Source organism: Equus asinus, chromosome 13 (assembly GCF_041296235.1).
Source record: "Equus asinus isolate D_3611 breed Donkey chromosome 13, EquAss-T2T_v2, whole genome shotgun sequence".
Classification (NCBI taxonomy): Eukaryota; Metazoa; Chordata; class Mammalia; order Perissodactyla; family Equidae; genus Equus; species Equus asinus.
Genome location: NC_091802.1, coordinates 28627404 through 28771582, shown reverse-complemented (window position 1 = coordinate 28771582; position 144179 = coordinate 28627404). Strand labels below are relative to the sequence as shown.

The 144179-nt window shown below is 43.0% G+C and overlaps 1 protein-coding gene and 1 long non-coding RNA gene across 21 annotated transcripts; both read left to right on the top strand.

Moving 5' to 3' along the window:
- Window positions 1-30295: 30295 nt before the first annotated feature.
- On the top strand, window positions 30296-91788 carry YPEL2 (yippee like 2). 11 transcript variants are annotated; one of them, XR_011493739.1, is made up of 6 exons: window positions 30808-31063; window positions 33487-33606; window positions 34797-34918; window positions 35386-35536; window positions 36898-37149; window positions 37251-50200. XR_011493739.1 is itself a non-coding variant. In XM_070482878.1 (6 exons), exons 3-6 carry the CDS (start codon window positions 50410-50412, stop codon window positions 87127-87129), a joined length of 360 nt encoding a protein of 119 aa, XP_070338979.1. In that variant the 5' UTR covers window positions 30858-31063; window positions 33487-33606; window positions 50213-50409; the 3' UTR covers window positions 87130-91788. The 11 variants fall into 11 exon arrangements, 9 of the variants coding, with proteins under 9 accessions (XP_014724270.1, XP_044600300.1, XP_044600301.1 ...); XR_011493738.1 differs by lacking the exons at window positions 33487-33606; window positions 34797-34918; window positions 35386-35536; window positions 36898-37149; window positions 37251-50200 and adding exons at window positions 50213-50526; window positions 72033-72098; window positions 81500-81543; window positions 82589-82697; window positions 87040-91788 and having other exon boundaries at window positions 30852-31063; XM_070482878.1 differs by lacking the exons at window positions 34797-34918; window positions 35386-35536; window positions 36898-37149; window positions 37251-50200 and adding exons at window positions 50213-50526; window positions 81500-81543; window positions 82589-82697; window positions 87040-91788 and having other exon boundaries at window positions 30858-31063.
- Window positions 91789-103419: 11631 nt separating this feature from the next.
- LOC106848680 (uncharacterized) lies at window positions 103420-113912 on the top strand. 10 transcript variants are annotated; one of them, XR_011493731.1, is made up of 6 exons: window positions 103425-104037; window positions 104676-107517; window positions 107915-108026; window positions 108339-108494; window positions 109101-109208; window positions 110024-113912. It is a non-coding gene; the product is annotated as an uncharacterized lncRNA (long non-coding RNA). The 10 variants fall into 10 exon arrangements; XR_011493735.1 differs by having other exon boundaries at window positions 103426-104037; window positions 110428-113912; XR_011493736.1 differs by having other exon boundaries at window positions 103428-104037; window positions 108339-109208; window positions 110024-110142; window positions 110428-113912.
- The last annotated feature ends 30267 nt before the right edge of the window (window positions 113913-144179 follow it).

Genomic DNA, 144179 nt, shown 5'->3' with positions numbered 1-144179 from the left:
TAACAAGTGTCAGTGAGGTTTTGGAGAAATTGGAACCCTTGTGCACTGTTGGTGGGAATGTAAAACGGTATGTCTGCCATGGAAAAATAGTAGGACAATTCCTCAAAAAATTAAAAATAGAATTACCATGTGATCCAGCAATTCTACTTCTGGGTATATATACAGAAGAATTGAAAGCAGGGTCTTGTCAAGATATTTGTGCCCCCCTGTTCTTAGGGGCATTATTCATAATAGTCAAGGGGTGGAAGCAACTCAAGTGTCCACTGACAGATGAATGGATAAACAAAATGTGATATACATATAATGGAGTATTATTCAGCCTCAAAAAGGAAGGAAATTCTGCAATATGCTACAACATGGATGAACCTTGAGGACATTGTGTTAAGTGAAATGAGCTAATCACAAAAATACAAATACTATGTGTTTCCACTTGTGAGGTAGCTAGAGCAGTCAAATTCATAGAGACAGAAAGTAGAAGGGTTGTTACCAGGGACTGGGGCAGAGGGAAATGGGGAGTCTTTGTTTAATGGGTAGAGTTTCAGTTTTGCAAGATGAAAAGAGTTCTGGAAATAGATAGTAGTGATGGATGTGCAAGAAAGTGAATATATTTAATGCCACTGAGCTATATGCTTAAAAATGGTTAAGGTGGGTTAAATAAAAATATGGTTATAAAAAATAAGTTCAAAACAAATTTGGTAAATTTTAGATGGTGAATAATGAGAGTTTTCCGTCTATAGAGTCATCCACAGAGGTTACAAGGGGGCCTGTAACTTCCTGCCAAATTATACCAGCTTACTCATTTGGAAACAAAATGTGAAAGCTTACCTCTGTAAAACTGGCCAAGTGATGTTTTATTAAAACTCCATCCAAAACAACAACAACAAAAAAGATGTAGATGGTAAACTTTATACGTGTATTTTGCCACAATTAAAATTTTTTTTTAAATTATTTGGAAGGCCTTGACAGTTTGGGAAGATAAATGTTTATTTCACCTGTCTTTAGATAGAATTTGAATGAATGGAAACATTTTAGATTTGTATTATTTTTATAATTTTAGCATTTATTGATCATCTATTCTAAATGTACCCAAACAGAAATGCCTCTATCCCTGACAGAAGAGCATTTACCCTCTGTCGTGCTCTTCCAGTGATGCGGAGCTCTCGTAACCAGGGAAAGGAAGCCATTTCAGCTCCTTGATGCCCACTTCGGTTTGTAACTCAAATTCCCTGTGCTTTGCTGCTTTGTCCACCTCTAATCTGCAAGAAAAGCCTGATAAAATAGTCATCTTGTTGCACTAGAGCCGGTCCTATCCTGACACCACTATTAAAATGATCACACGTTATTAATGATGTGCTTTTAGTGTCCTATTCTAACGTGTACCAATTTTTCAGTACATGCCTTCTGGTCTTCAGGAAATATCAGAGGGTAAAAATGTTATGTTTTTAAAATCTAAAAATTATAGATATATGTAGAATAAAAAGTGGATGCCTCATTCTTCATCCAGTTCCACATTCCAAAGATGGCAATTGTCTGTCATGTGTTCAGAATATTTTCAAGTATAAGCAAATTATTCCATTCTTATCACAAATGATACCATGCTATTCATATTGTCCTATAGCTTACTTTCCTCATTTTAAAATCTATTCTGTATTGTTTTAATTATCCAAAAGTATTCTATTCACGGGATATTTTGCCACGTTAGAGAGAACATATTATATAGGGGGCTACAGCAATGAGAAGGATTTTCATGATACTGCTCTGTCTTATCTCTTCCTTATTCGACTGTGAAAATTTTCTCACAAACCAAGGGTTTGATTTGAATAATATCTAAACTTGAGCTCTGGTAAAACAAATTTAAAATCTGGCAAACCGCTTTTGAAGAGCTCCTATAGGACAATATAAAAGTTAATGAGCTTTACTGTATTTTGAGTTTCTGGTGTCTTTCTTTTGGTTTCTTGAAACTAATTATTAGCACTAATTCCTGAAAAATCACTGACCCACAGAAATCCTATAGCTCCACTAGTACCCTATTTCTTTCTGGGGCATTGATTGCTTCTTCCTGCAGGATCAGTTAGAGGTCACTTCTTTGTTTCATGTTCTTCCTTCTACATACTGTTTGAAATGTTTATATTTTGCTATCTGACCTCTAATTTCCCATGCAACTTGTGTTTGGTTTAAGGTAAAGTGTGAGATTCTGCCAGACTTGGTGGAAATACCGTCTATGACATTCGTGACAAATTCTAAGTGGAAACATCGTTATGTACTCCAGGAGCGAAATCTCAAGGACTGGAGGAGGATCCTGATAGTGTTACTGTACAAGTAAAGATCTGCACCTTGTTTCTACTTCATCAAGATGAAGAGACTTATGGGACATCATACTCAGTTACATTGTTTTGGATTAAATTCTGGTTTTGATAAACCAGCTGTAAAGGCCATTTTGAGATTGGTGAAATTTGTATATGGGTATTAAATGAGATAAAGAATTAGTGAAATGAATAGGTGGAAATCATTAAATTGAAACAGGTTATAAATCAATATGCATATAATCTTATTTTGCTAAAAATGCATTTATCTATACATCTCTCCATAGAAAAATATCTCAGAAGAATATACAGGAAGGTAATCTTTGATTGTGTTAGTATGTTTTTATATTTTTTTTAATTTTTTTTTATTGAGTTATTGATAGGTTACAATCTTGTGAAATTTCAATTGTACATTAATGTTTGTCAGTCATGTTGTGGGTGCACCACTTCACCCTTTGTGCCCACCCCCCACCCCACCTTTCCCCTGGTATCCACTAAACTGTTCTTGGTCCATAGTTTTAAATTCCTCATATGAGTGGAGTCATACACAGATTATCTTTCTCTTGCTGGCTTATTTCACTTAACATAATTCTCTCAAGGTCCATCCATGTTATTGCAAATGGGATGATTTTGTTCTGTTTTGCAGCTGAGTAGTATTCCATTGTAAATATGTACCACATCTTCTTTATCCATTCGTCTGTTGCTGGGCACTTAGGTTGCTTCCACGTCTTGGCTATTGTAAACAGTGCTGCAATAAACATTGGGGTGCACAGGGCTTTTGGGATTGCTGACTTCAGGCTCTTTGGGTAAATACCCAGTAGTGGGAGGGCTGGATCGTATGGTAGTTCTATTTTTAGTTTTTTGAGGAATCTCCATACTGTTTTCCATAGTGGCTGCACCAGTTTGCATTCCCACCAGCAGTGTATGAGGGTTCCTTTTTCTCTGCAACCTCTCCAACATTTGTTGCTATTAGTTTTAGATATTTTTGTCATTCTAACAGGTGTAAGGTGATATCTTAGTGTAGTTTTGATTTGCATTTCCCTGATGATCAGCGATGATGAGCATCTTTTCATGTGCCTATTGGCCATCAGTATATCTTCTTTGGAGAAATGTCTGTTCATGTCTCCAGCCCATTTTTTAATTGGGTTGTTTGATGTTTTGTTGTTGAGTTGCGAGAGTTCTTTATATATTATGGATATTAAGCCTTTGTCAGATATATGACTTGCAAATATTTTTTCCCAGTTAGTGGGTTGTTTTTTTGTTTCAATCCTGTTTTCATTTGCCTTGAAGAAGCTCTTTAATCTGATGAAGTCCCATTTGTTTATTCTTTCTATTGTTTCCCTTCTCTGAGAAGGCATGGTGTCCGAAAAGATCCATTTAATACTGATGTCAAAGAGTGTACTGCCTACATTTTCTTCCAGCAGCCTTATGGTTTCAGGTCTCACCTTTAGGTCTTTAATCCATTTGGAGTTTATTTTGGTGAATGGTGAAAAAGAATGGTCAATTTTCATTCTTTTACATGTGGCTTTCCAGTTTTCCCAGCACCATTTGTTGAAAAGACTTTCTTTCCTCCATTGTATGCCCTCAGCTCCTTTGTCAAACATAAGCTGTCCATAGATGTGTGGTTTTATTTCTGGGCTTTCAATTCTGTTCCATTGATCTGTGCACCTGTTTTTGTACCAGTACCATGCTGTTTTGATTACTGTAGCTTTGTAGTATGTTTTGAAGTCAGGGATTGTGATGCCTCCCATTTTGTTCTTTTTTCTCAGGATTGCTTTATAAATTCGGGGTCTTTTGTTGCCCCATATGAATTTTAGGATTCTTTGTTCTAATTCTGTAAAGAATGTCATTGGGATTCTGATTTGGATGGCGTTGAATCTGTAGATTGCTTTAGGTAGAATGGACATTTTAACTATGTTTATTCTTCCAATCCATGTACATGGAATGTCTTTCCATCTCCTTATGTCGTCATCCAATTCTCTCAGAAAGGCCTTGTAATTTTCATTATATAGGTCCTTCACTTCCTTAGTTAAATTTACCCCAAGGTATTTTATTCTTTTTGTTGCGATTGTGAATGGTATTGTATTCTTGAGTTCTTTTTCTGTTAGTTCATTACTGGAGTATAGAAATGCTACTGATTTATGCAAATTGATTTTATACCCTGCAACTTTGCTGTAGTTGTTGATTACTTCTAACAGTTTTCCAATGAATTCTTTGGGGGTTTCTATATATAAGATCATGTCGTCTGCAAACAGCGAGAGTTTCAATTCTTCCATCCCTATTTGGATTCGTTTTATTCATTTTTCTTGCCTGATTGCTCTGGCCAGGACCTCCAGTACTATGTTAAATAAGAGTGGTGATAGAGGGCATCCTTGTCTCGTTCCTGTTTTCAGGGGGATGGGGTTCAGTTTTTGCCCATTGAGTATGATGTTGGCTATGGGTTTGTCGTATATGGCCTTTATTATGTTGAGGTAGTTTCCTTCTATGCCCATTTTGTTCAGAGTTTTTATCATAAACGGCTGTTGGATCTTGTCAAATGCCTTCTCTGCATCTATTGAGATGATCATGTGGTTTTTATTCCTCAGTTTGTTGATGTGGTGTATCACGTTCATTGATTTAGTATGTTTTTATATATATTTTAGTATGTTTTTATATATATATTTTTTAATGTTTTTTAAAAAATTTTTTATTTTTCCTTCTTCTTCCCAAAGCCCCCCAGTACATAGTTGTGTATTCTAGTTGGGCGTCCTTCTAGTTGTGGCACGTGGGATGCCACCTCACCATGGCTCGATGAATGGTGCTATGTCCGCGCCCAGGATCCAAACTGGCGAAACTCTGGGCCACCGAAGCGGAGCTCGCAAACTTAACTACTTGGCCACGGGGCCGGCCCCCGTTTTTATATTTTCTACAATGCTCATAAACTGATTTTGTAATACTAAGAGCTTATTTTTTATTAAAAAATAAAGTAAAAACTATAGCTTCTAGAAAAGTGCAAATATAATTAAGCTCATTATAAAGATAATATTGAAAACCAGTTAGAAAAAGGAGATTATTATATATATGGTATTGCGACATCTGCTAATCACTTGGGAAATTAAAAATAAAGAAGAATTCCTGCCACACATCTTATTTCAAAATAAATTCCAAATGAAGTAAAGATTTAAAGGTCAAAAAATGAAACTATAAAAATTCTTTTAAAAAAATAGGCCAAATTTATGTTGTTATGTTATAAAAGGCCTTCCTAAAAATAAGATCCAAAAGCAAAGAAGGAAAAGATTGATACATTTGACTACATAATTAAATCTTTGGAATTGTATGATATATGAATTTTATCTGAATGAGCTATTAAAAATTTAAATCTCCTATGTGTCCAAAAATACTCTGAAGTCAAAAGACTGGGAAAAATATTTGCAATACACATAATAGTTGAAGGATTAAGTTCTTTAGTTTACAAAGAGCTCATATAAATGAAGAAAGAAAACATAAACAATCCAAAAGAAATAGGTGCAAATAATATAAATAGGCAAGTTAGAGGAAAAAAACTTTGAAAATAAATTTTTTGTTTCAAACCAAAAGTTTTGAGGGCATTTGATCTTTGGAATTTATCCATGCTGCTTCTCGTCCCCAGAGCCCCTAATCCTGCTTGGTCCTTTAATTGCCTGATATCTTTGCCATTTTACAGTCTGGTTGGTTTAATTAATTGGAATCTGAGTTACTGAGATGCCAGCGTGGCTTTGATCCCCATGAGGATTTGTCGCTTTGTGCTGAGGAGAACTGTTTCATATCACTGAACTGTGGCAGTCTGCCTCACAAGTGTGTGTCATTATTTATAAGAAATCTGAGAGAAATGGTGTGGCTGGTTCTTTGCAAACTGCTGAGGAAACTTGAAGCATGATATCCAAATGCTATTGTTAGTAAAATCACCTTCAAAATAAAAGGCATTAACACTATCAGCCTTGGAATGACTTTTTTCCTTAATACTTTTTTCCTTTTAATACACACATTTGGAGTATCTAATGTGTATAAAATTCTGTGGTTGGGCGCTACCCTCAAGAAAATCATGTTTTAGAGAGAAGGATTTAGAATAAGAGCTTAATGGTCCAAGGATAGTTTCTAAGTTGGCATCTTATATTCAGTTACTACCTTATTATTAATCCACAAATTATAGTAAAAGTTGCTATATAATAACATATTTATATAGTGAAGTATTTCTTCTATCAAAATTAAGTGCCTTCTACATACCAGGCACTGTCCTACATATTGGGGATTTAATAAAGAATAAGATGCAGGGGCTGGCCTGGTGGTGCAGCAGTTAAGTGTGCATGTTCTGCTTCGGCCGCCCGGGGTTCGTTGGTTTGAATCCTGGGTGCGGACATGGCACTGCTTGGCAAGCCATGCTGTGGTAGGCGTCCGACATAGAAAGTAGAGGAAGATGGGCACAGATGTTAGCTCAGGGCCAGTCTTCCTCAGCAAAAAGAGGAAGATTGGTGGCAGATGGTAACTCAGGGCTAATCTTTCTCAAAAGAAAATAATAAGATGCAGTCCCTACTCTCAAGGGATTGATGGGGAATTATAATTTATAAGGCATTTTTATATACATTACCTCCCTCATTCTTACAGAAGTCCTATGAAGTAAGTATGAAGAGACAGAGGTTCAGAGAGTTCCAAGAAGTGCCCAATGTTTATGATCAAGTAAATCATAGAGTAGGCAAACTGAGACTTTCCTTTTTTAAAATAAATATTAAGTATCTGCAGATATTTTTCTTTCTTTTCTTTTTTTTCAGGGGGGCAGTGAGGAAGATTGTCACTAAGCTAACATCTGTGCCAATCTTCCTCTACTTTGTTGTGGCACCCTTCCACAGCATGGCTTGATGAGTGGTGTGTAGTTCTGCACTCAGGATCTGAACCTGCAAACCCTGGGCCGCTGATGGGGAGCATGCCAACTTAACCACTAAGCCACCAGGCCAGCCCCCAAACTGAAATTTTCTGATGGCAAAGCTCATGATGTTTACAGCAAGGATTAATTTTTAGTATCCGAACTTGGAGAGAATCTAGAGATCTGACCTTTCTCTGTGTTTCCTTCCTTTTTTATGGTAGGCAAATGGAAAATTTTATTCTTAGCTGCTAATGCATTTGTACTTCGCATTTTGGAGAACCAGTAGTGTTCTGGCTATTTGTCTCTCGAGACTGCTTAGACAACAATCTTTAAAAGATCTTAAATGATAACACAAAAACTCCAAAGTGCTCTTGTTGAAATTTTTGTTGTTGCCATAAAACTAAAGTAACTACTGTCCAGTAGATCAGAGGTTTCTTGCATTTTTCTTTTTGTCTGCAATGTGGAGCATTGGTACATAAGTTTCACTTTACCTTAGGGTGTTGCAGTGACATACAAAAAACAACTTATTAACTGAGCCTCTGGAGTACAGGAAGCTCATCGAATTCACCTCTGCTATTTCCCTCTTTCTCAACTTGGCAAAATGCATATAAGGTACATGGTAGATCCTCATTAAAACTTCAAGTTGAAAAGAGCAAGAAAAGAGAGACTGAGTTATAGAAACTTTTTCAGTAGACAAGAACCACCTTCTTCAGGGTTACTATTTCAGATAATTTAGTTACGCCCATATTTGCAATTAGAAAAACTAGCTAAGGGATCTATGAACTTCCTTCAGTACTTAGTGAGTAAAGAAAGATAAAATAGCTTCCTTTGTGTAAATAAGAGCTTTCTGGTTTGTTTGGCTTTCTTTTGTTTTGGTCAGTATTTTCCTCTCATGTAATCAGCAGTCTTTGGAAAACACTCAAAGAATTGCTCGTACTGGCCTGAGGCCTGTCTGATGCTGGCTAACCCAGTGAGCTAGAATCAGAAATAAATCTTCCTATGGAGCCTTCACTAAAAAATAACCATACTGGCCCTTTGACATAAACCCAGAGAGAGGGGATGGAGGCCGCTGTGTTATTGAGGGCTCTACTCCTGATGTCTCACATGTTGCTTCAGTTTCCCCAAAACAATCAGAGGCTGAGAACAAAATGGGTCATTTTGTTCAACTCCACAGCTCTTTGAAAACATGAGATACAGTAGCCAACTTTCTTTATAAGTGTGTGCTGAGAGTTTATTATCATGTATTCATGCAACAAATATTTGCTAACAATGTGGAGGTTCTACGGAGACAGCAGTGGAAAAAGGCGGGCAAGGTCTCTGCTCTGAAATCCGTTCTGAAAGTTTTAATCCAACTTTCACCTGCCGTGTGCCAGTTGACTAAATCCCCATTCTGTATTTTCTGACTCTCAACTCCTTCTTCTCTTATACTAATTCCCCGTGGAAAAGAACAATTGAAGAGCAGAAAACATGAATAGGATCTGATTCCAGCTGATTAAATGGATTAGTATCCTTTTCCTTTCTTGGAAAAGTGATCATTTTCCTTTTTATTGCCTGGAAAGAATGAACGTCAACTGTAAAGTTATTATTCATGCAACGTCAGCCAGTTTTGTTTCTGTGCTTTTCCATTTCCAGGATATGTCCTCAATTGCATTTTGGAAATCTAAATTCCTTCAACTGTAGTTTCTACCTTTATACATCAGTGTGATATTGAGCAGGGAGTTGGCAAACTTTTTCTGTAAAGGACTCGATAGTAAATATTTCCAGCTTTCCAGCCTCTAGGGTCTCAGTCACAACTATTCAACTCTGCTGTTAGAATGCAAAAGCAACCATAGATTTCACCTAAATGGTAAGTGGGGCTATGTCCCAATAAAACTTTATTTATGGACACTGAAATTTGCATTTCATATAATTTTCACATATTACAAAATATTAGTCTTGTATTGATTTTTTAAAAACTGTATAAGAATGTAAAATCCATCCTTAGCTTGTGGGCCATACAGAAACAGGCTAGATTTGGCCCATGAGTCATAGTTTGCCAATCCCTGATATAAAAAATTGGTTAGTTCAGTTAATTAGGACCTGGTGATGAAGCCAGGGCTGTGGATTTAATCCTCGTCTGAATGATCAAATCAGCTTTTCACTGGTGAACCTGTTGCAATCTCAAATTCCACCCTCAGTGCTGGGCAATGACTTGAAGATATGGGTCGATAGTTATCACCAGAAGAAGCCAGTGAAAGATGCCACTTCCTCGTGCTTTCATTTCTAGCATAGCTTATGGGTGATTATTCATACTTTTTCCATCACGTGAAAGTTTTTGAATTCCACTTTCTCAGAGTAGGGTGACACAAATTGTAGTGTGCTTTTTTTTTTTCCACCCCTTTGTTAAGTCGGTAAGGGCAGAAATCTATGGTTTTTTGTTGCCATCATGTAGGAAATATGACTTGTAGCCATTTGGGATAATTCTCTGAGAAAGCAAAACAGCTGTATTGTGCCTATTTAATGTTAATCTTGAAGTTTTTATTGCCCAGGACCATTTCTTTCTGTGAATGCCCTAAGCAATTCCGTTAGGTTTTCTCTTGCACTGGGAAATGAGAGGATGACTTCTGTTTCCTGTTTAGGCAATTTATGAGTGCTTTTGTAAGACTCAGAGCTCTGTTGACCTTAACTAAGCATTGCAGACAGCTTTGTGCTACTTTCTGATGGGAAGGTGTTAGTTTTCCTGACCTAGATTCTCTTGCCTCTTTCACACCTCTTAATTCTCTGCTTTTGAAATGGCTTTGTTTTCGAGGTGAAGCAACTGGCCACGAGGGCTTCCTAAAGTATACAGAGCCCTTGGAGGAGATTTATAAACAAAGCCACTCTTTGTCAGTTATAATTGTACACTGGCTTAAATTCCTCCAGTAGCAATTATTTTTTGATTATAGATATAACTAGGTTCAAGGCTCTGCCAGCAGAGCTTTGTCACATGGAATATTTCTTAAACTTGATGTTACTGTATTGGAGTTTGAAGGAATAATGCCTGCAGGATTCTTTATGTGATCAGTTATACCAAAACATTTGTACAACAGACCTGGGGTCAATCCCATCCTGCTCAAATCTGACAACCTGGAATCATACTTGATACTCTTTTTCTTATACCTCAATCCCATCAAAGCACCCTGTCAGGTCTACCTTCAAAATGTTTCCAGAATCAGATCTCTTCTTATTTCTTCCTACGATGCCACAACCTGACCCAAGTCCAAACCGTCTCTCTCCTGGATTCCTGCAAAAGCTCTCCCTGCTTCTTCCCTTGCTCTTCTTCAGTCTAATCTTGCACAGCAGCCAAGTGATTGCGTTAAAAACTTAAGTCAGATCATGTCTGTCCTCTGATCGAAACCCTCCAATGATTTCTTCTCTATCTCAGCATAAAAGCCAAAGGCCTTACAATGGCTTACTTCTTCCTTCTCCACAGCCCCCACTTCTCTTACCTCATATCTTATACTCTCTCCATTGCTTACTCAGTTTCAGTCACATTGGCCTCTTTGCTTCTCAAACGATACATTTCTGCCCTGAGGCCTTTGTACTTCTCTTCCAGAGGCAAAGCGTTACAAGCAGAGCATACTTCTCTGCTTAAAAGTCACTTTACAAACACACAGAATGACGAAAAGGAAAAAGACTGACACAATCAAGTAATAGCATAGATATGGAAGAACCTGGACTCTCATACTTTGCTGGTGGGAGTGTAAATTGGTTCAGTCACTGTTTGTCATTAGTTAAACTAAACAAATACCTACTCCATGACCCAGCAATTCCACTCCTAGGCATATACCCAAGAGAAATGAGTACATCTGCCCACCAGAAGACATAGACAAGAACATTCATAGCAGCTTTATTTGTAAAAGCCCCAAATTGGAGATAATCCAAATGTCATCAAGAAGAGAATGGATAAGTTGTGGTATAATCATGAAATGGAATACGACATAGCAATAAAGAGAACTACCTTTACATGCAACAGTATGGATTAATCTCACAGACATTATGTTGAGTGGAAGAAGTCAGACGCAAATGGGTAAATACTTTAAGCCTCCTTTTATTTGAAGTTCAAGAACAGGTAAAACTCATCAATGGTGACAGAAGTCAGAATAGTCATTTGCACTTGAAGGGCACTGACTGGGAAGAGGCACAAGGGAACCTTTCGAGACACTGTAAGTGTTCTGTTTCTTGACCTGGTCAGTGGTCACATGAGGGTGTGTAAAAATTCAGCAAGTTGTACATAGCTGTATATTTTACATACTTTATGGTATGTATGTTATACCTTGATAATTAAGAAAAGAAAGAGAAATTCACTTATCTAAAATAGTCCTTTCTACCTTCTCATCACATTTTCCCCCTATTCTGTTTTATTTTTATCCATAGTACATATCACCAGCTGACATGTTTTTTATATATTAATGTATTTGTTTATTATCTGTCTCCTACTGGGATGTAAGTTCCATGAGAGCAAGGACTTTGTTTTTGTTCTTTGGTTGTTTTTATCTTTTGGTGAGGACGATTGTCCCTGAGCTAACATCCATGCCAATCTTCCTCCGTTTTGTATGTGGGATGCTGCCACAGCGTGTCTTGAAAAGTTGTGTGTAGGTCCACGCCCAGGATCTGAACCTGTAAACCCCGGACAGCTAAAGTGGAGCGTGCGAACTTAACTGCTGACCCAAGGATTTTGTTTTTTTACTTCTGGATCTTAGGACAATGCTTGGCACATGGAAGATCTCAATGAAGATTTGTTAAATAGATGAATTACTATATTGCAGCTTCAGCTCTGGATCTACTTACAAATCAATTTTTGTCTGGAATATGAGATACTCCTCTTTCCTGATAATCAGCACTATGACTAACAAACTCATTACAGATTGCAAAATAGGTTTGGGGACAATGATGTCAATCTTTTGGTGGAGTTGCACTGAGGTTTTATTGACAAAGACATTAGTTGGTTGACTTCTGGGCCCAAAGCCAAAAAGCCAGAAGAGTGGGGGTTATCAGTTCATATTTCTCACTCTCCCAAGATTGTTGAGTTGTTCAGTTTTCTCAGAAGCTGGAAGAGGCAAATGAATAAGCCATTGTCTCCCTAAGCTAAATTGCTTGTGCTATAGTCAAGATTTTGACTCTGGGATCAGGTAGAAAGAATTGGCAAAGCAAATCTTTAGAAATGTGATAGAGTAAAAGGCACAGGGTGGAGGAGGTGGTCCCTCCAGATCTAAAATGCTTTTGTTGATTTGAAAGATAATATGCAGGGAGATGACAAGGAATATACAACAAAAAGAAATTTTTCTTAAGGTGGAATTAAAGTGCAAGAATGTAGATGTGAAAAGGAAATTGGTAGAGGATTTTGAGAAGTACAGGACCATGAAAAACAGTGACAAGTAAAAATGCAAATTTTTCAACTATAAAGTCGAGGTAGGAGCTGGCATGGTTGGAAATAATGTTTATTGAATACAAGCTATATATTTGGTATTTAGTAGGTCTTTTTCATTTAATCCTCACAACAGCTATTTAGGTAGGCATTATTAGCCCTGTTATTTTATTAGAGTCAGGAAATTGAGGCTTGAAGGGCTACAAAATTTGTTCACAGATGATGAGAGGAAGAACTGGGATTCCTACCTGGGTCCGACTTCAAGGACAAGATTATCTCCCAATGTGGTGAGAATTCCCTCTTGCCTACAGTTATTACTATCTGTGCCATTCATTGTCACAGCGCATCTCACTACTTTATTACTTATTTGATCTCATCACACCATTGCCTGCAGGTTAAGGTCTAAATGGCAGATTTAGTTCCCTATGGCATGTAATGCCCTTCATTCACAATGTGACTTCTACCATCTTTCCAGTTTTCTTTCTTCCCATGCCAAGCCATCCTTGGTGTCAGAATGTTTTTGTTAAAAACTGATTCTGACAAAAACTCTTGCTTCTTTGCTTGATCTTTGCTTTGACCAACTATTTATCTTTCCCAAGAGTCTATTAGCTCCCCAAGGGCAAAGAAACAGACCCATTCATCCATGTGTCCTCAGAGCCTGGCGTACAATGTAGGCTCAATAGCTGTTGTGATGAATGAATGAATTAACAATTCTTCTGCGAGGCTAGTGCATCCCTCCACTATGATATACTTTTGGCGTTAATTTATATCCCCAATGCCTGACAATAACCAGTGAAAATGTCATAAGAAAAAGACCTTCCTTTGCACCTTTCCCACCAAGACAATCGAAAAAAAAATCTCGCTGATTAATATTTACAAGAAATTTGAGTGACACGATAACGATATATTACTAAGCAGCACAAAGAAATACCTGAATAAGTGGAGAAATAAACCATATTTCTGAAGGAGAATACTAATTAGTGTAAAAATGTTGATATTATCAAATCAACTTTTAGTGTGCATTACTTTCCATCAAATCCTCAAAGGGGATTTTTTTTGGTGTGTTTTTTTTTTTTAATTTGAGTTTTGAAACAAATTATTTAAGAACTTGTCTGTGGTATCCACTGTATAATTCTTTTAACTTTTCTTTATATTTGAAATTTTTCATAATTAATTATGGGTAAAAAAGTCTATGTGGAAGAATGAGCAGGCAAGACAAGCAAAGAAAGTGTTACAAGAGAAGGGTGGGCGTGGGCGTGGGCTTGCCCTATTAAATTCAAAATGCTATTTCAATAATCGGAACTAGAACAGGAACTAAGACAGGTCAATGGAATACAAACAGGCGTCCTTGATCTTAGGATAGATAAGTGCATGACATTTTCCCTGTATTTATTAAGCAAACATTTATACAAAGCTTACTATGTGCCAAGCACTGTTCTAAATTCTTGACAAATATTAACACATTTATAATTTAACTAATTAAATTATGAATGGGTCTCTGGAGCCAGGCTGCCTGTGTTCAGATTCTGTCTCAGCCATGTACTAGCTATGTGACCTTGGACAAGTTACTGAACTTCTCTGTGCCTGATTCCTTAGGTATAAAATGTGGATAATAACAGTTACCTATCTCAGAGGGTTTTTAAGAGATTAAGTTAGTATTTTATAAAGGATACATCACAATAGATAAGAAATGACATCATCAATTGTGTAAAGAAAATTGGATAAAAATATGTAGTTGGGGCTTTACCTCATACCATTTACTGAAAACTAATTCCAGAATTTAAAGAAGTATATCTAAAAAATAAAAGGGGGCCGGCCCCGTGGCCCAGTGGTTAAGTTCACCCACTCTGCTTTGACGGCCCAGGGTTTCACCCGTTGGGATCCTGGGTGTGGACATGGCACCGCTCATCAGGTCACGTTGAGGCAGTGTCCCACCTAGCACAACCAGAGGCACTCACAACTAGAATATACAACTATGTACCAGGGGGCTTCGGGGAGAAGAAGAAAAAAATAATAAAAAAAGTAAAAAAAAAAAAAGCATTAAATGCTTAGAAGAAAACACATATTGGATATTTAATTCTAAAAAGGTATGACTTTCAAGTATAAAGGGAAAAAGAAATATTAAGCTTTAATATATCAATAAATATGGAGGGCCAGCCCAGTGGCGCAGTAGTTAAGTGTGCACATTCTGCTTCGGCGGCCTGGGGTTCACAGGTTTAGATCCCGGGTGCGGGCATGGCACCACTTGGCAAGCCATGCTGTGGTAGGCATGCCACATATAAAGTAGAGGAAGATGGGCACGGATGTTAGCTCAGGGCCAGTCTTCCTCAGCAAAAAGAGGAGGATTGGCGGCAGATGTTAGCTCAAGGCTAATCTTCCTCAAAAAAATAATAAAATAAAATAAATAAATATAGAAAGTTAGAAAGAAAACATTTGGAAATAGATAAAATAAATGAGATAAATGACAGGTGAATATAGTTTTATATCAACTTTTATAAATCAGAAAAACATAATAAAAAAGACAAAATACATAAACAATTTACAAAAGAAAAATACAAATAGCCTAATGGCTACAAGCATATGGAAAATGTCCAATCTCACTGATCAAATGCAGGTCAATTAACCGATGAGATAACTTTTTTAACTAATAAATTGGTTAGGAGTTAAAAAATGGAATGTTTAATGCTGACAAGTGTGTGGTAAGACAGGCACTCATGCACAGAGTAAATTTGGTATGATCTTCTGAAGAGCGTTTCGGCAAAACGTATTGAGTCTTGAAAATGTTCATATATGTGGGTCCTGTGATTCTATTTGTTATGGGTTGAATTGTTTCCATCCAAGAGATATATTGAAATCCTAACCCCCTTGCACCTCAGAATGTAATCTTATTTGGAAATAGGTTAAGTAGTTGTAATTAGTTAAATTAAGATGAAGTCATACTGGAATAGGGAGGGTTATTAATTCAATATGATGAGTGTCCTTTCATGAAAGGAGTGCCATGTGAAGACAGACACTCACGCACAGAGAAAACGGCCGTGTGGCTATGGAGGCAGTGATGTACCTATAAGCCAGGGATTGCCAGCGAACAACAGAAGAGAAGATAAAAGAGGCAAGGAAGGCTTTTCCCCTCCACATTTCAGAGGGAGCATGGCCCTGCCGACACCTAGATTTTGAACTTCTGGTCTCCAAGCCTTTGTCCCTTAGTACAGAATCAAAGGTAGAAGCTATTAATTAGACTCGTGTTTTATTTTCTATTATAGCCTACACAGCTGAAGAGAAAGCCCTTAGAAGACTCTAATGAGAGGCAGAGGATAGTCTTCTCGCTTGAAATGATCTATTATACTTAGGGATTACCAGTCTCTGTGTGACTCCAAGTGCTCAGCACGGAGGGAAGCCTCCCAGATCCACAGGAGAGACAGGAAGGGTCAAATCAGGGCACTGACAGGAGGAGGGATGTGGCACCAGACCTGCAAGTGCCATGGGCACTAGCAGGAAAGCCTTGCTAATCCAAGGTCAACATAGTGCAGCTGAAGGCCCTGTAAAAGCTGTGAATGTCAGGTCCATTTCTTCACTTCACCGCAACTTCTCTGAGGAGTTATAAAACCCAAGACCTCTCTCTCTCTCTCCCCGCCTTTCTCCTGGTTAAACTGATCTCGAAATATTCCTTTTTTTTTTTTTTTTTAAAGATTTTATTTTTCCTTTTTCTCCTCAAAGTTCCCCAGTACATAGTTGTGTATTTTTAGCTGTGGGTCCTTCCAGTTGTGGCATGTGGGAAACCACCTCAGCATGGCTTCATGAGTGGTGCCGTGTCCGTGCCCAGGATTCGAACTGGTGAAACCCTGGGCTGCTGAAGCCCAGAAAGAAAATATTCTTTACCTATAGATTTACACTTTTAGGAAGATAATTCATCCATGAAAGAGACATGAGCTAATAAAACCTTATTCCTATAGGGCCGGCCCTGTGGCCGAGTGGTTAAGTTCGTGTGGTCCACTTCGGTGGCCCAGGGTTTCACTGGTTTGGATCCTGGGCACAGACATGGCACTGCTCATCAAGCCATGCTGAGGTGGCCTCCCACATGCCACAACTGGAAGGACCCACAACTAGGTACTGGGGGACTTTGGGGAGAAAAAGAAAAAAATAAAATCTTTAAAAAAAACCCCAAAAACTTATTCCTAATAATTCAGCTAACTAACTTTAAAACAATTTGTGGGGTTGTAGTAAAAAAGGCTAGTTTTTGTGTTGCCTGTGGTAGTGTAAACCAGTACAATCTTTTGGAAAGGTGACATGACAATAAGTATCAAGAGCCTTAAGGAAAACTAGAATAAGGATTACGACAACAGTAATTTGTCTGTTTACCAGGATCTATGCCACGTATTGGGCATACATGATCTTGTTTAATCATGACCACAATCCCCAGGGGATCAGGGAGCTTAAGCAAACCATTCAAGTCACATACATAATAATGGGCAGGACTGCGTTTTGTACGCAGGTTGTCTAATTCCACATTCTGTGTTCCTATCCACTCTGCTATGTTGCCATATACTGTTCATTCTCTTTGACCCTAGAATCTGACTCCTAGAAAGATATCCTAAGGAAACACTTTAACTAAAGTAAAACACTATATTGCAACATTAGAAAAGAGAAACATTTGAAACAATATAATTGTCTAACAATAAAAGAACGGCTATAGTGTGGTTCACCTACATTATGAAATATCACACGGACATTAAAAAAGACAACCGAGACTCTAGGAATGTGAAAAAAGTATTTCAGATACAATATTCAGTGAAAAATCTGAATATGAAGTAGTTAGTATTCATTGATTGCAACAACATAAAAATACGTACATATAGGAATGCAACTGAAAGTAGTTGTGGGGGCTGGCCCATGGCCCAGTGGTTAAGTTCCCACTCCACTTCCTTGGCCCAGGGTTTTGCAGAGTGGGATCCTGGGTGAGGACATGGTGCCACTTATCAAGCCATGTTGAGGTGGTGTCCCACATAGCACAACCAGAAGGACCTACAGCTAGAGTATACAACTATGTACTGGGGCGGGGGTGGTGCTTTGGGGAGGAGGAGAAGGAAAGAAAAAGATTGGCAACAGATGTTAGCTCAGGTGCCAATCTTTAAAAAAAAAAAAAAAGAACGTAGTTGTGGATTGTGGTTGTAATAAGGCTAGCTGCAATTTTGCCCCTCAAAATTGTTCTTAGTCTTAAAACAAAAATCTGAAATGAACAATTTTATCACATAATTCCCTTCTCAAACACTGGTCCCAGTCCAGTTTCTTTCTCTACCTGCACCGCTCCTGCTCAGAACAGCTTCCCGTTTGCCATTTGTTTCTGTTTATCTCCACACCACAAGCTCCTGCCGCTCGTATCCATGTGCACAAGGTTGGCCCACATAGAAACTGCACATTTCCAGAAGTCACTTCACTATTTCTTCTATCTCTGCTGCATTCAATAGTGTCGAGCTGCACATTTTATTGAAGAATTTGTCCTCTTTTTTCACAAAACAAGGCCTTCCTCCCTCCTCATTATAACAATATTCCTTTGAGCATAGCTGTAACCTTTATACGTCTGTGTACAGCTGTTGGCCACAAGGCTTCTCAACCTCAGCATTACTGACATGTTGGCTCTGATCGTTCTTTGTTGTATGTGTCCTATGCACTGTAGGATGTTTTGCAACATCCCTGGCCTCTTCTTATTAGATGTCAGTAGCATCGCCCCCAAAAAGTGTGACAACAAAAGACATCTTCAGATATTGCCAAATGTTCCCTGGGGCTGGGGAGCAACCAGTGCCCGGTTGAGAACCACTGAACTGAAGGAATGTCAGCGGCATAAGGTGAGAACGTGTAGCTGGCTGGTTATGCCCTTGTTTAGCCACAAGAGGTCTCCCTAGACCCCATTATTGTTCTAATCTGGAAACTACAGGGCTATGGCCACTACCAAACAGGTTAATTGTCATGATTTGGTGGGTGGTGACAGCAAATGGTTTAAAAACAAAAGCATTTGATCAATCTCGCATGCAGAAGAATTCCGAATAAATTATGTAGATATTCCACTCTTACGGAGGGGAGCATAAGTCCCCACAGTGCGGGCTGTACATAGTGACTTCCTGCTGAAGAGTACAGGATGGAAGGGGGAGTGGGGAGTTAACTACAGTGGAGAAACCTGACAAACGTGTCCTCAGCCAGGTGATCGAGGTCAACGTCAACACTGATAAATCGTATTGATTGTATGTGACCTTGATATGAGGTGATGATGAAATGGCACTTTACCTCTGTGATTCTCCTCCCTAAAACTGATAAGCCCAGTCTAATCATGAGAAAAACATCAGAAAAATTCCAATAGAGGGGCATCCTACAAATAACAACAGAACTCCTCACACCTGTCAAGGTCATTAAAAATAAGGAAAGTCTGGGAAACTGTCACAGCCAAAGGAGCATGGAGACAAGACAACTAAATATGAGGTAGTATCCTGGATGAGATTCTGGAACAGAAAAAGGACATTAGGTAAAAAATAAGGAAATCTAAATGATCATGAACTTAAATTAATAAAGTTTCAATATTGATTCATTAATTATAACAAATATACAATATTAATATAAAATGTTAATAACAGGGGAAACTTGCAGGGGCAGAGTTATATGGGAACTCTGTACTCTCTGCTTAATTCTTTCTATAAAACTAAAACTGCTCTAAAAATTCTCCATTAATTTTTTTTTTAAAGGTTTTATTTTTCCTTTTTCTCCCAAAGCCCCCCAGTACAAAGTTGTGTATTTTTAGTTGTGAATCCTTCTAGTAGTGGCATGTGGGACGCTGCCTCAGCATGGCTTGGTGAGAGGTGCCATGTTGGTGCCCAGGATTTGAACCGGCCAAACCCTTGGCTGCCAAAGCGGAGCGCACAAACTTAACCACTCGGCCCCTCTATTAATTTTTTAAAAAGCATCTGATCAAGCACTACTTTGGTAAAATAATTGAAGATTTTAAAACGGTGGATTTGCTAGGATTCTGATTTCTGATCTACAAAGAATCATTTGGTGACTGTGATGAGAAATGCCACCATCACGAGCCAGTCAAGCCCCTCACTTTATGCAGCAGAATTATGTAACAAAGGCAAAGATTAGTACCGAAGAAAACTTCTAATAGAAGAAAGGGGCCCGGCTGCTTTAATTCTTAGAGATTATTTCTATTCTAACAAGTAGGTGAATGTGGCATGATCATATAATGTGTATGTTATTGATGCCCCTTTGAAGTTGGTATTATTTCCCAGTAGTATATTCAGATGAGGAAAATTGAGTCTCAGAGAGATTATATATCTGCCCAAGATCATAGAGCTAATAAGTGGCAAAACTAAAATTCAAATTTTTATGTCTGATTTTAAAATCTTTGCTTTTAGCTCTTGTGCAACATTTCCTCCCCATGTGTGACAGCCAAGGTTATTCACTGTCACTGTAGAGTATGTGTTACGTAATTAAAAGAGTGCTGAACAAAACCAGAACTCTGGATCCTCAGCTGGCTCAGGATATCAATTTCTTTACCAGAAAATTATGGATAATAATACCTGCCCTGCTTACCTCACTGGGTTGTTTGAAGGGTAAAAGAAAGAATATATGAGAAAATGTCTTGCAACCTGTGAAGCGTGGCATTGTATCATTAACACATTTTTACTTCTGCAGTTTTTTTGCAATATTCTGTGAGCTAATTGCAAAATGGAATGTGTGAATATGATTGAGGTGAGCTTCAGACCAGAAGGCTTAGAAGGGAATTTTGTCAGTTTCAAATCCTCCCTTTGAATACATGCTCTCAAGTGTGCGGTCTTCATTGCTAACTGCACTTACCACCTGGGGAGATTTTAAAGACATCTGTGCTCGGTTCCACCTCAGACCAATCAAATCACAATTGCCAGGAGCAGGGCTCCGACACTGCTAGGTTTAAAAAGCTCTCCAGCTGATTCTAATATGCAACCAAGGCAGAGAACTGCTGTCCTAATTGATCTAAAGTCAGTCCGGTTCCTTGGGGCCCGACATACCCTTCCTTGAGGCTGCTCCTCACTCCTAGAAATTGCTGGAGCTGGAATATTGCCATCAGGCAGTGAAGCTAAAATAAGAGTCTGGTCAGCCAAGCTGCTAAGACAGCTGATAATATTATCATTTGACTAAAGGAAATGGGTCTATTTCAGTTTTATTCAAAGAAGGAAGAGTCCAGTCATGGGAAGGAGAATGCTACGGAGGCAGGCTATGCAATCATTTAGCACTCCGCCACAGTCGTTAGCCAGGATAGCAGAGGGACTGCCCTGAGCCTTTGTAAACTCTGCTCGGCTCTGCCTATCAGTCTGTCTTGGCTACCGTGTTGTCTGCGAGGCTCTGTTGGGAGCCTGGGCCTTGGTGCCTGGCAGACCAAAACAACAATCAGCTTACCAGCTAGTGAATTAACACTGTCCAAAAACTGAAGAAAAAGCTGTTGAGCAAAAATAACATTAGGTGTGCTACAGAATTAATACAATTCACAGCTAAAACTCCCTTCTTTTAGAAACAAGGCCCAGGTTCCTCTATATATTGCTTCTCAGGGTCTTCAGTGGAAGAATTTAGGTAACAAGTATTGCCAGGAGAGAGGACCGAGATGGAGAAATCATTTGGGGAAACTGTGGGTCCCTGTCCACTAGGGTCTGGGCATCACCTTGACAGGTCCGGGAACACATTTTGTCATAATACTCGGAGGTGAGCAGTCTCTTGGAGATGGACCCAGACTAACCAAGCTCACAAGATTCCAATACTGAATCATGCAACGACCGGACAGTAACACTGGATGGTACATTCTCTGCTTGTAAGAAAGACAACATGGGGAGCCAAATTAAAACCATAAATTAGGGGCCACACCTGTGGCCGAGTGGTTAAGTTCGTGCACTCTGCTTCAGCGGCCCAGGATTCGGGTCCTGGGCGCGGACATGGCACCGCTCATCAGGCCACGTTGAGGTGGCGTCCCACATCCCACAACTAGAAGGACTACAACTAAAATATACAACTATATACTGGGGGGATTTGGGGAGAAAAAGCAGAAAAGAAAAGAAAAAAAGGATTGGCAACAGTTGTTAGCTCAGGCGTCAATCTTAAAAAAACAAACCAAACATAAATTATACTTGAAAATCATGAATACAATTAAGAAATGTGTTGGGTGATCTTAAAAGATGGCACAATCAAGCTATAATAGCTGGATTCGTTCAGTCTCTCTGTAGGGGTGACCAGTTAAGCAGAATAAAACACGCCTGCCTCTGGCTGGGCGCCTTCTATCTGGACCACACTGGAGAGTCACTGACAACTTCTTGCTCTTTATGGGTCACTTTTTCAAACCAAGGTTCTCCACGCTCTTCTGACTGTGTGTTCGTAAGAGCAAAAAATTGTAAATTAATTTTTCAAATCATCTCTTTGAAATCTGAATTTTTTTTGAAATCATCTTGTCAGATCTGACAAGAAGGTTATTGCTTTTACCAAGTAGTGTGGCTGACAGCTTCTATGAAAGGTAAAAAGCGAAGTGTCAACCCCACCATTTTCTTGTTTGCTTCTGCTTTAATTATTAGTATTATCTTTAATTTATGGTTTCTTTGCAGGAAACTTAAGCTCTGGTCCATTTCATGAGGGTTAACTTAGTGAAGACCGAATGCTGTAATATAATACTGTTTGTAAATCCATTAAACAGGGCACGATAAACTGCAAGGTACCACACACTATGCTGCGAGGAAACCAGTGAGTGAGATGCCACTGTTAACCCTCCAGTTGTGGAATTCCCATTCTTTGCTAGGATACCTCAGTAATGAATGAGGCTATTCTTCAGGCAATGTATAATGCAAGGCATTCACCCAGAAACTAGAATAATTTACAGCCTTGATACAATAGCAATATAAATAGTTCTTGCTTAGAGATTATGCCCTAATCCCTAACTTGATATGGCCAGTCCTAAATCTCCATCTACCCATTTGCTGACGAGGTGAGTCTTGTGTGTAGATATCCAATCTCTTCCACCACACTTTAATTCTCCTTATTGTTTCTCCTTAAGGGGAACTTGATCTGCAGTTTCAAGGGTGCCTAAGGACGACACTGCTCTATACAGAACCACGGAGTAAGTATGAGGGAGCCATAGTCATCATCACATGTTACTATTAGGAGAATGGTTTTATTTAAACTCAAGCAAAATAGCTAAAAGCAGAGCTAGCTTGGTTGACGGGATTGGGATGAAGAAGTTTCACTCCTCTCTCTTCGGAGACTTCACCAACAGAGCTTCCCAGAAATGGCAAGCCTTCCACTGAGTTTGAAGATTATGGCTCTAGAACATTTAAAAATTGGATGAGGTGGAATTTTGCTATAACTAGTGCTGGGCTATGAGTCAGTCTACAGGAACTAGAGACAAAGGAGATCCATGCACAGCTTGTCTGTAATAAATTAAGAACAAAAGGAAGTATTCTGATCCGTGTCTTGTTGCAAAGATATTCTAGCACAGAGTTTTAGAGTTTGGAATCTATACTCAGACAGAGTTGAGTTGTTCTTTTTATTTCCTCCATAGAAAATTTAATTTTATTTTTTAATAGGTAATACATACACACGGTAGTAAATGGGAAGACTCCCTCCTATTCCTAACCCCCACTCTCCCCATTCTCCCCAGCAGCAGCCACAGTTACCAGCTTCCTGTGCATTCTCCTAGAGATAGTGAAGGCATATGCAAGCATACTTGTATACATACTACATATAAATATATTTTTATTTCTATTTTTTTGAGGAAGATTAGCCCTGAGCTAACATCTGCTTCTAATCTTGCTCTTTTTGCTGAGGAAGACTAGCCCTGAGCTCACATCTGTGCCCATCTTCCTCTACTTTATATGTGGATGCCTGCCACAGCATGGCTTGACAAATGGTGCCATGTCTGCACCCAGGATCCAAACCAGTGAACCCTGGGCTGGCCCCCATATAAATATATTTTTTAAAACAAATGGTGGCATACTTTATACAATTGTTCTGCACCATGCTTTTTTTTTTTCCCACTTAATTCTTTGAGTTTGCTCATTCTTAATTAATTCATTCAATACATATTTATTGCACACTGTGATAGACTGAAATATTGTTCTCTACTCCTCATGTTGACTTATACGTCATTCTCTCTGCCATGTGACTTTGGAGCCTCATGCAAAAGGAAGCGATAGTATATTTCTCTTCCCTCTTGGCTTTGGGGCTTGGCCATATGATTTTCTTTGACCAATGGACTGCAAGTAGAAGTGACAGTGTGTCATTCTAAGTAAAGGCTTTAAGAGGCATCGTATGTTTCTGTGTACTTCTTTTACATCAGTGGTCCCTAAATGAGAAGATATTAGTAGCCAACCAAACCCAACCTGTAACCCTCAGTCTGGAGCAGTGCCACCATAGCTGTCCTACATATCCGTGACGGAAAATGAAATAAATGGTTTTTGCATAATCCACTGATATTTTGGGATTGTTTGTAATCACAGCCAGAAGCAAACCAAGACTACTATATGCTCAGGCACTGTTCTGGGTGCTTAGGTTCATTAGGGAACCAAAGATTCTTGCCCTCATGGACCATCTATGTATAGACCTGCCTCTTTTTAATAGCTGCATAGTATTCTTTTGTATAGAGACAGTGTAATTTATCCAACCAATCCTTTATTGACAGATTTAGGTTATTTCAAAGCATTAGTCTATAAGGTAAAAAGCATATTTCTAATATAAAGGCATAGAAAGCACATTAAAGTCTTACTTAACTCATTAGTGAAGAAACCACCAGGATGGCAAAGTTGGTTCAAAAGAGAATATGGAAGTAGAAAATTGTAAAGTCAGTGGACAAAAAGAAATTCTGGGGGCCGGCCCAGTGGCGCAGTGGTTAAGTGTGCACATTCTGCTTTGGTGGCCCAGGTTCGCCGGTTCGGATCCTGGGTGCAGACATGGCACCGCTTGGCAAGCCATGCTATGGTAGGCGTCCCACATATAAAGTAGAGGAAGATGGGCATGGATGTTAGCTCAGGGCCAGTCTTCCTCAGCAAAAAGAAAAGGATTGGCAGCGGATGTTAGCTCAGAGCTAATCTTCCTCAAAAAAATAAATAAATCTGAAATAAAGTTGAAAATTTTGATACAAAATTTGTCTTACAGGCTAAACCAGTGCAAATGTGTTAGTATATCTTAAGGATAAATTCCTAGAAGTGAAATTTGAGTATATTAATTCCTAATCTGGAGAGAGGTTATCAAATTGCCCTTCATAGGAACTGTACCAATTTACCTATGAACACCAGTGGCCATTTCTTCACATCTTGTCTAACACAATGTTATTGATCTTTTTACTACTTACCAATCTGATAAGATAAAAATAGCATCTCATTGTAATTTCAATTTACATTTTTTCTGTTATAAGTATGGTTGAATATTTTTTCATATCTTTGCAAGTTCTTTTTCCTCTACTGTGAATTGTCACTTCAGATCCTTCGCCTTCGGAAAAATTAACCTTTCGTCTATCATATGTGTTCCAAATATCTTTTTCTCCAGAGACTTTTTTTTTTTAAGATTGGCACCTGAGCTAACAACTGTTGCCAATCTTTTTTTTTTTTCTCCTTTTTTTTCTCCCCCAACCTCCCCAGTACATAGTTGTATATTTTAGTTGTGGGTCCTTCTAGTTGTGGCATGTGGGATGCTGCCTCAGCATGGCCTGACGAGTGGTGCCATGTCCGAGCCCAGGATCTGAACCAGTGAAACCCTGGGCTGCTGAATTGGAGCGCGTGAACTTAACCACTCAGCCAAAAGGGCTGGCCCCTCCACAGACATATTTCTAATCCTAGCTCTACTATTTCCTAGCTCTGTGACCTTGGGTAAATTACTTAATCTCTCTGAGCCTAAGCTGACTTGTCTGTACAATAGGGATAACAATATAGTCCTCAATCCTGTATATGAAACCCTGGGATAGATGTGACTTAGAGTCTAGATTCTTTCAGTGCATATACTGTATATTACACAAAACCCTAGGGAGTATGAGCTCTTTCAAATATTAATATTCCTATGGGAGACAAATGAATATACTAGATGGGATTAATAAAACCTATGAATGACGTCATGTCAGTTGAAGTTTGCCATCAAATGTGCTGTGTCAAACTTTTTTTTTGAAAGTGGAACATAGAAAAATCTTCTATGGTTTATTAATTACATCATTTTGTTGAAAATTAAAAGTTGTGCAGAAGAGACACATCCTCAGTGGTATTGTAATTGATCGTGAGATACAACCCGTTAATTAGACAAATATTGAGACTAGCCCACATGGGAAGGATTGGAAATGAAAGGAGAGTACTACTGGTAGATTGTGAAAATAAAATTGCTTGTATCCTGTCGAATATTTTTTTACCCTACAGATTTTAGTCATCGAATACTCCTGCCCTGTTATTGTTCCATATGCACTGCATCAAAATTACTTTTTTTTTCTTTTTGAGGAAGATTAGCCCTGAGCTAACATCCGTGCCCACCTTCCTCTACTTTATATGTGGGACGCCTGCCACAGCATGGCGTGCCAAGCGGTGCATAGGTCCGTACCAGGGATTTGAACTGCTGTGCCACCGGGTGGGACCCCAAAATTACTTTTGATTTTCAGAGCGTTTGGATTTTGGAACTGTGATTAAGGTATGTATACCTGCATTATCTTTCTCATAAGGTTGTTGTGAAGATTGGATTCAATTAAACAATGCATGTAAAGTGTCTATACCAGCTTCTAGAACGTAGGAAGCACCAAATAAATATTATCATTACCGTTGTTTTTAAGACAAGCGCTAAGCCCTTACAACTCTTGTTTCTGGGCCCTTTAGCTTGGCATAGGGTTTTGCTTTGTGGGGCTGTTTGATGTTTGGATGAGTTTCTTTGTAAAGGTGATTGGGATAGTCAAAGAGAAGAGGAGAGAAGCATTTTTACTGTTTGATGATGTAGAAGAAAGAGAATGAACGGGCTTTGAAGCCAGAGAGATCAGAGTTAAATTCCATAGCAGCAGCTTCTTTGAAAAATGAGGAAAAATACTTATCTAATGGTTGCTTTGAGGATTAAATATAATTAGATAGAACAGGAACACAATATATGCTCAATAAATGATAGCAGCTGTTTTGTTAGGGTATGCTCAGGAGGGCTGAGGCACAGCCCCTACCGGTTTACAGTCTGAAAAGGACATGATCAGCCACTTTCATGACTGAAAATGCGGGACTTGGACAAAGATCAGAGAAAGCATTTATTGTACATACAGAAACAAAGCATTGTTACCATGATCTGTCCGCAGGAAGGTGGCACCAGGCCCTCCTCTCTGATGCAATGTCATGGGACTTTACTTGTGGGAGAAAGTGGGAGGAGGGGGTACAGCCAGGCCTGGGAGGAGCAACTCCCCTCCCGACACAGGCAGAGGGCAACGTCTTCCCAGGCGGTACGGTAGTGTGAGAGCCTATAACCTTTAGCCTCCAGGAAGTTTCCATTGTATTGTGATTTTAAAATGTAGGTTGCCCCTTTTATTGCAGAATATCCTTAAGTTTCAGGTTTAATGTCACAGTACAAAGTAAGACTGCTATCTGTTGATCAGTATACTCTGAGGACAGACCCTATCCATTCCTGCTTGGATCCCTACTGGATTCAACTCAGATATAAACCTTGGGGGAGGGCCACCATGTGCCAGGTGCTGAAAATACAAAGACGATCTGATAAGGTTCCAGCCCAGGAGGGACTGGCAGAGAGGATGGTAACTGATAGCTCTTAATAGGGAGTGCAGAGTGTTGAGTGATACAATAGAGCTATGAATAAAGTGTTACTGAGGATACTGAGAAGAGAAAATTTAATTTTTTTTTAGGGAGGTTAGGGGAAACTCCTCCAAAGGAGTGACATTTGATGTGATCTTTGGACTGAGTCATCGAGCAAACGGCTTTGAGATGGAAAGAGAGAGGGAAGAACAGAGCGGGAGAGAAGGGGGGTGAAGGGGAGAATAACAATCCAAGTGAAAGAAACTGCAAGGACAAGGGTGGGAGGTGGTGGGCATATTCATTCATTTGTTCCATTATTTATTCCACAAATATTCGTTGAGTGCCAGACACTGTTCTTGGCACTGGGGATACAACAGGAAGCAAGACAGACAAGGTCCCTGGTCCTCTCCTGGAGTTTACACTTTAGAGCCGGATGGGACAGAAAACAAGTAAATAAATGAACAAGGGAATTTCAGAGAGTGATATGTATTATGAAGACCATAAGTTGGCAGAAGGTATGATCGACAGTACTCTGGGGAGGCATGCAAGATTGGGTAGTCAGGGGGGCCTCTCTGGAGGAGGCATTTGACCTGAGAATCAAGTGATGGATGAGGAGGCAACCTTCCGGGGCAAAGTGTTCCAGTGGAGGGAACAGTAAAATACAAACAATATAACAGGACGAGGCCGGGTGTATCTGGGTGTCTGAGGAACAGTAAGGCAGCTAGCTTGAGTGGAGCAGCATGAGAAAAGGTGCCGTGGGGGAAGACCAGAGAGGTTGGCAGGCCTGGTCAGCAGGGCTTGTGGGCCCTCAGAAGGAGTTTGTTTTGAAGAAGTACCATCTGGCTGCTGTACAGAGAATGCATTGGAAGCGGGGAGATTAGTTAGGGGGCTGTTGCTTACTCTAGGCAAGAGATGCTGTTGGTTCCTACCAGGGTGGTAGCAGCAGAGATAGACGTGAGCAGAGCAAATACATATTTTTGAAGGAGAGCTGACAGGACCTGCTGATGGATTGGTGTGGGGGTGAGGGAAAGAAAGATGTAATCACGTCAAATACTAAAGACGCTGAATAAGATGAGCACATAAAAGTGACCCTTTTCACAGTAGTAATGACGGTGATGTGGCACATGGTAGGAACATGGGATTGGAGAGAGAGGATGCTGGAAAAGAATGGCTGCAAAGGCTTTGGGAAGGAATGAATTTGGCCTCACACAGAGGAGACAAGGATACAGTGCCACTGACAAAGCAAGGTTGATAACCTGTTTTTGAGGCCAGGAATCTCTCAAGCTTTTACTGCCAAGGGTTTTTGTTTTTCGTTTTTTGTTTTTCAAAAAAGAGCCCAGCCCTCTGGCTAAATCTGAACAAATTTGTTTACATCTCTCCCTACATCTCTCCATCTCTTTTTTGCCCTACAGGATAAATATCTGTCCATTTCCACACACTCTCCATTGGCCTCAGCCTCTCTCTTCTCAGTAGATTCTTCTGAGTACTATCATCCACGTCAAGCAGGAAATTCTGCACGTAATAGGCACTGAGTAAATATGTACTGAGAGGCAATTAGAGGTGCTTGCTTTCAGAGAGGAAGAAAAGTTGCTTCTACTACTTTATTTCACCTATTACTTTTACTTCTACTTTCTCGTCTAGCAACGCACAATGCTTGGCTCTTTTAACTGGGAGGAGGCATGATCAGGCTCACGAAATATTTTTTTGTTGGCTAGCTGGCTGGTTCTATTGTCTCCTCGTCCTGCAGTCCAGTTTCTTCTTCCAGTCCCCTGCATACACACAGCAGACCTGCAGGGGTCCTCAGATCTCCCTCTGAACCACTACGCCAGGCTTGTCCTCCTTAGCTAACATTATCTTTTATTTAAACAGAAACAGTAGCCACCAATCTTGTTACATAACATACCAATATCCTAGGGTGTTAAATGAATGCAGCATCTACTGTTTGGGAGTGGTGATCTGGCGACAGAAATATTCACTAGGAGAATACCTCTAAAATGTTGTAACAAGTTTGACTTTCTGGCCCTACTTAGAATTTTGGAGCTGGAAGGGACTTTAGAGATCATCCTATTTCAATCTTCTTTGTTTTAAAACGTGGAAACCAAGGCCTAGAGAGACAAAGAAATTTGCCCACGAGGCAGATCAGGGCTAGAAATCAAGCTCTTGATAATCTAAAGAATCCATCACATCTTCTTAGATTAAGGATTAAGTGTTAAGCTTTTCTTGTTCATGATTCTTTCTTATCTGAAAAGCATTTCCTTCCGTTTTAGACTTTCCAAGTTTGTCAATTGTGAACAGTGACGTGGTGCTCTTGCTTACACTGAAAGTGCAAATTTGAGACTGACACACATGTATGATACTGATGTATTTGAGGTATTTTTGTTGTTTTTTCTAACATTTTCCTAACATTAGGACTGGATTCACATCCAACCGTGAAATGTATAATAACTGAATACAATTTGAATGCAATGTACATTAACTGAATCAAATCTGTTTTAAAGACAGCTGGATGGAGTTGGAGGCAAAGTTTGAGCCACCTGGGGATCCACCCCAATACCATTCCTGGTTTATGTGCAAACCAGTGTGTGGAAGGGGGTTGAAGTCAGCTGCACCTCTAGAAGCCCCTGGCATCCTGATAGCTGCTCAATGGAACATGGGGTTTCCTGCTGCTCTCTGAGGAACTGCAGAACCTCAGTGGCCCAGTGAAACGGCTGGGCTGCTCTCTTCGCCTGACCCTGTCGGTATTCTTTCTCAAACTGACCTGTTTTCCTGCTGGGAGTCTGCCTCACTCCACCCACCTGGTGCCTCCCTGGATTTCCTGACTGCCTCGGGCTTATTTTTTAACCTTCCCTTCCTTGGAAAGCACCACCTCACTGACCCAGAACGTGGGCTCCTCCCCTCTGGTCACTGACCATCCTACTCTCCCGGGCTAACCACAGGGGGCTGGGCATCTTCCAATCCCTCTAAGGCCTCTTTCCTGCTTTTAACTCACCGAAATTACTGGCAGAGCAGAGGAGGGGAAATGCCTTGCTTCCGAGTAGGGCCTGGCTGGGCCGGCTCGGGCTGGCACTATCTTATTAAATTCAACTGTCCCGGGTCCTGAGGGCCTCTTCAGGTAACTTGGGCTCTGGGTTAGGGACGGCTAAGGTGTAAAGAGGGAGTTACTATCTTGGTCCTCTAAGTAGAAGCGCTATAAAGCCTCCCCCTCCCTACCCCAGTTTCTGGGAATCCCAGCTTTGACCTGGCAACAAACCCCAAACCCCAATAAGCGGTCTCCTCCAAGGCGCTGAGAGCCCACCCATCCCGATCACCCTTTTTCCTTTTTCTCCCGGCCACTTGCCCTGCTTAGCCAGGCTCCGCTGGCCGAGCCTCGCCGGGCCAGCCCCAGCACTCGCCACACTCCCTGCACCCAAGCCCGGCCAGGGCAGAGGGGTGGGGGGTGGGAGGTAGGGGAAGCGGGGGGCGGAGTTCCGTCCTCCGTTGATTGGCTCGGCGCGGATGGGCTGTGGCCGTGCCGAGCCAACCCGCAGCGTGTTGCTATGTGCTGAGCCGAGGGGATAGGCGAGGGGGCGCGTCCGTCACAGGGCAGCCCCCGGCCCCGACCCGGAGGGATGCGGAGTGGCGGCGGCGGCAGTGGAGGAGACTGTGGCTTTAAGAGCGCGCCGGGAGCCCGGGAGCCAGCCGGGCGGTGCTTCGCTGCAGCGCACCCCCGCGGAGCCGAGCCCAGCGCCGGCCGGACGGGGCAGCCTGCTGCCGGGTGAGCCAGGCGGGAGCTCCGCGCGGGCCGGGCGCGCGTGGGCGCGGGGCGCGCTGTCAGCCGGGGCGCCTGGCCGCGGGCACCGGACACCGGACGCTGGCGCGGGTCCGGGGGCCCCTCCAGCCCGGCTCGGCGGAGCGCGCGGCGCCCTCTGCCCTGCGCGGCCGAGGCGGGGTCTGGCGAGGGGTCCCCGTGGGGGCAGCGGGCGCAGGGGGCGGGGAGCGGGCCGCCGGGGCCACGTGACCGGTTTGTTTACAAACACTGCCGGGCCCCAGCGGCTGGCCGCCGAGGGAGCCGGGGTGGCGCGTGGACCCGGGTCGGGGCCCGGGAGCTGTGCGAGGAGTCCGGCAAGTCTGGGGTGCACGGTTTGGCGAGGGGACCCGGAGACCCGGTCCCTGCTGCTTCCCGCGGGTTCGGGTGGGGGCTTCGGACATTTTCTGTCTCCGGTGATGCTGGCTCTCCGCTGGAGACACTGGATCCGGGGGCACCTCCCTCGGGGCCCCCGCCGATGGGCGACTGGCCGCCCTCGAAAACTCCCAGGAGCGCTTGGCCGGCCTGGGCCGAGGTAACCGCAGCCGAGTTCCTGCCTGGCCGCTTTCCGGCGCCTCCCCAGTGTCCTTGCCAAGGGGGTGGGCGCCAGTTCTCTCCTGCCCGACGGAATGTGGGGGCCTCTCCAGCGAGTGCCTCCCAGAAACTGGCGCTGAGAGGCAGCCCCGACCTCTCATTGCTTCAAGTTCACCCTCCTTGGCCGCTGACCTCCTCAGGGTGTCTTTACCCAAGTGGTGGCTTTTCTCCCGTTTGGGGGTGGGGAGAACCACCTGTTCTTTTGGACCCAGCCCAGGAGACTGCCACCTCTGACTTCACTCTCATCTTACAAGATCTTAAGCCAAGTGAGTGAGTGTCCTCCGTTTTCCGTCCTGCATGTAGCTGACCCTCCCACCCACAGTCCCAACGCTGTGAATGGCACAGGAAACTGGTCCTGGGCTTTGCTGGGGTTTTTGCTTTCTGGCCTCCTTGTCAATTTGCTCTTCTGGAGTCTTGAGGCTGTTTTCAGTGAGTCCTTGCTTTTGGTGAGTCTAAAGGCTAACGAGGCAGCTAGGGACTCATCGTTTTTTCCTTGCCCTTCCTCTCTTCTGGTCCAGCAAGATGTGCAAGATGGGGCTCCCTGTCCTAGAGCATTGAGCAGGAGGGAGAGCTGTCTGCTTCCCTGTACCCCACTCGCTCACAGAACATTAGCAGTGCAAGGAACTTAGGGAGTTGAGAAGTTAAGTGACTTGTCCAGGGTAACTCATGTCACTGGTTCTGGGGTGGGTCTTGACCTCATGTGCTTTATGCTCCTCAGAGCTCTCTTGGTATTGAGAATTCAGGGCTTTGTGATCAGTGGAGTTGGAGTCACCCTTCCTTGGCTTTCCTTTGTCTTAATCACTGTGACAGGACTGCAAAGGTGGGCCGAACCTGAGTGCTGTCCATTCCTCCCCTCATTTCCTTAGCACTTAATGCTGTGGCTGAGTCTTGACCCCTGTGAGGAACATCTTAACTCTTCTGAACTGTGATATGAGTAGCTAAAAGTTCTTTACTAAGGGACAGGTCCAGCCTGAGGAGAGTTGTACAAACTTCCCTTTGGCACTGTCCCTTATCCCCAGCTCTTGTGATAAGGGTCTCAGGCAGGAGTAGAGTGGGGCTTTGGGCTCATCCCCCTCCTGAGTTTGGCTTTGCCTTATCAGTTTAGGATTTGTTAACAGTATTTGTAGCATCTGTCTTGATATCTTATGCTTGAACTAAAATCAAGAAGCTTGGAGTTAGGGGTGGAAAATGGAAAGTAAACACCGTGCACAACAATACTGTTTTCCTTCCCTCTAGGGGAGGGGTTTTCAAACTTTGACTGGGATCTGCAGTAAGGAATACATTTCACATCACTGTGCAGAGGTCCAGAACTCCAATAAGTTCCAGGAGACAACAGTTGCCCTCACTGCTTGCAGTGTGCTCTATTTATAATTTTTTCTACTTAAAAAAAATTCAACTGCTGGCCATGATCCATTAATTTGATTTCTTGACCAAACAGGTCATGGCCCACAGTTAAGAAATACTGCTGTAGGGCAGAGGTCCTTAAACTTAAATGTGCCTAAAGATGACCTGGTAGTTTTAAAAAATGCAGTTTGTCAGTCCCCTCTGGAAATGCTTATCCTCAGTGGGGCACATTTTGATTAAGTGGGCCATGACATTGTGATGCAGGTGGTTGATAAGAAACCCTGATCTGGTGGGAATGGGGGGGCAATGAAAAGTGAGAGCCATTAAGTTGCAGATGAAGTGCAAAGCCTTAGGCAGGTACGTGGCCCATATGCTGTGTAACCCCAAGCTCTCTCGTGTCAGTTTCAAAGCCTACGATGTGAAAAGTCTAAAGGTGTTGTGTTGTTTGTTTTCAGCTGCTGTGAAGCCTTGGCCATAAGAGACAAGCCCCCCTCCCTCCCACCATCCTGCCCCAGCCCCAGCCCTTTGAGAGCTGCTGTTCACTGTTCTGTACACTGGATGTTTCTCGTTTCTTGGTACGTGGGCTTGGAGTTGTGAGTTGTGCTGACGAGTTTGCTGTACTATTCACAGATTATGTGAATTTTCACTGTTTGAATGATTTTAATGGTTTTGAGGCAGCAACACAACCAGCATGCCTGGGGTGTTAACAATTGGCCAGCAGAAAAGGTTGATTTTGTCTAGTATCTGGGTATTCCAGGCCGTGTAGTTTGGGGGAAGGGCAGGCTGGTGATTTTATTTTTGTTTGGGGAGGTAGGGAGTCAGGTGTTTCTCAAAAGTTATTAGTAAGAAGAGGCACGAGTTCCACCACCTCCTTGCCTACCTCACCCTGGTTCTTTCCTGTGGCGACATCTCTGCTCCTGTATGCAGGTGGATCTTGTTAGTCATCTGGTTTCTGATGCTGTCACCTCTCTCTCTACCTTCAGGCCAAACATACACACACACCTGATGCATCCACATGTGGGATGTTTCTCTCTTAGTAATTGCGTCCCAACATATTGGTAAAAGAAATTTCCTTGAATTAATCAAAGCTGCAATTTAGCTTCAAAAAGAACTCTAAATTATCCAAATTCAAATTCAACTATGGTCCTTCCTGCCAAAGGTATGCCTTATATGGCCACATTAACTGTAGGATTGTTGAAATTAACTTTAATACTGTTCAGTTTGGTCGAGCAGCTCACATTTAGAATGTTTAGTTTTGAGCCTATGGAAAAAGGAAGACAGCAAAAGGATGGCAAAGGATAGGATATCCTGGGATAGGAAAAGCAGAGGGAAGAGATGTTCAGGTGGGATTCAAATGGAGGATCAGGATCAATTTCCTTCGTAAATTTTCTTGGCATTTCCCTGGGGGTCTGTCAACCAAACCACTGGGTGCTCTGACAATTGCATTCCTTTAGCATGAAGAGGTATTAAAGCTCTGGAAAAGGAAGCATCTTGTTGAACTTTAGCCTCCAATGATGGAAAGCCAGGGCCTGCAGGCTAAAGGTGTCTTTTTTAGAGTTGATCATTTTTTCAGTGATATTATCCTTAACAAAAGATGATACATACTTGCATCTTTAGAGGATCACACCTACCTAAATTTCCCTGCGTGTTGTGAATATAGCTCTGGAGGGTTTAAAAGTAAATCGGCTTAGGCTACTCCCCTGTTTACAATTTTCCAGTGGCTTCTCATTGCCCTTCAGACATAATCCAACTCCTTTCTCTGTAGGTGTTGCACGGCCTGCCCTCGTCCCCCACCTTCTCCCACCTCTTCTACCGCTCATCATCTGGTCCACTCTGCTGCAGTCGGCTCCAAATGCATCAGCCTCTTGAGGTTTCTAAAACGTAGAGGTTGGTTTTTCTCATTGGGCCTTTCTACTGGTAGTCCCTTTTTCCAGAATGCCTTTTCTCCAAAGCTTTGCATGATGGGTTTCTCTCATTTGGGTCTTAGAGAGCCCCTCCCTGCCAGTTATCTAGAACAGCTCTTCCCTTCCAACCTCATGTCTTTTAATCCTGTTCACTTTGTTTTTTTTCAAAGCACTTCAATACCATCTTGAAATACATTGTCTACTTAATGGCTAGAATGGGGTAGCACTGGATACATGTCTATCTGTTGGTGGAATGAATGAATGAATGACTAAAGACAGCCAAGACTTAGAGTCTCTAAGAGTAGGAAATAATACTTTATTTTCAAGAGAAGAAAAAGAAAAGAATTTTTCTCTCCCTCTTCCTGGGATGGGATAGTGTTCTCTTGGAATTACTTTCTTTTGGAATTCCTGCTTTTCACAATATTTTTCATGCTTTTATTCTTTTTATAGGTCACCAACGTCTCTAAAGGCTCCATTGTTATTGTGCTGTTGTTAATAAACAACTCCTGCCTCCTGCAGTAGCCTTGTTCTAGGCCTCACTGTTCTGACAAACATAAGCATTTCTACCAGTAATCACATTTCATTAATACTAGAAGGCACTGTAAGTAGAACTAAGAGCCTGGGCTTTGGAACCTGAAAGATCTGGATAATTAGCTCTGTGACCTTGGTCAATTTGCTAAAATTCTCTAAATCTCTGTTCCTTCTTTGTAAAATGGGACTAATGATAGTTGCTATCACTCAGGGTTGATGGGAGGATTCAGTGAGAGAATGCAAGGGGAAACTGGCACAGCCTGGCACGTGAGCCCTTGGTGTTAGCTATTAACACTAACAGTAAATTGATAGTTAGGTTCCTCCTCTCTCTGACTGGCAGGAATTCCCAATTCATTGATTTGGGCATGGGCAGTAAGAGGGGAAAAACTACCAAATCTTAAATTAGTGTAAGTAAATGAAGACCAAAAATGTCACTTAGATCTGTCAGAACTGGAATGGAATTTAGAAATCACCTAAGCGCAAACTGCTGCTCAACTCTTAATAAACACCCCTGTGGAAGAAGTAATATTTACAGAAGCTTTTGGAAGGACGTGTTGTCTACCTGTTCCTCTGGCCATTTTTAGTTTTGTCCTTGGATTAAGTAGGGCCAAATGAGAGCTGCATACCTGGGCTGTGTTATGTCAGCCCCTCCAGAACTGTTTTTACTGAGGTGAACTTTAGTGACCTGCCCTTTGCATTCACGGAGGGACACTGTCTGAAATAGCTTCATATCATTTCCTACTGCATTTCTCATAAGGGTTTATATTGTTGAAGACTTTATCTACAACTTCACTTACTGTCCCCATTAAGAAGTTAATTGGAGAAATTTCTTTGGGAACAAAAACCCAGGAAAAGCCTAGCCTCTCCCAAGGAATTGGTATGATTTTTCTTTGTGGACAATTGGAAATTTATAACTGATCATGTTTTTCTTTTTGCTTTGGCTGCCAGGAAGCACAGAGCCAAATCTGTGGCTTGACTTTAGCAACTGTAGGGCCCTGCATCCTAATTTTTTCCAGTGTTGACCTTGTAATTTTTATTTTCTCTAATTCAAGTTAATGATTTATAACTCTTTTAATTAGATGTATGTTGGATTGTATTAAAATCTATTTTAGGGCCAGCACTGGTGGCCTAGTGGTTAAGTTCTGCACAGTCTGCTTCAGCAGCCTGGGTTCAGTTCCCAGGCATGGACCTCCACCACTCATCTGTTGCTGGCCATGGTGTGGTGGCGGCTCACATACAAAAAGAGGAAGATTGGCAGCAGATGTTAGCTCAGGACAAATCTTCCTCAGCAAAAATAAAAATAAAATCTATTTTAGATGTTACATTTTAGAAATATAAACATCGAGGCTAAAACAGGCAAAAGAACTTGCTTAAGACACAGAGCTAATTAGGGCAAAGCACAGACTGTAAACCATATCTTTTGTTTCTCAGGCCCAGGGCTCTTTCTACTCGTGTACATTATGGAAGAATACCAACTCTCGACCAAAACTCTAAACAACCCATAATGTCTCAATACTAGGCAAAACCTAGCTCCTCTCAGTGACGGGGCAAAGAGGCAGTCTGCCAGTGAGGTGTGAAATTGCCACCCACATTCCCCTTTCCTGGTTGGGCCAGCAGCACTGTGCTCTCCTGTCTCCTGGGCCGCAGGGCAGCCAGCCCTCCCCCGGTGGTCTTGAGAATGTGGTATGTCTAGACTTTTAATGGCTTTGATCTGAAACTAGATTGCCAGCTCAGAGTGAAATTAACCTCTGGGGTCTGAAGTTCCCTTGTCTGTTTCTTGCCAGGAAAGGAAGGCTTGATATCCAGATGGCAGATCAGTGCCACTGAGGCTCAAACAGGGTTTTCTGGGTGTGAACAGCGGCTGAGTTTGGTTGGACTGAAGAAATAAATAAACAAATAAAATTTGTTTTGTCTGATATGAAATTTAGTTATAGAAAATATTAACCTTCCTAATGATTTGTTTTGTTTTGTTTTCCAGTGGTGTTCTGGTTGGGAGTACCTGGGGCAGGACAGAATAGGCCTGGAACATATCCTGCCTGAGTCAGGAAAATTTTGGTTCCTATTTTGAGCTAGAGAAGAGGAACCTCTGGCCTAGGGCTGAAACTCAACCTTGGTTTTGTTTTATTTTTCTGGGTGATAATCATTCAACTGATAATAAGACCTTTGGGAGATAAAGATGAGTTAAGATATGGCCCCTGCCCCTAACAGCATATGCTGAAATAGGAGTGATTAAGGCATATGTGTTGATAACCAGAGTACAAGTAGAAGGAGTTTAAAGTCGTTACAGAGATACAGAAAGAAGGGTGAGCATTTTAGAATGGGGCTGTGAAGAATGAAGAGGATTTAAACATGTAGAAACACTCCATGGGGAACGATATGTGCAAAGGCACAGAGGTATGAACATAAGAGGCAATGCATGGGGAATGTTCAGTAGTTCAGTAGTGGGAAGGAGAGTGCTGGGATATTACTTGGGCTGCCATTCCTGCAGTTTCGAGCAACTCTGTGGAAGTGGACTGGGACTTCCTTTCACAGTAGACCTCTTGAGGAGGAAGAGCTGTGGACAATGGCTAATTGATATAGGTAATAGGAGTCTTCAAAAGTGAGATTATCAAGGGGCTGGCCTGGTGGTGTAGTGGTTAAGTTTGCGCGCTCTGTGTCCTTGGCCTGGGGTTTGTGGGTTCGGATCCCGGGTGCAGACCTAGCGCAGCTAGTCAAGCCACCCTGTGGCGGCATCCCACATAAAATAGAGGAAGATTGGCACAGATGTTAGCTCAGTGACAATCTTCCTCACACACACACACACACACAAAAGTAAGATTCTCAAACGTGGCTGCTATAAGAATTCCTTAGCCCCACCAAAGGCCTACAAAATCAGAATTTTCAGAATGGAGTATCTAATAGAAGCAAGCAAACAGAAACAACTCCAAAAAATATTTCCCAGGCCTTTCTAAGGCAGCCCACCCCACACATGCCTGAGGTGCAGAAATCACTGAGGTGGTTGATGTCCCTGGCAGAAACCAGCTACTAAGCATCCTTGACCTTTGGCCTCCTTCTTTTGCTCTATTTTTGCCACTTTTCTTCTTTTTATTTGTATTGCTCCTGTGTATCATCCATTATCTTTGCCTCCCCTTTATCTCTTCTTTTCCTGCTTTGGTCTTTATCTGTTGGGGATTCCTTCCTAAATTGACCCATTGCCAAATAGACCAAAAGTAGAAATGAATTCTCTTTTGGTCTTTGCTGTATTAGTGGTATAAACATGTGTATTATGTAAACATAAATTAAATACGGCTTTTGTTTAGTTTTGCTTACATGATTCTTAATTTGTTTCCTTTAGGATTTTAGGGGAAAAACCATCCTTACACGAGACTTCAGCCTTAAAGCTGAGTATCCCATTAGCAGGAAGAAATAACAAGAGCCAAAAACTAGCTTTTTCTTGTGCCTAATCTATCGTCCCACCTTCTAGTTCAAGTTATTCCCTTCCCTCAGGTGTTTTCTCAGGTTTCTGCAATTAAAAGTTGAAGCACTAAGCCAACCCTGAGAATCTGAAGGTGTTTTAAGAGAATTTGACATCTTCATTTTGCATTATAGTTAGTTGACTTAGACTCTCCCTCTGGGAGATATTCTCCCTGTTGCTCTGGGAGGCTCAAGGACCAAGGATGCACGTCTTTAGACCCTATTCTGGCTTGTCTGGGTTGAAGGATCTGTTGGAGGTGGTGGTGTCCAGGATCAAATCCTGATTCTGGTATTTTCCAGCACAAGAGCAATTTGACCTTGGACTAATTGCTTAACTTCTCTTGAGCTTTTTCTTCATCTTTAAAACAGGGGTAATCATAATAATGCCTGTATCTCTGGGTTGTTGTGAAGATTAATTGAGATAATGCATATCAAGTACCTGGCCTCTCATGGGCCCATAATAGGAAATTAATACATTATAAAGTCCTGGAAACTTACTGACAGTTGCTGCAGGGCCTCAGATGACTTCTCCCTACCTCCTCCCCTCACTTCCCACCATCCTTCAGCCAGTACTTTCTGAGCTCTTATCGAGAGCCAGGCTTTGGGCTGGGTATGAGGGCTGATTAGCTAGACACAGTCTCTGGCCAGGAATGGCTTACAATCTAGTAGGAAGACTGACCCATAAGCAACTAGCTTTGTGGAGGTTTCATAAATCATGAAAAAAAAAAGCTGCACTGGCAACATACCTGGCTCCCCTTGATGTTCCAGGCCTGAAAAGAAAAGAGACTGTAATTCTTATTATAATCTATCTGCCATTCCCATAACAGGAGAAATGCAGAAATTTGCTCTAGAATCAACCTCTCTTTCCCACCCTACTCCTTTTCCTCTCCTTTAGTAAATGGCAACAGTAGATGACAATTTAATAATTCTTAGAAGAAAATACATCCTTCTTTGGGCTGGTGAGGGCTGGGCCTTTAGACATACAGGCATCCTTTTGAAAGTGCCTCTCCCCTTTTCTGCTCTTGAGTTTTAAGTTCAGTTTCCAAATTCCAGTTGTGGAAAGGCAGGGAGCCCAGCCACAGATGTCAGAGTCTAGAGTTTTGAATTTATTTGAATTGGGAGATTAAAGTGAGAAAGCCAAAGGCATGCTGACAGCTGAACAACGGAATTGTATTGACAGATTTGGGATGAATGGTTTGTAACTAATTGGGGCCCCAGCTGTGCCCTGGGGGAGCAGCAGCTAAAGAGAAATCAAGGTCACACGGTGCCCATAGTCCAAAAGACATCCATTTATTCCGTAAATAGTATTTGATATTTGAGTGTCTGAGACACAGACGACAAATAATTACCTCCATAAGAGTAAAACTACAACTGCGATGAGTGTTACGCATGTGGAATAGGGGACTTGACTCAGTGGGGCCTAGAGGAGGTGAAGGAGAGGGTTCCTGGTGAAGTAACTCTGAAGGTTGGCCACATCTCGTTCCCTGCTTTCCAAGACATTTTCTTCTTGATAGGTCTTCTAAACGGTGGTTTTACATGAAAGTTCAAGTATAGCCCTGTCTGGGGTCAGAAGAATGGACCCGATCCTTCTCTGTTTCCCAGATGATGGGAAAAATGTATTTGTTTTATTTTAACCAGGATTATCATCTCTGAGCATGGCCAAATAGAAAACAAAGGGCTGATGCTGAGGGTAGGCAGTCTCTGGGGGCTGGAGGAAAAGGCAAATCTGGCCCTCTTTTGCACATGGAGTAGAGGCAGTGTCAAGAGACACTTTCTTTCTTGGCCTGAACCAAGTCTGACACTTCGTGTGTCTGACTCAGTCTTGCCTAGAGCGGCAGGTCAGACTGCCCTGGGAGTTTTGTGGGGACCACCCTCGGAGACAGAAAGTCCTTGGATTGGCAGTCTGAGGGTTTCTCTAGGGGGTCCATAAGTCAGTGCCAACCTGGGGAGGGTCTCTTGGAAAGCTGCCCCAGGTGGCACACAGAGACGGTGTGAAGGGCTAGGGGAGACGGAATGGGAAACGTTTCTTCCATCAGAGAGCAGTCGGGTAAACCCATCAGAGGTTTGTGTGGTGTGGCTCACGGGAGATGCGGTTCCACAGTCCTAGTTTCAGACTCCTTCTGCCAGCCCAAGTGAGTTGAGGTCACAAGAGTTTGCTGCCTTTTTAACTTTGTGGAACATTAATAGGGTGTGAGTCTCATGTAATGCTCAGAATGAGATATTTTAAATGTACTGGATAGTAGCAAAGTAAATGAGATTAAAAAATATCAGCTTTATAGGGCAGCACGGTTTTGCTGATGGTCACTCATTTCACTCAGTTAACATTTATTGTGAATCTCCAGTGTTCTGGACAGCAGGAGTCCTGGGGAAGCCAAGAGGATGTATAAAACTGGACTTCTGACTGCAGAAGTTCCCAGTCTGGTGGGGAGGCAGACACACGAACAGTGTGATAAAGGCCATTCCAGAGAAAAAATGTTTTTTGTGCACGCTGGAAGAAGGGGCCCACCATCTCTGCTTAGGGTCTCATTTGAGCTGAGTGTTGAGGGATGAGCAGGCATTTACCAGGCAGAGAAGATAGGTTAAGGTGCTGGAGGAGGCTGAAACAATTTGAGAAAAGGTAGTGAGTGAGCTTAGTCTGCTGGGGAAAAATGTTTGGAGTGAGGTGGGAAGGTGATGAGAACATAAGGAGAATCAGGCCCAGTTCTCGGTGCTGCCCGAGGGATCGGACCTTGTTCTATAGGCTGCCAGGAAACCACTGGAGGTTTTGAAACATGAGAGAGATGTGATCAGATTGTGTTGTATAAATAGAATTCTAGAATGGGCTGGAGAGGTAAGAGCTGAGTCAGGGAGACTAGTTAGGAAGCTATCACAGTAGTTCAGGATGAGAGAGGATGGGGCTCACATAGTCTGTTGGCTGTACTGTGAGGATGGCAATGAGAGGATGGATTTCAGAGGTAGAACCAACTGTCTAGGGGACAGATGAAGTATGACATAGAATGGGAAGAGAATAATGGGTGTTTCCCGCTTGGACAACTGGGCCTTCAGGAGGAAGAAAGAGAATTGGGGTGAAGATGATAGGAACCAGGGGAAAGGGGAAAGATGGTGTTGGCTTTGGATGAGTTTAGTTTGAAGGGCCTTCCCAGGAACCAAATAGAGGCATCCTTTTGAAAGGGATCCAGGGTTGAGGAGTGGGAGGCAGAGGTTTAGAAGACTTGAGGGTATGGATGAGAATGAGGGGGAGCAGACAGTCAGGCACATGGTGGGAGCACCTCCAAGGAGGAGAAAGATGGAAGAAGAGCAGCCAGAGAGATTGAGACTCAGTCAGAGAGATAGGAGAAAAGGTGAGAGAGGCACGATGAGGTCCATAAGGGAGAGTTTCAAGGAAAAGCAGCCCACGAGAGAGCTGAATGCAGCACGGGGCCAAATAGTGTTAGCATTCAAAAGTATTAGTGTTTGGGCTTGGCATGTTGGAGGCTGCCCATATTTTTGTTACTCAAAAGCCTGGTTGTGATAAATGATATTCATGGAGCATTGCCAGGAGGTTCTGTAACACTTTCATGCCTCTGGAGAGTCTGTATCACTGGATCCAGCCAGACCATCAGAAAGCCATGTTCTTGGGCTGCCCTGGTTTGACCCCATGTAGAATCCCCTTTACTGAATTGCACTTTTGGTGTTGTGCTGTCCCTTTTTATGGAGGGACCTCTAAGAAACAGCCTTGTAAGAGGGTTACATGGTAGGAACTGTTGGGGTGTGCTGGGGATCTTGTCCACTGGGTTTTTCGATGTCTCCTCTTCGACCATCCAGAGCATAAACGTCTCTCAGAAAAATCTATATCCTGGGCAACAACATGCTTTTATTTTATAGGAAATATAAACCTTAGAACTTTCTTTTCTGCCTTGGTTCCTGGGGAGCTCAAAGCCAAATTTGCAATTGACATTCAGTAAATAATTAGCAACTTAAATAGCATTCATTTCTATGTCCTAACTCTCCTTTTGTTCTTTTGTTCCTCCTCCCCTAATTTCTTAATCTGTTTTAATAGTATTATTTATATTTTTGTAAGCCCCCTTATATCCTTTTGGGAGCTTAGAGTTGTATAAGAAAAAGAAGGAAGCCAATGGTGAACTTTAGCCAAGTCCTTGGTAACCTATCTTCAGATACATAGTCTGGGCTTTTTACATTATTTTTTATTAAAATGGTAGAAACAACCCAAAGGAATATCTGATCTCTTCATAGCCAGCTAGCAATAGCTACTTCTATCTAATATCTAGTAAATTACATGCAAGTTTCGGGATGTTCAAGGGGGAACTGCCTCTTCTCTGTGCAGATGTTTTAACAGATGCAAGCCTCACATGGGGGCCTCCCCAGGCAAAGTGCTGAACTAAGGGCCATGTGGTAAATATATTGCTGTGCTAACAGACGTTCAGAGGCACTGTCCAGCAGTCGTCTCTGAGTGAACTCCTTGAGACTGGTATGTTCTGTGACCTCACAGAAATCAAGGTTTTAGAATGAAGCTTGGTAGATGGATACTCTGCCCTGGGCCAGGATTCAGCTGGCAGAGACATTACAACATGGAATCAGGACTTTAAGAGCTGAAGGAATCCTAGAGATCACATAGGATTATCATCTGACAGATAATCCCCCTGAAATCAAGACTAGGCCCTGTATCCAGAGGAGAGATGAATGGTTAGTTTTGTTTATGAAAGAGAGTTGTTTCTTGGATATCCAAGCTGGTTTTGATTATAACTGGGCGGATTTGAAGTACTATCTGGGTCCAGTGCTATACAGTAGGTAATTATGAAACGATGGCATTGATTTTCCTGTGTGTCTTGCATATCATGGCAGGGTTGTTTGTGTGTGTGTGTGTGAGGAAGATTGGTCCTGAGCTAACATCTGTTGTCGATCTTCTTTTTGCTTGAGGAAGATTGTCACTGAGGTAACATCTATGCCAATCTTCCTCCCCTTTATGTGGGATGCCACCACAGCGTGGCTTAACAAGCAGCACTAGGTCCATGACGGGGATCTAAACCTGTGAATCCTGAACCCACCAAAGCAGAGTGTGTAAAGTTAACCACTATGCCACCGGGCTGGCCCCACTGTGGCAGTTTTAATAGGGGCATTTCAGTAAAGTTTTTGGTAGTGGCCCCATCCTGGGATTAGTAGGGTCAATGGAGACTGCAGAGGTCACTTTTCCACTGCACTAAGTGATGGGGTTGGTCTGTTGTTTGGAATGACATAGCAATAATGTCAGATCCCCAGCTAAGCCACAAAAACCTCCTTGAACCACAGTATACCTTTAAGTGGATTAATGTAGGCCCTAACCCTCTAACCACCATGAGTCAACCTGGGAGACAGGAGCACTCCTCTTCTGGGTCTTCTGAATAGGATCAATTCCCGCGCTTTTTCTCTTGCTAGTAATCAAGGTTATTGAGTACTAACCATGATCCAGGTGCTGTGCTGAATGCTTCACTTGCATTATCTTCTTGGGTTCTTTAGTCTCCTCCATGAGGTGGGCCCTGTTGTTGTGGGGCCCTTTCAGGCAACTTGCCAGTGGTGATGCAGCTAATGAGAAGAACCAAGACTGATCCGAGTCCATCTGCCTCTAGACCCCGTACTCCTCACCAGTGGACTCCACTGCCACCCACTTCTCTTATTTGGCAGTCCAGGGAGACTGGGTCTCTGCTCCCTGGCCTGGGTTCCGGATTCTGGTGAGTCTAGGAATGAGGAAGGACAGTCCTCTTGGGGTAAAGGCTTTCCACAGCCATTCTATCTCTTTCTTTTTTTTTTCTGTCTCCCAGTCCCAGAAATGGCTCGCCTCCTCCCTTTCCACTGCCATCGCCTATTTATTGCCTCCAATCAGGGCTTCCCTCTTTCTTTGCCCATGGTGGAACAGAACGTGGCTACTCAGTCATGCTGCCACCTTCCTGTCCTTAAAGCTGGCATAAAGCCCTCTTCAGGCTTGCTAAGAGTTCCTACAATAAGTAAGAGACGGAAAAGGTGGAATATGGTTAAGCTGTTACTCCATCAGCCCTGTCTATCTATCTTTCTATCTCTTTATGTATCTATCTATCTATTTAACCTAGACCCCACAAATGTAAAGAGTGGGCATGGATGCCAACGACAGGCCTTTGGTCAACAGCCGGGACTTAAAAATTCATCTGTAGCGCAGAAGAACCATAGTTCTGGGCATCTCGGCATGGGATCAGAGTGGGGGCTGTCATGGAAGAATATGATTTCATGTGGGCCTGGGGGCCCAGAGTAACTTTGCCTCCTGCCTCATTACTTGAAGGGGGAAGGCCTCGATCATGTCTGCTAGCCATACAGGGGGATGGACTGGTCTAGTCAGCAGCCCAGTGTGAAGCAGAGGGAACTCAGTTCAGTGATGGCCTCTACTGTGTGCCCTGTGCTGCTGAGTTCAGAGGGTACAAAAATGACTAAAATGTGGTTCCTGCTGTTGGAGCTTACCTCTGGTGGAGGATACAGAGGCAGGAAGGGACAATTTTAGTTTCAGTAGGTAAGTGTTAAGATAGAGGTGAGCACAGAGGAAGGGCCAATAAACTAATGCTGAGGTGGCATTAGAGCTGAGTCTTAATGGACAAACAAGGGCCTGGGGAGGGGGCAGTGAGAAGGGTGTGTCAGGCTGAGGGAATGGCATCAACAAAACCATGCAAGTGTGGTGTATTAGGGGGAACTACAAAGAGTTTGGTTGCCAAACCTGAGAACTTAAGACAGTTCCTGACACACGGTAGATCCTTAAATGTCAGTACAATAAATGGAGTACAGAGTAAGGGGTGGTAGAGACAAGTCTGAAGCCATTTAAGAGTGTCAGTTGTAGATGGTTGTCAGCAGTAATACACACTTAGAATTTATTGTATATTTACTACATGCCAGGCACATATGCTGAGTACTCTATATGCATTAACTTAGTTAATCCTCACATGAGCCCTAAAAGGAAGATATCATTGTTCCTATTTTTTGATGAGGAAGGCAAGGTCCAGAGAGGTTAAGTAACTTGTCCAAGGTCACAAAGCTAGTAAATGACAGAACTGGGATTTGAAACCCCTGAGTCTGGTTTCAGAACCTATCTTCTTAACCACTGCCCTGTGTTGACTTTCTAAAGGCCATGAGAGTGAGGACATGGTCTAATCTGCGTTTCAAATAGATAACACTGGCTAAAATGCAGAGGGTAGATTTAAGGGGGAAAAGAGGCTCCGGGGCCTGCCAGGGTTGTGTAAATTGGAAGTGCTATGTTCCCGGCAACGCTTTAGGGCTTGGGAGCATGGCCACTGGGGGAGCCACCTCTTAGAAGGACCTTAATACCAATTAGGGGAACACTCCTATGGTTCCTCCAATGTTATCACCATCTTGTCTAACCTTGAGAAGAGAATTGTAGTTTTCAAGAGATGTCATCTCAACAGTGCCATCTCCTGCAATGCTTGAAGACAAGTTAGAGGTCCTAACAAATGGCAGGCAAACTCTGTGTCTGTCTTTGAACACTCAGGCTGCCTTTTTCTTTTCTTTTTTAAGCAGCAGAATTTTTTTTTCATTGACCACTAAAAATAATGATGATAGCTACAGTTTTGGTGTGTACTGTGTGCCAGCACTGTATATGCTCTTACATCATCTCTTTTAATCCTAGTAACCCTATGTAGGTTGGTATTATTAGAGCTTGGGAAGCTAAGAGTCAGAGTGGTTGAGTAACTTACCCAAAGTCACTCAGCTACAAAGGAGTAGAACTGGTTTGTGATTGCAGAGTCCACTTCTTTTCCAGGCAGTCTTTGCCTGCCCTTCACCAAAACACCCCACAAAAACGACAACACAGAGGCACCCCTAGGGGTGGTCCTGTCCTGTGGGTGGAGGTGTTACATACCCTAGTGGGTTCTACCCTCTCAGTTTCTGTGACTCTGTGTGGCGGTGCAGGCTTGTTTCCCACATCATTCATCAGATTCCTTCGTAGCTTACCTGAAGACTCTGTACCTCCTCCCCCTCCATCCTGGGGACACTTAGAAGGTTCGACTTTGAGTTCCAGCTGCAATTGTGGCTTCTTGTGGAAAAGGCCTGTCTGTTAGGTGGGCCAGCTGGGTTTGGTGTATGCTCCCTGTGCATTTGGCTCTCAAAGTGCTGTATCTAAGGTCTTTGCTTTTAATCAGAATAGTTCACATCTTTTCTTTCCGTGCTGATCAGCGGGAGCCAGCTGGGGGTGGTAGCAAATCTTCCTTTAATTTCCACTGTGATGGATTATTACTTCGCTTAAAATGGTGTTTAATTTGTACGTGTGCCCTGAGGCTTTCAAATATCAAGCTCATTTGAGTATTGTTGGAAATCAGTTTGGACTCCACAATATGTTCAACGAGTTGGAGTCATGAAGCCCCATGCAGCCTGTGGTCCCGTTAATAGGTACAAAAGTCCAAAAATTAAAATGTGGTGAGTTCTGCAGCCCAATGCTTGTAATTTCTTCCTTTAAAAAAAAAATCCATCTCTGTTATCTTCTTTCCTAAGAATCGACTCAAAGAAGCAGCTTTAAAATTTTTCCCTCAAGAGGGAAGAAGACAGTAATAGGTGATGGTTTTTCGATCCTTAGCTCTGGTCTTTTTTCTCCCACTCAGCCCACTCTCTCCTTTCTTCTCAGGCACACAGGCCCTCTCTTGATCTGTTTTTACCTTGCTTTCACTTACCCCCTCTCATTCCTCCTAGTTTGCTCTGTACCAGTTGAACAAGATGCATATTTCAGCAAGCCACTTTGTCTTCCCTTTCTTCTCAGGGAAGGAGTCACCTTTCAGATGCCTGTCAATTCCTGTGAAAGAACGAGAGAAGCAGAGTGACTGTGGAGGAGCAAAGTCTAATGCCTGCTGTCTAGGCTCTCCAGGGTTTTTCTAGCACCAGGCAGCCTGGGATATTGCTTACGTGGTCGATTTTTCTCTTGTCTTTTCAAGTTCTGTGCTATGGTGTGTGATGAATGTGTGTGCCTGTGTATGTTTTTGTGACACACTCATTTAATACAGACTGTAAATGCTTATTCCTCAGAAGGTAGCTTTGAGTAAGTTTTAGGATTCAGATCTGAAGCTGAGTATAACCAGAAACCCCTGCCTGTGAACTTTTTTTGGGTTTCCTAAAGAAGAGAAGTGAGGAAAGAAATAATTCTACTCTGGGGAAATGCATAATTTGGAAGCCGTCTGCATGTATAAGAAAACAGACTCTGCGGCTGCTCTATAAACCCAGACTGGCAGCCAGGGCTCATTGTTTCCTTTTCTTCCCTCAGTGTTTGTATAAAACCGATGGGGCCAGTGCTCCTAGTGCTCCCCACTGGGCAGCGAAGGCTGTGGGCTTCAGAAGGTGGCCTGGGGCAAGCCTCCCATTCATTCCGCCTGCCTCTGTCTTTCCTAGGCCTTACCTTACCTTATCACCCCTTCCTTTCCTGGAAATACTGTCCTTCCTGAGTGTGAAACAGGAGTATTGGGAAGTTTAAGGGTATTTTAGGAAATCCCAAGTAGGGCACTTGGTTCTTTCTACCACCTGTAACATTTGCACAGCCAACAGCATTGGTCTACCATAGGCTTTTGTTTTGACCACTCGCCTTGCCCACTACCGGAATATGCCTAGGGCGAGACAAAGGGGCTCTGGATCCAAGGGGTCATGTATCTTCCTTCCTCGTCTCCTGTTATGGCCAGGCATAACTCTGAGGCAAAGCTGGGTAAATTAATTCTCACCTCCAAATCCTTCAAGTATTTCTGTGATGTTCAGTTTAACCTGTGATTTCACATCTTTAAAAATAGTGGTGGGAGACTGAGCAGGAAAGACATTATGCCTGTAGGGGCCCCTGTAGGTCTGAATTCCTTCATCAGTTGGACATCTCATGTGTAACTGGTCGCCCTGGATGTGGAACCTGCTTGGCTCAGGGCTGCAGAAGGGACATGCAGGGTAAAGGGTAATAAACACAGTTGTCCTTCAGCCTAGTGCTGGCCAGTGGTGTTGGCCACTCAGGAAGATATACAGAGTCCCAGGGGTACAGTAGCCTTCACTGACTGCTATGGTGGGAAGGTCGTCAGGAAGGAGGGCAGCTTCCCTTTGGAAAATTTGGTTCCAGTGAGGTTTAGAGGAAAAATAGGACTATGATTTGCAGGCTTTCTCTAAACATCCAGGTGGATCCCAGACATAATCCAGCAAGGAAGATCTGATTTTGTTTGTCTTCCTCCCCCGTCTCTCTAAATAATTTTATCTTCAAAGCATGACGCAGGCGTTAATTAACACTCTGGTTCTCCTGGGAGGTAGGCAAGTGGAAACGCCACCCCCCGTTAGTGAAGTCCAGGGAATAGGCAGGTGCAGAAGCCTCAGGCAAGTGAGCCACAGAGAAGCAGAGTGAGTCTTAGACCTTAGCCTTTGTCCTCAGACCTTTACTTGGATGTACCTTGGGAGCCACCCCACTTTCTCAGTGTCCTTGGTTCTCAGTAGAATAAAAGAGCTGAGGCTATGGTAGGAGAGATGTTTGGTACTGTGGGATGAGCAATGGAAGTCTGAGGGGTTGAGGAGAATTTCTGGTAACATTATGCCACTAGTTTCATTCATTCACTTACTTTTTCAAAAAAAAAAGTATATATGTGTATGTATACAGATATATACATACATACGTATGCTGAGCATCTACTTCTGGGGAAAGTATTGCAAAGGGAATCACTTCTTCCAAAAGAGCTGGCTCGCCATGAGGGACCCTGCTGGATGGGAACTTGAACCTTTGTATCCCTTGCTTAGTCCATAAGCAAAGGGCACTGTGGGGTTTGTTGCCTCTGCAGGTGATGGTTTCAAGTGTTGGAGGACTCTGGCATCTGGAAATGGATGAGAAATCCATATGTGACTGTTGATGTTGTGAACCTCTGGAGGCTGAACTTCTCCTTTTCCTTTAGCCATTTATCTTGGTTGGCTCAGGAGAAGGGGCTCTTAGGGGGTTCCCCTCGCTCCGGGGCTGTAGGTAGCACATCTTTCAGCCTGGCCTTTTCTAAGGCTTCCTAGGAATGGTGCTCATGCCAGTTTGCTGGATATCGGTGGTAGGTACCTATGGTAACTGCTGAGAGCCCTGAGTTGATCCTGAACCTCCAACCCTAGAAACACCAGCCATACTGGAAAGATCCCCAGTGGTTTCTTTCTCCTTCATTGGGCATCTTGGCACAGTGCAAGAAACTGGGAGGGGATCATTTCATCCTGTATGTGTTGCCGTCTCTCTGGGTGACAGTTGGATTCTACTTGCTTTGCAGGAAGTCCAGCTCCATCAGCTAATGATATTCACCTTATCTTGGTACTGCAGGCTGCTGAGAACCAGCCCTAGACCTCTGCTTGAGGGTCCTTCCTCTGGAAACATCACCAGTGTGTGGAGCCTGCCCCACACCTACCCTCTGCCAAACCACGGCCTTTACCTGTGTCTTCCGGTGTTTCCCGTGCGACCCATCCTGTGGGAGTGCCTCGTGGGCTGCCCCGGAGTTCACCCCACACACAGAAGCGCCAATGGTGAAGATGACAAGATCCAAGACTTTCCAAGCATATCTGCCCTCCTGCCACCGGACCTACAGCTGCATTCACTGCAGAGCCCACTTGGCCAATCATGACGAACTCATTTCCAAGGTACCTGTTCCCTGCAGACCTTCCTTGCCTACCCCGGGGAAGGCGCTTCTGGCTCCTAAGGTTGCAGAGGTTTGCAGGCTCTCCCAGGGAGGGCTGACTTGCATGGCTATCTCACTCAACTGAGATATAACTTCAGTTGGAGGAGGAGTATAATAGTTTAATTTTTAATTTTGGAAATTAGATATCGTTCCTGTTGGAAGCTGTAGGGGCTTGTGGCTCACAGGCCAGAGGGGAGAGGGGCTGAGGAGTGATGGGAGCCTTTTGCTTGGCTTGCTTGGCTTAGGTTGGAAGATGAACAAAGTGCGTTCTAAGACAGGTGGTGGGAGGAGAGCAGGATATCTTGTAGGAGAGGTTTGTTAGCTGAGATGAGAGAAGATATTGCCTTCCAAGCCCCCAGGAAGGTTACCAGACTGTTGAATTACTAAAGTGGGTGGCCTTTGGGGAAGGCCAAAAGTGGCTTGGTGAAGAGCTGACCCACTGGCCTGTGGGGACCTTCAAGGTTTCTACATGAGGTCATATGGCATGACATTTGATCACACTCAGAAGAAAGAGTGGAGCCCTATTTTCTCGGAGAAGCCTTGGCAACTGCTTCCTAAAGTTGGGGGTGAGAGTGGTTATTATTAAATAAACCCAACATCCCAGTTGTGTAGTCCAGGAACTATCTCTTTTAGGCAGCATTCCCAGGGGAGCTACCTCCCTCCTGGCCCTAAATTCCCAGGGGAAGAGAAACAGGTTTTACTAGACTTCGTAAAAAGGAGAAAGAGATTATGGCAGACTTTTCTCTTTAAAAAGCATCCTTCCTCAGAACCTGGTCTTCATGCCATTAAAGTAAAAAAAAAAAAAAAAAGAAATTTTCATGTAGACCCAGACTAAAAAAAAAAAAAGTTAGCATTCTTGATCTGTTTACAAGAACTATTAGAAAAGGTGGCACCACTCTCCTTGCCTCTGACTTGGTAGCCCCAGCCGGAAAGGGATGGACCATCAACTGTCATCGAACAGTTCTGTCCAGATGGCTGATTTGACAGGAAGTGAAGACGGTTGCTTGAACAGCCACGTCTGTGGTGGTGGGGGTTCTCAAATCAGGACTGAGGACAGAACTCCTCCTTCCAGGCCTATTCCCGGGTCTAGGGTTACCACAGAGCTTGAACCCTGGAGCCCTCAGTGTCCTGGCCTCCAGCCTACTTTCCCTTCTCTAGGTTTCTGCTAATTACTCGCCTTGATGCTATTTATGTTCCAGTCAGCCTATTATAGTGCCTTTCTCTATCAACTAACTCATCTTGTCTCAGATTCATCTTGAATCTTTTGAGAGTCCCTTGAGTCTGGAAGTTTGGATGTGGAGAGGCTGTGTCAGTGAGGGAAGAGAGGAGTCCATGCTCTTTGCTTTGGAAGGGGGCCTGCAAGCTTGGAGGGAAAATGAGAGTTGTCCTATTTCTGGAAATCTCCAGAGAAAGTGGAAGCCAAGATATCTTTTTAATACCAGGAAGAAGTGCTATGTATCATAAGAAATTGAAGTAATAATAAAATGTATTTTAGCACTTTCTGTGTACTAAAAACTGCTACCTGACACTTTATAAATATTATCTCACTTAACCCTCATAAGAAGCCTTAAGTAGGTGATGTTAGTCATCTCTGGAAGGAGAAGTTGAGACTCATACAAGTTGTCCAGGAACTCAAATTGGAAGCTCAAAGAAGAGAGAGCAATTACTTTGAGGGTGTTCAAGAAGGATTTCTGGAAGAGGTGGTATTTGAGCTAGGCCTTGTAAGATGGGCAAAAGTAACTGTGTAGAGATGGTAATGGCCTTCAAATTCGATGTCTTGTCTCTTTGGCCTCATATACAGAGCCTTGGACGATCTGGCAGAACCTAGCTTTTGAGTTAGGTCTCCTGCCAGTTCCTTGCTTTACGTTTCAACTACTTGGAACTAAGCAACATTCCCTGACTGTACAGAGAAGGGTATTTCAGGCCTCTGTGCCTGAGCCAAGTGCAGCCCATTTTCTTCACCTCCTTCCTCTCTCACAGGAGCTCTCACGCATCCTTCTCCACCTGGGCCCATGTCCTACTCACTTTGTGTCTCTGGGTCAGAACCTGACCCATGGCAAGAGTTCAGTAAATGATCAAATAAACAGATGGATGGAGCTTGAGCCTTGGGAGAAGACAAATGATGAGCAAAGAAGACTTTGTCGGCCTCTTGTCCTCCTTCCTGCCCCTTTGGGGCAGAAAGGCTCATTCACAAGTCCAGGCCAAAGTCAGCATAGGCTTCAGTTTCATTGGCTACAACCAGTGCACAGATGGGGTGCATTAGAGCTTGATTTAAAGAGTTAGGTTAAACGCCTGACTGGGGAAAGAGTGAGGGAACTGTGGCTGGCATTGCACAAAGATTCCTTTATTTTACTCCACAGCCACCCCCGGCATTAAATAATCTATAGATTCTTATGCAGGTCTGCTTAACGGAAAGACCATTGCCCCAGCTCCCTCCTTGGAAAATGGGCCTTTCTTTTCATTTTGTTTCTCTCTTCCATTTAAGAAAGTTCAGGGAGAGAATGTTTCTCCTGTTCTCCCCTCTTGACATAATCTCCTATGTGGTTTCAGAATCCACCCAGTGGGAGTTAGGAGCTGGGAAGCAGATAACTGGAGCAGCAGTGAAACTAAATGATACTTTGTGCTTGTAATAGAGCCTTTCATCTGGAAGCTTGACATTCCATTGTCTGGTTTAAAAAAAAAAAAACCAGTGAGTCTGCCTTCATTATGGAGAAGGCTACCCAAAGTCCAGAGAACTAAAGCTCTGAGTATGTGGCTAGCAGAGAACCGGGAACAGAATCAGGACTTTGAACTCCCTTCCTATCAGTGTGGCTACACGGAAACGTGTAGTTGTAAACTTTTGAACAATTAGGGTCTTCAGTCACTTGCTGCATAATGACGTTTCGGTCAACAACCAACTGCGTATACGACAGTGGTCCTATGAGATTAGTAACATATAGCCTAGGTGTGTAGTAGGCTCTACCATCTAGGTTTTTGTAAGCGCACTCTGTGATGTTTGCGCAATAATGAAATCGCCTAATGACGTATTTCTCAGAACATGTCCCTGTCGTTAAGTGACGCATAACTGTGTATTGATATGGTGGTGGAAAGAGTCCTGCACGAGGCTTTCCACCTTCCCAGCCTGTTTTAGATCCCTAGAGGCCTTGTTGCCGGGAATCAACTGTCCAACATCTGAGTCTCAGTTTCTCACTATTAAAATGGGTAAAATAATATTTGCTAAGTCTAATGGCTGGTAGCTAGTACTTACTGTGTGCTTACTATATGCCGTCCCCTAACAGTCCTGTGAGGTAGGCATACCTTATTAGAGGGTGGGAGAAGCAGGTTTACCTCAGTTGGTTGTTATGTGGCTGGATGAGATCATGGACATGTGGGTGGTTTGCAAATCACAAAGCGCTATGCAAATATAAAGTAGTCCCTTTGCTTCTCTTGGCCTTGCTATCCAGAAAAAAAAAAAAAAAAAGGCAGTGGGGTGGGATAGAGAGGACTGATCCTGCCTGACACCCCGCAAATTTAGTTTAGCCAAGATAGTTTCACTTCAGAACCTGGAGCACCAGAGTTGGAAATAAGAGGAAAAGGTGATAGAAGAAAATGACAGCAAAGTTTTGTGTGTGCCTGCAGAAAGGTACCAGCATTTGCTCTGGGGCGGGGGCTGCTTTTTGAATCGATGACAGAACTATCTAGGGAATGTGCTGAGGCATCCTGCAGTTTCTTTCTTAGGGGGTGTTGTGGTATAAATGCTGGAGTGTTTGCATACAGAGGTATTTTGAGTTGGCACGAGGAATTGCTCATGCTGTTGTTTCTCGCTTAATGGTGCAAGCCCCAGTGTAAAAATGTATTTTGGTTATAAAGTAATAGTTTCAATTAGAACAGTTAAGTTGCCTTGAGTGAGAACAATCTAATGCTCATTTTAGTGGATGCTGTCTATTCATCTTCACAAAGCTTTTCCATGAATATCTGATGTCTGTGGTCCTTCCCTTGCCTCCTTCTTGCCAGCTCTTCCATGGCATTCTGGAAGAGGCTATTTAGGAATGGTGCATTGGCTTAATCTGTCACAAACCCACTTTGGGGGTGGTAGCTTCATTCCAAGACAGAGGTTGCTCTAGTGTGCTGGGTCCTTGGAGGGAAGGTATTGTGGGAGGCTGTGGAGTGGGTATCCAGTGCAGGAAGAGAAATCTTTTGTTCATCCTCCAAAACGACTTAAGTTATTCCTATGTCAAATCTTCGGGTCAGATTTTCTTCTGGTAACATACAGAATTCCCAGAACTGCAGATCATCTAGCCAAGCCCCTCTTCATGAGGAAACAGACCACGGGCAGCTCAGTGAGCAGCCTGAGGTTACACAGCCTCAGCCAGTCATCTCTACCTCGCACCTCTGGACTGCGCTCCGCGTGAGGAGCTCTGACCTGACCTGTTTTAAAGTGCTGGGCCTCCTTCTGAGGCTGGGAGATTTCAGGAGGCAGGTTCTTTTTGTTTCCTACAGGGTTCCATTGGGCTTATAGTGGTGGCACTTTGGTTTCCCCTTCCTACCTAGACGTTAGCTGCAGCACTGCTTTGGGTAAAGTGGCAGGGAGGAAGGCGTTTTGAAGCCTTGTGTTGATTTAGTAACTGCCGAGAGACCCACTCTGCCCTCGGTTTCCCACCTCTGCTTCTGAGCACTAGTGTTCTACACCAGTGATTCTCCAAAAGACTGTATCTCCAACATGCTGGCTTAGAGGCAGTGGATATGGAGGGGTGCTGGTATGGTAGTACAGAGGTCTGTCCCAGGTTGTCCACTCTACCTCTCTGGGATTTGTTTCTCTTAATTCCCACCGCCTACCAGCTTGTTTTAATGTACAATAAAACTAACTCTCCAAAATATTCATGCAATTATTATTTTATTTATTTATTTTTTTGAGGAACATTAGCCCTGAGCTAACATCTGCTGCAAGTCTTCCTCTTTTTGCTGAGGAAGACTGGCCCTGAGCTAACATCTGTGCCCATTGTCCTCTACTTTATATGAGGGACTCCTGCCACAGCATGGCTTGCCAAGTGGTGCCATGTCTGCACCCAGGATCCGAACCGGTGAACCCTGGGCTGCCGAAGTGGAATGTGTGAACTTAACCGCTGCGCCACCGAGCCGGCCCCAATGCAATTATTTATATCCTGAAAACTTCATGTAAAATTAAAAACAGGAACAGAATTTCTAAAAGTCCATTCATTTCTTTTTCTCTCGGTGCTCTGGAAAATGTTATAGTGAGCATTGGATTGTATTAGTGTTAGTAACTGCTGCCCCCCATCAGGCAGCACGATTCGTAGAGAACATGGGCAATAAGATGTGGCTCTTGCAGATAATTCTGTGAGCTTATCCAACTTGCAAAATGTATGTTGAATTCTAATTTTGTTAATTGAGAGATTTTGGTATCCAATGGATATATGACAATGATTTTTACAAAAACCATAATTTAATAAAATTAGTATTTCTATTCTAACAGGAGGAAAAAAAACCACCCAGACTGCATGTAAGCCTATAAATGTCTATCTCACTAAAAGTGAACTTTTTATTTCTAAAATAGGGAGACCCAGGCTCTTTACCAGAGTGGTTAGTTGATGGGCTTTAAGAAACAAAAGGTTCAGAGAATAACCACTCTGTATGACCCACGTGGTAGTGGGTGCCTTTGCTTCTTTGTAAGCATTGGTGGATGCCTTTGTTTCCTTTGCAGTGTTTGCAAAACATTATTGAATGTTTGTCAGAGTTTCCTAAAGAGCATTTCTGAGGGACAGCAAAGGCAGAAGTGATAAATTGTAGAAGAGTTCCAACATAACCTAATGAGCCCAGTCTCAACCAATTTAGCTTTTGTAAAGAAAATCACATATCCGTTGTAAAATTACTTACTTCTTTTTCTCAACTATTTGACCTTTGAAAGCCCTGTCCCCCACTAAGGAAATGTTAGTTCTGAAGGAGTACAGAAGAGCTATCTGTTGACCACCCAGGAAGGGTGACAGGTGAACAAGTCCATACAGAAAGTCTCCAAACAAAGGGATGTGGTTAGATTACAGGGTTTCTTGGTGAAAAGAAATGATCTGAGGGTATCTTCCCCCCATAGGGACAGAGATTGAATTAATTCAGGGTGAGATAAGCCATAAATTGGGCTGGGACAATTTGTATGGTGTAGTTGTTCCAAGATTTGACCACCTTAACTGGATCTCAGGCCTTTGGTATATGTGGGTGATGGCAGTACGGAGGGTGCCTATATTAGCTGTTGTCTTAGTGTTCTCTCATTGCATAAATACTAAATATGTACTCTGTGTATGTGTGTGTGTGTGTGTGTGTAGATTGTACTAGATAATATGATACTACCCTTAAGGATTTTATCATCTAGGAACTTTGACTCTAGTTGGGGAGATAATAGGTTCATAAATCTCCCTTCTTGAAGTTCTTACTTTACATTATGTTTTTCTTAAAGTAGTTATCATAGTAACAATGCATGTTTCCCATTAGCCTGTGAACTATGGAGGAGATGATTGATGTCATCTTTGTGTTTCTAGCACCAGCACAGCTCCTAAACACTGGTAGATTTTCAGTGAATATGCGGACAAATAACTATTAGTGCTCTAGGATAGAGACAGACATCAAGGGAGGTCTTAATCTGGGGTCCATGGACTAGCCTCAAGGAATCCTTGAAATTGTGTATTTAATTCTGTGTGCGTGTATATTTTTCTAGGGAGGGTTCCATAGCTTTCATCAGATTCTCAAAGGGGTTGTTGATCAGAAAAACCCTTAAGATCCATCTTTTTAGAAACTGAAGTTCTGGGAAGACTTGGTAGAAGTGACATTGAAATGTGCTTTGAAGCAAGAACCTAGACAAATGGAAATGGATGGGGAGGGGCCAGTAAAAAGAGCAGCATGAATAAAGAAGTGGAGGCAGGAAGCGTGCAGGGAGCAGCCATTCTTTTGGGTTAGCTATTGAGGAACTGTGTGAAAACAGATTGAAAGAGTAGGTTGAAGCCAGATTGTAGGGAGAATAGAAGTTCACACTTTATCCTGTTGGCAGTTGGGTTGTCCTGAAGACTTTTGAGCAAGTAATGACATGACCAGAGCTCTGCTCTGAGATGGTGAATGTTGTCCTGGTGTGGTAGGTGAACTGCTGAGGAAGAGGCTGGAAATGGAGAAACTAGTGTTTATGCATTGCAGTGGTCTGAAGGTGTTCCAGGCATATGGTGATCATTCAGTAAATTCTTATTGACCACTGCTTGGGAAAGAAATACAAGCATTCTAGCCTTTAGAAAAATTCTATCATTTATGGCCGTGAACAAGAGGAATTGAGTTCAGGAAGTCACACTCTTTCGATGGGAGGCAGACCTGTCCCACAGTCATGTCTGCTTCCTATGAAAATTAATGATCTGGGCACAAGCAGAGTTGCTCACCAATTTATTATCAAAGGAGCTGCTAGGGACCAAGTGTGGTGAATCATCTGTGTTTTTTGTTTTGTTTTTTTTTTTTTTTTTGCTGCAGACTGCAGGCAGCTGGAGCATGAATCTGCTCAAATGTGATTCTTTCTGTGTGGTTGCTTTAAATACCAAAAGGAAATGTTGACTTGAGCTATGAGGCGTACCCTGAAAATTAACTCTGTGGTTTGCAAATGCCTCTAAGGTTGCAATCATAAGATTGGTTTGTACATTAGTGTCTCGGCACTCAGTAAGGATGCTTGTGATTGCAAGCTTGTGTTCCTAGTCAAAAATCCAAAGAAACTCTTTTAAACAGAATGTTCTCCCAGGGAAGCAAGAAGTGGGTGCAGAACCCCTCCCCCTATGTTTTTGTTTGACCACTGCACTCCCTCCGTCTCTGGAATGGTAACCCTGCACCATTGCTGGTTTGGCTGTTTGTATTTGGGGGCCTGACCAGAATCCACCATCATAGACTGATTGTTCAGTTCAATAATACTTTTGTATTTCACACAACATGCCAGGCCCTAGGCTGGGTGCTAGGAATAGGGAGATGAAGCCAGATGATTCCTGCACTCAGAGATCCTGTGATCTTTTGGGGTACAGGGGAATGCAGGGCCCACTGTGGAAGGCAGAAGAATGTTACAGATGAGGTAGTGTTGATGCCATAAAAAAACACAGGATGAAAAATCTACTTTGCTGCTATTAACTACTATTTAATGAACACTGACTGTGTGGTAGGGACTCCTTCAGACATGCTCCTTCCTCCATCACTTGACAACGTCCCTTCAAGCTGGGGATTAAGTGACTTACCTAAGTCCATAGGTTACCGGGAAGCCATGTGGGATACAGATCTAGATAGGTCTATGCCCTCTTTGGCACTGGTGACCTAGGTAGCTTCTTTTGGCATCGACTATTTTCTGGTCTTTCTCAGTAACATTGGTGGTAAATCCTACCCCGTCTTCCCTCCTATCATCTCCCTTGCCTGGACAATCCTTTCTTTCTCTTTATTCAGTATCTACTCATTCTTGAAGACCAGCTTAAGTATTTTCTAGGATGTCCTCCTGGACTGTACAATTCTCTCCCTCCACTGAACATCTGTAGAACTCACTGCCTGATTGTTCATTTGGCAATTAATAATGACTGTCCTGTAATAATATGGTTGGTGTTATTGTGGTTACATGCACTTTTCATGAATAATTGTCTTGTTTCCTTGTAAGATTCTAAATGACCTGGAGTCACAGACTCTCAGAACGTTAGAGCTAGAGGGGCCTTTGAACCTGGGTTTTCTGGCTCAACTCCTCATTTTACAGATTAGGAAACCAAGGCCCAGAGAAACTGAGTGCCTCTTGACTTTGTACTTTGCCACCTCCTCCCTGCCACACCACCCACTGCCTTGCGCATAACAGGTGCTTGTAAATGCTGGAGACAGCCCTGGGGGAGAGGGCTGGAAGCTGGGAAATCAAAGTATCAAGCTGGATGATCTGGGGCAAGACTGTTCTCTCTGGCTCTCCCTTTTCTTCATCCCTCCAAATGAGGCGTTACATTAGATAGACTGTCATTAAAGGTTCCTTCCACCTCCCCCATCTTCTGATTATAGTGTAGCAGCAAAAGATGATACGAGGCAACATGACTTAGTGGTTAACAGTATGACCTCTGAGCCAGACTATCTAGGTTCAAGCCCTGGCTTCTTCACTTAGTAGTTACGCAAGTGAAGCAACCTCTCTGTGTCTTAACAACCTTATTGAGAAAATCGGAATAATATTAATATTGGATACCTATAAGATTTTTGTGGAGATTAAGTGAGGTGGTCCATATAAAGTACTTATCACAGTGCCTGACATACAGTAAATGCTCAATAAATGTTGGTAGTTTTGTCTATGAATAGTTAAAAAAAAATCTTTTTTTAAAGATTGGCACCTGAGCTAACAACTGTTGCCAATCTTTTTTTTTCTGCTTTTTTTTTTCCTCCAAAGCCCCCCAGTACATAGTTGTATATATTTTAGTTGTGGGTCCCTCTAGTTGTGGCGTGTGTGACGCGGCCTCAGCATGGCCTGATAAGCGGTGCCATGTCCGCGCCCAGGATCTGAACCGGCGAAACCCTGGGCCACCAAAGCCGAGCGTGGGAACTTAACCACTCTGCCAGGCCACGGGACCTGCCCTTGTCTATGAATATTCATTGGGCAAGCCAAACAGAAAGTGCCACTCAAACGTAACCAGGTTCCGGCACCCATGACAGTCCTGGTATATTTGTTCCTTCCTTTTTTTGAGTCTCAGCTATTGCCCTGTAGCTATACAGCTGTCGTCAGTAGTCTTGTGAGCCCTCTATAATCATTGAGTCTCTTGCTTCTTATAATTCCAAAGGGACAAGCAGGTCTCTGAGGGTAACGAAATAGCAGCAGCAGCGGCCTCCACTCTGCTCTCGGCCATCTTACCTGACAGCCGCAGTGTGGCCTCTCTAGAATTTAAAAGGAAAGATGTGCTCTTGCCCGCCTCCCTTCTAGTCTGTCAGGTGGTTATTTTGCCAACCCACAGGTCACCCAGTTACAGAGACCTCAGACTACTGTGACAACAGCAGCCCAGGCAGCTGGAAGAGAATTCTGGGCCAGAATTGCTTGTCAGTTTCGTTCATCCTATGGTACTTCACGGTGGGGGTGGGGTGAGGTTCTTCTGCAAGAAGCCATTTTCCTTATCTTTAAACAACAAAACCAAAAAAGATTCTCTGATACCTTTGTTTCTAAAGCACACAGCCAGCTCTTGACAGGAGGGTTTGACCTGGTGACCCAGGGTATTGTCTCTGGGGTCAGGGCTGCCAAGCTAAGGAGAACTTTAGCTCTCTGCTTCCCTCCCGACCCTGGCGTATTGCTGGTGGCTGGACAGGGACTTAGGGGAGGAGGGGGAGGAGAGGAAGAGAGGAGGAGATGGCTCCGCCAGCTGCTGCTAAAACAACAACAACATCTAATCAGTCCATAACTCCCTCCCTGCAGACCACAGTGATGTCCAGAGGCAGAGCAGGTGGCACTGGCTCTCTTCTCCCCCTCGCCCTCAACACCTTTGGGGCTTTGAAGGGGCCACGTATGATTGTCAAAAGGAAAATTATCTATCTTTGGAAAGCCCAGGAACTCCTTTTCCTCCCTGTGAGGACTCATTCCACCAAGAGCATTCGAAGTAACTTCAACTCTCTTGCAGATAAAGGAAGGAACAGAAAAACATTTCCGTGCCAAAACTAAAGATCCCAGAGTGAAACCTCCTGCACCAAGCCCTATCCTGTGTTCCAGATTTAGGGAGCTCCTCATACACGTTAGATATTGGGGCTACAGTGGCCAATAGATGTATGCCTTGCTCTCACCCAGCTTGAACTCAGTACCCTTTGGCTACTGGAAAGCCCACCATCTTCAGGGTCAGCTAGGGGCGGTGCAAGTAGAGATCTCCATCCTGAGCCTGGTACCTAGGGTTGTTGGGGACGGCTGAGAAGCCAACATTTCCATATTGCTTTCCATCCAGCCTGCCTGATTTTCATGAGATGCCCAAATCTGTACAGCTTTTCCCCTGACCATCCCTGTCCTCCCCTGGAGTGTCAGCCTACGTTAGCCCAGCCTAGTAAAATTGCCAGGTAGGCTCTTACAGCTCCAGGTGGCCAGTGAATGAGACTCACTGCTTTCTGATTTGTCTTTGGAGGAATGTCTGTTCTCAGGACCAGGCCTCTCACCATTGGGTGGTGGCTACTTTGTTTACTTCTGGAAGCTGCCCTCCTCTGACCCCTTCCCTTTATTTATTTATTTATTTATTTATTTTTTGAGGAAGATTAGCCCTGAGCTAACATCTGCTGCCAATCTTCCTCTTTTTTTTTTTTTTGCTGAGGAAGACTGGCCCTGAGCCAACATCCATGCCCGTCTTCCTCTACTTTATATGTGGGACGCCTGCCACAGCATGGCTTGCCAAGTGGTGCCATGTCTGCACCTGGGATCTGAACCGGTGAACCCCAGGCCGCCGAAGCGGAACCTGCAAACTTAACTGCTGCGCCAGCGGGCCAGCCCCAAGGCCCTTTCCCTTTAGATGCTAAATGTTCCAAGTGACAGGTAGGGCTAAGGTTCACCCCAAACAAATTCACTAGGAAACCTAAGGAGAGAGAAAGCAAGAGAAACCAGATTTCCTGGAGCTCCTTAAGCTCTAAGTCCCCATATTTCTTGATCCTCTCCTCAGCAAGAGAAAGAAAAAAACCAAAGTATATCTGTGAGGGAGGAGAGGTCCTCTCTGTCTGTCTCCTTCTCTGTAAAAACAACAGGCCAGTCTGCCCTGGGCACTGTGGGGGCAGGTGCTGGGTAAATACACGAGGAAGGAAAGCTGATAAGATAAGGTCTGACAAATCTAGGTCACCGGGCTGCTGCCAGGCACCTGTGTGACTAGTCACCTTGAAGCTGACAGGAGGGAGGATGGACTTTTGTTCAGGGCACAGACTGGCTGACTTGTCATGCCTTAGTTTGTTTGTTTGTTTATTCAGTCAACATTTCTCGAGCACCATTATACGCCGGGCCATGTGCTAGGTGTTTCAGGCCCCTGTGTGTCTGTCGAGCAAAATCTCCTGCTGGATTCCAGGCCTCTAACCAGTGATAAAAAAAGAAATGACATCATGCAGAAGCCAGTCGGTCCACTAACTTCCAGAGTGGAGGCAGCCAGTCTCTTGTAGAAGGGAGGGGCTGTTTGGAGTCTTCAACCCTGTTCCTTCAGCTAGATCAGGGGTCAGCAAAGCTGGTCTGTGAAGGCCAGATAGTAAATATTTTAGGCTTTGCTGGCTGTATGACTGCAACCACTCACCTCTGCAGCCATGGAAAATGCATAAACACGTGAGCATGGCTGTGAGCCAGTAAAACTTTATTTGCAAAACAGGTAAGAGGCCCGATTTGGCCCTTGTGGATTATTTGCTGACCCCTAGGCTAGATAATTGGAATGACTGTTGTGAAATAAGTCTTGGAGAAAAGGGTTTAAGTGATTTCAGGAGGAATCCCAAATCAACACGGTGGCTACACGCGGCATGGATAGCGGAGGAGCTGATGCACTACGCTCATTGACAAAGTCTGATTGACACTCTGATGTCAGCTGCACAGAGAATTCCACTGCATAGGCCTAACTTCAGCCTCAGCCGTCTAGCATCCACAGGTTCCCACCCAAAGTCACAAGGTGACCAAGCCAGACAATGCACATGGTTTCATACAGTCTCATCATTCTAATGAGAAAACAATTTGGAGCCCTGTGGATGGAGAGTCAGTGGAACCATTTTAAAAGCCTTGAATGCAAAGTCAAGCCACCTCTGGTCTAGGCCTGGCTCTGGCACTAACCATGCAGTGTGGCATTGGGTAAGTCACATAACCTCTCTGACCATCCAGCATATATGGAGTACTACTGCGTGAGACACTGAAATGGGGCACAGAAATGGACACACCAAAATTCTTGCCCTTAAGTAGCTTGTGATCTAGTGGGGAAGACAAACAGGTAAACTGTTATAAGCTGTAGGGAAACAGAGGCCTTGAGTAGGTAATTATTCAGAATGCTGTGGGGGCAAAGAGCAGGATGAGTGTTTACTAAGTAAACAAAAAAGGAGGAATCCTTTCTGAGCAGAGGCAGGGAAACATTCTAGGGGAGATCAAGCCTGGGGGACCACAAGTGAGAGGCAGAGCGCAGGGTGGGTGAGAGGGAAGCAGGAGGTCAGCAGGGGTGGATCACACGGGGCCCAGAAGGCCCAGCTAAGGAGTTCAGATTGAATTCTGTGTACTCTGGGGAGCCACCAAAAGGTTTTAAGCAAGGGAGTGTTAGCATTTGATTGAGATTGGAGTAGAATATTATAACATGGCCTATTTTGGAAAATCAACTTGTCCAGCTTCTATAAACCTTATATCTATGAGCTTTGTGTTAACAGGAATGTTGATGTGTATAACGTTAATAAGCACCGATAATTAAGTCAGTGGCTGTAATTAATAACCAGAACCAGTTCCTCTCTGGTGATGCCTTCAGCTAAACAGCAACCAGATAAATCATTGGCAAACACCAAATGCCCATAACTTTGAGAAGAGGGCCTTGCAAAGTTCCCTGGGACCTGGGTTCCCCAGTTTGCTGGGCCAGGTACTCCCTCACGCATGACCCTCCTGGCTGCTTGAGGCTCACTGAGGCATCGTAGGCTGGCAACTACAACCTCACATTTATGAATTTTTCTATTACTTTAATGGGAGAAGTGAGTTGTAGAATTCAGATGTCTTTTGATGTGGCTGTGGGGATTTGGACAGGGCAAAGTGAGGGGGCCTATAAGTGGCTTCTGCAGTCTTCATGTATTTTAGGGCTTGTCTGCAAGTAGTTAAAATTGGTATTAGAAAATGGGAGTTCTTGGGCAGTGACTCCCAATTCTGACAGAACATCAGAATAACTTAGGATAACAAGGCTGATCTCCAGGTCCCACCTCCAGAGATTCCTGCTGTGTAGGTCTGAATGTGACTGGGAATTAAGGCCCTGACTAGGGGAAGGAACAAGTCACCTAGGGCCCAAGATTTAAGGAGGCACTCACTCTCCGGGTTGCACAAGTGCGGGGCAGCACCTCAGAGCGAGTGCCTCCTTAAAGGTTGCGTTGCAGCTCTCTGGCTTGCCTCATCCTAATCCCAGCCCTACTGGGGATTTGTATTTTTAACAAGCAGCCCTCCACCCCTGCGAGAGTACTAATATCTGGGAGCCAGTGCTCTAGGACAAGTGCTCACTACTTTGAAAGTAGCTACACATCCTGTCCCTACTGTCCACTGTCCACCATCTAGCCCTTTCCATTCCCTGAGGGCCCAGAGGGTGGTTCTGACTAACGTTTGTTTGAAAAAGGAAAGAGCTCTCTGGAGGCCTTCTTCTAATAATGATGACAATAGTTATTTTACTGAATGTTTGCTAAATGCCAGGCACTGTGCTGGGTACTTTTCATATGACTCACATCTTTTGTCTCATACCAGCCCAGAGAGATGTACTGCTATTGTTCCCATTTCAGATGAGGAAAATGACGCTTAGACGCTTAAATTGAACTAACCAAATTGAACTAACCAGCTAGGAAATGGTAGAACCAGAATTGGAATTCAGGCGTGACCCCTAGTGTGTACCCCTCAGTGCTCTACCACCCGGTCTATTTCTTGCTCTGAATGAGCAGAGGAACCCAGCCCAGCCTACTCTCTTGGTCCTTCCCAGGTGGTCTGCCTGGCTCTGAAATCTCCAGGTAACCCCTGTTCCTGAGGTTTTACACTTGAACCAAACATGGCACCCCATGGTCTCTTCTGTGGTTTTTTGAAAAATAAGAGTTATCTGACTCCTAGAGCCATGGCAAACAGGGAAGGGGTGGAGAAAGAGCACAGGTGATCCTCAGCAAGGCAGAAGAGTTATTCTTTCTTAAGCTGTTTACTAATTAACTCCCTTTGCTCTTGAAACCAGAAAGAGGAAGAACTCAAGAGTCAGCAAGGCTCAGAAGCCCTAATTAATTTGTGGTCCAACTGGGTCAGCGGCAGTGACCCTATGCAGTGGCCTTTTCCTTTTTCTCCAGGACATGTGTGCCCCAGCTCACTAGAGCAGAGTTCCACAGCACTGAGGGGAGGGATTCCAGGCCCCCCCCACCCCCCCCCCCCGGCACCCCACCCCATTAGATCTCCTGTCATGTCTCCCTATTCAGTTCCTTCCTCCCTGGCTTCTGGCTGGGCTTCTGCTGGTGTTAAGTTGCCCCAAATACCTAGTCTCTTATTTCACATCCTCAGGCAGAGATCCCACAGCCAAGGTGCCCTTTCAGCTTAGCTTTCCCATCGGCTGCTCACCCACAGATAAGCTCCTAAGAGGAGGGAAGGGGGAGGGTGGAGAGGTGGGTAAAACCTGCAGCAGACCCCTTTGTCCCTTTGTCATAGGGCATAGTGGGTACTTCAGGTCCGCGGTGTTGTGTTTGACAGGGAGGCCCTGGGTGGTGGCTAGCTGCCTGGCCCTAGTCCTTTTTTGGCAGATGGAACTTGACTTGGCTGAGTCGCAATTGTACATAGGCTTAGGCTTTACCTTAGGGTGGAAATTGGAGGCTGAAAGTTTGTAAGTGTCCAGAGACAAGGAAACTCTGTGTTCATTGTGGGCTGGGAGAATGCAGGGGCTCCTGAGCCAGGCTCTATTTCTGCATAATCTGCCATGGCTATGCCAGACTCATTGTCCAGACCTCGCAGAGATGTTTCATTCCTTGGGCTGGGTGGAACTGAGACATGAGTGCTGCTGCGAGACGGGAGGGGGAAGAAGCCAATGGACAAAATGTTCCTGTGTCTGGATGGACCAGCCACAGCATAGGCTGGGTCCCTGGGAATTGAGATGAAGCTTTTCTCCTTTAGCCAGTCCATATCGTGAGTAACAAATGAGTTACTGCCAGATGAACTGGTTTTAATTTACCTTTCTGAAGTGATAGATGTGCTTAAGATAAAAATGAGAGTGACTAGGAAGTCTGCACAGGTAGCTTTGCCAGTCTCACTGCTTTGGAGAATGAACACGTACCCTGGACTTAAACTCCTACCTCTTCTTCTGTCTTCCCCGTCACTTGCAACCAACGCAAATACCTGGAACCTGGTTATAGGGATTATTATGTTACGTGGAGTTAGTATTCCAAACAGTTTCAGGTAATTTCCCCAAGAAGAGATCTCCAACCATGGCTTCTAAAGATAACCTTGTAGATATATGCCAACGTGACAGAACCCAAGAGCTGGGCCTCTCTGTATAGATTGGTATCCAGAATTTATTTAAAGTGATGTCCAGACTATCCAGAGACTACTTAAAAATGTGTACCAAAAGGTAGCAATTAAATGTTTGTCTTGGAATAAGTCTGGCCTCTGCCTTCTCCCAGGAGCCCTCGCCTGGGGAAGATGATTAAAAATAGATCTGAGTAGCACTTCCTGCTTGGCAGATGGCTGATAGCAAATGCTCAGGCTTTCAGCTGACCTTTCCTTTCTGAAATCTGCTCTGTGTTTCCATGATGCTAATTGAGTCCCTCTCTAGACCTAATCAGAGCTGGCTGCAAAAAAAAAACAAAAAAAAAAAAACCCCACCGCTTGCTGTCCTGGCTGGGCTCAGCTCATGGAGCAACTTGAAAGTGCGGCGATTTGCATGGAAACACCCACGCTGTGGTCCAACTGGCTGGTCCTTGTTTAAAAACTAACAAGTTCTGCTTTCAAATTTGCTGCCCAGTCCTGTTGGGGATCCCACACCCTCTCCACCACCCCCATCAATAAGGGAAGATTAGTGGCTAGGGGAGTGATAAGAATGCCCTGTGTTTAGATGTGTGCACAATAGACAATGCTCACACTCACTTCAAAACAACATGAGTTCCCAAAAGAGAGGCAGGGGCTTCTTGAGATTTGGCTTTCAGAAGTGGCTCTATCCCCATAGGCTGCTGTCTTTCTTTACTTAAAACACAGATAATACTTGAGACAATGCCCTGAGGCAGTATCAAACTGTGGGAGATAGGAAGTATCATTGATTTTATTATTATCTGTCGCAAACATCTGGGGACCACTGCTGGCTTCTCCTCCCCTGGCAAGGAGGTGGGGATATAGCCAGCCTGTGCTGAGGCTGTGCAAAGTCCTCACGGTCTCTTCCACCTTACTTCCTCTCTAAGGAAAGCCCTCTGCTGTAAGCAGCCCACCTAGAATCCTCTCATCCTCTCCAGTCTTGTCCATGTTCTCAAAACTCCTTTATCTTTCATAATGTATTACAGTGATATACATTGTTATGTACATATTTTATGTATTTTAGTCCTATTTTCTGATTAGGTATATTGTAAGTACCTCCAGGACACAGCCGGCTCACTATATTCTCCCTGGTGCCAAGCAAGGTCCAGGACACAGCTGCTCATTAAGTATTTGTTGATTTATAATTATGGAGGTACAGTATTGCTTCATATGACCTTACCACAATATTCTGAGCCAGACCCTTAGCTCTGGACATTTAGATACCACCTCTCCCCCGACCAATTTTTTACTATCATAGACTGCTTTAGTGTGACACAAAACTTTTTTGCCTAGGAGATGATTTTCCAATGCTTGACATTTCACAATGTGCCCATGGCCTTTATGTTGGCCAAGAAAGGAAGTTGAACACCAGAATATGTGAAAGGGATTTAAGTCTTTGTGTCTTAAAGATGAGAGTCTTAAGTGAGGAATTATCAGATAAGATAGGTCACTGATGAGCAGAGAAAACCTTTTATGCAGATAAACAGGAAGTTTAAAAACATGAGAGAAGAGGCCTAACTCTGAGTCAGAAATGTTCGTGTATTGTGTGAGGCCTCTACTCTCTTGAGAATATGGACTCACAGAATGTTCACCCTTGTAAGAGACCTTACTCAACCCCCTCATTTCACAGATGACGCAACTCCCAGGTCAGAGGATCAGGGATCTGCCCAAGGACATCATACTAGTTGGAGGCAGATGATCCAGCCTTGCCTGGCAGGGGTGGGAGTGGGTATTCTGACTCTGCCGTGTTCTGTTTCTAGAGGGAACACTGAGAATCACCAGTGCCCAGCTTTTGCACTTTGGCAAGCACCTTCTGCTCAAATCTTTCTAACATTTACATGCTCGTGTCTCTTTCATAAGAACTCTTTGGCTGTGATTTCTTCAAACCCCACCATGACCCTTTTAAGTTACCTCGTCTCTTCCTTCATAACTATTACATATAACTCTACTCCCAAACCCAGCCCCTGGGGGTATATGAATACAGAAGTTAAATATAGACATATGCTAATATGCTCACAGAAGGAAAGCCTAATGCTGGACCACTGCCCCAGTAGGGAAGCACACATTAACCCACCTACTTTAGTTTGTATGTGTAACCCGAAGCCCAATTGTTTAAGCAAGGCTTTGTGCTTTGATTAGCATGTCCAGAGGAGGAAAGTGTTGAAAGTGTTTAGGGAACACCTGGTATGAAAAGGAAAATCAGGTTTAGAAGACAGTGGTAAACTTGGTGAGGGTAAAACCATGCCACATAGGGGAATTTTGAAGGAACTGGTGGAAGGAAGGATGCTACCATTTATTGAGGGCCTGTTATGTGCCAGGCACTTTACTTTCTGTGAGACGGGTATTGCTATCCCATTTGGCAGATGAGGAACTTGAGATCGGAGAGGCGAATATATCCAGGAGCACAAGGTAAAGGAAGCGCCAGAGCTGGGAATTGAAGCCAGTTCATCCAACTACCTGATTCTTTCACTACACCAAGCTGCTAAACTGGGAGAGGCTTAGCCCATAGAAGGAAACCTTGATGCGGGCAAGATAATAGCTTTAAAGCTATAACTTAAAGTATTATTTGGTGTCAAAGGATATAAAGATGGAGGATTCAGGGAACTCTCAGGAGACAAGAGTTCAGCATTTATAGCGAATTGTAGTATTGTCAGAGCGACTGGTAGTAGAATGGGTTTCCTCAGGAGGTAGTGAGTTCACTGTCCCTGAAAGTATTTAAGCAGAGGTTTGGTAGAAATGTGGACAAGAGCCATGTATCGGGTGAGTGGTTGACCTTTGGGGCTCCTTCAAATCCCAATGGTCTATGAAATTAAAAGTGGATAAAGTCATATGTATATTTTGTTTTGTTTTGAGATCCTGCACTGTACTAAAACTGCAATCCACTGCATGAGATTCCTGCAGACTGCGATTAGTTAAGTATTTCTCTTTTTACAAATTCCCCAAGCATCGTTCTGGGTTCTTTGCTCATTCTTTGCCATGAAGTCCAGGTGCTAAAGAAAGAAGGAATTTTAAGGAGCTTCTTTGCTTTATATTTTCCCATGGGCTGTGAAATGAGAATCATGCATTCAGTAGTGAGCTGGGAAGGCTGTTTTCGGGCTGGGTTGCAGAGAACATGCCCTTGATGGTCTTCAGTCAGCCTTGAGCATTGTGGGTTTACAGATTGAATTTTATGCATTCGCTCGAGAGTGACCAAGCTCTGGTGAAGTGATTCATCCTAACACAACTCACAGGAAGCTAACTGGTAGACCAGAATTCTAGTTCATTAATTTACAGTGGAACAGATAAGCCTGAAAGCTTGGACTGTGTGTTATCTTTCTTGAAGGTAAACCCACTTGAGCGAGGGAATTAAATTTACACAGTTGCTAAGTAAATATGGAGTCAGAGCAGAAAAAGTTGAATAGCCTGAGAGATTTTCATCAGTTCTGACATCTTGATCCACCCTTCTTCATCAAAGAGACAGATTTTCCAAGTGAACGTGTTCTAGAAAAATCTTGGGACTTGGAGTCAAAAGCTGTGGATTTAAGTTCTGACCTTGACCCAGAAGCTGTGTGAACATGAGTAAGTCACTTGAACAGCTCTGGGCTTCAGTTTCCACCTCTGTTTTACAGGTTGAATCAGCTAACGTATGTGAAAGTGCTTTGTGCATTCTGAAGTCCTATATACGTGTCAGTATTAGTCTAATTCTGTTAGACTCCTTTCTTTTAGGAAGTCATTTGGACAACTCCCTTGTTCATTCTCCCCTAGACTTCGGAGCCAGACTGCCTGGGTCTCTGTCACATAGTGTTGATTGTTTGGCCCTAGGCATATGTCTTAACCTCTCTTTGCCTTACTTTCCCATCTGTAAAATGGGGTGATGATTGGGCCTCCCCCATCAGATTGTTGAGAGGATTAAATACTTGGCTTGTGTGAAACAATTCTGCCTGCCTGACATATAGTAAGCCCTCTATAAATGTGAGCCATTACTGTTCTTATTTCATAATTTCCAATTTAATGAGCCCCCTTAATCTCATCTATAAACTCTCTCCAATTTCTCTGTAGGGATTGTTTGCTGGAAAATATTTTAAAAGCAATCCCCTCTATAGCATGCGGCTCCAGTCTTGGAGGGAAGCCTTTTCTGGTCTTTTTGCCTGAATTGATTGTAGGGGAAGACTTACCTTGAGAGTCTGTAGGTTTTGCCCGCTGACTTCACAGACATTCTTTGTAGTCTAAGGACTTTTTCATTTCCAACGCCTGGTTGGCTTTGGGAACAGAAGTGTAGATTGAAACATAAATCCAAGAAATTGGTATTTGTCCTTGCTAGCTATATTCACTTGTATTATCTTTGTAGCTTTAGCAGCTCATAGTGAATTGTTTTCAAAGGCCTGATGGTTTTGAGAGAAATTTAAGCTCCATTTTTCAGCCCCCTTAAAGTTTAATTTTATATTTGAACTGAATTGCAAAGGAGCAAGCTCTTAATGACTAGCTGCCATTACATCCTGATTTCACCACCTCTGCTATCTAACTCGGAAGCCAGTCTCCCTAAACAGACCCAGTGAGGGGGACATGTCAGGCTTTCTTCTGTAGAGCATGGGGCTTGTATGATTATGGGAATCCCCTGCTCTTTCTCCTCCTGGAGAATGCATGTTTTCCATGCCTTTTCTGTGGAGAGCAAGGAGAGAACGCAGTATGTTGAGAGCTGGCAGCATCTGTTTTCCCACTGGCTGCATGTTTACATTGGCATCTACTGTCCTAACCCTTTGCCACAGACTAAAGAGCCTTATCTGCTGTTGGTTCAGCAGAGAACAACCACACGGCCCCAAGCCACATCTGAGGCCCTTAGGACAGCTGGGAGAGGTGTGGGAGAGGAGCTGTGGGGGTCTGTAGCTGTAGCCGGGGGTGGTGCAAAAGAGTCTGGAGAAGCTCTGGTAAGAGATAGCCCAGCCCTTCCAGACTAGTCATGTAGCTCCCATTTTAAATCCTGAAAGGCTGTGGTAGTGTGAAAGAAACAAACATTCATTAAATGCTTTTTATGAGCCAGGCACTGTGCTTTATGTACAGGCATTTATTTAACACCCACAACATCCCTTTGGAATAGGGCACTGTGGACTAGGGATTATGTTTTTCCCTTTTGTGCATCAGACCCTGAGGCTCAGGAAGATGAAGTGACTTCCCCAAGTTACACAGCTAAGGGCTGCGTCTGAGGCCTCCCTGGCTCCAAAGCCTGCATCCTTCCTGCTAAACATCAGGCAGACACGACACCCTTGGGGAGCAGAGCTTGCAGGATCTTTCTCTGTTCCGTTTCTCTGTTCTAGGTCCATCCGTGAAAGCAGCCCGTTTCACATAGGTCAACAGGAAGGTGAATTTGAAAGGTCTGATCAGTAAGTGACTTAGATCCCAGAATCTCCCCCTTTCGGCAATAAACTGTGGGACCCAGGCCCCTCACCACCTTTTGATTTTGCTGTTCCGTTCCTTGCATTGATTGCATCGTGTATGCTCCCATGCCCTTGGAATTTTATGACTCCACACAGCAGATATTTCCTCCTTTAGAGCCAGTCCCTTCCCTGCCCCTCCCTCCATCTGTTTAGGGAATGTGAGGGTGAATTGAGACCTGACCAAGCTCAAAGCCAGGGGAGGAGCGCTGTAGGAGGCCATGCTTCTGCCCTTAAGCAGCACACATGGCTTTTTACCACATCTCAAAGTTTTTAGACAGATATGTAAAAGCTTTTTGTAAACCATAAATGCGTAGAATGGCGTTGTTCTTTCCTAGTCTTTCCTGCTGACCTATGTCCTAGTGTGGAAGTCATAGAGTAGGAAATTCTTCCCTTATGATTAACCCAAGTCTCTCTTATTTCCATCTAAGTCCATTTCCTCTTGTTCTTATTGCAGAGAGGATGGAAGAAATCCCCTTTAATCTTCTTTCCTCTTAGCTAAATATTCACAGTTCCTTTAAGTGGCACTTGGGTTCCAATTCTGGAAGTTTTCATCATTTTCATTGTTCTTTATTATCACCCTTCCCACTTTCTCCATATGCTTCCTCAAGGGTGAAATCCAAACAGGATCCAGTATTTTGCTTGGGTTTCAGCTCTTTGTAATGGAGCCTGTGACTTACTTTGACCCTAAATAGGAAACTCCACCAGGCCTAACCATGGATGGAGAGAAGAATGAGAAAGGAAAAAGGATTGATCTGACTCTCCTCAGCAGAATATCAATCTGTTAAGGTGGGGTGTTTAGCCAGTACCCCAAGGGCAGGGGTTCTACTAATCCTTCTTTGTATCTCCACTTAACACTTCTGCTGCCTTTGCACTGAGATGGTACATAGTGTAGCATATAGTCCCTTGAACAAATCCACAGAGACAGAAAGCAGATTTGTGCCCTAACCCAGGGGCTGTGGGCAGGGGAAATGGAAGGTGACTGGTAATGATGTGAGATTTCCTTTTGGGGGGTGAAAATGTTCTGGAATTAGATAGTGGTGATAGTTGCACAACCTTGTGAATACACCAAGAGCCACTGAGTTGTATACTTTAAAAGGGTGACTTTTATGGTAATGTGAATTACACTTCAATTTTGAAAAACCCTCAACTTTATTTTTATACCAATGAGTTATTTTATAGCTTTACAATAAAAACATTCTAACAACAACAAAATATATATAATCATTCGCCTCATGACATTTTGGTCAACGATGCACCATATATATGATAGTGGTCCCGTATGATTAGTACCATATAGCCTAGGTGTGTAGTAGGCTAGACCATCTAGGTTTGTGTAAGTATACTCTGTGATATCCGCACAACAGCGAAATCACCTAACGATGCCTTTCTCAGAAGGTGCCCTTGTCATTAAGTGATGCATGACTGTAGCACCTCAATGTTTATAAAGCACTTCCTTTCAAACACAGTATCTCATTTATTTCTTCTACAAATCTCACTATTTATAGAAATAGTGAGTGTGAATACTGTTTTCTTGGGCCCATTTTACAGCTTAGGAAATTGAGTCTCAGAGAAGTTAATTGGCTTGACCATGTTAGTAACATAGCTAGTGTCTGGCAAAGCCAGGACTCAGACTCTGGCAGGCTGCCTCTTTGAGGCCCGTGTAATTAACCCTGTACCTATGGATGGTAGGTTGGAGAAGCACCAAGTCCTTTAAAGGATTCACAGAATATTATAACTGGAAAGGATCATGGGGAGCTTCAGTGTCATCCTTCCATTTTTTATGGAGACATTGAGTTGCAAAGAGTGGAAGACATGCCTTTTGTCTTAGTAGTAGAGAAAGGAGGAGACCAGAATCACCAAAGAGAAGAATTTTGAAGAACCAAGTAGGAAGCCTTTTCATTTCTCTTCCCCAGGCTCCTGAAAAGGCCAAAGAGGAAAGATGCGGAACTGACCTTCTTTTTACTCTGCGTTTCACTTATCTTGTTTTACTTACTGTTCTCAACAACTCTATGAAATAGGCATGGTTCCCATCTACAGGTGTAAAAGATGTGGAAGCTGAGACAGGCTGAATAATTCTCCCAAGGTCGAGTAGCGAATAAGTTGGAGTTGTAAAACCAGGTTTTGATTCTGAATTTCTGATGCCAAGACTAGATCCTCTTGCCACAGGTAGACATGCAAGGGCTCATATAGCTCCCAGAGGTTTCAGCTGAGTTGGGCGGGTGGCCATCTTCTTCCCTCATCTCTCTGTGCTCCTCCTGAGGTGCACATGCTTAGTTGATAATGGTTAACCTTTCCAGTGAGATAAGGGGGCCTAAGTTTGCGAGGCTCTGCCTCATGCTAGGCGGACTTCATGCCTCAGTTCAAGTGAACAGGACTCCAGGGTGAGGACCTGCGCCTGGCACTAAGGGGAAGGAACCCACATATTTGCTTTGTTGCCACCTCACTCCAAAACTATTCATTTTTCAATAGTCCTCCTACTTTTAAGAGGAATTGCTGCCTTCCAGACTTTCAAATGGGGCCAAAAATCAGTGGTTTTGGCTACTAAACAGGAAACTCAAAGCCCTTTCCGTTCCTTTGAGCTGGCTGGAAGGGCTGGGCCTGGAACTATTACTTTCCTTTAAAGGACAGAAGAAAAGTTTTGTGTAATTTAAAAAAAAAAAACAAAAAGACCTTTCCTGGAGTCCTGAACACCAGCCTTGGTTGATACACAACATGGAAAAGAGCTGCCTTGTTGCCTGGCAGTAATGACAGCAAACAAATGTGTCTGACAGTCTGTTTGGGATCTCCTGGTCTGAAATTCTGTTTGCTTCATTCTAATTGCTTCCTTAACTTCCTTTCAGTCTCCCCACCTTCGGTACCACCCTCACTCAAGAGGGTGCCAAGCTGTGCCTGGTAGCACCAGGCTGGGCTGGGCCCCACAGGATACAGTGACCCAGCCGGGGCTATTCTTGTCCGTGTCTATTTGCAAGATGCCTGTTGTTCTCAGTGGCTGTTTTTCCCATCATAAATGTTGACTTGGCAGGGGCCCAGCGTGGAAGCCATGGTGAAAGAGCTTCCAGAGTTCTGCCCCAGGAAATTCAGCTGGTCTTGAGTGCCAGGCTGAGGAAACACGTTCATAGACACTGTGGCTCAGGGGATACCTGAGCAGATGCTCCCACCCAGACAGCCCTGTTTGGTTTCGGCACCCTTTGCAGAGTGTGGGCCTGTGTGTGTGCTTGCACGAGAGTGCCAGCACACTCTTGTAGAACAGGCCTGCAGGAACTGTAGTGGCTTTGCACCCTGTGAGGCACCTCTGGGCCTGACTGGTGTTTCTCTTCTCTGCCATGTGTCCTCCCCATCCCCTACTCTCTAGGAATTCTAATCATTGTCAGGCTAGAGAAGGTTACTCTTAGGCCCTGCCCTGAAGCGGACTGGAACCCCCAGAGCAGTGGCCTGCAAACTTGTAAAATCACTTACCCCTATCAGTAAAATGTTTGAGCACACTCATGTGCCATATAGGGACATTTCAGTCCCATAAGATTAGTACCATGTAGCCTAGGTAGGTAGTAGGCTATACCCTCTAGGGTTGTGTGAGTACTCTAAAGGAGGAAGAAGTTTTCTTCCACCCTTCTGGGTCCTTCTGGCTGGTCTAAATTAAATTGACATGAGCCAGATTAACAGGAGAAAAACAAACAAAAGTTTGATAATATATATACATGGGAGAAACCCAGGAAAACTGAGTTAACTCACCAAAACGCCAAAGCCCTCACCTTGAGTACCATCCTCAGCTAAAGACGAAAGAAGATGTTGGGAGTGGGGAGAGTCAGGGACTTCAAAGGGAAGAAAGGCAACTCACAGGTGGTGAAAAGGAGCAAAGGTTTAGAAAACAAGTGCTTGTTTGGCCACATAGAAACAGAAGAACTCAGAGGGGAGCCCAACAGACAGGCTTTTCTAGGTTCCTCCGCATCTATCTCCTAGTTCATTTTCTGCAAAGGTGATAGCTCGCTTCCTGAGAGAAGTTTTTTTATATGAATTCTTTTAGGCAGTTAAGGGGGAGGTAACGAGAAAAACTTTTCAGTTTTTTATTTCTTAAAAATAATCAGCCTAAAATAATCTTCATGTTAAGGAGACACATTTTTAGGGTGGCAAATTTTGTTCCCTTTCAGTATAATCTGATGTTTGCCTGACAAAGTCGCCTAATGATGTGTTTCTCAGAACGTATCCCCTTCATTAGGCAACACACAACTGTATATACTCCTAATATATGTTTACTTGCTTATAAATGGTATATATGTCCTATTATGTAATATGTACATTATAAACCTATATAAAAAGAAAATTTTAATAACTTCTGTAATGTAAAAGAAGGAAAGACAAAAACAATTATAAATTTATTTTTAAATCTTATTTTGTTGCAGGTATATGTGATTGAATATGCTGTTTTTTAAAAAAAAAATCTTGGTTTATCACTTTCTGATACAGTAATTTGAAGCTGTGTCCTCAGGAGAGTGTATTTCAGTACTTGCTGAAAACGTCCTTATGACGAAAGATACATTTGAATGGAACATGAGCATCTTTGTGCTTCTGATAATCCTGATCCCCATTTTCCAGCCCATCTACCAGTTATGTAAAAGTTTTTGCTGAACTTTGCAGTTGCTTTTGCAAACTTTCAGGAAAGTGTTTTTTAACAAGGCTTGTTTGGAATACTTTTAAATAGATTAGGAATTGTTTGCAATTCCTAATTGTACAAATAAGAGTACAGTGCACAGGTGTAGGAGATTTTAGAGATGGCTTATTATTTTAAAAATTTTATTAGATTTTTTAAAGATATTTTTAATTTTACATAGTAAAATTCACTCTTTGTTGTACAGTCCTATGAGTTTTGACAAATACATAGTCTTGTAACCATTCCCTCAATCAAGATAACACAACAGTTCCATCTCCCCCCATTACCCCTTTGTCGTCAAACTCTCCCTTTACTCATAGCCTTTGGTAACCACTGATTTTCGTTGCCTAATGCATTTCTGATTCATCCATGTTGGTATATGTGTCAATAGTTTGTTCCTTTTTGTTACAGAGTGCTATTATATGGTGATACCAGTTTGTTTATCCATTCACCAGGAGACATTTAGGTTGTTTCCAGTTTTGGACAATATGAATAAAGCTGCTAAAAATATTCTCATATGGTTTTTGTGTGAACATAGGTTTTTATTTCACTTGGGTAAACGAAACTGCCAAACTGTCCAAAGTGGCTATGCCATTTTGCAATGTATGAGAGTTCCAGTTGCTACACATTCTTGACAGCACTTGGTTTGGTGAGTTCCATGTATATATATATATCTATATAAACCATTCTAATAGGTGTGTAGTGATAATCTTGTGTCTTTAATTTACATTTCCCCTAATGATTAGCGATGCTGAGCATCTTTTCATGTGCCTATTTGCCATGTGTTTGTCTTTGGTGGTCTGTTCAAATCTTTTGCCCATTTTAAAACTGGGTTTTTTTGTTTTCTTATTCTTGAGTTTTGAGAGTTATTTATATATTTTAGATACAAGTCCTTTGTGAGATATGTGATTTGCAGATATTTTCTCCCAGTCTATGGCTTATCTGTTCATTCTCTTAACAATGTCTTTTTCAGAATAAAAGTTTAAAGTTTTGATGAAGTTCAATTTAGCAGTTTTTTCTTTTATAGATTGTGTTTCTGGGGTAGTATCTAAGAAATCTTTTCTGACACAAGGTCACAAAGATTTTCTCCTGCATTTTCTTCTAAATAGCATCCATTTTGAGTTAATTTTTGTACAGGCATATCAGTGTTAAACTGCAAAGATAATATAAAATGAAAACGTTTCTAAATACCAGTTCTCTCCATAGCACAAGTTTCGTTAGAAAAGGAGTTACACTCCCATTCCCTGTTAAAATGTAACCTTTATCGGGGCTGGCCCCGTGGCCGAGTGGTTAAGTTCGCCTGCTCCGCTGCAGGCGGCCCAGTGTTTCGTCGGTTTGAATCCTGGGCGCGGACATGGCACTGCTCATCAGACCATGCTGAGGCGGCGTCCCGCATGCCACAGCTAGAGGAATACACAACTATGTACCGGGGGGCTTTAGGGAGAAAAAGGAAAAAATAAAATCTTTAAAAAAAAAAAAAAATGTAACCTTTATTTTAAAGGGACAGATTTAGTGTGTTTGTTTTGTGGAAAATATTGCAAAGTAGCATAGTATTGTCAGCTACTTTTTATCACAAAGCCAGCTAGTTTCGAATGCTCATCTTTTAGCAAAAGAAAAATACATAACTCATCTTTACAATTTTAAGTACTTTGATGTAAGTGAACCTCTTTGTGGTACTCTATCCCGTTACAAAAAAATTGCAAGGATCCTACTATTTAAAGATCCTGTTTTTATAAGAGCAGTCTCATTGTTGGCATCCTATGGCACAGAAACAACAGTATTCATGGTATGCTGAAAGTGAAAGCAGAAGGAGGGTACCCCTGTCCCCCCGCCCCATAGTGAGAGCCCCACACTTCCTTCTAGATACCTGTACACACAGGACACTCACTAGCCCAGGAAGATCCCAGCGGCAATCTATATATTATGACTATTTAGTGAAACGATTCTTTAAGATAAAAATAAATAGATGAAATTTCTAATATTTTTTCCCTGCCATGGAGAATTGTCTTGTGTACCTTTTGGGAATACTGCTTCCCTGAAGAGTCTTAACTATGCCGCCCCTCACCCTGCATTCCCAGTTACGCCTAGCAGATAGTAGATGTTCTGTGAGTATTTGAGAACTAAGTGTCTTTCCTGTAATAAATGGTGAAGCTTTGCTGATTCAAATTGTTGTTTTCCTGCCTGCTTTCTTCTAGAATTTGTTTTTCCATAGCCACATCCTTCTAAGCTCTGAACTTGAAGGTCTTAGCAAATATTTCTTAGAGAATGACACTCCTGGTTATCCATGATGTAGAACCATAGAATCATAAGAGAATATAATTTTGGATCTGGAAGGGGACTCAGACGTCATCTAATCCAAACCCCTTATTAAAATCAAACCAAAAATAAATGAACTGTGGTAAATCCATAGAACGGAATACGACTCGGCAATAAAAGGGGAAATGAACTGTTGATATATGCAACAACATAGATGAATCTTAAAAGAATTATGCTACGTGAAAGAAGCCAGACAAAAAATAGTACATACTGTATGATTTCATTTATAAAAAATTATAGAAAATAGAAACTATAGTGACAGTAAGCAGTGGCTGCCTGTGGACGAGTGGGAAGCGGGTGAGGAGGGAAGAGAAGGCTGGATTGAGAGGGGCATGAGGAAACTTTTGGGTATGATAGGTAGTCCATAATCTTGATTATGGTGATGGTTTCACAGGTATATGCAGATATCAAAACTCATCAGATAGTACACTTTAAATATGTACACTTTATTATATGTCAGTTATAGATCAATAAAGCCATTTAAGGAAAAAAGGAAATTAGAGGCAATTCACTCGTGGAACAAATATTTAACAAATGCCTACTGTATGCCAGATCCATGTACTATGTGCTGGGGGTTCGGAGAGAGATTGAAGGCATGGCTCATGCCTTCAGAGGGCTCACAATCCTAGTGAGGGAGTTAGACAAATAAACAGACAGTTTAAATCCAGTATGCTAATTGCTAAGAGAAAGGAACAGACAGGGAACACGAGGAGTCCAGACTGTGAGTGCTGACGGTGCCTCTTCCTGGGGAGGTCAGGGGAAGCCTTACGAAAGAGAGGAAGCAGAACCGACGCTCAGGATTGGTCAGGTGGAAGAGCCTCCCCATTTGAGGGAACATCGTGGGCAAAACTGATGAAATGCAGGTTCCAGGAACTGGATGTGGTTCGGCCTGACTGGAGCAAAAGACACAGTGGGAAAGTAGCAAGAGAAGAGGCTGCAGAGGTTCTTGGGTGTCTTTGTGCTCCAAGATCGAATTAACAGATTGGCCAAATTTGTGGTCTGTGTCACTGGGACATTGTCTCATCCAAACACTGGATGGACTTCCAGGTTTCAGGTTTTGAGACTGTGACACTCATATTCGTGCTCAATTCTAGTCTGGGAGCTGCTGTATTCCCCAGGGATGTTTCAAGCCCCAGAGGAAAGAGAGAGCTGATTTAGGTCTGAACAGCAGCTGGGGAACATCTGCTTGCTCCTTGGAGCTACACTTGGGAGCAAAGGCCTCTGGTGCATTTGTAGGTTGGAGGCAACCAACAATCCAGCTGCCCCAAAGGCAGTTTTTCCACAAGTCAAGAATTTTGCCTTTCTCTGGCTGGCAGCACTGATCCCTAAAGTTCTGTGCTTCTGACAGTGACTATCTCGTGTGCAGTGACCTGTGTCCTGTCTGGTTCTCTCATACCCTCTGGTCATCTGTTAACCATTCACCCTCTGATTTCTCCAGCCACTGAATAACAGGTCATGGGAGAGTCCCTTATTTGTTTTTTTGTTTATTTATTTTCGGAGTGGTTTTCAGAGCAGACTAGGATGTTTAGTTCAGGGTGCAATTGTCAGACCACATTAAAAATGCAGGAAGCAGTGCAGAACATGGCTGGCTCATGTCAGCCAGAAGTTTCAGTGTAACCAGAGGAGGAAAACACGGATGGGGCCTCTGTTAATGGAAGTAGACGCCAAATTGCATGGCAAGCTCTGGCTCCTGTTTCTCCTGTTCCCTGCCACTCTCCAGCCGGAAGAAGGAAGCTCATATTTAAGCTAGAAATTTAAATAGGATTGCTGCTTAATGAGCATTCCTGTGATCTAGAGATCAAGTTGCTTACACCTCAAAAGGAGAGCTTCCGTGCTCCCATTTAGGAGGATTGTAACTGTCATGGCAGTTAGGATCTACAAGAATGCCAGATGAGTGAGAAGTGTGGGTTTGGTGGTTTATTCTTGCCTTGGGGGTTCTTTGCTCTCTTCTTCAGGGTTAGACCAAGAGGGCAGGCAAAGGTGCTTGTACTGGTTTCCATGCCCTAGCCAATTCGAGGAAAGCTGTGGCCAGCACAGATGGCTGAAATCAAGTGGGTCCAAGAAAGACCAATGTGGATTAATTATCTCAAGTGGATTAATTGTATCAGACGATATCAGTTTTTGATGATATTTTGGAGTTGGGCTATTTTATATATTCTCACCTGGGCTGGTGAGTCCAAGTGCAGGCTGGCCTGGGCTCTGTGGCTCTGTTTGTTCTGCCTTCTCCTCCTGCCCATGCCATCTGCCAGCTGGACTGGTAACTGGCTCACTGCTCCCTTTTTGCTATGTGAATCTGGAAGGTCATGATTGTTGTGATTTGGGGCTTATTTCCCAAATGGGTGGGTGAAATGGATATCTAACTTCGATTTGTTTTCTTGCATTTCAGTCGTTCCAAGGAAGTCAAGGACGAGCATACCTCTTTAACTCAGTGTGAGTGTCTCTGAATGGTACATCCATTGCTTGGTGCAGATTGTGAGGGGTGGGGAAAAGCAACACTCAGTGATAATTAAGTGATCAACCTTGCCCTCTCTGCCACAATAAAAAAAAATAAAAAAACCTGTGGAGCATTATTCTCCACAATTGGTAGCCAGTTATCTTTGGGGGAATTTTGGGGGCAGCATCTTTGGCTAAAAATAATATATTCAGTACTCCCAGGAGACACATTAGAGGGCTGTAATCTTATAGGGAAGCAGCTGAAGTGCTTCTGAGAGAGCCTCAACATGGAGGTCTCATAACCAGAACTGAGATGTGTCCCTGGGGAGGAGGGAGGGTGAACAGAAGCCTCCAAGATCTGCTGGAGGATGTAAGGCTGTACGGAAGACCCCGTTAATGGAGTCTCCATGCCCTCCTGCAGAGGCACAGTCTGCCACGGCCCTCAGTCGTTGCTGGGCACCTCATTTGCAGCCTCTTCCTTGGAAAGCAAGGGGAAGCTCACATAAGCCTGATGCGCTGTGAAAATGGAAGTCTAGTATGTTCAGCTTGCTATAATCCCTGCTCTGTGAAGGACTATAGTATATTTGATACCCAGGGCTCTCTCATGCTTGTGATCAGGACAAGACTGTGCCATCAGGTTTGACTTCTTCGGCTGCATTTGGTCCTCTGTAAGCTCTCAGTTCCTGTGCTCATAGCTATGGATTTCATATTGTGGTTGTCAGTTTCTCCCCTTAAATCACAAGATTAAAAGCACCTGTCAGAAAAATTCTAAGCACAGTCTCAACCATAAAGACTACTTTTAGTAGACTCATTGAATCAGAACTTACGGATCTGAAATTCATTTCGCTGGAGATGTTGCCATGTGGATACCTTTTGGGGGTTCTTACTGATTTCCGTTACAGACGATGCCTTTCTCGGTGTTGGCTTCCCTTGAGGCAGCCATGCTCAGTTAATTTTTTTCTGGAAGTGCAGTTTGACCAACTGATGGTGAACATGTGACTAACTACCCGCTCCCTCTTTCTCATTCTGTTCCTTGGCATAGAGTTAACGTGGGCTGTGGGCCTGCAGAAGAGCGAGTCTTGCTAACAGGACTGCATGCAGTCGCAGACATTTACTGTGAAAACTGCAAAACCACTCTGGGCTGGAAATATGTAAGTACGAGGAGTCTGGTTGGTGGAGAGAGGGTCTTGAAGGAAATAGCTGAGAGCCTCATACTAGAAGAAGGCTTTCTCTTCTTGCTTCCCGTGACCTCGTGGGATTGTCTGAGACCGGGACAGGAAACTGAGCCCCAAGAGCAGTTCCTCACACACTCCTGTTTGCCACACTCATTCTTCCCTTTTCACTGATAGTCCCCTCCTCCTCCTCATCCCTTCACACCTGCCCTGAGATACACACACACACACACACACACACACACGCATACACACACACACACACACGCCTACACCCCTGCCTTTGAATTTAATAAATAATAATAATGATAATGGCATGTAACATTTCCTGACAGCTTACCGTGTTCCAGGCCTACATTATTTTATTTATTCTTGATAGTATCCCTGGAGGGTAGGTCATATTTTAATCCCTATTTTATGGATGAGGAAACTGAGGCTTAGAGAGGTTCATAGCATGTTCGTTGTTATCTACCCTTTACATGGCCAAACCAGGATAGGAGTCCAGGTAGTCGTCTGACTGTAGAGCCCATGTTCTTTGATGCTCCAATAAATGCTCCCAGAATATCTGGTCTTAGGCCCTGTGCTAGGCATCATCAAGCATTATGTTAATTAATGTCCACTATCAGGTAGAGTCACGGCTGGACTTTCTCAACTGGACATTCATTCCCTCATTATTTAACTCAACGAATATTTTTAACGTCCTCTTGGTGCCTAGGAGAGTGCGCAGTTCTTTGCCAGGGTGAGAGGAGGTATATATGTTCAATGAAAATAAACTCAAATTATTGCTGTCTTATTGTTATTGGCAGATCTGATCACAGTGCTTTTCCTTGCCCTCTGTCATTGGGGGATGTTGAAAAATGAGTCTGCCTGTCTCTGAGAGGGCAATTTGTTCCATGTAAAATGCTTCAAATTCCCTGTCCTGTCAGTGGCGTGGAGTCAGTATGGGGCTGGCTCTTATCACCTGCTGTTAGTTAGCTTCCGAAGGAACCTGAAGAAGAAGTCAAAACTGCCTGCAGAGAGATAATGATGCGTCAATGTAGGTTTGTTGATTGTAACAAATGTACCACTCTGTAAGATTTTGATAGTGGGGGAGGTTGTGCATATGTGAGAACAGAGTATAGGGGAAATCTCTATGCCTTCTGCTCCTTTTTGCTGTAAACCTAAAACTGCTCTAAAAATATGAAGTCTACTTAAAAAAAGATGTTGAGCAAAAGAAGCCAGACATAAAAGTACGATTCCATTTAAATAAAGTTCAAAAATGTGAGGATCTTCAAAACCTACTGTAAGTGGAGTCTACAGTGGAGCAGCACCACCTTTAGATTCTCTCTTTCTCATCTGCCTTGAAGTGTTCAGGATTAGAAAGAAAAAACCTGGGCATTGTGTTTCCTGATTCCAAGATGGTTTGGCCACAGCTCCCTTTGCTTGCCTTGGTTGTTTGTTGTGGGAAAAACCGGACTTGGCCATTCTGGTCCCCTTGTCTGGCCGCCTGTCCCCTCTGGGTGATCTGGGGGCCACAGTTCTGGTTTTGGTTATCCAGAAATGTTCTGCCCCTTCTGTGTTTCCCAGTCTGTTGGTTATCTCATTCCTTTGAGGATGTGCTGTCTTACAAACAGAAGATAAATCTGAGTTGGTTGGTTTAGCTCCCTACTTTAGGTAAAATGACTCCCTCTGACAAAGCTTTATTGAAAGCCTTTGTGCTGGATGCAAAAGTGAATGAGATCCAATCCTTGCCCTAAGGGTGTTTATAGTCCTGAAACCAGGGAAGGAAGCGATAGGTAAACAGATAAAACAGCTTGACAAGCATGGTGATGTGCATAGGACAGTAGCGAAACATCCATCTCCTCAGGGGTGTATTCATCGCTGCTCACGCTGCTCACGTGCCACGCTCAGTGCTCCAGGCTTTCATTCCATTATTTCTTCTAACCCTCATGATTATCCTGTGAAGTGCTTGTAATCATCCCAGTTTTGCAAATGAAAAGTTTATAATTTTAAATTGTAGATTGTAAATGGACGTTGAGTGGTTGAGTGATGCTTCTGATGCTAGGAAGCGGAAGTGGGGTTCAGTCTGGGGTCCTTCTGCAGACTCCAGATCTAGTGCTCTGTCCACTGGAGTCCAGTTGTGACATTTTGCAAGTGCCCTTTGGCTTGGGGGCTCTTGAATTTTTTTTCTTTTTTCTTTTTGTTGTTGTTTAATAGGGATACACTCTCACTTTGCTAGCGTTGTTTTTTTCCTCCCCGCTACCCTGAACAGACTACTGTGGAACAATAGGTCTTATTCCCAAACCACATTCTTCTGTTGTGTACACATCTCTCTCCCTCCCTTTCTCTCTCTCTCTCTCTCTGTCTGTGTCTCTCTCTCACACACACGCACACACAGGGAAATGACTGCTGAGCCCACAGCTCTTGTATGTGTGTGGTGTCTGCACATTCTCTCGGTGTTCCTTCTCTTTCCACTATGTGGAATGATTCCTCTCTCAACAAGAGACTCAAGTCTGAACTCTTGTTCTGAGACTCAGAGCCCGTGAGCTCTAGAGCCGAAGATACGGTTCATACAGATGCTGCCCAGAACCTATCGACTGTAGGAGTTACTTACCAATTTGGGGGACTCAGGAGGAAGTGCTCATATCCACTGCCTCTGTACGTGGAGCTCAGCCATCTGACTCTGATGACTAGGGTTTTTTATACAACACACCAAGATGTTTTTATGTACCTATGTCTGCAGATAAAATATCCCTTTGATCCTGCACCTATGCAGGACTTCTTTCAGTGCGGCTTATTAGCTGGGAGAGCCCACAGTGCTGTAAGTTTAGGATGGTAACTGCCAGCTGGTTTTCCCTCTGGAGGCCTGGCAGCTGGGTGGGGTGTGAGGGCTGCCAGGTTCTTCAGCCTGGAGTTCATACAGCTGCTGTCTCCCTGGAGACGAGCAGTGAAGGAAAAACAGACTTAACACATTTGACATAGAAACAGCAAGGTAAGAAAGAAAAAGGAGACCTGTTTGGCCTCACAATACTTTTGTTTCTCTCCCTGAGCATCTTTTCTCTAAGCCTAACAAAGTACAGTTTAAAATTATGACACAAACTTTACGGATACATCCACTGGACAGATTTCTGATTAGCATTGGAAACCAAGTTCTCCTAAGATACTAGGTACATACATGCACTCGTTCATTCAGCAGTGATTTATTGAAGAGCTTTTATGTGCCACGCAGTCTTCTAGGCACGGAGATTCAGCAGTGAACAAAACAGTGAAACTCTTTGCCTTCTTTAAAGTTTACATTGTAGTAATGGGAGACAGACAATACACAAAATAGATATGTGAGCATTGCTGTGTGTTTGAAAGTGATAAGTGCTGTGGAGAAAAATAAAGCAGCAAAAGAGGGGAGAGAGATTGCTGCAGTGGACATTGTGATTTTTTTTTTTTTTTTTTTGAGAAAGATTAGTCCTGAACTAACATCCGCTGCAAATCTTCCTCTTTTTGCTGAGGAAGACAGGCCCTGAGCAAACATCCGTGCCCATCTTCTTCCATTTTATATGTGGGATGCCTGCCACAGCATGGCTTGATAAGTGGTGCATAGGTCTACATCCAGGATCTGAACCGGTAAACCCTGGGCCACCAAAGTGGAACATGTGAACTTAACCGCTGTGCCACCGGGTCAGCCCTGTGGACATTGTGATTTTAAGTAGAGTAGCTTGGAAAGACCTTACTAAGATGGTAGTATTTGAGCAAAGACTTGAATGAGGAAAGACCCTGAAGAAATTCTATTGTGAATATTGAGAAAATATTCAGAATATTTATTTATTTAATTATTTTTTTTTGGTGAGGAAGATTGGCCCTGAGCTAGCATCTGTTGCCAATCTTCCTCTTTTTGCTTGAGGAAGATTATTGCTGAGCTAACATCTGTGCCAGTCTTTCTTTATTTTGTGTGTGGAACACTGCCGCAGCATGGCTTGATAAGCAGTGTGTAGGTCTGTGCCCGGGATCCGAACCTGGGAACCCCAGCCTGCCAAAGCAGAGTGTGCCAACTTAACCACTACACCACCAGGCCAGTCCCACAGAATATTTAAATGTATAATATTTCAACTTAAAAATATTTAAATTCTATCATAAATATTGAGAAAGTCCTGGGGTTGCCTCAGTGCTGTAGTTAGTGAAGGGGACATGGCATACTTGAGTGGTGGGAATCCTCTCCATGAGTCTGGGTGAAGCTCAGATCAGACTTCGGTGGTCCTGATGCCTGACATTGGCCCTGCCTTGGACCTGTGCTACAAAAGTGCTCATCTTTGGTCATTCAGCATCTTTTCTCTTCCTTTGTGTTTCCTAGGAACATGCCTTTGAAAGCAGCCAGAAATATAAAGAGGGCAAATACATCATTGAGCTGGCACACATGATCAAGGACAACGGCTGGGACTGATTGGAGAGCATCTGCCCAGCCCAGTGTCCACGTGAACGCCATCCAACTGAACATTCTACCCAGCGTGAGAGAGTGACTGAACACGTGGTTCCATCCATTTGGGGGCCTCGCCATCGGGGGCATTCTCCCACCCTGACGCCATCTTTCTGGCGATCGGCCTCTAAATCGCTGTCTCTCTGTCTCTTTGCTTTGTATCTGTCTGTGAGTTGATCCTGGCTTCTCTCTCTGTTCTAGTGTTGGCTGAAAACAAAACAACAAAAGGAACAGATGTCTGACCGCATGGTGGCAGCCCACCTTGATAAGGGTCTTGGTGCCCATGCGAGAGCTGCCTGACGGCCACTTGTCAGGAGAGCAGTGGCACAGCACAGGGGTGTGAGGAAGAGGGAAAGGGGGGGGAACCTCGAGGGTCCCGGGGGTGGGCAGGGGACGGGAGGGTAGGGGTAGAAAGAAAATTGTGCTGCTCCTGGAGACCTAGTAACTTAGGCTTGAAGTAATCGACTTGTCTAAAAGGACAAAGAGAAAAAAAATACCTCATGCCTGCATTCTTTCTGATCAGAAGCTTCTGTTCCTGACACCAAATGTGCCAGGTTAGCAAATGAGCACAAGAAGTGGCCCTAATTCTAGCTGGCGGGGCAGGGGCCTGGTTCTCCTGGGCCGAGTTGGGGAGCATCCTGGCAGTGATGAGTGACTCGGGAACAGCCCAGGTGGGTTTTGATGACTTGGATGCCTCACTGCTCCTGTGGGTAATCTTTCTCTTTGCCTCTTCAGCCAGTGTAGGTGACAAGAGAGGGGACTGCCATTTGCAATGGGTGCAAGATGTCAACATCCCAAAGCCTTTGACCAGCAACTAAGTAAAATCAATAATTGAGGAGAACAGGGAACAAAGAGAGCTGCAGTTTGGGAGCTCCTCAGAAATGGCTCAGATACTGGGCCAGAGAAAACAAAAAGTAGAACCAGTTAGCAATTCCGTCTGACCTTTCTTTCTGACCTTTAATAAGAGAAGAGCATTGTGGCAAGGAAGGGGGGTGGGATGGGGCAATGCCGGGATTAGTTTAGATTTGAACCATTACAGGTTAGGTCATCTTTCCTCTTTGGTATGCAACGGCTTCAGTGAGATCAGCAATTCTTTGTACATAGAGTTTTGGGTGTTTTTCTCCAGTTCTATCAAGGTAGATTTTGGAAAACAAAGTCCCAAGGCTTTGAGCTTAGTGATAACCTGGCTGGTAGATTCCTCATGCCCCTAGCTGTTCTCCTTGGACTGGGTGTTCTGTGTGGAGAGAAATCTGTCAGTGTGGTCCAGCAGTGGGGAGGGCTTAGATTTGGTGTCAAATATCGTTGCAAATTCCAGTATTCCCCCCCCATCTGAACTTCATCATATTAGGGGAGTGGAGAACAAATCCCTGTAAGGCTTAGGAGAGAGAGAGGAGTGTGATACATTTAATCAACACTGTGAAGTCTGTTCTTCAGCAATTTAGCCAGTACACGGTGCATGACCGAAACTCTTAACTGAGTTAATTTCATTGCTTAGACTGAAAATATTAGATAGGTGTAGGTTTATGTTAGGTAATTCTCAGCATCTCATTTTCCAAGGAGACTGATCCTATAGGAAAATTTCACCTTGAAAGTCACAAAAAAGTGAGTTCATCGAGACAAGAATCCGTAAAATCGATTAACCAAGATTCAAGCAGCCAACCTAGAACGTTTTCAGAATTGAACCAAATTCCCACAGGGAGTAAGTCCATGGTGGAAATGTCTTTTTGTGTCTCTGTGTGCTGATTACAGAATGAGGGACTGGAGACAGGCATGGTCCCACCCTGGCGCTGGTGGACAGCGGGACTGATAGGAAGCAGGGTATCTCCAGGTTTACCAGTAGACGGCCTGTAAGACAAAAGGATTCTTAGAAATCAAATTTTGTTCCCAAAGGCTTCTTGCCCCTATATCCCGGTGCTTTAGTAGCTCTGGGAGGGTAAGTTGTTCTCCCCACGTTACTGCAAAGCAGACTGAGGTTCAGAAGCATTTCATGTCCGCTCCCAGGGAAAGAGTTCCGGCTCCCAGGCCTAAGATCTCCATAAAAACATTTTCAACTTTCACATTCCTAAGCTGGCTTGCCAGCACAGAAATCATAGATTCCCTTCTCTGTGCCCCCTGAAGGTAGTGGCCTTCGTTTGTGGATTTTGGTTGGCCCCTTTGCTCAGGGAATGTCCTGGCTATGGATGCTCCTTTCTATAAAAAGAAAATGGGGCTTAAACATGGGTAGCTGTTTTGTCTTTAAAACTAAAAATGAGTGGTGACATATAAACCAGACATGGGGGACCCTAGAATTTTCAAGGGGCACAGGAGACCGATGTGCCACTGTTCTTCCTTGGAGATGGGACCTCTAACTGTTGCATGGATCAGAGCAGGCTCCAATTCAACCCTGGTTCTGGTTTTTTTCAGTTACTATCCATTGAGCATCCAATGTGTGCATGGCACCATTCCTGTGCAAGAGATCTGAGTAGAATGTTGGTTTTCCCATAACTACAGGGAAAAAAAGCAACCACCCATTAGGCTTTCCCTTTGTGTCAATGAAACCAAAAGTGCTTCTTATAACTAGCTCCATTCATGGCTTATCTATCTAACGTCTAGCAGTATTGGAGAGAATGCAGCTGGGCAATGGAGACGCATCAACTCATGGCCTCAGTCAGTTCGTTCTTTAATTTCCTCACCAAATTATTGACTCAGAGCATAACCAAAGACCTCATCCATTCACCCCTGGTAGGTCCAGGGAATTTGAGTTCGGTGATAAAGCTTAGGCGGGGTGCAGGGAGTAGGGAAGGGGAAAAGGGGAAATGAGAAAGGGAAAGGCATGAAGTTCTATACCTCAGCCAGCAGCTGCCTTCACTTTCAACTGAAGTCCAGCCGGCAGACTCTCTAGTTCCATCTCCTCTGTGCCACCCTAGGTCATATGGCCTTGGCGGCCCTGGATTACACCCAAGCCCCCAGGATATTTGTCTCAGGCTGCTGATGGGTTGATTTGACGTGAATCACATACAGCCAAAACCTGATGCCCAGAGAATGTCAGCTGAGCCTGAGTGCTGCCCCAACTCCTATGACAGTACGATCATGGAGATAGGTTAGAGGAAATCTTTACTGGCGGTGGATCAGTGTGTGAAAAAGAGCTGTCCCCTTTATAAAGAGATTTGCAAGCAGATATATATAAAAGAAACAGTTGCTTATGAAATATACTTTTGTAAATAATATTTAATTTTTTAAATAATATATTTGGTGCTGTTTTCTCAGATCCCCTGAGAGCACTTTTTATTTTCATTTTTAAATTCTATGGTTTCCTCTGCATTTCTTGAAGTATATTTTAAGGGAAACGGTGATCACCAATATACTCTTTTTTAAAAAAGATCTCTATCGCTTTATTCTGGACGGAGGCAGCAGAGCAGTGCCTCTCCGCGTTTCTTCCCGGTGGAACAGACTCTGCAGTACATTACCAGGTTGAGAACTGAAATATTTTCTTGCACCAGTATTGGCTAGAAAAGAAAAGAAATAAAACCAATAAATTTAGTAACAACCTAGAGTGATTCCTCTTGTTGGAAGAATTTCCAACAAATTGGAATCTTGTTTTTAATTTTGTGTGTATGTGTGTGTGTGTGTGTGTGTGTGTGTGTGTGTGTAAAGAGCACTTTGGATTGTGCCTCCTGTTTTCTTTCTTATTGGGGACACTATACCTACAGTTTACACCTTGGGCACATAAGGTTCTTCTTCTCTTTCTCTCTGGTGGTTTGTTTCTGAGTGGACCAACGGCACAAACCACGAAGATTCTGTTTTCCTGAGCACAGAGCTGTAGCCGGTTTGCTCCTTATTCTTTGTGTGCTCAGCTTTTACAGACTGTAAAGGAAATCTGTTGTTTGTGAAGATCAACCAGAGTCAAATCTGTGTTTCTAACCAAGATGTGAGTGTATTCATTCACGTATCCCAGGGTTCCCGTTGTTGTAGAAGCCACATCATGTTAAACATTAACTGATTTGAGTTGAAAAAACCTTAATAAAATAATATACATACTTTGTAGGTAAACAGCTTTTTTTTTTTTAAGGTCAGATTGCCTCGGGTTCAGGAAGAGGCTGGGAGATCAACTCTTGAACACAATCAACTTAACATATTTTAAAAAAGAGTCTGCCTCAAATGAGAAAACATGCTAGTGGTCTAGGTAGAGGAAAGAGATATTTAATTCTAAAAATTAAAACATAGTCATGAAATCTGCCAGCAGCGAAAGGTAAAGCCAAGAAGAAACAAGCTATTCTCCTATTACCAAATTCTCTCTGCCCGTGTGTTTTTGTATAACGTTTTGGTGAAAGTGAGAGTCGACTACTTTTTCCAACCTGCAGAGACTATCTTTCAATACAGAATCCGTCTCTTTACGCCTGTGTTTACAAACTGTATTTGTTGGGTTTGGGTTTTGTTATTTTCTTTCTTTATCTTTTTTTTGGTTGTTATTGTTGGCATTTTTCAGGTCACTTTGCTTCAATAACAAAGATTATTTTCAAGTAATTTGTCCCCCCTTTTCATGTGTTTGTACATAGTGGCTCAGTATTAGAGAAAAGTGCGTTGTTTCTGTCATATTTCCAATCTGTGTTGGTGCTCATTTGAGAAAATAAAGTTTTCAAATATTAATTCTTTGGGGGACTCATCTGTCTTAATTGACCCAGCATGTTTTGTCTTGACATTTAATATTTAAAGTAACTGAAAGGCCTGCAGGTCATCTGTCTAACCCCATTCACAGATCTGTCAACTGAGACCTAGAGGGGTTATTTTTTCCCGGGACAATTGGCCAACTAATGAATAAAAATCAGGCCTCCTGCTTATCTACAAATGCTTCTCCTGGCTTTAGATATCAGAAATGCTGAATGACCTGGATCATTTCTGTCTACGAAGTCCCATATTCTTAGACTCTATAAGCTTTTCTGTTTATACCGATTTCTTTGGTGGAGATAGGACTGTATTAGGTGGAGGGGGAAAAAGGAGTAAAACAACAAAATTATGTCAAAAACAGGCAGCATTATCTTCGAATAATTGGCTAATAATGGGAGATATATATTCAGAGTTATAATGTATAGAAAATCAGGTCTTCTCACTCATTGAACAGATATTTATTAAACATCTATTAGAGTCCAGGCATTGGGTGAGGGAACCATCATAATAAATTAGCTGTTCTTGTCTCCAAGTGTCTTTCTTCCAGTATTGTCCATAGGCACACACAGTCTTGCATAGCCAGTCATGGTAAGTACAGGGTTGTCTTCTGGAGCCTTCATTTAACAGACTACACGTTTTTGCCTAGACATCATCAATTTATCCTATATTTTGAAGTACTTTTTCAAAAGCTTGCCTCCATAACTTAGCAAGTTCCCACCCTGTGTAGGCAACCTAAATAACAAAGAAAAAGCTATTAAAATCACGTACCTGTATATGTTTATACATTGGTGATAATATTTTAAAGCCTCTTTCCTATAAAATAGGAAATACCTTCTCTACTTCCTGTGAGTTTTCACCTAGTCTTTCTGGGCCCAGCCACAGTTGACTTTTATTTGTCCTTGGGTGTATTATCTTCTTCCTGTGACGTGTTTTGTTTCAGTGGATGCGCCTGTTATCGTTACGTTCTTGTTTGCCTTTGGCAGAGAGGAGACAAAAGATAACATGTGCAGGAGACAGCCCGTCTCAAACCAGCAAGCCTTGGGTCCTCACGCTTCCAAGCTCTTACACCCCACAGTGGCTGTCCAGGAGATTCTGGGAGAAAGTGAGGGGGGGGGCACTAATGTTCACTGAGCGCCTGGTTTGCAGCAGATTCTGTGTTGGGTGCTTTGCCTACATAACCTCATTTAGGATCCTCAAAATGAGGTACTTCCCTCACATCACCCTAGGAGTCTTCACCACCCCGTGGGAGAGCAATGACAAATGCTGACTCTCTCCATTTTATAGATGATGAAATTGAGGTTTTGCAAGGTTTCATTGCCAGTGACAGGGTCAGGATTCATAGCCTGTCTCACTTCACAGCCCGGTATTCTTCCCTATACTGTGTTCCAAATTTCGTCCTCTCTCTTCTTCTAGGCTTCTTGATTCTAGTATGGCTACACAAGGCACTTTCTCAGTTTGCCTACTAAGACTGCTTAAGAAGTAAGGTTCAGGGAATGCAAACTAGAAAATGAACATAAGCAAAGCCACAGAGGTCAATGCTACCTGAAAATACCCCATATTCCATAGCTGAATATAAGCTGGGCTTTGTTGTTGTTTTTTAATACTCTGTAATGAATTATATATGTAATCCATGGCCCCTTGATTAATGGTAGGTACTTAATAAATGCTTGGTGAACATTGCATTAATGTGGATGGTGGAGAATTAACAGCTTTTAAAAATCTGCTTTACATGTTAGTATCCCTAAAAGGAGAATGGAGAAGAGGTTAGTATTAAATGTTTCCTACATAAGGTAAATGGTTACATCATGAGCGATCTGTTTATTATTTGCATTTGTTTACTCAACAAGCATTTTTGGACATCTATTATGTGCCTAGTGTAGTCAGGAAACTAATCTCAGGGAGCAGAAAATCAGTGGTATAATCTTGCAGAGTGGGAGAACAAAGGGTTTTGCATGGCCCTCGCTACTGTTGGCCAAATATCCAGCCACATCAGCCTTGATGCTCACGGGCATCTGTTTCCTGCAGAAGCAATTGCTCATAAATCCTTTAATCTGGACCCAATAAATGGCTTGTATCCCAGGGCAGGGCACAGGGCAAGCTTTGGAGTTAGAGCACCTGGTTTCAGATACTGGTTTCCTTTAGCAAAAAGGAAAGGGCTCAGCCCAGTGCCTGGCACATAGTAAGGAGTCAATAATACAATAATTGTTATTATTATAGATTGCTCAAGTCTATTTCAAATTGGGAGTGGGTTGAAGAGGACTAGTGTATTTGCTTTTTATGTACATTATTTGTTTAATTTCACAACAATCCTATGAAGCGAATATCCCCGTTTTACAGAGGAAGAAACTGAGGCTCAGAGAGCGTAACTAACATGCCCATGGAAGACGTGGGATTTGTTAACCCTTGTTCTCATTCTGAAGCCCACACCCTCTCTGTGGCCCCAGCCTGCCATTCAGGAAATAGGAATAACTACCAAATAGGAAACTTTCTGGCAGATCTGACTAAGCACACACCCAAAATATCATGGCTATTTTGCTCTCTAATGTTTTATTCTTTTTCTCATGAAATGGAAATCCTGGCTTTCCCATTGGAAGCCAAGAGCTTAGAATTGAGGAAGAGTTGAGTTGTATTATTCCTTTATTTTGCAGAATTTCAGACCTATTGATTGTAGCACTATGATTTTATATTTCTTTTGAGGAGAAAAAAAGTGTTGCTTTCAGTTGTTCAGACTGATTTAAAAGATAAAAATCCAAAATCTTCCCACATGGAAGTGACTAAAGTATCTTAACTTATGACAGCATCTTTAAGAGGCCGTTCGGGGGTAACTCTCCAGGACAGCTTGGAACAATCCAAGGATTAAAAGTTCACGTCACATGAAGATGCTTCTAATTCCCAAGTGATATGGGATCATTTTAATGAGAGCCAGAGTAGCTAAAGAAGCCGAATTTTTCAAGGCATTAGCAAATTATTTTAAAACTATGACAGAACAATAGAGTTATATTTATTTTGAATGAAAATCATATTAGTAATTTATCCCCAGCTCAGAAATGAGCAGGGTCAGCTAGAAAGGAAGTTGTCTTTGGTGCTGGACAGATGGGGATCTGAAACCTGACTGCATGCATGTATACTGATCACTTTGAGGAAGTCACTGCAATTCTCAGGACTAGTTTCCATCATTTGTAAATCAGGAATACCAGCAACCACACATAAATTATTGTGAGGCTCAAATAACAGTCATGAAGTGCCCAGCACATTGCCCAGATCAAATAGGGCTTGGCAAGTGTCACTTGTCTTTTCTTTTTTTTGCTGAGTGATTGGAACACACTGTGATGTGCACTTCTAGCACATAGGATATTTAGGATCCAGCATTCATCCCTCCAAACCCACCTCTACAAAGGAGACTGACACCCAGGGAGGTTAGGTAACCAACACTTGGTCCTGGATTCTGCTCATTATCCTTGCACCCTGGTCTGATATGTAGGCAACATGCCAGAGAAGAAGCAGCATGCTCTCAGACTCGCTCACCGCCCCTGGATCACCTGCCTTCAATTCTGAGCTGCTTCTCCAGACCAAGGCCATGCAAGCACAGCAAGCAAGCAGTTGAAGCAGGGATGTTTTATTCATGGTTTTACTAATGGAGTCTCGGGAAAATTTTGGTTTCCCATCCCCAGAAGCAAAAATTAATCTACAGAATGTTCTTGAAATTTATTATCTGTTTTCTTTTTTTTTTCCTACCGCATTCTTTGAGCCACTTTGATAGAGTTTAAAACATCCCTTCACAAAAGTAGGATAATTTGAGCTGTTGTTCCTTTGGCTGGTATGTTTGGTACCAAACTACCACAGTGTCGAAAATCGAGAATATAGGTTGATAATGCTGCTGCAGACATATTAATCCTATGTTGAACATGCTTTGTTTATTACCAAAACAGCTGCTAATCCAACAGGAGCTTGTTTGAGCTTTGTCCAGTTCCCAGTCTCTGATTTCTGCAGCCATTGGAAGAACAGCACCCATATCTCCTGGAGGCACTCAGGCTTGAAGTTGTTTCCATGGTGACGAGACATACCTAAGGTTCAGGTTTCATTTCATTTTATATCTCAAAGATATTATAAAGAAATAGAATGCCAGCCATCTGAGGGAGACGGATTGAGGAAGAGGAGAGCCACTGACCTTCTGGGGCCCTAGCTGTAGTAGGGACTTCTGGGAGTTTCTGTTTAACAAGGGGGAGCGGGTAGTCATCTTGCAAAGAAAAGGTCAGCGTCACCACAGAGATAACTGGTTGGGACCTGTTGTGTCCATTGCATCGGATAGTTCATCTTGCCTCAGGTAGACCTAGGGTTAGCGAGGGAGACTTGCCTGAAAAAGCAGTGCGATAAGGCAGGCAGAACTCAACATGAGAATGCCTGTAAAGATCTTTTCTGCCTCTGAGCAGGAGACTAACAGGTGTGGGGGGATTAAAAAGTGGGTTTCCAGGCTCTAGTCAACTCCCCGTAACCTTGGATAGGTGGGTTACCTTCTGAGGCTCAGCTGACTCATCTGTAAAAGTGGGTTGTTGTAAGGACTATGTGAGATAATGCACATCGAGGGCTGAGATGGAGCCTGGCACTCTAGAGCTAGAGAAACATTGATTATAGTGGTGAAGGCAAGGCATGGATGTATGTTACTCAAAGTGGAAAAATGCATGTGAATCACTGGACCAATCCTACTGGATAATTCATAGGATGGTTTATAACTATCCTTTTTCTTTGCACACACTTTCTAAACGTGTTTTATATTTCTGTCCAGGGATTTTGGCAAATATTAAATATCTCCCCAAAACAATAACTTACACATTCTTTCAGTAAGTCTTTATGAGCCAGGCATTTTGCTAGAGAAAAACAGACAAGGCCCCTGCCCTCAGGGCATTTTCTCAATTCCCTGCAGAGAAAGTTTGTTTAACAAGAGGGAATGGGTAGTTGCCCAATGAAGAAAAGGTCAGAGTTACCACAGCAATTAGTTGTTTGGACTAGAAAGTGTAGTTCTAGAAAGGCTTCCGAAGGGCCCCTTGCTGCCCATCTTCCGCTGGGTCTCTGTAGCACTTGACCCAGGCCTCTGCTATGGTCCTTACTAGGTTGTCTTGTCCCTAGGACTCCCTCCAGGCCAGGGACCCAGACTCTTTACAGCTGGCCAGACTAGCAGTTCAGTGAATGTTTAATGAACAAATAATCATGTGGATGTAAGGATGGTCATCCAATGAAAGAATTATTCCTTTTGACCCCAACCCATAAGGAAATTAGTGATATTGATTGAAGATATGTGGGGGAAAGGAAAGATTGCTTTAGCATTTACCTTCATTCTACTGGAAACAATAAGGTAAATGAAAGAAGTTTAGAAAACAGGAAAGGTAGCTAACAGGCATGTGTATTACATTTCACAGTGGGAATGAAGGTTCTCAAATGGTTTCATTCAGTCCAACCTAAGTACAAGTGGTGGGGAGCATGGGTGACTGGCAGTCACTCATGTAATAGCAAGGAGGAGGATTTCTCCACATAGAGTATGTTGGAGAGAGAGCTGAGCAAAGTCTTAGGGACACAAACATGAGTCATTTGAGCTGGCTGGTCCGAGAGTGATGTGCTAACTGCTGCCTGAGAACAGACCTCACCAGTATGGCCTACATGTAGGCAATGTATGGACTCACTCAGTCGTGTAGGCTGGGTAGTTGGTGAACATGGACTCTAATCCTTTCTGCAGGGTCCCTTTAGGTTCAGCCTCTTCATTTATAGGCCCCCCATAATCTCTCTGAGTATTTCCTCTTTCTATTCCCTATCTCTTTGGTCTAGGGAATCCCTTTCAAGTGAGGAATGGAGAAACTGTGCTTTAATTTATGGTGTTTTCTCCCAGATAGTTTGTTCTTGCCTAAAGTCTTTTTTTTCTTACTTTTGATGGCCTAGGATTTTGGAACTCCAAAGCCAAAGAAATATAAATATATTTTCAAGTCAGATGTAATTTACAGATAGTAAAATTCACAGTTGTACAGGTCTATGAATTTTGACAAATGTATACAGTCATGTAACTAACCATCACAATAAATATTTGCAACACTTCAAAAAGTTCCTTCATGTCCCTTTTATAGCCAACCCCCACCTCCCATCCCCAGTTCCTGATAACCCTGATCTGTTTTCTATTCCTGTAGTTTTGCCTTTTCCAGAATGCTGTACATTAAGCAGCCTTTTGAGTCTGGCTTTTTTCATAATGCTTTAACATAATGCTTTACAGATTCATCCATGTTGATGCGTGGATCAGTAGGTCATTCCTTTTTATTGCTGAATAGTATTCCATCGTATGGCTATACTGCAGTATGTTCACCAAGTGGTAGACATTTTTGTTGTTTCCAGTTTCTGGCTATTATGAAAAAGCAGCTGTAAATATCCGTAGGCAAGTTTTTGTGTATATTGTATATTTATTTTCACTTCTCTTGGGGAAATTCCTAGAAGCGAGATTGCTGTGTCATATGGCAAGTAGATGTTCAAATTTAGGAGAAATTAACAAACTTTTTCCAAAGTGGTTGTGCCACTTTGGATTCCCACCAGCAGTGCATGAGGAGTTCCAGTTGCTTCCCATCCTTGTCAGCACTTGGAACTGTCTATTTATTTTTCATTTTAGTCATTCTGACAGATGTGGACACTCATTTTTTTCTTTCTGATCTACTGCCACATTCCTCCCTTCGGATAAATGTACAGAAAATCCCATCTGACAAAACAAGGTGAGGAGCCAAGAGGAAACTTAAGAGTGACTTTACATAATAAGCAAAAATATATTTTGCTTCATAAAAAACATAAAGAAGGAAAAAATGAAGAAATGAGAAAGCAGGTGTTGTGAAGAGGGACACAGGGATGGGATCTCATAGTCTTTCCAATAAGGTTTCTGTTTGTCATTCATCTAGGTAGGAAACATAGCCTTTGACCAAATTTTCTGATTAATCCATTTGGAAAAATCCACTTCTCCTCTCCACATAGATTATAAAACCAATGCCTTTGTGTTAACTCCTATTTTCCAACCTAGTCTCCTTTAAACCAGAAATGCCAGCTCTTGCAGAAAGATGGCTGGGGTGATAGCATTGCTAAAATAGTCACATGTAAAACAATTATGAAGGGGGCTGGCCCCGTGGCTGAGCGGTTAAGTTCGCGCGCTCCGCTGCAGGCGGCCCAGTGTTTCGTTGGTTCGAACCCTGGGCGCGGACATGACACTGCTCATCAAACCACGCTGAGGCAGCGTCCCACATGCCACAACTAGAAGGACCCACAACAAAGAATATACAACTATGTACCGGGGGGCTTTGGGGAGAAAAAGGAAAAACTAAAATCTTAAAAAAAAAAAACAATTATGAAGGATTGCACATTCAAAGGAAGACCTGACCCTTGACCCCAAATTATGCTATTTCTTAGTTATTTAGAAAGTGATTTGACGTGAGTCTTTGAATCCTTTTGAAGAATCATCTTGTTCTTTTCCTTGTCACTCCTCACTCACTTCACTGGCACACACATTTGCAGGATAATCTTGCAATTTATAATCTTGGCCATTTAGTTCAAGGCTCCAGTGAGACTCTTGCGACCTCTAAAAGACAGTGCTTGAATCAAGATCTAGAAAACTCACCTGAGAAAGAGACCACACTCCCTCATTGTGCATGAGAATCAAAAGGAAGGCATTTCTTTCAGCTGTGTGTGGGACACACACTGGGGGCTGTTTGCCCAGGGTTGCTTCTTGTAAACCTCTGTGCAGCCAACAGGAGGAACAAAACACCCTGCAGCCTACCCTGAGAGGCTGTACATTCCACTTCCTTCCCTGGAAGGAGAAATTGCTGTCTGTAATCTACACTGCCTACACCAATCACCTCTGTTTTACCAAACTCCAGGGAGAGCAAGGGGCCAGAGGGGTCGCAACTTTGAAGAAATCAGGTAATCTGCTGACTGGTTGGCGATGCTTACTTTTGGTTTCTAGGCAATAAATCATGACTTACAAGCCAAAGGCTACTTCTGGTTTCAGCCACTCTCTGGATCCATATTCCTCAAGGCCCTGCATCCAGGTGACCCAATAATACGGCATGTACAAAGCCTGCTGAAACTGAGTGTCCATGTTTGAGAACCAGACTCCAGACATTTGGTTCAAAAAGTGGTGCTGACACAATCGGGTCAAGTGGAGCTGTCAGGAAAGTAGCTACTAATAATAGTTGCTATGTGTTGAGCACTAGCTCTGAGCCAGCCACCGAATGCTCCACACGTTCTTTTCTCACTCGCCTTCACATTAGCCCTCTAAGACAGGTCCTATTACTAACTCAGTTTTATGGTAAAAAAAACCCTGAGGCTTAGTGAGATGGTGACTTCCTAAGGGCCCACAGAGCCGAGTTTTAAGCCCACGTAATGTAACTCTGGAGTTTTCATTCTTAACTACTGTATATTCTACCTCCAACTAGAGCCCTATTGCAGCAAAAATCCCCGGGCAGATAAGTCTGACAATGGGAAAATGTGAGGACAAAATGTTTCCCAGATTTCGAAATCTACTTCAAAAATCAACCATTTCAGCAAGTCATTCATTTATTCATTTAACAAAGTCTTATGAACATGTACAGACGCTGGGGATACAACAGTAGCAAGAAGGTCCCTGCCCTCATGGACCTTCCAATCTTAAAGAGAAAATTACAATAAGAAAATGATATATTTCCTCAGAGGTATGAAGGAGCAATGCCAGAGAGGAGGAAGAGGTGCCTACGTCTGATTGTGGGAGCTGCATAGAGGAGGCATCCTAGGGGCTGAGTCTCAAAGAACAAAGAGAAGTCACCAGTGGACAAGGGTGTGTGTGTGTGTGTGTGTTTGTATACATGCATGTGCATATGGGAGGATGTGAGGTTGCACAGAAGAGAAAAGGAAGACGCATTCTGGGTAGAGGGGATAGCCCGGCACCAATATGCAAACCTCGGAGCGCACACGTTTGGTGATGTCTGGAACACAGGGTTCAGGAGAGGAGGAGGACACTGCACAAAGTGCGCGGGGCCAGGCCTTGAAGGGCCTTGTAAGGAATCTGGGTTTTAACTCACAGGCAACAAGAAGCCTTTAAAAGATTTTGGGCAGACGCATGACATGCTCAGATGGACATCAAATTCCAACTTGGTCAGTTATGGAAGGAAGGATTAGAGAGAGTCTAAATGGGGGCAGGGAGAACTTTTAGACGGATGTGGCAATGTTACAGATGAGAAAAGATGACATGCCTAACCCAGGGCAGTGACCATGGGGGTAGAGAGGAAGAGACAACTGAGAGTCTGATTAAGAAGGCAGAATCCACGGGCTCTGAGGATTGTTTCACCATGAGTTAGCATAGTGGTTAACTGCAGAGGCTGTGGTTCCAGACTCACTGGTTCCATACACTTCCTGGTAGTGTGACTTGGCCAAATTACTAATGCCATCTGCTTCAGTCTCCTCAACTATAAAATGAGGATAATAATAGTACTTAGAGCATAGGGTTGTCATAAAGATCAAATGAGATCCATGTGCCTAGAACAGTGTCTGCCATATTAAGTTCTCAACAAATTTTCTAGTTATGTCATTTTAGTGAGAGACAGGGAAGGATCTGGGCTGTGTCCCAGGTTTCTGACCTGAGTCATTATGTCAACATGAACTAGGTGCAGGGTACTTTCCTTGAAAAGCCTGCAGTCTAACAGAGCACCTGCTAGAAACACTGTGAAACTGATCCTGATTAACCATCACTAAAATCTGATGTACTTATTTAGCCATGGAAGTAATATCTGACTCTGGAGTAGCTCCAGGTTCTGGGCTGCCTGACTCACAGTAATATTTTCTGCCTTTGTTCTGATCAAGGTTCTCAGAAGATATTTTTCAAACGATCAAAAATGTTTCATGTGATCCTAATACTCTTCAAGTAATCCTAGATCATTGAAAAAAGTACTAGGAAATGCTCCCTGAAAAGATAATTTCTTCAGATTCCTAAGTTTTTTGTTTTGCTTTGTTTTTTAACTTTAAGAAGTCTTTCTAGAACTTTCTATATGTCTTTTCCCCAAGTGAATTCTATCCCCTCTGAATGCCTGGGAATAATCCTAGTGGGAATTTATGGTTGGCTCTTCTATTTTTTTCCTTTCAGGAGTAGATCCTTCCAGTTTGAATCTCTGCCACTTTCAGAGAGACACTTTGGTACAAATAATTTTGAGCATGTGATGTTGCCTTCTACTCATCCAGCCAGCCCGCCATCCACCCACCCATCTACTCATACAGACTATTTGACTATGTGGTATAGTGGTGAAGAGCATAGAATTTGGAGCTAGACACACCACTATTAAGATTTAGCACTTAATAGCTGTGAGACCTTGAGGCTGTCATGTAACCTTTCTGAACCCAAATACTTGTTTGTAAAATAAGGATTCAAAAAAGTATCTCCTCACATTTCTCTTGTGAGGATTAAATGAGAAGGAATATAAAGTATGAAGCTGGGCATGTATTAAACACTTCATTATTGGTAGTTGCTTTTATTATTCTGCAAGCCAGGCTTTGTGCTAGACACTGAGCATTATGTAATCAACAAGAGAGTCAGGGGCTCTGCCTTCATGGAATTTACGATCTAGAGGAGAAGAAAGACATGGAATAAATAATTTCTCCCAAACAATCCCATCTCATTAAACAGCACTACTATCCTCCTAGTTTATTATTATTTATTATTAGTTCAAAATCTAGAAGTCATCTTTGATTCCTCTCTATCTCTAGCCCCCGCCCCATATCTAACCCACAGATAAGTCCAGTGAGCTCTACCCCAAAATATATCTCAAATGTGGCCAGTTTTCACCATGATGTTACATCATGTTACAACCTGGTTCAAGCCACCAGCTCCCTTTGTCTGGACTCCAGCAACAACCTCCTTAACTGGTCTCCTGACTTTCATTCATGCCCCTTATAGTACATTTCCAAGAATAGGTACGGGGATCTTCTCAAAGCATAAATCACACCCTGCTGGTCCTTTGCTTAAAACCCTGCAATTAGAATAAAATTCAACCTTAAGGCCCTACATACTCTGGCACCTGCAGCCTCACTATCCCCAGCCATATGGACGTTCTTTCTGTGTCTTGAACGCATCAAGCTTGTTTCTGCTCAGGGACTTTGCGCCGAGGTCTCCTCTGCTTAGGATGCTCTTCCTCCATTCCTCCCATCCCTGACTCCTTCTCACCCATCAGGTTTCTGTCAGATGTCTTCTCCTCAGAGAGGACTTCTCTGGCCACCCGACCTCATTGTGCCAGCCCTCATCATTCTATCCTGTTACCTTGTTTTATTTTCTTCATATCACTGCTCTCTCTCTCTCTTTCTTTTTTAATCTCTACATATAGCCAGGCTCCATGAGGGGCAGGACTTTGTCTTCTTGCTTTCATATCCATATGCCTTGAATATTACTTGGCACTTAGTAGGTGCTCTGTAAATATTTTTTGAATTAATGATTGAATGACTGAAATAATTCCAATAAAGTGTGTGTGATCACGGAGCAGTACTGCTGGGGCAGTGTGGTGACGGCTGCTCAACTATGTATTAGAAAAGATTTCCATCTGTCTGAAATTTAAATTCAGTCCTGCCTGATAGCAAGAACTTGGACTGGAATTTTCTCAGGATTCCTTCCAATGCAAGATTCTGGGATCTATGCCCTTTACTGTGTCCTGAAGTGTCCTCTTTTCACCTGGTTCTTAGCAATACTCAGATTAAAGAGCTACTGTGGCCAAATGGTTGGTGAAATGGAGAACTGGCCCCCACTGTTAACAGAGCAATCAATTACCTTCCTAAAAGAGACACTGCCAAAATTCTACTCAGATTATTTCACAGCTGAAGTAATAACAAAGACTCCCATTTGTAGTGCACCTTCCACATTCCATTCATCTTGCATACCTCTTGGCTGATTCTTACACCAACTCTGAAAAGTAGGTATTATCCTCCCCCTCATCTTGCATATAAGGAACCTGAGGTCCAGAGGAGATTCCACGTGCCCAAGGTCACAAAACTGATAAAGAGGTGAGCTAGGATTCAAACCCAGGTCTATCTGGCTCTGATGTCTGGGCTGGTTCCACAACAGTCCAGAGAGCCAACTCCTCAACACAGGGGTAGATGGCATTGATATCAACCTATCTAATGCTAATTTAGGAAAACAATCCTGAAAGAAAGAGTTCTACAGTGAAAAGAAGACTCTGTGATTAGTCTGCTGGCCCAGCGGGAATGGTGAGTTTCATCTACTGCTAGTCAGAGCTATTTGGCTTCTGGAGATTCAAGAGCAGGACTGTGGGGACCTTGACAAAAACTATTTTCAAAGACAATGAGCTCATGAAGGGCTTCTCTGGGTTGTGCCAGGGAGGGCAATGTCCTCACAGTGACGAGAACATTCTGGAGGACAGGAACGAGAAAGAGCCTTTAGGGAAACAAGTGTGCCAGAAAGTCCCTGGACAGAGGACAGATGGATTCAGGGTAGGGTGGTGGAGAAAGGGAAGAGAAGTAATGTGTCCACAGCTGGAGACCAGGAAGAAGAGTTTTGTAGCACCCTGCCTTCTTCCAGAATGTTCTTCACTGCCTACCTGGCTGAAGTACCCTTTTATTCTTCTCAGAGCCTTTCATTAAGAGAGAAAAGAACTTAGTCAAGCAGTTGGAGGAGACCTTCATGGGCAGCTGCTACGGAAATCTCACTGAGTCCCTAAATGTCACCTCCTCAGAGAGGCCTTTCTTGACCGTCTCATGTAAAACAGACCCCACCACACACCATTATTTTCTATTACTGTACCTGAGAATTCTCTCAATAGTATTTCTCACAACTTGTAATTACATATTTATTAATTTTCATATTCATTGTCTGGTTCTCCCCCTAGGGCAGAGACCATCTTTGTTTTATTCACCAATGGGTATTCAGAACCTGGAACAGTGCTGGTGTGAGGTAAATGTTTAGAAACTATTTGTTGGGTGACCAAAGGAATGAATGGTGTCCAAGTGGCTAATCCTTAAATTGGGCACTTTGTGGTGTGTAAATAAATTACTGTGTACTCATCCTCCTCAATATTTGCATATAGATGAAATCAGGTTAGAGTTAATACTAAGGATAGGTCCAAAGGGGAAATAAGGACCACTCCCCAGGAAGCATCAGGGGGAAGTCTTGCTCCTTTGTCTGCTGAGGGGGAGGGAATTCTGGGCTGCTTTTATGGAAATGAGCCTGAGTCAATTTAGCCCCAGCTCTCTCCTCCCCAACACTAGCCCCTAGTCAGTGCTCAGTTGGGGGCAGAACATGGTGAGGCAGGTCATGCTGGGGCTTGCCCCACTTTGTGCTGCCAGGAGCTCTGGCTGGCTCCCATCAGACATATGCCGGTTGTTGGCAAGCAAGAAGGAAGCAAGCTGTAGCAAGTACAAAGTCTGCCACCCCTAGACTTGAAGTAGTCGGCTGAGGGAAGCGAGCTGGTTCTGGGTTAGAGACCATTATTTGCCATCTAACAAGCAGGTGTTTTGGGGCAGATTATTTCTCAGCAGGTTGAAAAACAGGGCATGCATGATATTTTGTTTCTTCTTTGTCCTTGCTGATAGCAGGGTTCACCCTGAGGTCTGGTCGACCTGGTTCTTTTAAGGGGGACCTTGAAATGTAGATTAGCACATAGTGTGGAACAGATGGATGCCCTTCTCTACCCTCGCCTACCCATTCTTCTTGATGCCATCCTTTGTTTATGAACTGTGAGACCTCTGATAAATGTCATTAGGGAAGATAAATGGATCTAGGAGACCTCTCACGATGGTCTTAGCAAGAGGCATTGCTGTTCAGATTGGGCTTCTAACTGGTATGAATCTAGAGAAGGGAAACCAAGTTCTGCTTGTCTCCATGAGCCTTCTTATCAGAGACATTTATGTCATGGGCCTGCGCATTTAGAGATGCTAGTCACTTTTTTCCATTAGTGTGAGGAGCTTGGGTGGCTTTGGTTTACCCTCACATTTCCCTGCCTCTTATATTCTGGTAAGAAAATTAAGACAGTTTATTGATCATCTACTATATTCCAGGCACTGTACTAGGCATATTTTCCAAATTTATCTCATTTCACCTGTATTAAAACCATTTTGGGATAGATTATTATTCCTTTTATATACATGAGAAGACAGAGGTTCAGAAAAGTAGAATAAATTTACTAAGCCCTCTCAGCTAAGAGGCTGAATTAGAATTTGAACCCAGAGTGTCTGGCTCCTAAACTTGTGTGTTCTTCTCATCCAGGGCCCAAGAACAAGAATGTGGGAACAAAGTATAGTGACCAGACTACACTGCTTATCAGCATGAATTGAACACTAAAGACCGTTTAGCAAGTCTGCTTTTACTTGGGAGAGACGGAGGGGGAGAGAAGGGTGGTGTGAAAAAAATTGTTTTGGTGCGGTTCAATCTACTCTCAGCACCCTGTGCCAGCCAGATAAGCTGAGCCTCTCTCAATAGGCGACCTTGTTATTGTAGCATCAGAGAAAAGGTGACCTGGGTAGAGACTAACCCCAACTTGGACCAGAACTTCCATCCAAGGTAACTGACGACTCTTGTTAGATAAGAGTCACAATTTTCAGCCCTGCCCAGGAATATCTGTGGGAATAAAGGCTCTAATAAAATGGAAGTAAGCCTGCATGCTTGTCTCCTGCCCTGAACTAGGAGCAGCTCAGCAAGACAGAAATCCCAAAGCAGCGACTTGTCTTGGAGGCCAATGACTTAGTCACCCCAACCTCTATCATGCTGCTCCTTCTGCAGAAAACAAGCCCCGGACTCTGCCTTCTGGGATGGAGCGTGAGCCCTACTGGCCTTCTGCAACCCAGCTCAGGAAGTTTGCTGCTTCCTTATTTGAGATGCATTATTAAACTGTAATCATATTGTGAGGGGAGCCAGCCAAAGCAGTGGCTATTAATAGGGAGGTAAGAAAGCTGACTCGGGAGGAAGCTGACTTAGGCTGGAGGGGAGAGCCTGGCCACCTTGGCCTACAATCCTCGGCAAGAAGTCAGCGGGAAAGAGACCTGAGCTCATTTCGTTCCTGGGCCAGAGTGAGCACTATCTGGATTTCTCAATTTTGGAAAGAGAAACCTGAAGCAGTCCTGATCTAAGGGATATAGAGCCATCTTCCCTGGGTCCTTGGGGAGTCTCAGAGCCCTGAGAACAAATAGCTTAGATAGCCATGACTCAGCAGAGCAGCAGCTCGCCCCTCACAATGTCAGCAGTCCATGCGACTTGGAAAAGGACGCTGGGGCTACATTTCTGTGGCCTCCCTCAGCTGAGAAGCCAGAGCTGACCCAGCCCTTAGCAGGCCAGAGCTCCCCATTGGCAGAGACGTCTGAGTAGGGAGATTCTATTTCTGGCTTCTTGATAAGGCTTGGGGGAGTGGGTGTTACAGAAAGGTGGAAGCAGAGAGGTGAAGGCCCACAACGACCAAAAGGCATAGTGCAGAAGGGCCTGATGATGGGGGAGAAATTTTTCAGTAATTTCTGTAAATGCAATGCATTTTTCAGAAAGTTAAGATTTTAGCCATTTGGTACACTTGCCACCATCTGGCAGCTGGAAGCAGGATCAATTCCAAAATCCGGCCCATGGCACGCCACAGGAAAACTAGAACCGCTCCTGGATGCTGGGTTCATAGTATCCCTTACTTTGTACCAGCACTGAACACGTGCTCTCCATGTGCCGCTACATTTAGTCCACACCAACCCCTCCAGGTGAGTATTATCAACTCTCAGAGGGAAAAAGTGAGATTCAAAAAGGTAAAGTGACTTGGTCAGGGCCAGCCTGGTGGTGCAGTGGTTAAGACCACATGCTCTGCTTTGGCGGCCTAGGGTTGGCGGGTCCAGATCCCGGGCATGGACCTGGCACTTCTTGTCAGGCCATGCCGTGGCAGGTGTCCCACAAATAAAATAGAGGAAGATGGGTACGGATGTTAGCTCAGGACTAATCTTCCTCAAAAAAAAAAAAAGTTAAGTGACTTGGTCACATAGCTAGTAGGTGACAAAGACAGGACTGAAACGAGGACTGTGTGGGGCCAGAGGAGTAGCCAGGAGGCAGTGAGCTGCTTTTGAGCTGAGGCACGTCCCCATCTCTTCCACTTTTTCTCCCTAGATCCGAGGTCAGGGGGATCAGGGTCTGCGTGTGTGTTGCCAGGAGGTGCTGAGAAGTTGGGGGAGTGACGTGTAATCTTCTCCCCTTCCCTCAGTGGGGTAGGTATGCCCAGGTGAGTTTTCTCAAAGTGAAAGGTTCGTTTTGGTTCCTGGATCCCTGAAGAAGGAGGTTGAGGTGGAGTTAGGGTGTGGGAGAATTTTTTCCCATCCTTCCTAAAAATATTCATTAAGTGCCTATTGGGCTCAGCTCCGGGTGGCCTGGGCACTTTCAATTTATAGAATAATCTAAAGACAGCATTGATCTGGTATTTTTCTCTGCTGTTTTTCACATATTCTAGAACTATCCTCATGTGTACATGTCTTCAGAGTTAAACAATTGTCACAGTCTACTTACCTACATGGATCTATGAAATACCTTTTCACAGAAAACAAAGAAGTGACTTTCCTTCCACTGATTGCCATATGGGCCACTTCCTGAACCTGAAAGAGATGCCGTACCCCGAACACCAGGTCCTCAGCTCTAGCAAATACAGGAGGGACAAGTTTCAGCCTCCGGCTGTCAGGGAGCAGCAAATACAGAGGTGGGACCAGACCAGGCTCATGGGAGTTTGTTCATCATTTCATAGCCATATTATGACCCAGTCTGAGAGGGCTGGAGAGTAATTTCCAAGCCCTTAGGAAGTAGATAGTCTAAGCCATTGTTTTTGGGTTTTACGTGCTCTTGTGGTCAATTCCTTTTTCTTCCTTTTTTTGAAAGGCAAACAAATAGCCTAACAGCAATAACAGTCAACAGGATGGTGGCACATCCGGGTTCAGACTCCAGCCTCCTCTTGCTGTAGTCAAAGTTAATTAATTCCCACTAAGCTTTGAACTAGGTTCCCTGCAGGTCTGTGCTGGGCCCTGCCCTGGCTGTCAGGGGAGGGCATGGCTGGTTTGGCTCTGGGTGTGCTGTCCTGCGCAGGGGGATGGAGAAGGGGGTATGTTTCACCTTTGCATGGGATTGCCTCTCCTCTTCTCCTCCCGGGAGGTGACCATTTTCAGATCTGTGGGTGGGGAGGAAAATCTTCTCTTCCAAAAATAATCTCTTTCTGCAGTGGGGTTTGAAGCTGGACCAAGCTGCTAGCGCTATTTTTACCCAGCTTGCAGTTCAGGGTGTAAATAGCAACTCTGGCTGTTTTTTCCCACAGCTGACAACAGAGTCGACCTCTTTGAGGCAGAAGCATTCTGGCGTTTTGCACAGAGGAAACAGAACCAAAGTTGCCCTCGGGCCAAGGGGCTGACTCCTTGACCACTGGGTCAGTATACAAACAGGGGTGGCATCTCCATGGTTGTGTTATCTCAGTCTCTGCGGTAAACACCAGGCCCCATGATGGCTGCTTTGCTGAGGCTGATTCAAAGAAGCACAGTGTGGAATCACGAGGAGAAGGCAGGCCCATAAATCTCTGCCTGAGCACACTGAGGGTTTCAGGAGCTTGAGCAGCTCTGGACTCCAGCTGGCTGTCCCCCTTGCCCTCCCTCGTGCATTAGCAAGCACTTCTTCCAAGGTTGCCACCCTTGGAGGGTTTCTTGCCCCAACCTCACCAGATCAGGAGCTGAGGAATGAGAGAAAAAACAACCATTTGAGGCTGCCCAGATGACAGAATGTCCCTAAAAACATGTACCTCCTTGCACTCAAGTGATTGGAGCCCCCACAGTCTGCGGTATTAGAAAGTGTCATTTCGAGGGCGTGGTGAGAGGACTGGCTCCCTCCAGGCCACTCATGAGCGGAAGCTGTGAGAAACTAACCAAATCCTGGAGTTATGTCTCCAATTGGCCTGGGTGAGGTGGGAAGTTCAGCCTCAGAGAGGGCCCCTCGTTGATACAGTTGATGAGCAAGATGAATCAGCAAAGACTGAGACGTGCCCATCACACTTGGCAATTCCCTATTGCTTCTCCTCTGGGGAGCAAACAGACTTTAGTGGCTTTTCTCTGAGGCCAAGTTTCTTACCCAAATCTTTCCCTGGGGTCTTTGGTCTGAAATTAGAAAGGAGTTAGGAGTCAGCAGGAAAATCACTCTTCATTATGAATTACACAGCAACTCTTCATGGAACTGCCCGTCTCCTTCCTCTAGGTACACATCGATCATCATCAATCAATCCGAGAATTTCTCAAATATCCACCACAGACTCAGAAATGGGCATTTAGGCACATGGTTCAAGTTTCAGTTTCTTCCAGCAGATGACATGTGGGGTAAGAAAAGGACTGGAGGACAGATAAGTAGCTGAGCAATCCCCAGATCTGCTTTTTTGAGACTGGTTTCAGTGCAGCTCCTTGGAATTGATTCTGGGCAGCTGTTAATTGCAAAACTCACTGCCAATTATCGATAGCTAAAGTGGCATTGGAGAGCTGCTGATGGTAAAAATAGGGGCAGGTAATAATGAGAAAATAGCTTTGCATTTAGAACAGAGGATGGGAACATATTGTCTCCAACTGCTGTGTCGTGGGTTTCCATTGTTAACTTGAGTTCTCTCCCAGGACCAGCCAGCAAAGCCTACTTAGTGACCTCCAGCAAAAAGTCCACCAGTGAGCTGCGCAGGATGAGATCAAAGCTTTGTCTCGGCAGCCAGACCAGAGGAGATCCTGGTTCTCACTATGCTCAGAGTCACATTAAACAAACAATACCACAGTTTTCACTAAAACCCGTTGAATTTTAAATGTACTGTTGACTAAATTAGGGAGTTATCGTTCAGTTGATCTGGTAATCCATTTGTCCACCAAACTTCAGATTTACAAACAATGGTTTTCTGGGAAAGCCTCTTGAAGCCTGGATGGTAAATGTTTACCTTAAAAAAGCAAAAACTGAAGAAGGCAAAAGTGGCCTGGTGAGTAAAACCAAAAGCCTGCAGCAGACGGTCACGTTGCTGGACTGACTGTTTGTTTTGAAAAATGTTCCCATTCCGAGCCTTGACATTGGGGAAATTAGGAACATGGTAACCGACTTCCTGTCTAGTATTTCCCTGGATTTCCTGGAATCCAATTTGAAGTGTCGTTTTCCCCTGAACCACCAAGGAGTTAAACTTTGGCTCTGTTCTCCCAGTGACTAATAGGCACCGTGTGGCTCTGAGATCAGCGAGAAAGAAACTGACAGTCGGCGTGGGAAGTGTGCGAGATTTCAGTGCTCTTGAAATGCCTTTGATGGGCATGGTGAGCGAGCACAAGGATTATTGCCACCTAGAGCCCCTGATTGTGTAATTTGATCTTGAATTCTTGTTTCTCTCTTTGAATTTTGCTTGATTTTAAAGGAGGATCTCGGACTCCTTTGGGGGCTTGATATGACTGCAGTGTGTGAGTTATTCCACGGAGAATGATATTTTAGGCAACAAACTAATTCCACCACTTTGAAAAACAACCCACTTTGGTTGAAAACAAAGCAGAATCAAGTGACCTGACCAAATGGCACTTGACGTGTGTTAGGAAGACTTGTCTTCCCGCTCTTGCTGTTTTCTTTCTTGTGAGAGGAGCCCAATTAGCATAACACTCCTGGCTTCTCACCACCCTCCCCCACCCCCATTCTTCCCTGGGAAGGAGGAGTGGTTTAAGATGACTGATGAGTTTGGAAGGAGAAACTATGCCTCATACCATCTTCTCTTCCTTTCTTCTTGGGAGTCAACACTCCTCCCGCAGGGTGGAAAGGAGAGGCCCATTCTGGCCCAGCTGCCTATTGCTGAGTGTCCACGTATGATTTTGAGCCCAAGTGTCAGGAAGCTCATTGGCCTGAGAATGTAAGCCACATTCTCTAATATCAGCCTTATTAGTAATAAAGGTTATTTTCGGTCCTCATCTAGCTTACTGCTATCTTACTTCTGATTCACTTCAAAACTCGCAGAAAAGGGGAGGCGACTGCTATTTTGAGGCCTCCTCGAAGACCCCAACATATTTACCAGGCGGCTTCCTGGTGGTTAGAAAAAGCCTTGTGTTGGGATGAAACCCTGGCTTCTAGATCCACATCACTACTTTCTTATAGGACAACAGGTTCTTTAGTTGTCAAATGAGTAAAGGGGAGTTTACAGAAGGTGTTCCTTCCAGCTGAAATGTATCCATTCAAAACTTATTTATTGAATGCCTACTATGTGCCAGGGAGTACAACGGTGATCAAGAGAGACAGTCTCTGCTGCCACACAGTTTATAATCTAACTAGGGTGCATCAATTAGAAAGTTTAATGTTCCAAGTGAAATGAAACCATCTCAAACAGGCTGAAGCAATAAGGAAAATTTATTGGCTCACTGGGGATCCAGGCACGATTTGATCCAGGACTCAAACAACAGGGATCCATTTCTTGGCTCTGCTTCCTCTGGGTGGGATTCATTCTTTTGTCACCATATGATGCAACCCCTCCTCTCTCCTGGCAGCTCCACACTTTCCACTATGACTGCAGGAGAAATGAGATGTACCATTTACCAGGCTGAGAAGAGTCCAAGTGCCAACATTCCCTACAGACTCCTGAGGTCCACTCTGATTAGACCATTTCAGGGCACAGGCCTCCCCTAAAGCGATGACCGAGCTCAGAGTGATAGATACACTGATGGGCTCAAACCCAGTGGGGTCCATCCCTGGATGGAGGAAAGTTGGGCCCTCCCTATATGGCTCAGAAATTTAGAAATCTATTAGGAAGAGAGAGGGGGCAGCAACCAGTAACTGTCCACGATAGAAAGACAATAAATAAAATGAGAATTTTGCTTTGAGGGAACAATTCAGCCTGTAGAAAATGCAGGAATCCCTTTTTCCCTGGTGAGTCTAGCACAGGCCTGGGAATCCAGAGAATTGGCTTCCAAATCCTGTGCAGGGCCCCTATACACAACAGGCCCTCAGGAAAGTTCTGGAGGTTGACAGACTTTGCTCCTTGATCTCACCTCTCTGGAACTGCCCTTGGGTTGGATTCTCCTGCTCTGTGATCCCTTTTCTTTTTTTGGAAAGGAGGATAACATGTACCTGAGAGGGACACTAAAAGGATAACTGAGGTGACATCCACAAAGCATCTGTCACTAAATAAACCCAAGCTATCTATTGACCTGTGCTTGTGATTCTTTCAGATTTAAGGACATTTAGCCAGTGGTTTAGGGGCTAAACATTAACCACATTGGGGCAGATCAGCACCACAGGAGCTATGAGCCGTGAAGATACACAGGCCTTCGGTGTTCTAAGTTCAAAAGATCTGTGTGAAACAAGGTATAACCCAAATTAGTTGAAAATGGACAGCAATACAGTCAAACATGCCAGATAAGGAGAGTGCTCCAGCTAAGTACCACAGCTAGTTCTCAAAAGGTATGAGTATTTGCCAAGCAACCCAGAAGTACCAGCGGGGCCTGAGCAATCCTTTGCTTCTTCATTCAACAAACATTTATTGGGTACCCCCTATACAAGAAGCTACTGTAGGAACACAATCAATGATGAGACTGACACAAATCCTTTTCAGAAAAAAGAAGGAATCTCCATTTATCAATAGGTAAATTATTATAAGAAACCAGATTACTATATGCAAAGCTAAAATGAACTCAAGATCTACTATGATACCAGAGACAGAAGGTAAAACTAGTTTCATTTTGTGGAGGAAGTTGGAGAAGGAGTGGGCCATGCCTACCGAATGAATCTTGCATTAAGGCATAGACAAATGTATAGGGTTAAGTTGAGAGATTGCGATCAATTACACAGTCTTTTTTGGTCTCCCAAATAAATGTGACTCAGTCCTCTGAACACCCTCCAGCAGCAGTTATTTGCACCTTTCTTACTGTTCCTATTCTGACTCATATCACAGTCAATTATTTATTCATTCAATTATTCGGTCAATCACTCATTGAACATTTAGGGCAAGCTTGATATGCACCAAGAACTACGTCAAAGGCCAGGATACAAAACACAGTGAAACATGGTCCCTATGTTCTAGGACTTCAGTCTAGGTGGGGAAAGAGACATATAAAAAGTAATTATACTATAATATGGGAGGTACTATCGTAGAAGCATGTACTAGGTGCTTGGAGGCGAAGGTTTCACAAAAGAGGTGACATCTGAGTGGATCTTGAAGAGAACAGGAGTTTTCTAGGCTGAAATTCCAGAGTATCTGACAAGTCCCCAAAAGAGGAGTCAGCACAGTATGCTGAGGAAATGGTAAGGAGTTTGGTATGTGGTATGTAGGGAGAGTGTCAGAAGAGGAGGTTGAAAAGGTAAGTGGGATAAAAGGTAAGTCACACAGAGCTTCGTACATAGGTCTTGCTATAGACTTTGGACTTTGGACTTTATTTTATAAACAAAGGGGATTTGTTGAAGGACTTTAAGTAAAGGAGGGACAGTATTAAGTTTGGGCTTTAGAAAGATATTCTGGTAGCAGTCTGAAGGAAGAATTATTGTGGGGAGGGATTGGAGGCAAAGAAATTAACAAGAAGGTTATTTCAATATTCTAGGTGAGAAGTCATAAGGTCTTAATAGTTGAAAAAGGGAACAGAATATGTTTAAGGAAGAATTGAGAGATGGAATCAAAAGACGATGATTGATGGGAGAAGAAGTTAAAAATGACTTAGAAATCACTAGCCTGCACAGCTGAGGAAATGAGGGTTTCATTAACTGCAGAAGGTAATAGAAGAGCAGGTTTGGGAGGAAAGATAATGACGTTGCGTTTAAGATGCTTGCATGACATTTAGGTAGGCAGGCAGGCCCCATTGGCTGTTAGGAACATCTTTCTAGAGTTGATGAGAGAGATGGAGGGTAGAGATTGACCAGGGGATAGGTAGGTGCTGAGGCCATGGAATTCAACGGGACTAGCATTAAAGGGCAAAGCTTTTGACAGCAGGAGTTTGATAATCCCCAGAGCCCCTGGCACAATACTTTGCATAAAGCAGACAGTATCCATGTAAACACCTACAGACACACATATAGATACACCAATTTGGAGATTACTAATAAGAGCTAGATGCCCCGAGATCTCAAATTTGGAGCCATTGCAATTTTAAAGACTTATTTTAGGGTCAAATTGGCAATAAGAAGAGTACAACTAATATACTAATATTCAGCGATTCTAGCCTTCTGTTAAATTCTGTAAAAAGTACTGGTTTCACCTTGTGTATTTCTTTGCATTTGGTCTTCCAGAGCAGAAACTATAAAATGAGGAAGCTAGGGAAATACAGTTTATCAGAATAGGGGAGTTCAGTCACATTTGCTGGAACACAGAAATTGGTGTCAATGTGATTGACCCTTAGAGAAATCATTTTGAGGCAACTTCATGGTGTTTGGGGAACTAAGCAATGTCGTCTTCAAATGTTATACAATGCTACTTTTTTTTCGCATTTGCTCATTCTTTCAACAAGCATTGTTTGAGCACTTGGTGTGTTCCAGACATTGTGCTGGGGACAAAAGACATCTTCTCATCCCTCAAAGAGCTCATGGTCCAGTAGGGAACATAGACAAGAGAATATAATGAAAATACACTATGAAGTGCTGTGATAGAAGTAAGCACTGTGTGCAACTGAAGACGGAGAAGGACAACCCAACATGGGGGGAGGGAATGAGGGCAGCAACATGGTTAGAGAGGTCTTTCCGGAAGAGACAATGCCTGAGCCAGGTGATACAAGGAGCGGATGAGCTTTCAGATCAAGGGAGAACTGTAAAAGCAAGGAAGAACAGAGTTTGTCATGGCTAAACATGGAGCGGAATGGCAAGAGATGAGCTGGGGAAGATAGACAGGGATCTCATCAGCCTCCTTTAAGCCCTTCTATGGAGTCTGAACTTTTAGCCTGAAAGCAGTGGAGAGCCATTGAAGGATTCTTATAGAGGACTTCAAAGAAAGCCTTTTGTTTTTTTTTTTTTTCCTCATTTTCTATCCTCCCTCTGTCTCTCTCTGTCACTCTGTCTTTGTTTTGACGGATTGCCTTCCCTCCCTCCTTCCTTCCTGTAAGCATGATTTCGGAAATTGCAGAGGATCTGGCCTATACCTAAAGAACAGGGGATTTATGTATGGTTTGGCCATGCTTGGGCTGGAGAAAAAGAAGGCGTTGAAGATCCCTGAGACGTGGCTTCTGATGGCAGTAAGAAGCAAAGTGAGAGGATCCCAGAAATAATTCACATCACCCAGAGATGCTCCTTCCACTCAAACCTGGGGACACCTGTGTTCAGTTTTAAGGAGGGGACTGTTATCTCTAAGGTGTGGACAGGAATCCTAACTGAAGAGAAGTCTACACTCTTGCTACTTAAAATGGAGTCCCTGGACCAGCAAAATCAGCATTACCTGGAAGCTGGTTAGACAAACAGGATTTCAGGCCCCATCCTCAACCTACTGAATCAGAATCTGCATTTTTTTTTTTTTTGAGGCAGATTAGCCCTGAGCTAACATCTGCTGCCAATCCTCCTCTTTTTGCTGAGGAAGACTGGCCTTGAGCTCACATCCGTGCCCATCGTCCTCTACTTTATATATGGGACGCCTGCCACAGCATGGCTTGCCAAGCAGTGCCATGTCCACACCCAGGATTCGAACTGGCAAATCTCGGGCCGCTGAAGCAGAACATGCAAACTTAACTGCTGCGCTACCAGGCCAGCCCTAAAATCTGCATTTTTAACAAGATGCCTGAGTGATTCCCATGCATATCCAAATTTAAAAAGCCCTGATCTACAAGATAGGAAAACTACTTAGCTGGTAAATCTTATGTCACATGTTGCAATTTATGTTTTTTTTTTAAGATTTTATTTTTTCCTTTTTCTCCCAAAGCCCCCCCGTACATAGTTGTGTATTTTTTTTTTCATTGTGGGTCCTTCTAGCTGTGGCATGTGGGATGCTGCCTCAGCATGGCCAGACAAGCGGTGACGTGTCCGTGCCTAGGATTCGAACTGGCAAAACCCTGGGCTGCCGAAGCAGAGCACATGAGCTCAACCACTCGGCCATGAGGCCGGCTCCGAAATCTATGTTGTTTTGCATGGCTGATTGATATGTAATTAGTTTGTCGCCCATATGATTATGAATTTATGTCCAAAAGTAAACTCAACTAGGGGTTAAACCATTTGTACTCTACTGAACATTTCCAAGAAACCTCTTTGGAGCCAATGATTTTGAGATCCTTTTAAATAAAGAGCTTGCTCTCTGGCTGATGGATGAAAGATTCTTTTTTTTTTTTCCCTATTGTAGCAAAATATGCATAACATAAATTTACCATTTTCACCGTTTTTAAGTGTACAGTTCAGTACATTCACACTGTTGTGCAACCATCACCAACATCCATCTTCAGAACTTTTTCATCTTCTCAAACTGAAACTCTATATCCACAGTAAACAGTAACTCGCATTGCCCTCTCCTCCCAGCCCCTGGCAGCCACCACTCTACTTTCTGTCTCTAGGAGCTTGACTACTCTGGGTACTTCATATAAGTGAAATCATACGTTATTTGTCCTTTTTGTGCCTGGCTTATTTCACTTAGCACAGAGTCTTCGACGTTCATCCATGTTGTAGCATGTATCAGAATTTCCTTCCTTTTTAAGGCCAAATAATATTCCTTTGTATGTATCTACCACATTTTGTTTACCATTCATCCATCAATGGACACTTGGGTCGCTTCTATGTTTTAGGACTGTGAATAATGCAGCTGTGAACGTGGTGTGGGAAGATTCATTCTTGTAACCAGCATTCATGCCAGGCATATAGCTTCCCTCTCCCAGTTTATCCACAGTATTTCCTAGAGACATGTCACAATAAACATTATAAAATTCACAGTTAATGGATGTTCTCAATGAATGTTCTTTAATATGTCAAGTCTCTGGTTGACTCTTCATTAAGAAGAGGGAATTTGCTGTTGTTGGGAGCAAAATGTCTGTTCCATTTAGCATCTCTGTTTGGAAGCGATGGTCTCCTGAATATAAACTCAGAGCCAGAGCAAGACATTAATTTGTGAAGCTCAAGTATTGATTTGGTGATGCCATTCTCTTCCTCTGATGCTATTCCTATCAACCTAAATTATCTCTGTGAACATAGGAACCATTTTTTCCTGGTGCACCAGGCAGCTGGTGACAAGCTGTTTGCTGATAGGCTCTGACAGAGATGAACAGTCAGCTGCTCCTGGGCAATCGAGGCGCTCCCTGCCAGTGTTGCTGGGCAAAGGAATTTGCAGCCCTGAAACCAAGGGGAAGACACCCACCTGGACAGACTCAGGGGTCCATCTTGATTTCAGCAATGTTCAACAGGGCTCAGACGAGGGGAAGAATCCCCGAGCTTACGGTGGAACTATTCTAAATTATATAAAGGGTATTATCTCCCCAAAATAATCATATTTCTCTTCTGGAGTCTTCCAGTTTACTTGTGCTGCTTTGGGAAGATGAGAGGACTGGCTCTCCTTTTGTACTTTCCCTCAGGCATCTGGTGGGGGTGCTCCCCATTTCATACCCGCTCTTTCATCCGGGGACAACTCTTTGGGTTATGGGATATGTGTGTGAGAGGAGAGAGTTATAGTCACACCAGCAACTTTGGAAAATAAACACTGCAACTCTGGATTTCATCTCTTGTGCAATCACTTTTGCTTTGCAAACTAAATATAGACATAAAGACAGGGGAACAACTCAAGTTCCCCATTTTCATGTTAATTCCTTGCACTCAAGAATGATTATCTAGAAACTGAAAACACATTTGGGCTAATCATTGTTGAAATCTGATTAAGAGCTTTACGGAGAAGATTTGCACCACATTAGAAAGGGTCTAGCAATTTAGGAGAGCGCACATGTAAGGAATTTCCTTTTAATTGATTATAAAAGAAGAGCTAGAAATCACAGCCAACTGCACAAGAAAGGAAAGGGTGAGTACTTGCCTGTTTGCATCCAAAGAAAAAAGTTTACATGTTGGTGAGCACATCTGAAGAATTCTCATGAGAACCAACGACTAAACCAAAATATGTAACATATGATGAAGTTATAGGCATGTGCAACCACAGCAACATATGATGCGCTGGAACGATCCTATGAAAGTCTGGAGACATGCATAAGATAATAAAATATCTGTAGGCCACAGCCTAGAATTTACAACTTGCCTCTTCCCAGGTTTATCCTGATCTGTCCACTTGACATACCCTTCTCCATCCTTTCCCTCTTCAATAATACATGCTTATCAAAATCTTACCACCTGTGGGAAGATTGCCCAGACTGACCTCTCTTAACTGTAATCATCCTTTTTGCATCCTCTCAAAATGTGTGTGTTCTATATGTCCTAGGGCAGCCCACATGGCATTAATGAGCCATTTCTTACTGATCATTTTCATGACATTTTCCCATGTGTGGTTTGGGCTCCTAAAGCAGTCTGTAAGCTCCTTGAGGTGGGGACTATTTTGGGGGAGGGAGTGTAATTTGTTTGTTGTTGGCTTTGGCCTAGAGCAGTGCTTCTCAAACTTTAATGTGCGTGGGAATCAACAGGGGATCTTGCTAAAAGGGAGACGCTGATTCAGCAGGAGTGGTTCGGGCCCGAGATTCTGCATTTCTAACCAGCTCCCAGGTGTTGCTGCTGGATGGAGGACGACAGTTTGAGTAGCAAGGCCCTACAACACCCAGCATGGTGCTTTGACATCAACAAGTAAGACTTCAGATTGGTAGTGGTTCCCGGGAAAATTCCTCTTCTGAGGCCTGACCCCTTCAAGCAAATGCTGCCTCGCAATGAGGCCTTTCTCCTTTGATCACTAGACTGCCCTTTAAACTAACTGAAGCCTGAGAACATGATTCTGTTATAGTGCAATTGTTTGAGTTTGTGTGTAAATTCTAGGAATATGAGCGGCTTTACTAATGTGATTTGAGAGAACTGATGAGTTCCCTGGGTGTACATGGCCATGCTAGGCCACTCTTGATAAGAGACACAATTATACTAGTTGGTCCATAAAAGGGAGCACACGCTGGCCTGCACAGAGTGCTGAGGGCCGTGACCGCCCTTCTGGACTAGGGGCTCTCACTTCACTGCAAGTTGGCTTAGGTAGGTGGAGGCAGAAATAGAGCTTGCTTTTGTTTACCTGTGTCGGGTCAGTCTCTGTTTCCTGTGTTAAGTCCTGCTCTGTCAGAGGCAAAGAACCCCTTCTTAGTTTCACCTTCAAAACTAGAAGAATTAGTCTTTAGCCATACTAAGCTGACTTCAGTAAATGCATTTTTTCCCCCTTAAAGATTGGCCCTGAGCTAACATCAGTTGCCAATCTTCTTTTTTCTTCTTCTTCTTCTCCCCAAAGCCCCCCAGTACATAGTTGTATATTCTAGTTGTAGGTCCTTCTGGTGGTGCCATGTGGGACGCCGCCTCAGCATGGCCTGATGAGCGGTGCTCGGTCTGCGCCCAGGATCTGAACCAGCGAAACCCTGGAACTCCGAATTGGAGTGCAGGAACTTAACCGCTCAGCCACTGGGCTGGCCCCAGTAAATGCTTTTTAACCAGGAGACCAGAAGGATAAGCTGGCGTCGGTAAAATTGCAAAAACATCTGACTGGACTCACGGCGTGGCGCCAACCTGGCATGAGTCAAGTCTCTCAGGACCTCGATTTACTTGTCTGTAAAATCAAGGCGTTGGATTGGAAGATTCTTATCAGCCCTAACAGTCTGGCATTCTAATCAACTTATCTGGGAAAGGCACAGAAGGAGACAAGAATTCCACACCTGGCTACTTACACAGCACAGTGAGACTGGGAGCCTCTTGGCCGGCTCTTATCCTCTCGCTGGTCTCAGCCCAAGTGCTTGCCCTGATATGGTTCTAAGTTATCCCTTGCTAGACAGTTTGGTGCCTCACATCTGCCAGCCCATTGTAGAAAGATTTGACAAGATACGCCCTGTGCTGCCACCTAATGGTTCTTATTCCATCAAGGCGATTCTTCAGCACCGTTAGGATATTGTAGAATCTTTAGGTCCTTTATACGTAATCCATCAGCTATGAGAATCTAACAGGGGAGAAGAAAAACAGGGTACTTTCAGGGGCCACCTCATTAAGGGAATCTGAGACTATGACTATAACAACTATAAGGTATTTTAAAACTTTGTAATTTCCTCCTTATTGTTATTTCCCGTCTGTTTCTCTGTAGTGATTAGCAGTAAAACTCTGAAAACAAAAGGGCCAAGATGTTTGTTTTCAAGGGCAGCAAGGAAGCAGGGAACTGGGGAGACAGCACTCCAGGGTTTGGGGTAAACAACTCCAGGAGATGGAGTGGGTGGAAGGAGCTGAAGAGCTGAAAGGAAAGCAGGCTGAGTCCTCAGGCTCGTTTGAAAAAGGAAAGAGGGGGTGGGAGAATGAAGTCGTTTTCTAGTTGGAATGAAGGTAACCGTCTTAATGGCATTGTTGTTCTTTCCTGTTTTGTCTTCAGGTGTACTAGTTTGTTTTCAAGCCAGGAAAATGAAGCAAATGTATAACTATCAGCTAGTGTTATAGTTGTAGCAAATGATGCTCCTCTAGAGTAAGGATCCTAAATAGAAATGTCAATAGAAGGGCCAGGCAGATAAGGTACCTGGTTGGGGCAGCCAGGGGTAAGACTGTAGGGAGTGGTGGGGACTGTAGTGAGCTGGAGAGCACTTACACCGTATAAGGAGACAACAGCTACTCAGCCCCAGGTGGTTTTGACCCTAACCAAATTGTGTACCCACATTGCCTGATCTTTCAAATTTTCAAGAGAAGCTGGGAATTTGGATTATTTTGTGAAGTCTCCTTGTTTTTCAATGTTGGCAGCTAATGCTGCTTTAAAAACAAACAACAGCAGCATTATGTGGGCCAAATAAAACATGTCAATGAGCTATATTTAGCCCAAAGGCCAACTCTTTGAAAACTTGAATCTAGAGCAATTTGCATTCTGGAATCTCAAAGTACTAATACGATCCTTGTGAGACATGTAGTCTTCTGTCAACAACAGCAAACTACCATCAAACAAGCAAATACTAGATAAGTTGGGGAAGGATAAAATTCTTGGTGTTTAGATTTGTTAGTTTGTTAACATTTCATATCCAGCTGGAAAGCCTTGAATGTGTTCACTCAATAAATCAAGAAGCATCTATTGAGCACCTAATATGTGCTAAGTAATGATAAATAAAACTTTTTTTGCATAGGGCCGGATGGTAAATAGTTTAGGCTTTGAGGGCAGTGCAGTCTCCATCACAACTACTCAGCTCTGCCGGTTGCAGTTGTAAAGCAGCCTTGGACGATGCATAAACAAATGGGTGTGGCTGTGTTCCAAGAAACTTTATTTACAGCAAGAAGCAGTCCAGATTTGGCCCGTGGGCCATAGTTTGCCAATCCCTGATCTAGAAGATCTAAGAGAGTTTATAGTCTAATGCAACAGTTTTCTTTAAGGAAATCTACATTTTTATGCTTTGCCTATTAAGACAAGAAATTAGAGTGATATCACTCTGATTTTAAAGTTATATTCCTAAGTAGGATACCCAAAATAACTCTCTATTATCATTTAGTGTAACACAAGCTATCATAACTAACCTGTAAACACAAGCAAGTTACTATAAACATTGGAAGTGATGCTGGTCCTACGTAGCTACTGAAGTTAGTTTGGCAAGGCTGAATATGAATTTAATTTAGGATCATTTTTCACAAAGGGAATCATTAACACAGGAGAACATTGAATATTTGACTGAACTGGTGATCTCAATGGAGTGATTCAATTTCTATTTTGATTGGATTTGAAAGACCGTTGTGAGGAGGCAGTGTAAAGCTGAGCACACCTGTTTGTCTCCTGTGTCCTAGGGCTTGCTACTGGGGACTTTAAAAATATGTTCTAAAGAGAAAAAGTGAAGCAATATATCACTTTCATCTTTATATTCTCAATGAAGTAATGGTACATAGAAGGTGCTCAAAAAATTTTTGCTTTATGAATGGGAAGCATACAGACTATGGCCGTGTTAACTTCTTTAGATGTAACTTTTGTGAAATATCAGCTAAAGATGCCTAGCTGTTTACATGGCTGGAGATACTGTGTATTGGGTACTGAGAGCTATTAACCCCTTTCTCCTTTGCCTTCTTCTACTACAGACTCCCTTGCAGGTAAGAGGATCATGTGTTGCAATTCTGGCCAATAAAACGTAAGCACAAGTGTCTGCTTGGGCCTTCTAAGAACGTTTCCTCATAGGGACTGATTCAGTTTGCCCTCTTATCCCTTCCTTCTTCTTCCTGACATAGAACAATACGTCAGATGTCAGATGCAATACCTTAGAGGTTCAGTAGCATTTTGTAACCATGAGGACAAAAGGGACAGTCTGAGGTGATGGAGTGGAAAGAGAGAAGGCTTGATGACATCACTGAGCAGCTCCACTAGCCCTGAACTGACTATCTTTGGGTTTATTACATGAGAAAAAATATAGCCCCCATGGGGTAAAGGCGTTATTGTCTGATTTTTTTATTACTTGCAACCCAACCCAATCCTATCTATCTGGGACTATTTAGAGTTTCCTTCTATTCTCACACTCCATCCACATTGCTTGGGAAATGAAATTTCTGGCATTCAATGTAGTTGTATTAATTCTCCAACTCTTCCTGTGCCACTTTAAAAAGTGGGGTTAAAGACATTTAAAATCTTGTTACAAAGTCAAATAATATATAAAGATCAAAATTCATTGGTTTTCTTAGGAAGAAGTCTTATTACAATACATCAACATCAAGCTCAAAGAAAATGTTCTACAATATAGCTTCCGAGAAAATCAAAGGTATGGTCAACAGATTCTTTCTGAACTTGTTTTAGGCAGCAAACGTTTTATGCCAACAACCTATCCAAAAAACATTTTAAAATATATGAATGTAATCTACATTTCAGAGTTTCAGGGCCCCCAAAACCATCATATTTTGTGACATATACATTAGGTTATTATAAAAACCTTTTAAATTTTGAATTTTAAGAGCTCCCAGTTGCCAAATTTTGGGTACTTTGAGCATCAAAAAAATTAATGATGGTAATGGATTAAATACATTAAGTAAAACGTAAAAAAAAAATTGAATTCACAGTGCTTCACAAGCATGCTAGCTAATAAACGTAGACAAATGATGGAATCAGAGTTTGTGAATGCCAATGTAATAAATGATTCAGGATAGGATCATTAATGGATGCTAAAGCCATTGAGTGAAAGGATGTTGGAAAACAAGATAATCATATGGTTTCAAAGTAGAATCCCACAGATTGACTAATAATTCCAAAGGGAAAATGTATCTTTACCATGGAGAGATCTGTTAGATACCATCTTAACCAAGTGATCAAACTTGGGGTTCCCAACGGAAAGACAATGGGTGGCCTTCTGATCTTATGCACTAAGAGGTACACAACACCCTCTATGCAGAATTCTTGCTGGAATGTTTAACCTGAATCTAAACATAAGGGAAAAATCAGGCAAATTGAGAATTTGGAAAAATCTGCAAGACAAATGGCTTGGATTCTTTAAAATGTTCAATGTCATAGAAAACACCAAATGGTGGAGATTTTTCTAGACTAAGAGAGACTAAAGAGATAACAACCAAATACAATGTGTAAACCTTGATTAGATTCTAGATTAGAGGGGAGAAAGGTCTGCTATAAAAGACATTTTAAAGACCATTGGAGAAATATGAATATAGATAGAATATTAAATTTTATTATTGAGTTAACATTAATTTTCCTAGGTGATAGTGATTGTATTGTAACTATTTGGTAGAATGTTCTTTTTTTAGGAGATCCATATTGAGATTTATGGTAAAGTGTCAGGACGGCTGCATCCTACTTTTTAACAAAGTGTGTGAGGTGTGTGTGTGTATACAGGCAAGTGTGGCAAAATGTTAATAGTTGGTAAATTTATGCAAAGGATTTAGGATGATTGTTTTTGTGTGTGTGTGAGGAAGATTGGCCCTGAGCTAACATCTGTGCCACTCTTCCTCTGTTTTATGTGGGATGCCAGCACAGCGTGGCTTGACAAGCGGTGCTAGGTCTGCAGCAGGGATCTGAACCTGCAAACCCTGGGCTGCTGAAGTGGAGCAGGCAAACTTAACCAGTACGCCACCAGGCCAGCCCTAGGATGTTTATTGAACTATTTTTTCAACTCGTTTGGAGGTTTAAAATTTTTCAAAAAAAAAAAAAAAGAGAGAGAGAAAAGATAGTCTTACATATCATTGGAATTTTAAGAGTCTTATTGTGACCAAAATTCATAATCACTTTATGGTAGATATTAAGATATGCTACCTAGACATCCTGACACAAGGTCTAGGTGTCACATAAGGATTACTCAGTAAAAATTTTTTGAGTGCCTACTACAAGCCAGGCACTATTTTAGGTAACTGGGATATTTAAATGACCAAAACAGAGTACTCTGGTCCCATGGAGCTTATATTCCAGTAGAGGCAGACAGACGGAAACAAGAAATGTAATAAGTAAGAAAATTGTGTAATGCTATGAAAAAAATAGTAGTGTGGGAGGGTGGGGTGGGGCAAGTTGGAGAATATTAAAGAGGAGACTTAGATAAATGAATGAAAGGAGTACAGAGATTGATTTAAGGGATATTGAGATAATGTCCAAATGTTTTACACTATTCTAGGATGCGCTGGTTTGGTTTTACCTGAAGAATACTACACCTCTTTCTCACACAAAGCCGTTTCGGTTGTATTGCAGGCAGACTAGGCTGAATCCCATCTAGGGTGACCAACTGTCCTGGTTTGCCCAAGACTAAGAGATTTCAGGACTAAGGGATGTTCAGTGCTAAAACAGGGACAGTCCTGGGCAAACTGGAATGGTCGGTCCTTGTAATATGGCTGCTTATCACCTGTGTGACCTTGAGCAAATCATTTACCTTCCCACAGTCTTGGTTTCCTCATCTATAAAAAGGAGATTATCTACATGCTACAGCATGGATGAACCTTGAAAACATTATGCTAACTGAAAGAAGCCAGACGCAAAAGCCACATATTATAGGATTCCATTTACATGAAATTTCCAGAATAGACAAATCCATAGAGACAGAAAACAGATTAACGGTTACCAGGGCCTGGAGGGAGGGGGAAATGGGGAATGACTGAGAAGGGTATGAGATTTCTTTTTGGGGTGATGAAAATTTTTAGAGTAAGATAATAGTGGTTACACAACTCTGTGAATATACTAAAAACCACTGAATTGTACATTTTAAGAGGATAAATTTTATAACATATGAATTATATCGCAAGAAGGCTGTTATTTAAAAAATTCAGGGCTATAGAGTTATCATGGAACTCAGCAATTCCACTCCAGGAATAGGCAAATCCATACAGAGAGAAAGCAGATTAGTGGTTGCCTAGGGCTTGGAGGGATGGAGGAAAATGGGGAGTGACTGCTAATGGGCATGGGGTTTCTTTTTGGAGTGATGAAAATGTTCTAAAATTGATTATGGTGATGGTTGCACATCTCTATCAATATACTAAAAACTATTGAATCGTATCATTTAAATGTGTGAATTGAATTGTACGGTATGTGAATTATATATCAATAAAGCTGTTGAACAGGTAATATGGTAAAGTATTTTAGGATTTAAAAAAAAGGAGATTATAATACTTGCGTGAGATCTAAATGAGTCTTTGCTCTCACAACACCTCCTACGCCTCTCCTTAATGCGCACTATTTGTCACACCAAATCATCATTGTGTATGCCTTGGTCTTGCCGACTGAGCTGAGATCCCTTTGGGTTTTTGGGGGGGTGGGCAGGGAAGATTAGCCCTGAGCTAATATCTGCAACCGATTCTGCTCTTCTTCTTCTTCTTCTTTTTTTTTTTGCTGAAGAAGACTAGCCCTGAGCTAACATCTGTGCCCATCTTCCCCCACGTCATATGTAGGACACCTGCCACAGCATGGCTTAACAAGTGGTGCGTAGGTCCACACCCGGGATCCGAACTGGCGAACCCCAGGCTGCTGAAGAGGAATGCAGGAACTTAACTGCTGCACCACTGGGCCGGCCCCATGAGAGCCTTTGAATAACAGAAACTTTCTAATACACCCAGGGCCAGCTCCCTGGGCATGCAACCTGTGCAGTCACACAAGACCCCATACTCAGAAAGGCCCTACATTTGGTTTAATACTCTGCTGTCACCATCTTGAAATTCTTAATAAATCTTGGACAAGGTGCAGGTGCCCCTCATCTTCATTTTGCATTGGGCCCTGCAAATTTTGTAGCTGTCTTGAATTCACCTTTATACCCCCAGCACTTAGCACAGTACTGATGCTCAGTAGCTATTCAACAAAGGTGAATTCTCTTTTCCAGTCACGGTTCCCTGAGACTTCCCTCAGAACAGTGCATTGACTGTCAAAACAGATTTGACCTTTAATCAGAGCCTCCTATGTGCCAGGAACTGTGTCAGCAGCTGGGGACACAGTGGAAACCAAGCAGGCAGCTGAGGCTCTCTTCCCTCTTCACAGCAGGGGAACTGCTTAGAAAGAAGCTGTCCACGCAGGCAGATGTGCCCACCCAAGCGCTTGTCTCAAACAGCAATGACATCATTTGACTCATTTGTACTTTTGGTTAGAAAAAAACACATCATCTTGAGATCCTAATTTTGTGAGTTCTGCTTTGTAATAGGAAATAGAAGGCTCTGATAAATGAGGATGGGACTCCAGTTCTTTTCCACGGTGTGAATAAAAAGTTGGCTCTGCCTTTTTCAGTATGCTTGCGGTGTATCACTTTGACATCTATTATTAAAGAAATCTGTCAGCACCTTTTAATTCAATTCAGTTTCTATGTATGAAACACTATGCTAGGCACTGCTGACAGGAGACTGCAGCTGGATCTTTTCAGGCTTGTCACACGAGCTCTTTGGACAAAGATTATGGTGGGCTACAACTTCATGGGGAGTCAGCAAAGAGCAGTAGTCAAAACTCTGAAATTCCTGATAGAGGAATTCACCTGGCTTCCACTTGCTAGACGTTCTTTATGAGTGGTGAGTCCCAGGGGCAACTCCTTAATCTGTCTGAATTTCAGTTTTGTTTTGTTTTGTTTTTTAGGAAGATTAGCCCTGAGCTAACATCTGCTGCCAATCCTCCTCTTTTTGCTGAGGAAGACTGGCCCTGAGCTAACGTCCGTGCCCATCTTCCTCTACTTTATACGTGGGACGCCTGCCACAGCATGGCTTGACAAGCGGTGTGTAGGTCCACATCCGGGATCCAAACGGGTTAACCCTGGGCCACCAAAGTGGAACATGTGAACTTACTCACTGTACCACTGGGCCGGCCCCTAAACTTCAGTTTTTTAAATCAGTTAATACAACCCTGGTGTCAAAGGCCTGTTATACAGATTAAATGAGATAATGCATGAATAATTTTTGGCACAGTGTCTGGCTCTTAATAAGAAAGCCACAATAAAAACAAAACCTAGGGGCTGACTCCATGGCTGAGTGGTTAAGTTCACGCACTCCGCTTAGGCAGCCCACAGTTTCACTGGTTTGGATCCTGGGCGCAGACAAGGTGCTGCTCATCAGGTCTTGCTGAGGCGGCATCTCATATAGCACAACCAGAAGGACCTAAAACTAGAATCTACAACTATGTACTGGGGGGCTTTGGGGAGAAGAAGAAGAAAAAAAAGATTGGCAACAGATGTTAGCTCAGGTGCCAATCTCAAAAAAAAAAAACCCTAAAACATCCTGTAAAACTGTGCTGTTTTGCATCATAATGACTAAATAGTACTATTCCTGGCACACAGCCACACATCATAAAATACCTCTGCCAGCAGCTCTATTTTTCCAGCTAGAGGTGAAGGCAAACAACTCCAGCCAACATCTCCTAACACTGTGAGGTCAGTGTGGTCCTCTTCCTCCCTCTCAGCCTTGGTGGTGACACCCACATCTCCAGGTACACAATGTCTTTTGTTGGGGGAGGCTAAGAAAGGGGACTGGAATGCCTGCGGCTGCTGGGGGGCTGCCAGGGGACAGAGATTGACCTGTCCTGGCATCTTTAGCTTCTTGGAAACCTGGAGCCCACTCCTCCTTAGCACAGTTTGCTCATTGAGCACCTAAAAACTTGAGTTCTCTCTGCCACCCCACCCTTCATCACTGGCCAGTCATTAGAAGTGACTACCACCAAGGAGAGGGACATGACCTTGGGCGAGGCAGCTTTCTTTAGCTAAGGAAGGGCAATTCTTGGGGACACCCTCATCTGAGAGCTGTCAGCAAACTCTCCCAGCAGATGGGGGAAAGGCTGCCTCAGTCCTAAAAGGCAAATCCAGGCAGGCAGCATACTGCAGAATCCATTACAATAACTAATTGGTAGGAATTTCTGTTCTAAATTTCAGCCATTCCTAGGAGTTCTGGAATGGGGGTGGGTTGGGAGAGGATAGAGAATCACAAGACACTCCATCTGCCAAATTTCATGGCTGATTATCTGGGAAAAGTCATTGAAAACTGCACATACTATGATTTTATGTGTGTTTAACCAAACTTAGAGCTGATCCAAGAAAAAATTTCCTTTTTTTTTTTGAGGATGATTAGCCCTGAGCTAACTACCGCCAATCCTCCTCTTTTTGCAGAGGAAGGCTGGCCCTGAGCTAACATCCATGCCCATCTTCCTCTACTTTATACATGGGATGCCTGCCACAGCACGGCTTTTGCCAAGCGGTACCATGTCCACACCCGGGCTCCAAACCGGCGAACCCCGGGCCACCGAGAAGCGGAACGTGTGAACTTAACCACTGCGCCACCAGGCCGGCCCCAAGAAAAAATTCCTAAACAGATCAACAAAAAGTACAAAGAATGCCTTTATTATAAAATACCCATTTATAAGATTCTGCTTGCTTCCTTTTAAAATCTTTATTGTTGTTTAGACATAATATTTACATAGCCAAAAAAGACTTGGGCTCTGGAAGGAGACAGGACGGGGTTTGAATCCCAGCTTCACGGCTTACACTCTGAGTCACCTCTATTTAGTGACCTGTGTAATGAAGACAATATTACCCACCTCACTGGATTAATGAGATAAGGGACCTGAAGCACCCAGCACAAACAAACTGCTAAATCAATATTTCTTCTTCTTTTCCTTCTCTTCCTCATTATTATTTATTCTGTGTTTCCCAGCCTGAGCACAGGAAAAAGTACTGAGCTCTCACTCTCCAATTCCTGTCCTAATAATCCATATGGATAGCCTATTTTCCAACACATTGATGTTTTGCTTAATATTTAATGTTATTCTCATCGTATATCCATTTTCTTATATTCCTGCCTCAACTACTAATTTGACAAGGAAGTGAGGCCTTGTTGTTAACAAATTTTAGTGTCATTTAAAAAACGTGTTCACTAGGAAATCCTCTCTACAGCTGACCCCAGTTCTGAGGGATGCTGAGTAAACAGTAGGGAGATTCAAACCACTTGGCCCGTTCAGCAGGGAAACTGTTTTCAAAGATTACCTCAGTTTCATTTCTCCACTAAGTAGAAACTATGTCAGCTAAGAAGATCATAGTGCTATTTGGGAGAGTCCTTGAGGTCTTATACATGGCCAGGATGAACCTTAAAGCCAATGCTCATTCTTTGTAAAGCACTGTGCAATATAAATGGACCAAACACAGATCGTATCCTCAAGGGGTTTAACATTTCAAAGGGCAAAAAAGATATGTATCTATGGAAATATAAAACAACATAGAAAGCAGTAAATATCTGTTATGGACTGAATATTTGTGTCCCCCTAAAATTCATGTGTTGAAATCCTAACCCCCAAAGTACTGGTATTAGGGTGGGGCCTTCGGGAGATGATTAGGTCATGAGGGTGGAGCCCTCATGAATGGGATCAGTGCCTTATAGAGGGAACCCCACAGACGTCTCTCGCCCCTTCTGCCGTGTGAGGACACAACAAGAAGGCGGCCATCTGTGAACCAGGAAGCAGGCTCTCATCAGATACCCAATCTGCTGGTGCCTTGATCTCAGACTTCTCAGCCTCCAGAATTGTGAGAAAGAAATTTCTGTTTTTTAAGCCACCCAGTCTTTGATATTTTTGTTATAACAGCCTGAATGGACTAAGATAGTATCATAAGACAAATACCGAAAAAACACAACTGAAGTTCAAGAGATTTATTTCTGACTGAGAAAGTCAGGGAAGACTTTGTGGAAAAGGTAATCCTCATACTGGTAAGGGTGAGGTAATCCCTCACACATGGGCCTTGAGAGATGGCAAAAAATTGGATGTGCAGGAACGAGAGTGTCACGGGAAGGGAAAATTACTACCAGTATTAAAAAACCAAATCGATGGCAACCATTTCCACATCATGAGAGATGCTACCGATTTCCTCTTTGTTTTAGGAAAAATGGTTGATGGGCCTTTTGGTTATGAAAAGCAAGGCCTAGGACCTAGAGGGACAGGAGAATTCAAGAAGAAGCTGAATTCCCCTGCAGTATCCAATAAACTGATGTCTTCCTTGAGATAGAGAGGTTATTCCAGTGTAAAATGATATTTATTTCCTTTGGGCAGATCCAAGGACAGGAGTTCTGGGAGCTTAGAACTCAAAGAAGTAAGGAGGTAATGAGATTCTGTGACAAGAGAGCAGTCAGCAATAGGGCAGCAGGTCGTGGGTCCTGAAAAATGGCCAGTAACTAAATTCCCCATGGCAGGAGAAGCCAATCAACTTCAGCAATGGCAATACCTGTTAAAACCCTCCATTATCCCAAAAACTTCAGTAAAAGTTAATGATTATTCAACAGATATCTATTGTGAACAAGACTTCTCAGGTTTTTGCTCTCCTGGGCTTGCAATCTAGTGGGGGAATCAAATAATAAATAAACAAATGATTAGATGGCAATAATTGCTTGTAAAGCTTTAAAGTAGGTTGATCTGATAGAGTGTTGATGGCGACTTGAAGCAGGGTGGTCAGGGAAGATGTCTCTGAGGATACGTCTTTATGCTGAGGTCTGAATGACAAGCAGGAGCCAGGCAAGTGAGATCAAAGGAAAGAGCTTGAGAAAAAGAGAGAGGGAGCGAGAACAAGAGAGAGAGAGAGCTCAACCATTGCAAAGGCCCTGAGGCTGGAACAAGCTTGGCTTGTCCAAAGAACCAAATGGCCAAGTGGCTGAAGCATAGTGAGGGGGAGGCTGAGAAGCACACTAGTCAGAGGTGAATTTACTGTGAAGTCAATGGAATGACATTTGCAACATTTCAATAAACGAGTGAGAAGTTACAGACTTCTGATTTGGATATGAAGGGCATCTTCTTTTGAAATTTTACATTTAGTTAGTAACAGACCAAAAAAAATTCAAATTAAAAATTAGTAGAATATGAAACAAAAGTGATAAAGATGAATGATTAATTCAATAGTAAATGCTCTGACATTGAAAAAAGAATTAAACAATGGCAAAAATTTTAGTTCCCATGGAAAGTACTAATGTGTTAAGAGGAAGAAACAGAACTTGAGTAGAAGTAACAAATAAACTCCTAGACTATTTGATAAAACAGTTAATGAAAAGGGCATCATAGGAACCCATCAGAAAAAGATTTTGAATTCTTGCTGATTTGGCATGAAATATTGATGTCACGGAAAGTAATGTAAAACTCAGAATTTACCACTAAAACAAGGACTTCAATGACAAACTTTTAACATGGTTATTGTCAAATGAAAGAATACTTAAGATTAATTTTTAACAAGAAAACATGAAATGCCCTGAAATCTTATAGCCCATCCATAATAGAAACTTGATAGAGGTTCAGCCAAATTTGACAACAGTCCTAAAGTTTTACATAATAATGAGTTGTGAAGCTGAAAGAAACTCTTCTAAATGATCATAAAAAACAAATTTTGAGCAACCATAGTGGAGGAAAAATGAATTCTCTCTCTATCCTCTCCTCAGAAAATGAAATTTAAGATGATACTAAAATTTGTTGTCATGTGATGGGACAAAGAATTGGTAGCCAAAAATGTAGGAGAAAGTAGTATAGTTGTGTTAATTCATAAAAATATTATATTCTGTTATTTTTCTGAACTTAGTGATAATTGTAATATTTGTAAACTTTTGTAAGCTTGAAATTTATTGTGGTTTCTTCTCAGATTCTAAATAAATATGCAATTTAATTTTTTTAAAGAAAAAACAACTTTTTGAGTGCATTATCTGAAATGGATTAACAAAGACATTTTAGTCCAGATTAAAATGGTATAGATCTAGCATAAGTTATTTACTTGTACTATGTAAGAACAATTAGATTATATATTATTTTTCACTAATTAATTTGTAAAAATGAAGTATAGTTAAAACTAAGTTTTTTATAAGGATCATGATAAAATGCTATTACTTTTCAGTAATTGTGAGTTAGTGCACTTATTGATCAGCTGCTTTCAATTTAATGTTTTATTTGTGATTTTATTTATTTATTTATTTTTGAGAAAGATTAGCCCTGAGCTAACATCCATGCCTGTCTTCCTCTACTTTATATGTGGGACGCCTACCACAGCATGGCTTTCACCAAGCAGTGCCATGTCCGCCCCCGGGATCCGAACCGGGGAACCCTGGGCCGCCAATTAGCGGAATATGTGCACTTAACCGCTGCACCACCAGGCTGGCCCCTATTTTTTTTTTCTTAAAGAGAATACTCTCCCCCAAATAAATTGAATAAGTTTCAGGCTCCACAAACCTAAATCTGCCCCTGGTATAAAACCAGGTATGGTTGTTGGCTAAGGGAGGGATTTAGATTTTCTTCTAGGTATGATGGGGAGCTATGAAAGACTTTTGATTAGACCGGCTGCCGGATTACATGCAATTAACATGGTGTTAGTGGGGACATGGAGAAGAGGGGCGTGTCCACGCTTATGGTGATGAGGTGCGGGGAGTGCCCACAGCTGTGCAACAGCCACAGCCTATGGAGAAAAAGCCATGACAGGGGTTCAAGGCAGGAGGTGATAAACCTCAACTGGGAGGAGGTGAAATAGCCCTGGGTGGATTCAGATATGTTGAGGAAGAGGTTGAATGTCCTATAGGATAGGGGCTCAAGTTGAGGGAACTGTGATCTGAGAAGGCTGGAGGACATAGGGACATGAAGAGTACATGACTGGCAGGGAAAAGACAAAAAGACACAGAGGGAATGAAACACAGGACATGAAGGGTAAAGGGACAAATGAGAAACTGGGTGGACTGAAACAAAGGACTTTAATAATAATAATAGCTAACACTTTCATAGTGTTCACCGTGTGCCAAGTACTGTCCTTTACATGTATTAACCCTTTTATTTTAGAAAGATGGACTGCAGTCAGCTTATGGTATGCCCTAAGAGCCAGGCTAAGGCATACGGACCTATTTTATTGACAGTGGGGAGCCAGTAAAGGTTTTTGAGTAGGTATTATCAGAAAATAAAAGAGAAGAGTCAAGATTGCTTAGATAGGGGAGCCTGAAGACCCCCTGAAATTTTGAGTAAATATATGTGCGAATAGCCATATGTTCCTTTTACTGGGGAGAAAGTCGATAACTTCCATCCAATCTCAAAGGTGTCTAAGGCTTCAAAGAAGGGCTAAGAAGCACTGACTCAGCAGTTTCAAGGCTAGATGACCAGCAGGCCTAGACGTGGCATTCAAGAAAAAAGGGGCCCCAGGGCAAGAAGTGAGGAGGTAGGGTTGGCTGGAAGACAGTAGAGACGATCACTTCCCTCTGAGATCTACTGCTTTTATGATGCTGTAGGTGGATCTTCCAGTGGGCACGAAAGAAGGAGAACCCAGCCCTTCAGAGACTGTGCAAGGCCACAGACACAGGCAGGGGAGCGACCTCCATCACACACTGGTGTTTGAATGACAGTGTCAAGGAAAGCAGAAAAGGGGGCCAAGGACAGATCTTTGAGCATATTTCATCTGTCTGCTGTGCCTTTTCCTAAGTGCCTTCTGACAGATTATTTTTCTCCACACGGGAAATTCACATTTTGAACTTTAGTTCCTAAAATACATTAAATCACACTTTGGCTTCTGAGGAGGGGCAGGAAAGGATGCGCATAATGACTACTTCTGTGGTTCACTCCTCATCTAAGGAAATTATCTTTTCAAAATGATCAGGTGCTCCTGACCCTGTTGAAAAGAATGTGGGTATTTTTGAGCTAAGTTAGGAAGTGTGTAGGATAATTGTTAGCGCTGAGAGGACCTAGTCCTAGCCCAGTGTTGAAATCTCAGGAACCCACAGAATTCCTCCTCTCTCTGGATAAGAGGGAAAATACACCTGTACCCTTTTCCTGCTCATGCCAGAAAAGCTACTTAAAATATTCAGGTAGATTGCAAATTGATAGTGCCCATCCTGGATCACTGGTCATAACCCAGCTATACTGTTGTGTAGAAATATCCCAAAGAATAGCCGGCATTTTCCCAAGAGCTTGTGTAATTTTGTGTGGGTGCATAATTTCAAGAAGAAAGGAGCAGCAGTTCTAATCTGTCATACCCAGAAACAACTTAGTCATCACCATCATGGAACTTTGTGGAAGCAGTCAAATATTGTCTATAAGTGGCCATGATGGTCACCATAGCTAACATGTATTGAATGTTTACGTATATGTTTTGAACTAGGCACTGGTTTAAGGACATATATTCATTATCCATTTACTACCCACAAAATCCCATAAGATGAATTTGGTTTATGGGTCTCATTTTATGGACACATAAATTGAGGTTTAATGAGCAAAGTTCATGCCCCTATCCACTGCTAGACTGTTCCTGCTTTACTCTGGGGCAGGACTCATCTTCAGACCTTCATATGGCCGTAATCCACGCTTGTGGGCCTGGGTAATCCACACAAGGAGCAGTAGTAAACAACCTTCGATCTACCAAGCTGCACCGTGACTCTGCTTACCTGTGCATTCTTTCACCCGGCTCTAAATTGCCTGTCTGGATCTAAACGTCCTCACTTCCATGAACTTCAAACATTGCTGGCTTCCCTTAGGATGCACCTGGGTTTGGCCGCACTACCCGCAGAGGTTCCAGCACAGCTAAAGAAGCGGGACCTGGACGAGCTGCACCCCCTGAGGTGAGGCCAGTTCTGAGAGAAGTGCACTCTACTTTGAGGAAGGCTGCTCGGGCAGACAGAACAGATACTGGCAGGTTAGGGATACAGAGATGGTCACCCAGCAGCGAGAGCCGGAGATGGAACTAGATTGCTGAAGGGAACATGTAGACAGACAAGCCTAGGTGTTGTAGGGCAAAAGGTACAACCCAGGATACCAGAGCCTTTTTAATAGGAAGGTAGCCCAGTGGTAAGAAATTTAAGAAAGGTCAATATCAAAAAACCAGGACAGGTTTTATCGGGTGGCCTTTCCTCACCCATTCCCTCTGTTATGCGTTGAATTGTGTCTCCTCAGTATTATATCTTGAAATCCTAAGCCCCAGTACCACTGAATGTGATATTATTTGGAGATGGGTCCTTGCAGATGTAATGAGTTAAGATGAGATTATTAAGGTGGGCCCAAATCCAGCAGGACTGGTGTCCTCATAAAATGGGTAATTTGACACAGAGATACACACACAGGGAGAATGTCACGCGCAGATGAAGGCAGAGATCAGGGTGATGCTTCTACAAGCCAAGGAATGCCAAAGATAGCCGGCAAACCACCAGAAGCTAGGGGAAAGGCATGGAACAGAATCGTCCTCACAGCTCTCAGAAAGAACCGATGCCGCCAACACCTTGGTCTCAGACTTCCAGCTTCCAGAACTGCGAGACAATACGTTTCTGTTATTGGAGCCACTCATTGTGCGGTACTTTGTTACAGCAACCCTAGAAAACTGTTAGACTCCCTTTCTCTAAAGCTGTAGACCCGCTCCACTCTGTTTCTTGCTTCTGGTTTCCTAACAAAGGCCTCAGAGGAGGTGGAGCTGTGGAGAGCTTTTCAATCAGAATGGCTCCTGCAGAGCTTGCAGGGTATGCAGAGCTCACTGGAAGTCAGTAGGCAGAGTGGTGTGGGGACCTCCTACCCTGCCGGCACTGTGAAGACACTCTGCCTCGCTGTGTACTGTGTAATGTGCAATGTGCACTGTGGCTTAAGGAAGGGGGTCCCCAACATAGAACTGGGTGCTAACTCTCTTGAGGGATCAAAATATTCAACCCCAAGTCTGGAGCATGGATTTTGTTTAAGCTGGCTCCTAGAAGTCTTTGTTCTCAGCTTCTCTCTCCATCATCATCATCAGGCTGTTACCAACTTGCCTTTAGTCATCTGATAAAGGCAGCAGGTTTCCATGGTTACCTACAAGCATGCAGTAAGGTGTCATTCCATGGAGGCCTCAGGATTAGGCAAATTGGACAAAGCATCTGGCACGATGAAAATAACCTGGATTCAATAATCAGAATGGGGTACTGGAGGCAACTGGTGCTCAGAAGCAAGTCCAAAGCCTAGTTATTAGAGCTGGGCATAAAGGCAGAGGCAGAGCAGCAATCCTACTTAGTACTATTATCTGCCGGATACTGAGCCCTTACTGTGAACCAGGTGCTACACCAAGTACTTCATGTGCATTACCTCCTTTGGTCCTTACTCACTAAAGCCTTCTGTTTTATCAAAGAAGGGACAAGGGCTGGCCCCATGGCCAACTGGTTAAGTTCATGCACTCTGCTTTGGCAGCCCAGGGTTTCACCGGTTCAGATTCTGGGCATGGACCTAGCACAGCTCATCAGGCCATGCTGTCGTGGTGTCCCACATACCACAACTAGAAGGACCCACAACTAAAATATATACAACTATGTACTGGGGGGCTTTAGGGAGAAGAAGGAAAAATAAAATCTTAAAAAAAATTTTAAAAAAATAAAAAGAAGGAACAGAGTTTATGTGACTTGTTGAAGATCACACAGCAGGTAGGTACAGAGCAAGGATTTGAACCCAGGTGCTGAATATTTTCCATCTATCCCCCCAGATCTGCTTTCTGCTCTTCTCTACCCCAGATACTGACCTGCATGGGCTGCATCGACAGTCTCCCTTGCTCTCTAGCTCCAGCTGGGTCTGTTACTGGACAGCCCCACAAATAAGGGAGAAGAAAGGAGAGGTCGCTTTCATCTGGCTGTGCCACAGAGTGGCTGCCTCTACAGAATCCTCTCCTTCCATTTCCTCCCCTTGTGTCTTTGAGACTAAGGCTGCTGTTCCAGGATACTACCCAATCCCTTGTGGTTGCCTGGCACCCACTCTTTTGTAGGAAACCCCTTTATAATGAGTCCTTCTTTATCTTCTTTCTGGTGAGACCTTGACTGCTCCACCAGGTCTGTCTGTTGCTGAAGGCTTTACCTTTAACTCCTATGCCATGCTTCTCCCATTCCCAGCCAGTGTGACGGTGTTGAGTCCCAGAGTGTTGGGTCAGTGCCCCTTAAACCTCTGCAATCGAAGGGCAAGAGTGGTCTCTGAGACTTGGTGCTGAGGGAAAGAGGTGCTGAACCTCAAGTGGGTGCCCAGTGGTTAGATGTGCCCGGAGAGGACCACAGCACAGCCTCGAGGGCAGGGTCTGATACTCACCTATAAGGACTTTCAGTTTCCATGTGGTCCTTCCTGTCCTGGCAACTTCTCAGCATTTAGCTACTGCAGTGAGTTTAGCTAACTACAGTTTGAGTGAACAGTCCTCACAAGACAGCCCTCACTTCAGCCACCAGACGCAAGTTTGTGGGTTCCCAGGACCACCCTCCCTTCAGACTAGCTGGCTACAAATTCAGAGGCTACTATGACTTCCCTCAACTTCTGTAATCTGCTAAAGCAGCTCACAGAACTCAAGAATTGCTATACTTATGATTACAGTTTTGTTATAGCAAAATAATACAAATTAAGTTGGATAAAGAAGATTGTGGTATATATACACAATGGAATATTACTCAGCCATAAAAAAAATGAAATCTTTCCATTGTGACAACATGGATGGACTTTGAGGGTCTTATGTCAAGGGGAATATGTCAGAGAAAGGCAAATATATGATTTCACTTATATATGGAATCTAAAAAACAAAACAAATGAACAAACAAAACTCATAGATATAGATAATACAGTGGTAGTTGCCAGAGAGGAGAAGGGTGGGTGAAATGGGTGAAGGGGGCAAGAGGTACAAACTTCCAGATAGAAAATAAATAAGTTGCGGAGATTTAATGTACAGCATGGTGACCATGGCCAATAATATTGTAGTGCATATTTGAAAGTTGCCAAAAGAGTAAATCTAAAAGTTCTCATCATAAGAAAAAAAATTTGTGTGTGTGTGGTGATGAATGGTAACTAGACTTATTGTGGTTATCATTTTGCAATGTATACTAATATTGAATCATTATGTTGCACACCTGAAACTAATATAATGTTATATGTCAATTTTATACCTCAATAAAACTTTAAAAACAAATTAAAATCAGTCAAGGGAAGAGATGCAAGGGCAGAGTCCAGGAGGGGTCCAAGCACGGAGCTTCTGGTTGTCCTTTCTGCATGGAGTCATGGAGTCCTCATCATGATATGTGATAATATGCTCATAGTATTGCCAAGAAGGGAAGCTTACCCAAGCCTTTGGTGTCCAGAGTTTTTACTGGAGCTTGATCACATATGGCCCACATGGCTGACCTTTGGTCTCCGGCCCCTTCTGGAGGTTGGAACTCACATGGTGTGTCCCAAAGCCTCTGTCATAAATCACATTATTAGACTGTCCAATGACCTAAGCCCCAAGCTCACAAAAACACTCTTGTTGGGCAGGACATTCCAGGGACCTAGAGATCACCTCTCCACAGTTGAGGACAAAGGCCAGACCTCTGTTGGGTAAGGTTGGTTCTTCATTACACAGCTACTTTGTTTCTTTAGAATCCATCAGACCCTCCTGCTTGGCTGTTTTCCTGGTCTTGTCTCTCCTGGCCAGCCCAGGGCTGTCACCATCCGTGTGTCCACCGCAGTTTGGAAGGAGGCTAAGGCGATACTTGATACAATCTATAGTGAGCTTAGAAGATTTCACCCATTGCAAGATTCACCACTGCGACCACCATCCCTGCCACTGGGCTAGCAGATGCCACGTCTGTAATCCCATTGTTGGGAAGGGAATCTGCTTTTCAAAAAAGTTCCTCTTTGTGGCACTGGGGCAAGAATCCACAACCTCCTTCTAAATGCCCTTGCACAAAACAACTGTTCCCACATGGCAAATCGTGGTGGCCCCACTGATTCTGTCATGGTGAACAGGGCCCCTGTTCTACCTTTATTCTATCACCTACATATGTCTGCTTCCTCCTCTACTCTTAGGCCTCTTGAAGGTAGTGGACTTGTCTCATTTAAACCTCTAGCGTGTACCATGTGCTGGTCTCTCACACGCATTCTGTAAATGAACTTCTCCAGTTCACCTGCTCAGGAAGACCACTGCATTTAGTCCCCTTACATAAGAGTTAGCAGAGATGCCTCTGACGTGCCTGCCTAATCTTTAACAATAATAACTCCTCTTTATTTGGAAGACCTATCCTGTTTACAAATATTCTCTCTTTTAACCTTTGCACCTGTGAGATAGGTATTGTTACCATCCTCATGAACAGATGAAGAAATTGAGGCAAAGAGAGCAACTTCCCCAAGGTCATCTAACTCCCAGGTGGCCCCAGAGATGGAACTGGTTCTGTTGGATTCCAGAGCATCAAGCCCTTAACCACTATTCCGTAATGGATTGGGGCAGTCCAGTGAGATCATGGCAACGGACAGGCCATTTCCAGAAGAGGATTTAGCTTGAAATCAGGCTTAGAGTGAGGCATGAGATGATAAGATAAAATGACACTGAATAATCTGTGAAAAACGTAAGTGGAAACTAGTGATTATGATTAGAATGTAGTGGAAGTAGAAAGAATATATTGATCTTGGTTTTTTTTGTTTTTTGGGGTTTTTTTAGGCAGTAGAAAGCCACTGCAAGTTCAAATGGTGAAAGAGATCATTGTTAAAGATACAGGTAAAATGTAAGGGGAAACATTTCTGTGCACTATTTTTTTCTGACTTTAGAGTAATCTTTACTTTGCAGTTCTCTTTTTTCTGTATTTTTCATGTAGCGTGGACAATCTATCTCTTTATTTTTAGGTTAATTTCTATTTTTATACATGTAATACATGCATATAACAGTATGAAAGGTAACATTGTCTAAAGATTTCTAATAAAAAAATCTCTGCCTGATCCCTATGTATCTCCTAGTCCTACTCCCCAGAGGCAATCACTTCAACTCTCTCTCTCTCTTTTTTTTTTTGTGAGGAAGATTGGCCCTGAGCTAACATTTGTTGCCAATTCTCCTCTTTTTGCTTGAGGAAGATTGTTGCTGAGCTAACATCTGTGCCAATCTTCCTCTACTTTATGTGGGACACCACCACAGCGTGGCTTGATGAGTGGTGCTAGGTCCATGCCCAGCATCCGAACCTGCGTACCCCGGGCTGCCAAAGTGGAGCAAGTGAACTTAACCACCACTCCACCAGGCTGATCCCAGCACTTGAACTCTTTTAGCTGTTTCTTCTAACGTGTATGACCATTTTCTAAATAATATGCTTTTATTCAACTTCTTGACTGATTTTAGATTTAATCTACTGACTTCCCACCGTGGTAGATGAGGGTTTCGTGCTTCCATACCACCTTTACCATTTCCCTTTCTCCCATGCTCCCTGCAAAAGCGTATCAACACTTTTTGTTATATCAAAAGTCAGTGTTTACATTATTATGGCCAAGCAACTATTGTTGACAGACAAGCCAAGTAGTGTTCTCAACCACACTTCCTCTCTTGTTCAATCTTCATTTTTCTATGTTTAAAATTGCCATGTTTTTTCATTTGCCTGTTTGTCCATGAACTCATCCAATTTTTCCCCTAAACATTTCAATACCACTGTCATCGACATAGCAACGATGTCTAACAAATATTTGCAAATGCCACTTCTGTAGTTTTCCCGGAACTCTCCCAGAATTTTCCTTTGTGCTCCTGTCTGGGCAGAATGTTCTCTGGGGAGAACATACACAGCTGCCAATCTGGGAATTCCTAGTCTTTTTTGTGTGCGTATCATTAAAATATTTTTAAAAACCCAGAAACCCACTGATGCGTCTACACTATATCTTCTGAAGGTTTTTTCTTTTTGCATAATAAATCCCTATTTGAATATTAAGAAGTAATTTACTCACTATTTTGAAAAGTGGAAAATAAAGGGAATGAACCAAGCATTTATTCTGCCATTCTGCTTTTCCTATTCCAACTGTATCTTTGGGTAATCAAATGGTGGATAAGGAACAATTCCTCTTTATGGAACTCTTTCAGAAAATTGAAAAAAGAATCTTTGAAATAAAATATCACCATTTTGCAATTCTTCTTTTTGAGGAAGATTTGCCTGGAGCTAACATCTGTGCCAATCTTCCCCTTTTTGTATGTAAGGCACCACTACAACATGGCCATTAACAGATGAGTGGTTTAGGTCCGTGCCCAGGAACCAAACTTGGGTCGCTGAAGTGGAGCACACTAAACTTAACCACTAGGCCACCAGGGCTGGCCCAACCATTTTGTAGTTCTTAATGAATTAATGAATCTCAGCATTGAGCATCAATGACAGCTAATGTCACAAAAAGAGAGACAACCACATATTATGTGCCTCCTGATGAAAGAACTCAATGCCACCTATGAAGTAGTGTGGCCAAAAAAATCAAACTTGAATCTGATTAAGCATCAATATTCAACTACCAATATATAGGAAATACAGACTTTTTTTTTTCTATTAAGGTTATGACATTTAACATCCTTGCGAAATTACAGTTGTACATCATTATTAGTCTCGTTGTAGGTACACCACTTCACCCCCAGTGCCCTCCCCCCACCCCCCTTTCCCCTGGCAACCACTGATCAGTTCTCTTTGTCCGTATGTTAACTACCACCTATGAGTGGAGTCATACAGAGTTCGTCTTTCTCTGTCTGGCTTATTTCACTCAACATAATACCCTCAAGGTCTATCCATGTTGTTGTGAATGGGACAACTTTGTCCTTTTTTATGGCTGAGTAGTATTCCATTGTATATATATACCACATCTTCTTTATCCAATCATCAGTTGCTGGGCACTTAGGTTGGTTCCATGACTTGGCTATTGTGAATAATGCTGCGATGAACATAGGGGTGCATGGAACTTTTGGATTTGCTGATTTCAGGTTCTTAGGATAGATACCCAGTAGTGGGATGGCTGGGTCATAAGGTATTTCTATTCTTAACTTTTTGAGGAATCTCCATACTGTTTTCCATAGTGGCTGCACTAGTTTGCATTCCCACCAACAGTGTATGAGAGTTCCCTTTTCACCACAGCCTCTCCGACATTTGTCACTCTTGGTTTTGGATATTTTTGCCATTCTAACAGGTGTAAGGTGATATCTTAGTGTAGTTTTCATTTGCATTTCCCTAATGATTAGTGATGATGAGCATCTTTTCATGTGTCTATGTGCCATCTGTATATCTTCTTTGGAGAAATGTCTGTTCATGTCCCCTGCCCATTTTGTAATTGGGTTGTTTGATTTTTTATTGTTGAGTTGTGTGAGTTCTTTGTATACTATGGAGATTAACCCTTTGTTGGATAAATAACTTGTGAATATTTTTTCCCAATTAGTGGGCTGTTTTTTTGTTTCAATCCTATTTTCCCTTGCCTTGAAGAAGCTCTTTAGTCTGATGAAGTCCCATTTTTTATTCTGTCTATTGTTTCCCTCATGTGAGGGGTTATGGTGTCCGAAAAGATTCTTTTGAAGCTGATGTCAAAGAGTGTACTGCCGATATTCTCTTCTAGAAGACTAATTGTTTCAGGCCTAATCTTTATGTCTTTGATCCATTTTGAGTTTATTTTAGTGGATGGTGAAAAAGAATGGTCAATTTTCATTCTTTTACATGTGGCTGTCCAGTTTTCCCAGCACCATTTATTGAAGAGACTTTCTTTCCTCCATTGTAGGCCCTCAGCTCCTTTGTCAAAGATTAGCTGTCCATGGATGTGTGGTTTTATTTCTGGGCTTTCAATTCTGTTCCATTGATCTGTGCATCTGTTTTTGTACCAGTACCATGCTGTTTTGATTACTGTGGCTTTGTAATATGTTTTGAAGTCAGGGATTGTGATGCCTCCAGCTTTGTTCTTCTTTCTCAGGATTGCTTTAGCAATTTGCAGTCTTTTGTTGCCCCATATGAATTTTAGGATTCTTTGTTCAATTTCTGTAAAGAATGACATTGGAATTCTGATTGGGATAGCGTTGAATCTGTAGATTGCTTTAGGTAGTAGGGACATTTTAACTATGTTTATTCTTCCAATTCATGTGCATGGAATGTCTTTCCATCTCTTTATGTTGTTGTTGATTTCTTTCAAGAAGGTCTGGTAGTTTTCGTTGTATAGATCTTTCACTTCCTTCGTTAAATTTATCCCAAGGTATTTTATTCTTTTTGTTGCGATCGTGAATGGGATTGAGTTCTT

Coding starts and splice junctions, on each gene's coding strand:
- YPEL2 (XM_070482876.1), top strand. CDS start 30,918: ATGCGGAGTGGCGGCGGCGGCAGTGGAGGAGACTGTGGCTTTAAGAGC. Junction 31,064..50,212: donor ACGGGGCAGCCTGCTGCCGG/GTGAGCCAGGCG, acceptor TTGGTACTGCAG/GCTGCTGAGAACCAGCCCTA.